This window comes from Mya arenaria, chromosome 3 (assembly GCF_026914265.1).
Source record: "Mya arenaria isolate MELC-2E11 chromosome 3, ASM2691426v1".
In the NCBI taxonomy this organism is placed as follows: domain Eukaryota; kingdom Metazoa; phylum Mollusca; class Bivalvia; order Myida; family Myidae; genus Mya; species Mya arenaria.
The window spans coordinates 56,413,855-56,548,821 of record NC_069124.1 but is presented as its reverse complement, the minus strand read 5'-3'; the positions used below and the strand labels follow the sequence as shown (position 1 = coordinate 56,548,821).

At 36.4% G+C, this 134,967-nt stretch overlaps 5 protein-coding genes across 10 annotated transcripts; 2 read left to right on the top strand and 3 right to left on the bottom strand.

Annotated features, from left to right (window-relative positions):
- Nucleotides 1-1,502: 1,502 nt before the first annotated feature.
- LOC128226144 (uncharacterized) lies at nt 1,503-3,664 on the bottom strand. Its single transcript, XM_052936041.1, has 3 exons — nt 3,114-3,664; nt 2,553-2,781; nt 1,503-1,679 (listed from the first exon to the last, which is right to left on the bottom strand). The coding sequence occupies exons 1-3, from the start codon at nt 3,662-3,664 to the stop codon at nt 1,503-1,505; spliced, it is 957 nt and encodes a 318-aa protein (XP_052792001.1).
- A 12,428-nt stretch (nt 3,665-16,092) lies between these two features.
- On the bottom strand, nt 16,093-17,543 carry LOC128225633 (transcription intermediary factor 1-beta-like). The gene is made up of 2 exons (XM_052935531.1): nt 16,757-17,543; nt 16,093-16,459 (listed from the first exon to the last, which is right to left on the bottom strand). The coding sequence occupies exons 1-2, from the start codon at nt 17,533-17,535 to the stop codon at nt 16,396-16,398; spliced, it is 843 nt and encodes a 280-aa protein (XP_052791491.1). The 5' UTR covers nt 17,536-17,543; the 3' UTR covers nt 16,093-16,395.
- Nucleotides 17,544-17,665: 122 nt separating this feature from the next.
- On the top strand, nt 17,666-35,818 carry LOC128226936 (uncharacterized). Its single transcript, XM_052937058.1, has 3 exons — nt 17,666-17,791; nt 19,006-20,134; nt 34,313-35,818. Exons 2-3 carry the CDS (start codon nt 19,320-19,322, stop codon nt 35,175-35,177), a joined length of 1,680 nt encoding a protein of 559 aa, XP_052793018.1. The 5' UTR covers nt 17,666-17,791; nt 19,006-19,319; the 3' UTR covers nt 35,178-35,818.
- Nucleotides 35,819-51,734: 15,916 nt separating this feature from the next.
- LOC128226143 (solute carrier family 25 member 43-like) lies at nt 51,735-54,219 on the top strand. The gene is made up of 5 exons (XM_052936040.1): nt 51,735-52,266; nt 52,685-52,875; nt 53,325-53,459; nt 53,659-53,778; nt 54,064-54,219. Exons 1-5 carry the CDS (start codon nt 51,735-51,737, stop codon nt 54,217-54,219), a joined length of 1,134 nt encoding a protein of 377 aa, XP_052792000.1.
- Nucleotides 54,220-56,186: 1,967 nt separating this feature from the next.
- On the bottom strand, nt 56,187-132,868 carry LOC128227140 (E3 ubiquitin-protein ligase MYCBP2-like). 6 transcript variants are annotated; one of them, XM_052937380.1, is made up of 87 exons: nt 132,623-132,868; nt 127,911-127,971; nt 125,111-125,338; nt 124,208-124,361; nt 122,863-123,059; nt 122,362-122,500; nt 121,930-122,045; nt 121,267-121,332; nt 120,824-120,914; nt 119,302-119,372; nt 118,896-119,040; nt 118,258-118,334; nt 117,375-117,585; nt 116,093-116,260; nt 115,516-115,671; nt 115,150-115,176; nt 114,094-114,165; nt 110,870-110,984; nt 110,434-110,603; nt 109,071-109,181; nt 108,316-108,438; nt 107,684-107,765; nt 106,973-107,087; nt 106,696-106,786; nt 106,437-106,568; nt 105,742-105,820; nt 105,101-105,118; nt 100,731-100,805; nt 99,575-99,744; nt 98,864-98,989; nt 98,336-98,463; nt 97,950-98,041; nt 96,399-96,533; nt 95,825-96,005; nt 94,688-94,880; nt 93,783-93,895; nt 93,266-93,427; nt 92,692-92,925; nt 92,062-92,253; nt 91,562-91,765; nt 91,187-91,324; nt 90,739-90,920; nt 90,049-90,289; nt 89,509-89,697; nt 89,063-89,303; nt 88,526-88,644; nt 87,742-87,885; nt 86,929-87,101; nt 85,323-85,467; nt 84,916-85,098; nt 84,038-84,209; nt 83,606-83,691; nt 83,274-83,390; nt 82,579-82,807; nt 81,017-81,144; nt 80,506-80,703; nt 79,919-80,027; nt 79,462-79,587; nt 78,612-78,803; nt 74,931-75,086; nt 73,208-73,315; nt 72,480-72,626; nt 72,065-72,248; nt 71,528-71,677; nt 69,761-71,294; nt 69,255-69,468; nt 68,820-69,031; nt 68,027-68,227; nt 67,649-67,789; nt 67,187-67,333; nt 66,894-66,984; nt 66,423-66,556; nt 66,150-66,215; nt 65,775-66,002; nt 64,299-64,442; nt 63,663-63,763; nt 62,728-62,878; nt 62,229-62,515; nt 61,765-61,972; nt 61,070-61,306; nt 60,542-60,674; nt 60,107-60,222; nt 59,315-59,506; nt 58,739-58,846; nt 57,896-58,105; nt 57,580-57,687; nt 56,187-57,322 (listed from the first exon to the last, which is right to left on the bottom strand). In XM_052937380.1, exons 1-87 carry the CDS (start codon nt 132,742-132,744, stop codon nt 57,041-57,043), a joined length of 14,244 nt encoding a protein of 4,747 aa, XP_052793340.1. In that variant the 5' UTR covers nt 132,745-132,868; the 3' UTR covers nt 56,187-57,040. The 6 variants fall into 6 exon arrangements, with proteins under 6 accessions (XP_052793340.1, XP_052793341.1, XP_052793344.1 ...); XM_052937381.1 differs by having other exon boundaries at nt 79,919-80,018; XM_052937384.1 differs by lacking the exon at nt 74,931-75,086.
- Nucleotides 132,869-134,967: the final 2,099 nt, after the last annotated feature.

Genomic DNA, 134,967 nt, shown 5'->3' with positions numbered 1-134,967 from the left:
TTGGTAAAGTGAACATGCTTTACATCCTTTACCTTGTGAAATTGTTTAGACTTATATATTCTATATAAGATGCATCCTTACTATGTGCTAGTACATTATGTCTTGTAGCTTGACTTGTTTTAATGTATTCATATGTCACAAGAAACTATGTAGTTTACGTGGATAAAAAAAACATGTTCTGTTCTATTTTGTTCATCAATAAAATTGTCTAATTCTCGGACATAATATTCAGATTTTATTTCTTATACATAATAAGTACTGCGTCCACAACCCAAGTTTTTGTAGCGCGCGCTTCACGCCGTCTCGTTACCGTGTCGATACGGGAGTTGTTGTAGAGGCGAAAACAAAAGAAACCCATTATACAGAAATACAATATTCTACTCAATCATAAGGGTTTACAATGACAACTGAGTGTAGCTATATAGACATGTGACCAAAACAACAACACCTATGCAAACACTTTTTATAGTCCATGCTCCAGGCCAGCATATGTTTTCTTTAAAACAATCATTTCAAAATGCCATAGTGTCGATGCACTTTGTTGAGTTTTTTTGCACTGTCTTTAAGAAATCGCCACAATGCAACATAAATATAACGAAAGAACAAAGTGTATAATATATTTCTATGTTTCTTAGGTTCAGAGATGTTATTGTTTTGCGCATATCTTCAACGAAGATGGCATGTTAAACCTTAATAAATGGCTAGTTCTTTTGAATATTAAAGTCTTGGATGCTTTACATAGAGCAGGATGCAATGTGACATGTCATCTATGTTCTATGTATATTTGCTATTTTTATTGAATATGGTTTTACAACTTTGACATGTATTGGTGTATTTGAGAGCTAGACAAATTTTACGAAAGGAGAGATAAATAGATTTTGAGTTTGCATTCAAGCACAGAAATATTTAACGATTGCGAATTGTTTAAGATGTCAAATAGTTTGCACTATCCAAAAACAATGTCCTGTTGCTTTATGGTATTGCTTTCATTCTAAAAGGAAAATGTCTTTTTTTATTATCAAGAAGTGATTTTAGTCACTTTTTTGTCTATGTATTTCTTATTTCAAAAAGGTTTTACCCAAAAGAACTAAACCACTGTTGATTGGGTGGACTGGATTTTTTTTGGTAAAAAAACTTCTTTATTTGGATGCAAATGAATTACAATACAATATATAAAGTCTTCCCAGCACATTAACACACCAAAACATGTAACCAGGGAAAAATGTTTAATCCTTGCAAAACTTTCCGACACTAAAAGAAAAATGAAAATTTGAAACGTTTCAATTGTTGGCCTTCCAAATCTAATACGTAATGATGAAAACTCTTAAAAATACTTAAATAAGAATATCAGAAAGCGTCAATTACTGTATTAGTTATTGAGAAAGTCCATCTATGTGTTTTTGGTCCACGTACATTGCCGGCGACCTTCTGTAAAGCGATCTACACTTCTTTTTCAATGTCTGCTTTCAACAACAACATCAACAAAAATCATGAAAGAAAATCTAACTCGGGATAGTGCAGCCCCCGGTACTGTTTGCTGGCTTCCTGCGGATGACGATGAACACGATGAGGGTGAAGACTCCGCCCAGGTTTGTGAAGATTGGTACAATGTAGAAGAAGATGTTCGGTACAGGGCGGCTAATTTGCCCCCAGGCCCCATGCAGCGCCAACGCCCACCACTGATTTGGAATTTAAATAAATAAACACGTATTTTTTGTAATGTATAGCTAAAATGTATACAGAAAATTATATTTATATTTTATTCTATTTATTAAAATCTTATTTTATTGCATTCTATTATTTCATTATGATGTAAACAATGGTCTCGTTTTGTCCAGTGATGACTATATACCCTCATTATACGATATTGTCCTGGGGGGGGGGGGGCGTTTCATTAAGGAGTCAGGTCGTAAATTAAATTAAATTAACGTCATAAATGGCTAAACATCGGTTATTTTTATTTCCTCTACTTCCTATTCATTTTCAATGATGCCTTACGTTCAATTTACTCACATAATAAAATAATGCGACAATGGCACTAAGATAATTTCAGTTTATGACTATCATTAGTGAAACGACCCCCAGACTTTAGAAGATATCTTCTGTTATGAAAAACAAAACAAAAACAAAGAGATACTTAATCAAATCATAAGCTGCTTAAAGCTGCACTCTATAGATATACCATTTTTACAACTTTTTTTTTATTTTTTGGTCTTGGAAAGAGCATTTTTTCTGCAAACCAATGATATAAGATTGCGACAAAAATCAGATCGTAGATTTTCATATTCCCGTTTTAAAATTAATGTTTTATGGCTTAAACCGTTACTAACGGTTTGAGAGAAATGCATAAAACATCCATTTTTTAACATTAATATAAAACTGTTATCTGCTTTTTGTCAGCAGTCTTATATAACTGGTTTCCATGGATTTTCGCCAAACTTGGCTCGTTTCAAGACAAAAAATAAAAAAGTTGTCAAAACGTTCAATCTGTGAGGGTGCAGCTTTAATCAAGAACTGAACTAAGTATCTCATTAAATGACGTATTATTTCACCTGAGCGATGAAAGCCAGCACAAACATAGACATTGATCGTGCAGCTCTGTAGGTTGCTCGTTGTGTTGTCGACTTTGGTCCAAGCGTCTGCTGTATCTCTTTGGCGCGCACGTGCAGTTTCCCAAACGTGAGACCATATAGGATACAATTGACCGGAAGTATAATTAACAGCGGCACGGTGGTGAAGAACAATTCGCCCAGTCTGCCTTTGACGCCGTCAAAAAAGCAGCTGCAAAAGTGACGTATTACAGATGTGGTCAATGCAACTTATGCACAATGACGATAGCGGTTATTTCACTAATATTAATATATGATAAGTTGATAAAACGGTGATAAACTGCCTGACCGGTGAGAGATAATTAACGATAAGTAGTGAAAATCGACTAGCAAACGTTTATCACTGTTTTACTGTTTTCTGCCCACATGATGTTACCATCAATTGATTTTACAATGTCCTCATTACATACTCTGTCTCAATTTACCCAATGTTCAAACTCTAATGTGATGTACTGAGTATACATTGGTTGAGGTTGATGGGTGTTATACTTGTGGTCTACTCACAATATCCCAAGTGGTCCATACTGTTCAAACGCAACCGCCACCGTCGCTCCTACAAGCGGTGCCCCAAACGTCCAAAGGAAGAGCTTCCAGTCTCCCGCGCCGAAGTTGAGATGACGATTGTAGAACATAAGCATGAAAGCGTTAATGGCGATGATGTTCACCAATAGCTGTTGAGCGGCGATGAAAAAAGACAAATTGAAACCGTAAAACGCGCAAAGAGCTTTTGGGTGCACGTAGTCACGGACGATCGTGATGTGCACGTGATCAATCAGGTGTGTCAGGTTGAAGAGGCCGTCGCAGGTTGCCATGTACACAATGAATCGTTCGCTTTTCGACCAGCTTGAGAAGAAGTTCCGGACGTTATTTTGACGGAGGGAGAAGACAATGGCCAGAAGCGCGCACGTGAGTGATGTCACCAAGCAACCAATCGCCAGCCCATGAATGTAGTAGAATACTCCGTTCTTGAGGCCGTACAAAGGGATGTCATACCCACTGGATGGCCGGAATACCACTGACTCGTTACCACTTGTCGTGTTGTTGACCGTGGACATGGTGCTGCTCTGCTGTTGTAATCAATGTTTATAGTTAAGTCTAAATTTATTATTGAATATCTGAGTTGAGTGTTTATACAAGGCAAGGCATAACCAATCGCGATCCATTTAGATGAAGCCGATGAATAGTTTTGTTTGGAAATTTTCATACAGAATAGGAAAATAACGTTTACGTGATGGCTTTCGCTGCACTCTCACAGATATACAGTTTTGATTACTTTTTTGTTTTGAAAATCCGGTGCCAGTGAACTCTACTCTTCGACTAGGATACGGCGGCCGTAGTCCCTCGAAATCGAGAGATGCGTGCAGCAGCCGCAGAGGATCTACGGTGGCCGCAGAGTAACCTTATAATTTACTGGCCGTAGGGATTGCCGTATGATTACATATTTATGACTTTCTTCATTTCTGAGTTCGCCGTAGAATAGAAATGCCGTAGCTACCTTGTGTCGGTTTGAGTATTTTTCAGAAACCTACGGCCGCCGCAGGAACGCCCCAAGGCGACTGCACTTCATCACCTTAGGCCGTATGGCAGCCGCAGGTTTTCCCTGTCCAAAAATTAAAAAATGAGTTGTTCCCCTACCATAACAATTGTGACTGCTACAGTATGTGACCGTAGGAATACTGCGGCGGCCCTATAATTGTTATGCCGATCTCTTCAAATGCAATATTATTATATATACGTTAATAGATGCTGATGATGCTGCTGCTGCTGCTGCTGCTGCTGCTGTTGCTGCTGCTGCTGCTGCTGCTGCTGATGATGATGATGATAATGATGATAATAATGATGATGATGATGATGATGATGATGATGATGATGATGATGATGATGATGATGATGATGATGATGATGATGATGATGATGATGATGATGATGATGATGATGATGGAGACGATGATGAGAATTATGAAGGTCCATTACGCTTGAACTGTTTGAGACGAGCTATGTTATGCCGTTTTCAGCAGCAATGATTATGGAATAAGATGAAAAAATTAAATAAATGTGATAAATTTAGTACATTAAGTATTAAATAGCTCTATGTGATAGTTGGAGGTTATGCACCAGTCAGTTATAACCACGGCCCTCCCAGGTCCGGGGAATAGCGGGGACCTTGACTTTCGGTCCAGCCAAGCCAGGGTAAAATCACCGCCCTGCGGGGACGAACTGCTGGTAAAACCCCCGCCAAATGCCCCCGCACCCTAGGGACCCTAGGTAAGGACTATTCCCCGCTATTATACCCCGCGAAGACAAAACCACCCGGCACCGTGGGGCCACCTTGAAAGTTAAAACACGGCCCATTTCCTCGGCTATCCCCGGTATACCACCGGACCTGGGGGCCGTTGTAACAATTGACTGGTGCATTAGGATATAGCGCTATCAAGAATTTCCGGACAGCCGTGTGTTTCTGCTCACAGTGACAGTTGTTAATTATCAGCACAAACAATAACATACCGGTAGTCCACATATAACACTATCTAACAATGCAGACATTATGTTCGTTGATGGCATTTACTGTTACTTTAAACAATATGGTATATAACAGTGATATAATAAAAAAGAATTCTAGCTACAGGTCCGTCAAACTAATGAAGCAATTTATCTTATGTAAAATAATTCAAAAATATGGTTTGTGAATTAATGAGAATGGTTTTCAAGTTTACGATTTTGTTATTAACCAAGTATAAATGAAAATAAAATAATAAAAACATGAAACACACATTGTTTTACATTATTGCTCTATAAACTCCTATATCTTAAATACGTTTATAGTATTATTTCGATCTGAAATACATTCAGAAGATTTGTTTTAAAACAACTTACGCGAACAAACTCAGGTACGCTCCTGTCTCTTTGTTGCTCCAATAATTGTGAACCATCTGGGGTCCTCTTTTATACGAGTCCGCGGGTAATTATGGACAATGCTTTAAATGTGGTCTATCATGCAATGCTAATAATTACCTCTTCAATTATATGTCATTATTTGTCTTTGACATTTCTTTTTTGTTTATGTACATTATTGGAAGTTCGTGATGGAATATGTCCTATTAGTCAGGCAAGCAAAGAAATACAAGCTCTAGTTTCAGGAATTAATAAGTTTGTTTTGTCTTTAGACATTTAACATAAACTTTTCGAAATAATTTATGTGCCTAAACTGACATTCGGATGCGCAGTTTGACGAAGTTTGAGGCTTTTGTATTCTTGAGTTATTGTAGCAGCTTCACTGTATTTTTTGCTCAGGTAGAATTCTTCAGAAAAAGTACCCGAAGTTGCATGCTTTTCTCCGAATTGGGTTAGAATCCGCTTAGTGTGACAGTAACAACTCCATGATAAATTACTGGAGTAAACTGGTAGGAAATCTACGGTCTCTTCAACGGACATTGCTTCTATATCATGGTGTAGCTATAATGGTATGTAACATTGTTATTCTATAAAAAATGTTACCAAAATACTTCAGAAAATTGAAAAGCACCAATTTAAAAGCATGTTATCTTGAGGACTAACTAAGAACATTGAACCCTAAAAAATGTATTTGGTAATTGTGAACTAAATTAGAATGTAGATATAAGCGCTGTGCATGAAGTTCAAACTATGAATTGGTTGAAACATGAGCATAGTAACGCTCCTGATGTTTGCCAAATGAACGACAAATATTTCCCCAGAAAAAAAGTTCCCAGTAACTATGTTACTAATTATGCCCGGTAACTATGTTACTAATTATGCCTAGTAACTATGTTACTAATTATTCAAAAAATTGCTCTATACGCATCTTTAAAGGCACGTCTTTACATGTCTACAACGTGGAGAACTTTGTTCAAATGTATCTTTAAGCGACCTTCAAAGCAGAAACAATAATATTTGAATGTAAAAAGTTTATTTCGAATACTTACAAATTCTTCCTTAATCACAAATTGTGTTCATATGTTTCATGAAAACCATGAAGAATCTTCTGTCACCGTGGTGTCCAAACAATGAACACAAACATCGAATTCGAAAACATATGACACTGGAAGCAGCTTTTACACGTTTCAGTAAAATAATGTTTTTTTCCTTTATATTACTATCAATCTTTTATAGAGTCACACTTAGCACTGTCACCGATTGAAATAAAAGTTTATACAGAATTATCTGCCTACCATTACCAAAAAAGTTAAGTTTTTAGAGTGTGAAACATCTGGCTTTTGTTGCTATACATGTTCAATATGACTCTCTTTCTCATGTTGGTAGTTATCTCATACTATAAAGTGCATTAAAATTCATCAATCAATAGGGCTTTGATCCGTATCTACACCATCATAACTTATAAACGTGTGGCCAAATGGTTAAGAATTGTAACTTTTTAATAGAGTGCTACCTTGCGATAAAATAAATGTACAGTATACTTGTGTCGATGAATGGCCATCGTTGATATAGACCTTGATTAAAAATACTGCGCATACATATGTTGTTATTTTGATTTATAAAGGAATATCGCACGCCGACTTAAAATATGATGAAATAAAAAGAAAAAAAAATGTTGTTTTCAGTGTAAGATCGTAATATATTTCACATCTTGACAAGGGCAGTAATATCAGGTGCCTTCAGGTTTCCTGGTTCATTGTTTGGGCTTAGAAACGTCCTCGATTCGGTGAGTATTAACACTGTTTTCTATATGTTTCAACGATATTTTTTTAGAAACGACCTTGTGCACCGAATGACATATAGAAAACAGTGTTAATACTCACCGAATCGATGACGTGTATCAGCCCAAAAAAGGAACCAGGAAACCTGGACGCACCTGACATTACTGCCCTTTAAACACCATAAGTAAATAGTTCAGTCGTGTCTACCACATACGTGAAATTTAGCTTTTGGTGCAAACTCGGTGGAATATGTTATGACCTTAAAATGTAACAAAGAATTATCCGTTTAATATATCAGTGTGGACATACCACATGGTGTTTGACGTCACACTTGGTTATTGCAGGAAGCAAAATAAATCTCGATTCAGATAGCATTATCGCTTTAAGATCGTTATATATCTTCATATTTTTTTAAATAAATAAATAAATATTTATTTATTTATTTATTTATTTATTTTCAAAAATCGTAGCAAAAGCTCAGAATGTATAAAATATTGTTTGTTATAGCGAAAAGCAAAATACGTTTCTTGTCTCATTTTTTCCCGAGTAAACTAATGTTTCTTACAGGGACTCTAGTTGGTTCCCGAGTAAACTAATGTTTCTTACAGTGACTCTAGTTGGTTCCCGAGTAAACTAATGTTTCTTACAGTGACTCTAGTTGGTTCCCGAGTAAACTAATGTTTCTTACAGTGACTCTAGTTGGTTCCCGAGTAAACTAATGTTTCTTACAGTGACTCTAGTTGGTTCCCGAGTAAACTAATGTTTCTTACAGTGACTCTAGTTGGTTCCCGAGTAAACTAATGTTTCTTACAGTGACTCTAGTTGGTTCCCGAGTAAACTAATGTTTCTTACAGTGACTCTAGTTGGTTCCCGAGTAAACTAATGTTTCTTACAGTGACTCTAGTTGGTTCCCGAGTAAACTAATGTTTCTTACAGTGACTCTAGTTGGTTCCCGAGTAAACTAATGTTTCTTACAGTGACTCTAGTTGGTTCCCGAGTAAACTAATGTTTCTTACAGTGACTCTAGTTGGTTTAACGCAAGAATGAGCATTTTTCCAACTTACATCCGTAACACAGTAAACAAAACATCTAGCTTTTTCCAAGTAAGGAACTGATTTTATATATATTTATTGTTTATAACTCTTCTGAATCTACGAGTCTTCAAAGTATTCCTGCATGAGCTCAATATTTAGACGTCCGTCCAGATCGCGTTCGATTAAAAACTGTATTTTTTTTTTGTAAATTCTGCGTTCATGATAGACACAGATGAAATCGGAACTTGTTTTCGCTTTTGCTATTTTTAGATATTAAAGCAATATTTACAAAGACAACTAAGATATATGCAAAGCTTTTTATTTTAACTGTCATTTTACATGAGTGTGAAGCATAACATCGTTTTGTTGTGACAATGTGGGAGCATTAAGTTGTATTGCTTTCTACAATTGCCATAGATGGACTCAGCCTGACCTTAGACGTAAAAGCTTCAATTCCCAACGACGTTGCCAGTAAATGGCCTTTCAATGATCTGCGGAATATTGGCAACAAACGAAAAGGTCATTCAAAGTTAAAGTTGTGTAAACACTGAACAGAGCAATTATTTGTAAATTCTTGCGCCATGATGGACTAAACTCAATCAAATTTGCAATCACTTTTCTGTTTACTTTAAAGCGGATTTGCTGGAAACGAAAACAACGTAAACATGTTTTGACATGGAAGCTCTTTGATGTCTATTCTTTTGATGTTTCTTGTCAAATAAAAAATGATTTGTTTTATATTAGAAACAAAATGCTCAGCCATCTCTATGCCAATGACCTATTTAAGGCCTATTTTGAAAGTTGTCATGAGTGCCAAGGTTTTATTTAGAGTGGGTCGCAGTAAGTTCTGATATCAAAAAACGGCAACAATTACCAAAGAAACCGTTACCTTATATAAGTTGTATTCTGCCGGCATGCGCCAAGACGCACGTGGCAACATTTCAATTAGCGCGCTTTTTGCAAATTAAGCGTAATCAAGGGATGCTAAGAAAACAAGATATTACGGCTTTCTACATGAAACAAAGAGTAAAATAATTATGTTATCCAATACGTTTGCTACCTTTCTCACTTCCTAGGTAAAAATGAAACCAATGAAACAAAAGCTCTGTGCAATTACAAATTAAGGTATATTTGTATTTGGAAATCATATCATATTGGAAATTCGAGAAAGATCACACAGTGCGGACTATGTTCAATACAATTTGAAGTTATATGTGTTTCATTATAAGCCTTATTGGCAGAAATACTTATATTTATGGTTATTTCTCATTTATTCGAGGAGACAATATATTCGGTTGTTTTGGCGAGTAAAAATAATAATTGTTTCAGGATACCCGAGCATATATATGAAATAACACCGGCACTAGCGAGGTTCTCTTATTAAATTGCAATGTTTTGATTCGCATTAATTTGATGATAACAAATAAGTAATATTGTTTAAGGCTGATGACGACTGATATATCCTTTTTAGTGGTTTTAACAAATTGAAATCCTACCTAATTTTTTTCCAAAATATCCATGTTATAGTATTTCACCCAAAACCACGAGTCATTTTCAAAGTTCATCAGTTGGCGTGATTGCAGAATTTGCTTCAAGGGGGACAATACAGTTTATAACTTGAGAGATGAAAAAAGAAACGTATTAATTTGAATGCATTATAATGCTGAACTGGAACAGCTATTAATTGAATATTTGGTTTAAATTAGGAAAATATTCGACTTTTTCTACAAGAATAGGTTTTGTCTTTTAAGTTTGCATTTGCTTTGATTATAATGTATTTAAATTTCATAGACTTTTTAAGGTAAGTGTTGAAATTTCTTATCTAGGCAACAATATTAATATTGACGTATGGCAACAAAGACAATTATCTTAACCTTGAGGTACATAATATCCTGTGAAAACACAACTTAGTTCTTCTACAATTTCAAAAAAAGTAATATGTTTTTAATCAACATTTTGACATAGCACGATTATTTCCAGCTGTATACATATTAAATGGATGCGATTTTGTAACTGCATTGTAGAGAATTGATTCCATTTTTCTTTTGTTTATGCAGTATGGATGTTTGGGCACTACCTGGTATTCATGAGCCTTTGCTGATAAATATGACTAGCGAAGAAGTAGATCGGATATTCTTGAGATCTGAAGTTTGAAGTACAATGCATTTCTTTGCGCAAAGGTGACTTGAAGTGATGTTTCTAAATTTTGCTGTTAACAAGTTTCATGACAATATTATTCATTTTGCTTGGAAACTAGAAACATTCAGCAAACAAACATTAATAAGTTAATTAAATTTGCTATAAGCTATGTTTTCATAAAAATGCTGGTACAATTAAGAAATCTTTTAATTGTTATACATTAACAGTTGGGAATTAAATCTGAGTATAAACTTACATTTTGATGATCAGGGAAATTACAGTTTATATTGGTGTTGCTTGAAAGGAATGCTTTATTTCAGACATTTTTTTTAAAAATATAATTAAATTGTTAGATAAAACAAATTCATAAAAAAACTGTTTTGCATCAGTGTATTGACAAAAATATACATGGCATGTCAGTTGTACTAAACACTAAATTTTCCATATATATAGTGGAATACATGTAACTTGATCATCGCAGTTGAGGAATTTTAGTAAAATTTAAAAGCAAGAAATAAATGGTGACTTAAAGTCAGTGTCTTTAAGAGCTATCAAGAAATTAAAATTAAAAGATTCAGTTACAGCCATTTTGTGCAAAATAAGTTTAGACTAAATCTCTTTTTTCAAAACGGTTGTTACTGACTGTTGAACAAATATCGACTTTTGAAATTGATTTGTGTTAATGCGATTTAATATATCACATGGTTTATCAGTGAAATACAAATATTTAACTGTTCAAACATTGCAAATATCATTTTGATAGCGCACAGGTTTGGGGCTCAAACCGAACGACGTCATTTTCGAAATGACGGAACTTGCACATACAATTTAACGCAATTTATTTAATACCATTTCTAGACTACGTTATTTCCTATTTTACTTATGGTTTGCATACGATTTGGCTCCCTTTTCTAAACAACTACAACCCAATGTCACTTTATATCCTTTTAAGGCATATAATAAAACAAAAAATGATGTTTTCGGTGTAAGATCGTAATATATTTCACCTCGTTTATACCGAAAGATATAATTGTACTCATTACTACGCCACTCGTGAAATATAACTTTTGGTGCTCACTCGGTGAAATATATAGAGGATTATTGCCTGTTTCCGTTTAAGATCGTGATATATATCACCGAGTGGGCATCAGCAGCTATATTTCACGAGTATGAAATACACTTTGCCATTCTTTGTTCGCCAATAAAATCAAGTCAAGTCAAAGTTTTACTGGAATCTGGTAGAACATTGCCATTACACGAGGAACATTCTAGGCGGCATTAATGACATCAAAATTGAGTGAAATACAAATATGAACTAAATATGAAACTGAATATCTAAAAAACCTTTTAAGTAATGTTCACACAAACATAATTGAGCATTTATAAACGTGAAGTTTTCGACTTTTTGAAACACCAATTTACCCCACCCATTTTAAGAACACATTTGTTTCCAGACAAATAGGTCCTCTTGACTCAAGTTGACTAAAAGCGAACAGTTAAAGCCTATAATGATGTTTCTAACAATGAATTCTTAATTAATTTGCTTAAAGTTTAAAACAGACTTACAGAAAACTTAAAAAAATCTGGATCACAAAAAAACACGTTTTTAATGTGTTTTTTTTTCCATATATGTTCCTCAAAATTTTCATTACAAATGGAAAAAGTGGTTTGAAATCAAATGTAATAAATATTTCATTAGCTTAAGATGACTAGTAGTAGAATTCATTGTTGTTTATACCATTAATTACTTTATGTCAAACGTAATAAAAGACCAGGGGTAATTTTTCATTTTTGGCGGCCATCTTGGACACCATCTTGTCCGCGTTTTCCCTGAGTTTACCGAGATCTACCAGCAGTTTGTCCCCGCAGGGCGGAGATTTTACCTTTGATTGGCTGGACCGAAAGTCAAAGTCCCCGCTATTCCCCGGATTTTGGGGCCGTGTTTACAACTGACTGGTTCACAATGGCCTGATGATCACTTTAAGCATTCCAGGGTTTAAGAACACATTACAATAAAGGTATTATTGTTTGTTTATTTTAATCAAATACAGACGCGTTCACAAGTAGAAAGTAAAAGACCATCACTAAGTTCAGTAATAATATTTGGTCATATAAAGGTTATACCCCTTATACTGGTTGGTTATATATAACTAAACAACGTCAAGTGAACTATTTAAAAGTGTTTTTTTTTATTTATCGGGTATACTTCATGCGTCTTGATTATGAATAATCTTAAAACCAACAATTCAGTCATAAATAATATGTTAACAAATAAAACCTGGCGTACGCTTTGAGTAATAAAATATAACATTTAAAGATGAACAACATGATCACAATCATAAAACAGTGTGCATCATAAAGTTAGTTCGCCATTAAACAAATTTGAGATACACTGATCGATGTACTAACTTTAACATATTCATACTAGCAAGTAGAACTGTATGTGCATATTATATGTACAGTTGAGTCACGTATTCACTTATTTTGTGTTTCTTATTGAGATGTCTATTCTAGAAATCAGTCATCACTTTCAGGGTCATTGCTGAATACCGCTGAGAGCGTGTACAAGTAAGCACACACATTGCCATCAGTATCAATATTTCCGATACATCTGAAAGCCAATGTGCATGGTTGCGGCTTTGCAGAACAATAGCAGATCGCATCATTGCAGATTTCACAGTCGCATGTCATTGTATTGAGAAGCTCAGAAGCGGCGATTGGCTGTCGCATCAATGTGTGTCGAAGAAGATTCTCGAGTCATATTCATAGCCAAAACTCGTGAAATAGGGGTAGTTCATGATGCGGAATCAAAGCATGTCGCCAGATCCATAGTTACTACACATATACAACCCCTGACTATTTCCAGTGCTTTTGCAAAGGCCCATATCAAAGACAATTGATACATGTGATTGGCCGAGTTCTGTCATCACATACGATGAAAGACGTGGCAAGAGTTCATCAACAGTGTTGTTGAAATAAGAATGCTCATCATCGCATGTGTAGTGCGCTTGTCATCTACAGTTCTTTCATACTCTAAATTGTCTGATACACCAACAAGAAGGTTACCACCCTCATTCCGATTTGGTATAGGGTCCGAATGGGTCCAGATGGTTTGGGTTAGTATGGCATGCTGAGCCGAAGACGAAAAAGAACATTTTAAGCGCTGAGTACCCCATCGAATACAAGTCCTCAATTAGATGTTGACTACCTAGTTCATATGATGACATTAATGTTGTTAAATCGCATGCTATTGCTAGACAATTTGTGTCATCATTTATATTGCATTATCGAACACACACCTCATCCGATAGCATACACACTGCTTTATATTGCAATAGATCAAAAAAGGCTTTCTGCGAAATCAGTGACATCTTTTCAGAGGAGTTATATTCTGCATTAAGTTTCGTACTACATTGGCTATTCGTTTCCTGTGAACACAAATTGCCTTGTTTATTATTGATTCATCTGTGTCCTCTTCGATTTCAATATCATACGAACCTTTTGTTTCGTTTGGACCAAATCTGGAAGGTGTTTTGTTTCTTTGATTGCTTTTCCCAATGTTTTTGAGGAAGAACAAATTAAATCCGATTTGCCACTTTGTGACCTAGCAGTTTCTTGCGGTATGGGCTCTTGTAGTTTTCAACATCAGTACAACCATCCGCTTTTGCTATTTGAGAATGAACCTGCAATATGGACAAATAATAATATTTCATTACTTTGAGTGTCAGTGCTTCGTACTCTTTCTTCACTTGTTCAGCAGCTTTCTTAAATGCATGTGTGTAGCAGCTTGTTGTTTCTCTGGGGTACAGCTTGTGTTGACATAGTATTTCGATAACATTTCTTTTGATCATATCTTGCTTCTGCAGCAACAGGTCACCATTAGGAAAACTCAAAGCCGGTCAACGATAGTTTCGTCATGACGTTCATATGCAACTAGACAAAACAATGAAATATATAGTCTTATCATCTGTAGATGGTGTTGCACTTTCAGCATAAGACCAGCTTCTATTATATCCTTTACAAGTGTTTTATTTCTGTACTGTTTTTGATCACATTTCCTCCAGTTCTTAAGCATAACAAGAGTCAGTAGCTTATTTCATTAAGCCAAATTTCTACCTCAAAGGGGCTAGACACAAGTGCAAGTAAAAAGGAAATATTTAAAAAGAAATACATAAAACTGATATCGTTGTGTACAACGCATTGAATCTTACTTACTGAAATATAACATCGCTTACAACACATGCATTTTTCGCAGTATTTTCGTATTTTTCCAATAGGAAATTCACTGGGTTTGTCTACTACTGTATTTTCACTGTCGGATTTTGGAAAGTAAATAGATGGCATATTATAAGAATATGCTTACAAATTCCAATGGAAAAGGATTTAAGGAACAGGTTTTTGGATTGCAAGAAAAGTCAGTAACACATTTCAGCTTCCCTTCAACTATATTGTAAAGAAACTGTTTTGATGACCGTGAATATGTAAAACATCGAATTTTTTTTTAAATAAATGTAAGCCTGTCTGCTATAAACCCAAAACAAGAGACTTATTCGCTGCGCTGGTCAGACGCAATGCCTATTTCCTTTTGTCAAATAAATGGTCAAGGTTTTGTAAGGTCAACATGTATGTACTTGTCCTTGTTGTTAGAACACTAAAACTCATTGAAAGTGGTTCGTTCCAAAGTACAAAATGTTTTTGTCTACATGTTCTGGAAAGTTGCCGATGTCTATGCCGGTTTTTTATCTAAAAGAAATGCATATACTAATTGCTGCAATTCCCCATTTAATATACCACTATACGCAGACGATCCTTTCTTATTGCTGTTTGGTGTCGGTCGTGTCTTGTCATGAAGGACGATAGTTTTTTTCACAAATATATCTGCCCTACATGTAGCTTGCTATTTTAGCGCACCCTCTCCAAGTCCCGCTACAACATCAACCAAAGCGCCTTACTTCTCCGGCGTGGGTCTTATGAGTTTTGACACCACGAATGGAATTTGTAAATATATTCAACTGTAGTTATTGTATTGAAGAACGCCAAATGATGACATGGGATACATGCTAGCACCGAAGGATGTTAAATAAACCAACAAATGTGTTTTGTTTATACCTCATTGTGAGGGTTTCTCTTTTTCAAAAATAAAGGTCGGTCTTCAGTCTTAGTAAAACTAAGTGTTCACTGTGAAAAGAGTGTGTGTCGTGTATGAGAGCCATATATATATATATATATATATATATATATATATATATATATATATATATATATATATATATATATATATATATATATATATATATATATATGTCAGAGGTAAAGGTCACACTTGAATTAAGTCTTTCTTAAAAGTTTTTTCATAATTATCATAGCGCAAGGTCGACATCGTTGTCCGACACGCATTTAGTTTTCTGTTTTTATCATGTTAAGTAGTATGTCCGTATTAATCACTTTTTTATCAAAAGTTTAAGTATGGACTTATCCAAACTTTGTGAAACGTGGTCATTATATTTTAATGATATTGTTTTATAAAATTAGATTATGTCGGATAAAACATGGGTCACTGGGTCAAATAATACAACTAAAACGCCCAAAGTTAAGAGGCAAGATTTATATCCAAAAGTCATATTTGTTGGACAGAATCTTTGTTTGATCAACTAACAATACATGATAACAAATGTGGGTCATGTGGAATACTAAGTGAGCCTTGAAACAGCATTTCATGAATAACCTATGTTTGTTCTAGATTTAGTTCAAAACCGGTATTTTATTTTCATATACCAGTTCTCATTGTACATGCTCCTCTTTATCAATAGGCAAAACAAATGACACCAATAACATTTTAGGTTACATAATACTTTTTAAACGTTTTTTTTAAATAAGTCATATCGATCGCTGAATGCAACCAGTCATCTAATGTTCAAAATGTTGATGTCGTTTGGACCGTTAATCGACGACGTCACCTGCTTTTGTGAGGTTAGTGTTGTCTGTCTTGGGAATGTATCTGAAACTAGAACAAAAATACGTACATTAATGACTCTCGGTCGATCTTATGTTTTTAATACCAACATCTGGTTGAATCAAGTTGCGTTAAATATGACAGTACATTGTACCTATATATCATTAAACATCTTCATTTACGTAAAGTACTTTATTACTAAATTTACATCGGTTTTAGAATAACTTGGTTTCAATAGATGTTAACTCGTATTAGAATTATTTCATGAAATACACTGCATATAATTATTGATATTGATTGGTTTAAGTAATGAAGAATTTAATTTCTTTGTTGAAAATAAATGATTACCGAAACGCATCCGTGTCGATTTCTTTTAATAGACTACTAGTTTCTTTTTGTATTGTATCCAATTGTTTTTCCAGTCGAAATATCTGAATAAATAGTTGAGCCTTTTTGTCTGCGGTAGATCGACTTGCAATTCTTTCCTTGAACATTGAAATCCTCTTTTCGAGATATTTGTGTTTTTCTGTCAGTTTGTCTAAAGCTTCCCACTTTCGGGTTTTGATTTTGTCTACGTCTTGTAGGGCAGATTCTGAAGCAGCACCCACTTGCTCTAACAGGCCCGTTTCGTCTTTTTGCATGCCATGCATTGCGGTCTTGTGATATTGATTTATTTTCAATCTATTGGTATTTACTTTATTGTGATAGGTATGTAACGACCTTTCCATATCTTTAGACATTGATATGAAATCGCCATACTCTTTATCCAATTCATCATTTGTAAGGTCTTGAAGACATTCAACCTTGGAGCATTCCTTGTGTGCGTTAAGTATGCACATAGAGCATGCAAGAGAGTTACAGTTCTTGCAAAAATACTTTAAAAGCTCATCAGTATGCCCCTTTTCATAATAATCAACCAGTATTTGTTTCCGTTTAATTAATGATGAATCCTTTGGCATATCCTTTCCTCGCAAAACAGTGTGTGTTTTTGCAAGTGCCTGTCTCAAATGGAACCTTGCACATGTATCACAGAAAAATTCCGTAAAATTCTTACAGAATGCCACAGCTTGTATGTTGTTGTTATCTTGAACACATAGGTCACAGTAAATGCTTTCTACACCAGCCATATCCTGTTTGTTTGCTTAATATTGGTAGATTTCTTTAAAAACGTATTCTTCACCGACAGGTATATAACGATTTAAATTTCAGTATTCATCCGATCAATACGTCCTGTTTAAAGTGTGCATTTACTGCAAGCTAAGAGCTATCAGGTAACATAACTGATATAATTTGAATATAAACAAAGCAGACATGTACTACTTAACTGTTCATACCTTTAAAAAACCCGACAGGAAATGTTTGCTTGTGCGGATATATCATAAGGTATGTAAAATATGTAAACACTTTTACAGGTTTTTATTTAATATGATTCCCTTGTTATGTTTAAGTACTTTGGCATGTCTTAGATTCGTTTTTTTTTCTTGTTTTAAGCAATTGTTCTAAAACTCTCCTTCGATTTTAATCCTTTTTGAATATTTGATTCATATGTGGTGTCAGACCAAGGAAGATGTCTTATAATTAAGCTTTCATGACAAAAGCGCTACTGTTACTTACATCCTTATTGTAAGCGATTCATTCTTCATATCAATGCTCTTGTTAACAATGTCCTAAACCAGGAGTAATGAATAGCCCCGCACGACACATTGACACCTTTTATATGTCACAAGATCAATACAAAATAATCTATATAGTCAACGTGGTAAACTGTGCTCAATGGTAGATACCTCAAACACTCCTTGACCCAGCCATGCGAGTGACCTTGACCTTTCACAGGTCTTGTTTTTATGGTGGTCACGTATGCCAAACTCTTTCGGAACTCCACCATGCATAACATCTATGGGCAGGCTCGAAGTGACAGTAACATTGAAGTTAGGGGCCTGCATGTAGTGCGCGCCACGCCTTTATATATGCCATTTTTTTGGTATAGCAAAACTGACCAAGTTCTAAGGTGCGCAGTAACTTTGAACTTGAAACTAGTAACCTGTGTTTGGGGCGCGAAATACCGTAATCCTTAGAAATATTCTTCAAGATCCAACAATGAATGACAAACTTATCGAAAGGATATGAACCAATCTCATCATTTAGTCTAATATAATAAAATTGAAAAAGTTCTACGGCCCGCAAGGACCTTGCCATTGAAGCATAGGAAGCGGTTGTAAGACGAAACAAGTCGTAATTTTATGGTCACTTTTGCCAAGTTATTAAGATATCCCAACATAAATGACAATGTAATGGGCAGGACACAACAGCAAAACGGACGAGGAATGATAGACGGACGTGACGATGTGTGTGATACCTAAATAGCCCCCCATATACTTTATGAATATATAATAATCTTTTACCCTAAATCTTTAATTATGGTCGTTACTAGTCATAAAGAGCTTTTTTTAAAAACGACTCACATTATAAGTATTACTTTGGATCATCATTACTTGGCAAAAAGCACCAGCGAGTTGTCTTGATGGTATATCGTTTACCTCTTACTTCTGATATCGAAGTTGACCTCTTTTAATAAAACCGTTTGTGTTCTTCTTCAGGCATATGAAACACTCAACATGGAACGAAGCCTTCAGTTGAAGCTCGGCTACGTCAAATCCACAGCAAAATCCAAGTCGACAGTCAGTCAGCTCTATGACTGGCCCAGGAAGTGATTTAGACTTTAAGAAAACATGCGCTTGATTTTGACGAAGTATCAATTCATTTATGTGACATTAATTTACTAGTAACATAGACTCGCATTTTCTGCTTTGAAGACATACATTGACTGTCTTAGTAAAACCTGAACAGACATCCACACGATCAAAAACCTTTATTGGGAAGTCATGCCAACTCTTAGGGCAACCCAGTAGTTATGGCAAGTTCCAGGAATTATGAGCTAGAATCGGATGAAGTAGTTTATCAATTTTGTGAAATTTGCCTGTTAGATGACCAACATAGACCCGCAGTGTCTTCTTGCAAGACATGCATTGACCACTTCTGTGGACCTTGCACGGTTACACATAAGTCAAACCATAAAGAACATGATATATTGGTATTGCCTAAATACAATGTTAACTTAGAACAAAACACACAATCCAATTGTACGACACAAACGCTTGTCGACAAGTGCCTTATTAGTGGTCATGGGGATGAGCTATTGAAATATCTGTGTAGTGATTGTGATGCACTGGCTTGTATAACATGTGTTTGTACTAGGCACCGAGGGTGCAAACAAGTGAGGAATATCGCTGAATCAATAGATTCAGTCGACTTCCAAGAGAGAATTGCGCGATACAACGATAGCCTTCATGCTTTGTCAACCAAACTTTCGAGGGCAGCAAAAACTATGTACATGCAGAAGGCAGGAGTGCAAAACGACCATGCGTCCGCACGTACAACCATCGAAAAACAGATCATGAAAATGCGTTCTGATGTAGCGGTTAACTTTAAAGTTGTTAAAGACAAAGTCGAGGAAACAAAAAACGCCGATACAGAAACAAATGAGTTTTGCTCATTGAATTGTCATGGCATGAAAACAAACATTAACGCAGAAACGAACAAAGTTGAGAATGTAAAAGGAGATCGTCAGAAAATACAGAGACATATTCGTTTGCTCAAGTCTAAAGAGCGAATGTCAGACTTTCGTACTCAACTGCAAAATGTTGAAGGCCATAATAAGTTCAAACGGTATGTTCAAACCATTTATTCAATTACAAAAACGTCTCTATTGAAGAGTAAGCTAAGATGATCTTACGGTTATAACTTAAAAAAGCACTCTCACAGGATATAACATTTTTACACTTTTTTTATTTTATGTCTTGGAAAGAGCAATTTTTGCGTGAATATCTTCAAACCAATGATTAAATATTGCTGACAAAAGATCAAATCGCAGATTTTCATATTTCCGTTGGAAAATTAATGTTTTATGGCTTAAACCGTTTAAGAAAAATGCATAACACATCAATTTTTGAACTTAAATATAAAAATATGCGATCTATTTTTTGTCAGCAGTCTTATATAACTGGTTTCTATGGAATTTCGCAAAAAAAATTGGCTCGTTTCAAGACAAAAAGTTGTCAAAAGAGTTAGATAAGATGATCTTACGGTTATATCTTAAATAATAATAAGTATATTTATACGGGCTTGAAGACAAACGCGAAGCGTTTGTCTGTACAAGCCCTCTTACGGTTTGTACGTGTATGCAAGGGACTACTTCTTTTTTGCCGGAGTGATAGGCATTAAAAAATTTGGGCACCACTGAACCGTGAAAATGAGAACCAGAAAAGCTCGTCATACATTGTTCATATAAAGCGCGTGCATGCCGGCAAGCAAATTGTACATGTTTAGGGCGAGGTTTGACCTCCGTTAACCAATGAAATACGGAAATACCCGAGGTACATGTACAATCGACCTTCGGCACTTCCATAAAAGGAGTGGAGAATACACGTCTAAAGAGTACTTCTTTTGACCGGAAATTATATTTCATAACTCTGCAATAATAATACAAAACAAACAGGGTTTGTCATAACAATTGCGTTTTTTTTACCCCACATCTTAAAAAATACCGTTTAAACTGGATATCTAAATAATTAGGTTAAATGTATTTATGCGCATTTTACGACAGCTGATGTAAACAATGATTTGCATATAAGCACATTGCAGGTGCGCGTGACGTCTTCCTTCAATGTGTCTATTATATTGAAACTTTCATCATGATGCAATAACACCGATTTAACGTTGCTTTCATAGTTAAGTTGTACTAAGAATCATACTTGTTATTGTAAATTCAATCGTTCATACGTTGCTGTTTGGACACCATAATGACATAACGTTGGTTTTTACGGATAATGAACAAGCTAAGTTGATGCAATCGGTATCCATATATCGATATGACCTTCAGGTCATAATTTAATTGTGCGATTGTGTACTTCGTTTATTGTATTGTAAAATTAAAGTATTGAACAAAAATGTTAAAACTTAAGTAGTGAAAACTAAATCTAAAAAACATTCCTTTTTCATTAAAAATCATTGCGCATGCTTATGGTAAACCTTACTGTAGAAGAAAAGTGAGCCTGGTGTAGGGCTCAGACTCACGACCGCAGGAACACTAGCACGGCGCTCTTGCCAACTGAGTTAAATGGGCAGCTGGTTTCAACTCACACAAACTAGACTCGTCCGCCCATTAAAGGGGTTGTCTCACAGATGATAAAAATAGCGAAAAAATATGAAAATTGTCGAAAAATATCATAAATTTGGCCTCAATGTGTACAATGCATTGAAACTTACTTACTGAAGTATCACATAGTTTACAATTTATTTAAGTTCATGAGATATTTCATATTTTTCCATTAAAAAAGATTACCAGATAAAATTCATTCCTTATGCGTGATTAGCTACTCGGTGTCCTGAGAATCGTTAAAGAAAAAAAACTTTTTTTGGTGCTTATAGATCTGTGACACAGTCCCTTTAACCATTTAGGCCGACATGTAGGCACTTCTGCTCTTTTACTGCTGTCACGATTGTGGGTAACCTGAGTGTTATTATGTCCAGTGAGGTGATTTGAAACACAACACCGCAGCTGGAACTCTATATAGCTACTCAGAGCTAACTCGGCGGCTGGTTACACACTTCAACCCAGTTTAAAAATAAAAAATGTTTATTGAATAAATAAATTTGTCATGGCAGAGTGGTGCAGATGACTCGTAAATACTTAAAACGATAAAGATGTATGAATGAAATTACAGAAAAAACACTTCAGCACAAATAATGAAATCAAATATTTAGTAATTTATAATTTGTTTAAGAGGGGAGAGTTTGGGAGGGGTTTCCCCTCCCGACAACCATCAAATTTGGCATGTTTGACCTGGTTTCAACAAGCATTATAATGTGAGTATTATAGATTATGAACCCAGGGGTGGTTTCAGCATAAAAGGCAGTGTTTCTTTTTGGCAGAATTACATGATAACACTAGAGCTACCGTGTCTTACTGGTGATTTGTTTTACAAAAGTTTTCAGAAGGATACCTTTAGGCGTGATGAAATGTATTGACAGTTCGTGCTTAAACTGGCACGTATTTCCGCACAGAATTTCTTTAAGTTAACCGCTTTACAAAATTATTCAGCCTGAAGGGATGTATAAGCATGCAAGACAGTTAAAGACTAACTCTTTCCTACAAAGTAAATCAAAGCGCTGAAAGCGCTGCAAGACTGTCGGTGACGTAACTGAAGCAAGCAAACACTACCGCAAAGTTCTTTCAAATGAAACGTGATCAAATGATTTCATACAAATGATGAACACTCTTTAAGGTAGATGAAGAAGGATAAATGTGATTATAATAAGCACAAATATATTGGCCCTACTTAATCATGTATCCAATGGCCTACAAGATTCTTAATTCAAATTTCCTAATTTTGAACCGCTTTAAATTAGTTAAATGCATATTCATTATGTTAAAATTGCTTCAATTTATGACGTCGCTTATAACAGTTTCAGTAAGCAATTACATTCCTTCTGTCTTTCATTTCATTAGGGTCTGTTGAAGCCAATGTCTTTAAAATGCAAATACAATACAAACTATACCCAAGATTCAAGGGACATAATAAAAACTTTAAAATGATGCTCTTTCAAGCCTAAAAATGCCTCCCAGAACTTCTATCAACAGAGTCCACATATCTACAAAATTTGTGCTCGAGTTACTTTCTTTGATATTAAAGTAAAAAAAATCTGCAATTATTACATAATAAATTTTTGTTTATTATGTTAATTAACTTACACTACATACAACAAGTACCATTTTGATATTTTCGAATGCTCATTTGGGCATGTACATGGGTTTTGATCTGACTATGAACATGAAACTACATAGTGATGTTCCCTCCTATCAATTCTAAATTTAAATAACCATGAGAAAAAAAGAATGTTTTCACTGCAACATGAATAAATATGTCAAACAAATAAATGTCAAGTTATTCAAGATTAATTTAACACTGTTATTTTGATGACTTCCGTGCATTCCTGACTACAGGTTTTTCCCATTTTCCCACACAGTTATTTCATATTGGCCTTACAAGGTCAGATTTTGAGTTGGGTCTTCATTGCTGGACACTATCTCTTTATCTCCACAGAAAACACACTGGTGCAAGTTTCACTGCAACAACTGCAAAAAAAGTTATATTATATTCTAACTGAACTCTGCATCAATATTCAATTATTTTTTATTGGATTTAGGAAATGTCTTTGTTTTAAAGGGTTCATATAAATTAATGCATTTTTTTCAATTTAGTGCATTATCATGCTGGACTCTTTGACATTGATGGTTAAAACAAAGAAGCCATATGATTTGTGTACAGATTAAACATTATTAATTATAAATGTGTTCTTTAATTAATAGACAAGTGGCAACAATTTCCCCAGTTAAAAAAGCTTACATTTGTATATCTGCAGATTAATCATTTGCATTTCTTTTGCTTTGATCATTTAAGTCAAATAAGTTAGACATGATAATGCATTAAAATAAGAAATATATTTTTGGGCATCAATCTATAGTGTGTGCCTTCAATCTATAAATAAATTTCTTCTCAACAGATGCTAAATTATAAAAAAATATATAAACCAAGATTTTGATGATAACATACCTGCATAGTTAGTGGTCTCCATAACTGCTCAGAAATGCTCCCTATGACAAACTAAGTGCTGGTGTATGGCTGGGTAATAGTGCTGCTCCAACCAATAGCGCAATTCTTCCTACCGGTGGACCAGCTCCTCAATATGGTTTCTGTCATGGCAGTGATAACAGTATGTAACATGCCCTTTTCTACTTTCCAGAGAATGAATCTTCCATTCTAAATTACAAATTTAAGAACAAATATAATCATATGCACATGTAATGTTGTTAAAAACAAACCATTTAGATGCCACAAAACTATAAGATTTTAGGTGAAAATTGAGCCAAATCAAAACATTTAGTCATTTAAAGCTGCACTCTCACAGATTTACTGTTTTTACAACTTTTGTATTTTTTGTCTTGGAATGACCTATTTTTTTGCTAAAATATCTGCAAACCAGTGATATAAGACTACTGACAAAATATTAGATTGCAGACTTCCATATTTCAGGTCAAAAACAAAGGTTTTATGGCTTAAAGCGTTACTAACGGTTTAAGAAAAATGCATAAAACATTTTGAACTTAAATATAAACATTTTCTGACAAATTTATTGTCAGCAATCTTATATAAATGGTTAACATGCATTTTCACATAAATTGGCCCGTTCCAAGACAAAAAATAAATAAAGTAGTCAAAACATTCAATCTGTAAGAGTGCTGCACTCTCAGTCACAGATTGAAGGTTTTGACAACTTCTTTTACTTTTTGGCTTGGAATAAGCTAATGAAAAGCAGTATGAAAACTGATGAAATAAGACGGCTGACAAAAGATAAGATCATGTTTTTTATATTTACATTTGTAACTATTGGTTTTATGGTTAAAAGCATTACTAACGCTTTACTAATAATGAGATTTTTGGCACAGAACATCATCTTTTGACCGTATTAAAATAAGAAAACAGCGTTCCAATATTTTCAGTTGTCTTTTTTGACTGAATTAATATAAGAAAGCAGCGATCCCCTTTTTCCAGTTGTCTGTTATGTCCAGTGTTCAGAAATTCGCATAAAATAATTCATTACAAGACCAAGAAATGAAAAACGAGTTGGTAAAACAGACAATCTGTGAGAGTGCAGCTTAAACATATGATATGCATTATCAGCCAAGTGCAGACCTACTCACATCCTAGCTACACAACCAGTACATTCATCAGCTTTACTGATTCGAACCAGGCACATTATGTTGGTAGACTAGCATTTAACCATTCTGTGCTGGCCAGTAAAGTTCTCATTTGAATTAGAATTCAAAATGTATATACCTTTGTTCATTTTTTTGCCAACTCTGTTTCAACTGAACTTCCTAAATGAATGAGAAGTTTCAAAAAATAATTACAATATCTCAGTAAATACCTGCATTTATGTGTTTCTTGTGCAATCTGTCAGCTTTGGTAGGCTCAGGTTTCATTTTGTCCACCTCAATACTTGTAATCTTCTAGTCTGATGTACTGCCATCCAATTTTTAAGTCAGGTCAGGCAGCAATGTCAGCTTTGCTCCAGTTGATTGTATCAGATGATGTTAACAATACTAGCCTTGTATCCAGGCACTTCTCAATCTGAAAGTTTACAAAAGAACATGGCCTGTAATATTTAATAAAACAATCATAATTGTTTACTCCTGGATGATGGGTTCTTAAGTAAACCTTTGAGAAAAGATGCTACTGGTATGGTGCTTGAACCCACGACCATGTGAACACTTGCATGGAGATCTGTCAAACTGAGCTAACTGGGTAACTGATTTTTAGGCAGCTCCTAGCTTGGCTCTACAATTGACAGGTGCGTTATACATTATAGAGACAATAAATCAAACACTTGAAGCACTAGTCCAAATAATAGTAACTTAACTGATCTTTTTACAAATTTTGAAATGGCATATCCTTCACATACAATTTTTTTGTACCAAAAGTGGGTAGCTATTCCGATTGGGATTCCGGGTCAGATAATAATATATATCTAAAATATGAGTTATGTACACAAAAAATAAAAGCTGACGAATTATTATGAATTTGATGAGTGTTTTTCTTCATTTCATGCTGTCAAAACATAATGATATAAACTGTTATAAATGAAGATCACCTGCAAGGCTGCGGTGCATAGATTTACATAGATGTAAAATGGTTGTGTTTAAATGCATTAAATGCTTGTTTTGTGAAAAAAATCTTTGCACTTACATGGTAATAACTAAAATACGAATATAAAACCTTTAATATCTATTTCAAACATATAATACTTATATAACTACGATTTCAATATATTTCACCCCCCACCCTGTTTTGCACAAACCCGATTAGACGTAAGGGATTGGAAGAATCCCATATAACACGTCTATTTTGAGACGTTTCAGGTTAAACCACAACTAAAAATGCGAAATAATTTTAGTGAATAATCAACTCTGAATTGAAAGTAACATGAAGATGTTGTAGTATATATGTATATATACATTTTTTTTAATCGTAAAAAGAGTCCGTCAACGTACAAATATTTAGACTAAGAGATGTAGATCAGCTAGATGTACCTTCTAGTCCAAATAATTGTACGTTGACAGATTTTTTTACGATTTTTGATACAGCAAATCCTTCACGTTCAAATTGTTTTGTACGAAAAGTGGGTAGTTATTCCGATCGGGATTCCGGGTTAAAGCATATTGCATCTATAACATATCATAAAAACAAGAAATATTACCAGATAATGTTATTTTATATAAATTCCCTAACCAAAAAGTAATATCAAGCAAATAATTATGAGTTTGATGGTTTTTTCTTCATTTCATTCTGTCAAAACATAACAAAATATACATGAAGGGCACCTGCAAGGCTGCAGTTCACAATTTTACAACAATCGGAACATTTCGGCCATCAATTGTAACAACTCGCCATCTTCGGTAAGCTTCGAGATAGTCAATCCCTGTTGGATACTGGCTGAGGTGTTCAGATTGTTCGGCCAAGGCCGAGTTGTTACGATTGTATTATCTCGAAGCTTGTCGGAGGTGGCCGAATTATTACGATTGGGTCAAGTTGTTCCACTTGGCATAATATTTGTCTGTGTCAGTCAACTTTCCTTTTAATGAAAAGGTGAATAATGTGTTTTAATGCATTAAATGCTTGTTTTTTGCAAAATCTTTACTTTATTATCCATTTCAACCATAAAATACTTCACTTAATACAATTTCAATATTTTTCAAACACCCCCGCTTTTTGCACAAAACCGTTTAGACGTTAGGGATTGGAAGAATCCCGTATAACACGTCTATTATTTCAGACAAATGTACATGTACCTTCGTGTCCGAAATCGATCACTTCCTGGCAGCTCATTTCTGGATTGTCTCCATCTAAATTTAACATTTTTAGACGCATACATTGATGCCATTTCTGCTTCGATTGATGTTAAAGCAATAGCACTAAATACAGGTCGGTTATTTTGTAGAAGAACGTGTTCGAAGTAACATTCAATTTCATTTCCGCATAATCGCCGCCATACAAAAACAACAAAAGGCATAACGTTGACACACTGTGATAGGTATAATCCAAATAATTTACTCAAACAAATACAATAGTTCGATTGCTGCTGAAAAAAATCATTTGAAACATAAAAGCTATTTCACAAAATATTACATGACATGAACTCTTTAACCGCGTATGATTTATTTCTTAATAGCTTTCATTCATAAAATAAGTTATTTGCCGGGGTTTGCCGGGTCAGTCTTGAATGCCGGGATATGTGTGACGTCACACGGGGTGCAAACATGTGGTGTAGCTTACTATTGGATGTAGGGTAAAATGACTTCGTATGTAAATGCTATACTTCCATTATTTTTCATTATTTTGTTCAATAAAACTCACCAAATTGCAACGGTACAACTATACTAAGAGTAACACGCAATGTTTGTCATAAAAAAGGCAATAACGCGTTAAATACACTTAAGCAGGTACTTGACGCCCCACATAAGTAGTTTTGTTGCTACGCAAGTGGTGTGTATTAATATATTCATGTTCAATATGTCGCGTTTCTGAATTACCACTCTCTAAAGACTGTCGGCTTGCAGCCGACAGTCTAAAAATGACAGTTAAGTTATTAATTTTGAAAATGGGGTGGGTTCGGGAGGGGTTTCCCCTCCCGACAAGCAATGCTTATAAAACATTTTTTCTCCTGCATATAATCAGAAAATGCGGGGTCATCAGTTCAGCACAAAAACAGTGGCCGTTTTTGCAATATTTTTCAGAAGTTTTTTAACATGCTTGTAGGTGTGCAATTTACTCTTCCTAACAGCTGTTTTGACTTGAGATAGAATATGGTAGAGAAATATTTTCTTCTCAATTTGTTCTTAAAACACAGTCTATATGAATTACAAAAAAGCAGTATTGTTCATGTAAAATTAACAAGACATTTACAATGCCAGCTCTAATATAGTAAAGCATAGGCATAACAAAATTCAAAACATTTTTATTATATATATATGCTTTGTGGTGATTTATAGACATTTATAAACAATAAAAACAATCTTTCAGTGTTTCAAACATATTGATATATTTTTTACTGTTTGAAATTAAAGCCAGCTCTTAAATAGATATTGAATCCCATCAATTTAAACTGGTATGCCAGAAATGTGTTGATTGAGTATGTTGTATTATAGGCTATAAGGGTGTCAATGATTGTATGTTTGAGTTGTTGTTGGGCGGTTATTTATTTTCCTTTCTTATTATTTTAAACAGACCCGGGAGGAAACGATGATGAACCAGCTAGACAGCCCGCCCGCCACTCGGCCGAGCTGTACTTGGTGTATGCCAACATGCCGACATGCTAAAATTTGTTAGCACTTCAAGATCTTATAATGGAAATTTGTATCCAAACTGAAGTATAAAGTGAGTAAGTTTGGTCATATTAGACCATTAATACTGTTTGTTCCATTCCTAATGAATTTCTTTCATGTTGTTTGTTAAGCATTTATGGTGCTGCTTTGATAACTATAAATAATATTATTTTCTAATGAAACTGCTGACTTGTATTAGTCTTTGGTCTGTATTGTGCATCTATTCGCATTTTGTTTGCTCTTTTAAGCAAACATTACATTAATTGCAAATTCTATAAGACATTAATCAAAACTTACTACACATTTGATGCAGCATGATGTTTTCTTCATGCACCAGACAATTGTAACCACACCCCCCCCCCCCCGGCCGGTCCTGGGAATAGGCGGGACTTTGACTTTTGGTCCAGCCAACCTCGGGTAAAATCCCGGCCTACGGGGACAAACTGATGGTTAAGCCCCGGCCAAATGCCCCCGCACCCCAGAGATTCTATATAAGGCCCAATTTCAGCGGTCACCCGGTCCTGCGGGGCCACCTGGAAAGTAAAAACACGGCCCTCTTCCCCGGTTTACCCCCAGACCTGAGGGGGCCGTGGTTACAATTGACTGGTGCATTAGTGTGCATATGATTTTCAGCTTATGGACAAGAAAACATCTACTTCAACAATCACAGCAACACAATGAGACCCCTATTTTAAAGAAATAATGCCACCTTTCATTAATTCATTAATTAATTCATATATATTCATTCATTTATTCAGTTATAATTCAAAAACCTGCCATTTCTCAAGGCAAAAGAAATAAAAAAGTGAGTCGCTTTCATAAAGATTAGAGCCTTTTCCCTTCATGCATTTAAAAAAAAACGTATTTCATTATAAATGTCTTAAAAACCCTAATTTATTGCTTATATTAATAGCCAGTCTGGTTGCTGCAGCCACAGAGGAATTTTCAAGGACAAGAACCAGTGCTGGTCAAAATGTGGTCTCGTGTGGTTTTCCATACCGGTTCTCGGCAAGGATTTCCGAGAATGGAATACTGCTCCAAGTAAGAAGAAATTCTAAGCATGTCTGGTTTTAATGCTTTCAAAATGCATCTGGATACTCATTAAGATAAGATTAACCTTTGAGTTGTTAAAAACTGATTGCAAAATGTCCAAAAGACTATATATTTCATAAAATTGTCCTGTAAATCCTTGAATTCATGAACTTTTCTGCATATTTATCACATTCATGATTCATAAAAGATTGTGTATGCCTCAAATGAGTGTTTACAGGCCTTTTTCAAACTTTTAACAGTAGTGGCATATAGTTTTATTAGTGTAAAACATTGCTTTTGTGTCTTGCTTGCAGATCATGATGTGCCAATAAGCTCCAGTTAGCTGCGGCTTCCCCCCCCCCCCCGGCGGTAGTCCTGCAATCTGAATCCAGGAGATGCAGCTCTGAATCCAATATTTCAGAAGAATGAAGATGTTAGTCATTTCTGTAGTACTTGTTTATGTGTAAATGATTCCAAAGAGTGAGATTTATAGCAAATCAGGTGTAAATAAGCAACTTATAGACAATGGTGATGTGCTGTACTCTGAATAAATAATGCCAAATCTAGCCTTCAAAACAGATACTTAAAGTATTTTTTTTTTTAAATGGGCATAATAATGCTATCTCTGCATTTTCTACATTATGTAGCCACCTCATACATGAAAACACTAGCAGTTGTCATGAATCTTTCAGTTTTGGTGTTTTTTTTGCCATTTCCTTTGTTGCGCCATTTGTCCCAGAAGCATACAATTTGGCATATTGTAGTGTTTAGACTGTCTATAAACACATAATCACCAAATTTCTTTTGTTAAACTGAACAGTTCTGTTACCTTTGTATATAAGTGGACCAGAAAAGCAAGTTTGACAAGTTGAAGCATTTCAGTTTGGCTCTTTGTCTTTTTTTATATAAAACACTAAGCCGATGAAGTGGAAAAACCTTATTTTGCTTAGAAAAAAATCTTTAAAAAGTAGGCAGGCCATTTTGTGTGGCCTGTTCTATAGACACTATTGAAAGCTACAAGGAAAACTTTACTTGGTCAAATTATTCCAATGCATAAGGATATAATGGCTCTAAAAAGGTTTGTGGCTTACCATTTGAGGGAAATGGCTGTTTCTGCTTTTTTTATGAAAATACCACAGGTGCTAATACTTGTCTCATTCATTTAGTGTTTAATATATCATTGTTAAACTTTCAGTATGTGTTGCATATAGCCTGCATATAGCATGAAGCTGAACTATAGGAGTTTTGAAGTGTGTTTCTGAAAAAATGTTGCTTCAATAGGCTCAAGACCACAGTTATCTGCCCCCCGTTGACCAAGATCCGAATGTGAATACAGAAAAAAGAGTGCTTTTGTTCAAGTATCAATATTTTATGAAAGTTGAATGAAATAGGAGAAACAGGTGGCATAGAGCTTAACATAATTTGGCACTGTATTGCAAAAACTGATAGTTTTCAGTGTAAAAATTGGAAAAATCATTGCCTGTGGAACTATGAAAATTGCTTACATGTATTAAAATGTATTGTGAATCTGGTTACAACCGGTGCATGCCTTATTTTTAAACGACATTTCCAAAAAAATGACAGCTAATGTAGACAAACAATAATTACAGAATGAATTGATTAAACTTGAAAGTTGTGTTATGGTAAAAATCTTATATATGTATATAAATCATTAATGTAACTGTGTTCGGTATAATAAAATAAATATTGCATGGCTTCCAGTGTGACAGTACATATTGTCAACATTCGGGTAAATACTGTACTGTCACACTGGAAGCCATGCAATATTTATATAATGTCATATTTTGGGATATTACTCAGAACAAAAACATCAAGAAGACTTTATATCAAAGTAATAGCACTGTTTTTGTCATTGTTTAGCGATAGAGTTTCTATCCTATTTTTATCAGAAATTAAACAGCTTTTTATGTAATTTATTTTCTGACATGTGTGATACCTGTTTTTTTTCCATTTATTGTGATATCTGATGTTAAAGCTGCACTCTCACAGATTAACGTTTTGACAACTTTTTTATTTTTTGACTTTGAAAGAACAAGTTTTTGCATAAATATATGCAAACCAATGATAAAAGACTTCTGACAAAAGATCAGATCGCAGCTTTTCATATTTCCGTCCAAAAAACGATGTTTTATGGATTTTTATTAAACCGTTAGTAACAGTTTAAGTTATAAAACATTAAATTTGGAATGGAAATATGAAAATCTGCGATCTGATCTTTTGTCAGCAGTCTTTCATCACTGGTAAGCAGATATTTACAAAAACAAAATCTAATTCCAAGACAAAGAATAATAAAAAAGTTGTCAAAACAGTAAATCTGTGAGAGTGCAGCTTGAAGTAACAGCAAAACTTTTATGGCATTTTGATATTTTCCTCCATAATCAAGTGTGTGCAGAAATGAAAACCTCAAATTAGTGGATTTTTCTTTATCATATATCAATGCTTTAAAGGAAAACAATCAAAAGCAAAAAGTACTTGCTTTAGTTCATGTACAAACATGAAAGTTATTAACAACTTCTAAACTTGACAAACATGTACATTACACTGCTTAATTAAGACCATGTAGTTACTTTCAATCCATTATTTTTCAATAGATTATCAGTTATTTTTAGTATAAGCCTTAAATAATATTTTAGCATTAACGTATTCATTCACTTATGTTGCCCTCCACATTCAAATGATAAAACATTTTTGTTGAAAATTGTAAGGCTCACTTTTGTTTTCATTTTCAATTAAAAAAAATCCATGCATTTTTTTCTGTTACTTTTTTATATATTCATTTTCTAATTACAGACTTATTCTACAATTATACTTACTATAAACAAAACACTTATGTGATGGAAATATATTGCAGATATTGAAATGTGCTTTAAAAAATAATACTAGTTACTAGTTTTTGAAATGGAAGTAAACCCCTTAAATCTTTTGGTTTGAAAAAATGAAGTTTTAATAAAAGTTAAGTAATGTTCTTATGTTTGACCTCAATGGGTAATTTATTGCATTCATATTTTTTCTTAACTATTACTTTATTTTTATTTTATTTTTGTGTAAACAATATAGTTTTTTTTTTCAAATGTGATAATACTTTTGACATGTGATATTAAAATGAATTGTTTTATTTACTGTTAATCAGGGATTATACTCATGCATTTGGTCAAAGGAATGTTTTACTGATGTTGCAGTTAAATCGACATATTTTATGAAATGGATAGCGTTGAAGTTAAATCTTCAAATATGAGTATTGAATGTTATTGTTACAAGAATATAATAAATCACCTTAGTGCAATAACTCAATAACTGCATATAGATATAGAAGCAGATATTGAGTTCTTGCACTAAGGTGACCATATACTCATCTTTTACTTTTTTTAAAAATGTCTTCAGTATCAGCTGAATGCTCATGTTTTATCCTCATTATAATTATATGCTACCTAGTTCTTGTTTATAATAATTAATAATTTGTCTACTGCAACATAACTGTATGAATATCACATTACTCATTTACAATGGCCATGTGCATATTTATCTCATATTTTATAGCTTTAGTTTATAAATGTATGTAGATAGTGTATCTATGTAAATTAAGGACTCATAAATAAACGGTGAAACACTTACTGCTTGCTTTATGGAAGGTGTGAAAGACCAGTACTTATAAGGATTTACATCTGGTAATAGGAATGATTTCCTTCACACTACTTAGCCGATTTCTTTCACTATGGTCTTAATTACTAATCAAAATACTGAAAGATCATGCAAAGTATGTGGCAAGGATGATGGCGAACAATGGAGATATGCCTGTATTATCATACTAGTATTCATTAAATCATGGACAAATAATGGTCTGTATCTTTTACTTCTTCCAAAAAATGGTTTCCTGGTAACTGGAGTGTAGACCTGATATCAAAATAATTATACAGCTGAAAAGCACATTCAAAAAAGCCTCTTCGTCCTTGCCACATGAATATTCATAAATTAAGGCTCTGTGCTTAATTTTAAAGAACATGTACTGAAATGTTTTTCGACTTGTCTATATAAAACAGCTAGTTGTTCTTGATGGCCGGAGAGGCCAAATATGCCGGCCGTGATGTATTGTAGAACACGTGTTTCATAAAAAAGAACTACGATTCCGGCAATAACACTTCAAGCCCGTAGAGGCAGCGCCTTAGTTCATATTATCGTTGAGGTAGCGAAGCGTAATATAAAACTGAAATACTAAAAGTCGCTTTATTTCAATACATTCCGATTAAACATTATTCGGATATACAAAATACATATTGTGTTGTGTGCTTAGTACATGTCTTACGGCGTATATTTACGTTATTATATTCATATATAAATTTCATGTTTTACAGATATGAATACCAACCTGTAGTGCGACCTAAGGCAATTACATCTGACATGTTGGGTAATCTACTCCAAATCGACAGCCTTTTATCTCTGAGTAGCAATACAAATACACAGTCGACAGACGTTGATATACAACAGGTCCGAAAAATGAAACTACTCAACAACCATTTTCTTGTTATCATAAAGTGGGAGAAAGTAGCGTGTTTGGATATTGATAAAATGATAGTCATTCATGAAAAATGCTGTAAGGAAAAAGTGAATGATGTAGCGCGCGTTGCTTCTAACCTAATAGCAGTTACATGTCCAAGGAGTGGATACGTAAGAATATTTAACGTCAATGAAGGCGGACGTTTGCACATCGACCGTGCTTTATTGGTCGAAAAAGACTGCCACGCAATTGAACACATCGAAACAAACTTTGTCATATCCTATGGTGTCCCAACCAGTGAAGTACGACTTTACACCGATACGGGTATTCTTGTTCGTATTCTCAATATTGACGACGATGTATGCCCTGCTTTACGGTCACCACTGTCGTTAGCCATTAACCTGGATGACAACTCTCTTTACATCGGCGATGCAGTCAGCGATTGTGTTGTCAATGTGACATTGGAAGGGACAATTCTAAATATCTGGAAAGACTTTGCCAATCCTCGTGATATCACCGTCAGTGAAGATGGTCACATATTAGTGTGTGGCGGTGTGTCGAATTCGGTGCTAGAATTGAAACCAGGACAGATTGGTGCTTACCGGGAATTGGTTCCAGCGACTGATGGTTTCCTACCAAGAAGTGTTGCGTACGATGCCAAAAGAAAGAAGTTATTTGTTGGCTCTAGACATGCGGGCATCCGTATCTACCACATGGAGTGATATATGTGTTGCTATAACTGGAATTCTTTAATGAAGTGACTCGATTAAAAATTGAACTTGCTGCTGTTCCATATTTCTTGTTTGTGATATTTTGTTTTTGTGTTATATGTCTTTGGCGTTTACCCTATGCCATTAAAGGGGGTTTATGTTTAAACTTTTCGCTTTTGAGCTTGTTTCTGTAGTTTTTCATATAAATGTTCATGATAATTGTCATACATGTATCACTTACTGGAGGATTGAAGCAGATTGGGGTTTTCAGGTGTTCTTGAGTTCCCTTTATAGTCCTTTAATTGTTGATTACACTGAAATGTCGTACAAAACATGCATCTGTTCATACATGTAGTGTACTGTTTTAAAAGCTATGTAATATTTTCGAAATAAGCCTGTTATTTAAATACAGAACAAATGTAGGTAAAAGGTATATGCATTCAAACGCAGAAGTGTGACATGAATTGAAAGTATAGTTTTGGAGGCCAAACCGTTTGACATCATCTAAACACTTGTGGCTTTGTGGTGATTATTTGTATTTTGTTACCAGAGATTTAATTACAGACACGTGTTTAATTTATTTCTTATTTGTAAAGATATCATTAAGAAATTACACGACACTGTTTAATGAATAACCCTCATACAAATAACAATGTTTCTATGGATGCTTTCTACAATTACTTTTCATCATTGCAAAATGATAAACCTTCAACTGAAAACCATGAAGCGAGCTACTTTAGCAATAACCATGATTTTGAAAATATTAATTGTAGCTTCGAAGAACTAGATAATCCTATTACTTCTGAAGAAATAAAAGAGGTAGTAATCACCCCAGAGAGCATTTAATAATGACCAATTATTAAATGAGTATTTTGTCGAGGCAGTTGATATTCCGTCGTCACATCTAGTTGATTTATTTAATGCTATTCTTAATTCGGGTCACTTTCCATTGGAGTTGTCTAAGGGCATTATTGTTCATGTATACAAAAAGAACGATTTAAGCAACCCAAGTAATAACCGTGGGATTACATTAGTAAGTTGTTTTGCAAAGATTTTTTACCGGAATATTAAATAAAAGAGTAACTGACTGGGCAGAAAATAATGATATACTGAGCGATTCTCAATTTGGATTTCGTAGGGGTCTACTACAGATGCAATTTTTATATTAAATGCAATTGTGCAAAAACTGTTACATGATAAGAAAATATTGTACTGCTCTTTTATTGACATGAAACGTGCTTTTTATAGTGTCAGTTTACATAGCCTCTGGCTAAAGCTTTTAGAGAAGGAATTGATGGGAAAATGCTTAGAATCGTTAAGAATATGTATGCAAATGTGAAATCATGTGTAAAAAATGTAGCTCGTTGTCTGATTACTTTGATTGTGTGGTTGGCCTTAAACAAGGGGAAATGATGTCCCCGATTTTATTCGCACTTTTCGTCGATGATCTTGAGCTATTTTTAGAAGATAGTCCTGTAAGCGGACTTACCTTAAATGATATCACTGTTATACTAATGTTATTTGCCGACGATATGGTAATTATTGGCAATACTGTTGATGAATTACAAAAAAGCTTAAATTTGTTGCATGTTTATTGTTTGAAATGGGACTAGAAGTTAACAAAGCAAAGACAACGATAATGGTATTTCGGAAAAGGGGCAATTTACGTGAAAATGGCAATACATATGGCAATACATATCTTGAAACAGTTGATGAGTTTAATTACCTTGGAACAGTTTTTAACTACACCGGTCTTTTGTTCTAAACCAAGAATAGCAGGGAAGGGTCTAAAGGCTCTTTATGTACTTATAAATAATACAAAGCATTACAATTTTAAGCCTAGCGTTCTTTGTCAATTGTTTGACGCCTCTGTTGGGGTCACGTTGAATCATGGGTCTGAGATAATGGGGATTTTCAAAATCAAAAGAGATCGAGCGAATTTATCTAAAATTTTGTAAATATATTCCAGGTGTTAAAACGAGTTCATGCAACATGGCCGTTTGCGGTGAAATAGGTCGATACCATTTATACGTCAATCGATATGCTAGGATTATAAGATTTTGGTGTAAAACTATTTCTACCGACAACATTATCACAAAGGAATTATAAAGTGACATGTTAGGAAATCTTGAGTATCGTAACAACTGGGCCAATAAGGTAAAATCGTTGTTAGATATGTATGGTTTTCTCATATGTGTGGTTCAATCCAAACTCAGTTAATTTGAAAAACTTTCAAATTATGTTTAAGAATAGAGTGCTCGATGTGTTAAAGCAATCATGGTATGAACGGATAAGTAATAGTAGTACTCCATGCCCATATAAACTCATTAAGGAACATTTGGAAATTGAACTTTATCTAGTTTATTTACCAAAGAAACTAAGAATGTTTTTGTCTAAGCTAAGACTGTCATCTCATAAACTGCATATAGAAACCGGCCGATATGGCCGAAATCGAATAGATAGAGCCCAACGTTATTGTTCTGTTTGTAACACTAATGATTTAGAAGATGAATATCATTTAATCATAATATGTCCTGTATATCATGACATCAGAAAAAAATGATTAAAATATATTATATTAAAAACCCAAGTATGTACAAGTTTATCGAACTAATGTTAACAAAAAACGTAAGCATACTAAGTAGATTGGGTAAATTTATAAATCAAGCATTCATGTTAAGAAATTCTTGAATAAATAACATCGTTTAGATTTTTCAAGTATTATGATATTTGTAAATAGCCTCCCATAATACTTCATTACTCGATTTAATATATATCTCACAGTTTGATTTTGATGTGTATCTTTTTTTTCCCTTTTTTGATACATTATTTTATTTTGTTCTTTAATATAACTCACTAATTCTTTTCTCTTTTCTTTGTATTTAGGCCATGAATCGTTGTGACCATACTAAATATTTATATGTGTGTTTAGACTGAAATAAACTGTCTGTGTTAGGCCGTTTATCAATCGTAACAACTCGGCCATCTCCGGCAAGCTTCGAGATAGACCATATCTTGATAGTAGCCGAGGAGTTCCGATTGGCCGTTTATATGACGTGATTTACCATCGGTGGAAATCTTGCTATTGAGGTATTGTCCGGACGCGTTTATATGGGAGAATATAAATAATTCATTTTTGCAATATGAATGTCATATGTACTATTTCAAATCAATGTATAACAATTTATATATTAATCATAAAAAACCCATAACATTGCATATTTTATTACCTTTATTCCATTCAAAGTTGATATTTTCATCAAACAATTATTCTGTTCCCTTTATGTTGGTTTTGTGTTTAAATAAGATTCCTATCTTTGATTTTCAGTCCCTATACATGTACATTATATGTTTATGGTGTTACATTATTGACACGGCATTGAGGCTAATGGTTAATTGAAAATTGTTTTGCTATGGTGTTGTTGATGCGCCGACGTCGGTCCAATGCTATGGTGATGGTCAGTGTGAGAATAGTAGCGGCCATCACGAGGGAGCGTACGTTCTAACATTGCGTCAGGTCTTAAATTTATGTGAGGAAGCGCGGGATAATTTGGGTGACGTAGATTGGCGCGATAGCTTTAGGATGAACCACCAGACGCTCACCATTCTTTGCTTAGAATTTAATGAACGTTTTGTGAAAAGTAATCTTGTCCGGTAGCCTGTAGCCATCGACCATTAGAGTATCAAAGCTTTGTTTAATTTAGCTAGAAATGCCAAATATACAACTATTGCAGAAGTGTTTGTCGGACTAGTATCAAAAGAACAACGGCGCGTGCAATCATTTGAAGCAAGTCTCCATCTGACGTATATTGCGCTGCTCCCAGGCCAGGCATTGGATGATGTTGTCTTTGATGTATATTGGACTTTTCATGATGCATATGCCAAATAAACGGAACACCTATTCCAATTTATGGATATAGATTACTACAGCTGGAAATGTTGTTACTCGATTATAATGAAAGCCGTTTGTGACAATCTCGAAGTTATCATGATTTAAACATCGGTTGACCAGGATAAGTAAACGACACGAAGATTGACAAAGTTTGGTCTCGAATTATTTCAAAGACGTAGGGTTTAGAATCACTCTTGAATTAAGTAGAAATTAGTATCGCAACGCTTTGGCACGATAACCTAAAATAGCATTCAAAACTTCGTGCTCGACGTATAACTGACCAATCACATGACACCTTACCTTAACATCAATTAATTGTGCTTTATACATTTAAGTGTGTATTAATTGTATGATTAATGGATATTTATTGTGAAAGGAATATAAATCAATATTTAAATGGACTCGTATATTTTCATTGGGCATGTTTTTTAAACATTGTTGAAATGGTGTATCTACTTTGATGAAAAAACAGCAACTGGCAGATTTGGGCAGAATTTCGTAAATTCAAGACTAAAACAGTTCATTTTTTATTTGCGTAAAATAGGGCATGTTCTGTCATAATTCTTAATAATTATTAACAATAAAGCTGTACTTTGATAATGTTTTATCAATGTAGCAAGCATTGTGTTTCATTTTCACACGAAAGTATTTCGTTTGATGTCTGGCATTTTTGGAATTGAATGAGTCCCTTTAAAGCACTTAATAAATCATTTGATTTTGACGATCTTCACTACCTTTTTTGACGCATTGAGGTCACCAGCAGTATTACAAATTTCCATCTTCGTCATAGGAAATGTTGAACAGTTGAGCTGGATTCCGTCATGACCTTAGTGCTTAGATCTCATGGCCAGTCTGATCAGCATGGGCGAAAGATGGACGGCCGTGTAACCCAGCGTGAGCTGCATGCAACTAATGCCCTATGTCTTATCATCTTGCCTTTCATCTATTTCCAGCCGTTAACATACTAGCTTCCTAACCATGTCTTCAGGGCTCTAGCTTTCGTTTTCAGTTCCAGTTTCCGCCGCTCAATGTCTATACTGTTATCGTCGGCCTTGCAATTATTATCTGCAAATTTGTTCATTACGGTGGACAGGGCAACATCTAGTTTGCCTTTACGCCCTTCTTTCCTGGAAACTTTGTGGCGAATTTCTTCTTCGATGAAGAAGGTTAGCAAAACATTTATCCGCGGCATCGACTCCCTTTTATACGTATTTCTCTTCCTTAATGGTAGTTTATGGTCATAATTGCAAACCCCAGCATAAGAAGAGCTGTCCTTTTTCGTATCAGCTGGTAGCTGTTCGGGTAAGCAACTGATTGCGTCCACTTGTACCAAGACGTCGCTGTTGCTGTTTTCCCGTCCTGCCTCTGTGTCAATGTCTCAATGACGTTGGCGCGCGGTCTGATGTTGGACGGTTGACCTTCTTCAGGCGTTTGGAAAACACATCCGCGAGTCACTGACCCTGCCATTTCCGCTCTTCATCAAACTGTCTATAATTCTCCTGTACTTCCTTGTTAGTGTTTTACCCTGACATTGCAGATGTTCGATTCTTTGTCATTATCGCTAGCACAGAACCATGCTTCTCGTTTTTCGGCATCATGCACACATTAAATGGTTTAGTTTAACTTATTTTACAACGATGCGGATTTTCGAGAAAACAACGATCATTACGAAAATACACCATGATACGCGAGACTAAGATCTTTTGTCGTGCGGAATTGGCTGAATACTCGGAGGAAACTAACTTGTCTTGGTAACCACCGACCACCAACTCTCATAAATCAGACCGGGAATCGAACCTGGTAGGCTTTTGTGGGAAGTAAGTGCGAAATAAGTGCGCTAACAACTGCACGAGGCTTATGAATACATTATTGAAGCGTACATGTTATATAATCACAGAACATTGACTTGACAGAAACATCTATAACTAAGAATTTTGAAAAATGGTCATTTAATGTGGGCTCATGGAGAGACGGTTAACAACCTCTCGGTCCGTGTGTTGGGCTCAATACCGAGGCGTTATCCTTTCAGTCATGTTCACACTTACGAATCAAATAACCTTTTTGGCTTCTCTTTATGCAAACATACATAATTTTGACTAGAAAATAGAAATAATCAGCAAAATCTACCAAATTTAAAATGTCAGTATCAAAGTTTATATCGAATTTGCGTGCCTTTAATGCCTGAGAGAAATAAGCTCATTGAATAAAAAATGAAGAGCACAATTGTGAAACATAGGCTCGTGGAAAAACAAAAATGCAAAAATATATCGTGAAGGGTGTGCTTCGATATATGTTGAATTCGATCACAAGATCACACAATGCTAAGATAATTACATGCAATTGTGATAATAGTTATCGAAATAATTGTGAAACATGTGATTTGTGAGTTTATGGGTCTAACAAAGCCGTAAAGTATATCATCAACGGTTTAGATATCCTTTAGAATACAACCTACAATTACAGCCAATGAAACTGCAGATAGGCAATCATTAAATACTAGGCTTAATCATCAAGATTTTTAACTTCCGCGGGTGTTTTAAGTTCCGCCCACTTCCACCATTGAAACATCCGATACACACTCCCTGCAACATATTTTGCGTTGACAATGTGTCAGCCAATGAGGTTGTATTCTGTCAGTCAGTTAGATGGCCTGAAATAAAACTTAATGATTAAGAAGGGCTCGTTTGCTACATTCACTCGCCTTAATCTTAATCACTAAGATTTTATTTCATGTCTTCTAATTATTTCTATTAACACTTCAAATCAAATAAAAAAAAATAAAAATTACCCTACGCATGCATAATGGAACTTGTCTTTGATGAATACTGTGGAAATAAAAAATAACATATATAGAAAGCCATAACGCCTGATGTTACATAAGCATTTATATTATTCACGATATCATTGCCGAGCAAATAAGTAATTTGATCGTTAACTCAAGCCTAAATAGACAATGGTGTCCCGTTCAGACCCAGTTGTGCCCATTGTCTGAGCCCATGGGTGAGTAGGTCGGGTCACTGCGCTTATCGGCATGATATATATGATACCCTTTGATTATTTTAATTAATATTTTTAATGAAAGTAACACTGGGATACCATTATCTATACATTTTCTTGTTTTTATTTATGACTTGGAGTAAATGTTTTACAAGCTTTCGGATATGCAATGTTTGAGTTTGTGCTTATTGTTGTTGCTGGTATGATCATTTTCATCATTTTTTGTTTTATTTATTCTGGACTAGTTCCGGTGTACTACAGAAATGTTTCCTTCCGTGGTATACTAACCGTTTTAACAATTATGAAGGATCGTTTCCTTCAGTCTCTGTAATGGCATATTAACTGAATTAACAATTATGAAGGAACGTTTCCTTCAGTCTATCCAATGCTATATTAACCGTATTGACTATAATGAAGGAACGTTTCCTTCAGTCTATCCAATGCTATATTAACCGTATTGACAATAATGAAGGAACTTTTCCTTCAGTCTATCCAATGAAATATTAACCGTATTGACTATAATGAAGGAACGTTTCCTTCAGTATATCCAATGCTATATTAACCGTATTGACAATAATGAAGGAACTTTTCCTTCAGTCTATCCAATGATATATTAACAAGCAATAATGTAATTATGATTTATATGGTATTAAAATACAAGCGAGCGATAATGCTTAGGAATGCGACTGAAATTGTTACGAATATATTTCTCGAAAAAAACCTTTTGATGTCATAATATTACCTCCATTTAATTTTGCTTGTTTTCTTATGAGTTTCTGAATCAAATTTTTACACTTGTCTAATCCGACGTAACCATCCTCTAGTCCGGAATACCGCCAAAATAACCCGAGTGTGGGGGGTCGGGGTGTCAAAACATCATACATTTCAGTAGTCAAATGTTTTCAATATGTAACATTATGCTAATGAAATCACTTATTGGACATGTCATTACAAAGTATGGGGTCTTCACCGAAACTCTGTAAAATACCATGATAACTTACGCACTACGAACCTACCATTATTGGTGGCTTTGTTAAGTTTTTGCCCCTTACACTCGAACTGTACATACGAATAAATAAATAGATAAGTTTAGTAAGCACGATCATACAGCATTATATATAAGTGGGACGGTTTTCAGGTGCGCATGCGTGCACGTGGCCAGCGGAGTTTGCGGGGTCCGTCTGGCTGGACAGTGACCGCGGGCAGGTGACGTTCACAAGCGTAAGTGCCACCGGATGGAGTATTACCGCGCAGGGGGACCAGGAGGTAAGCGGCTGGGACTGCTACTTCCACAACACAACCGGAACAGGATACACGCTGGCCATGCAGTAAGACTTAATTAAGATATTCATAGGGGATTCTTTCAAGATCAAGCCTTGTAAGTTCTTCTTTAAAGCTGCTGCTGCTGCTGCTGCTGCTGCTGCTGCTGCTGATGATGATGATGATGATGATGATGATGACGACGACGACGACGACGACGACGACGACGACGATCGATGATGATGATGATGATGATGATGATGATGATGATGATGATGATGATGATGATGATAATGACGACGGTGATGATGGTATTGTTGATGTTGTGTGTTATGTTGTTTTATAGACATGTGTAACGCATTGTTTCAGGGCGCAGGGCACTTTTGTTATATTCAAGACCGAATACCGAGCATTTGCCTGTCTGCAGCTTACAAGAGTTGCGGACTCCACATTTATATATTACCTCATGTCAGGTAATCCTGTTGACATCGTGTAATTTTTTCGCGTTGGCAAAGCGGGTATTAACTCTGCTCTAGCGACTCTTTATTCATTGACTGCCTCTTGTTCTACATTGAAATCTCGTTGTGCGTGCCTGACATGTGTCATCATTTAAGATAGAGGGCAATGAGAGGCTCTGAATGAAGAGAGATTATTCGGACACACACAATACATTCAGAGTTGAGTGTTTTTTTAGATCTCGATTTTAACAAATTATCACGAATGATCATTAAATCACTTTCTGTTTCTAATAAGCTGAATCTGACATGAACATTAAAATTTAACCTAACTGATAAGCCTTGTTCTTTCAGAGGAAGAGACACGTCTGTATAAGGACCGTCTGTATGTAAAAGTGGAGCCTAACGGAACCCAGGCCACGCCTTCCGCAGCTGACGTCTGTCTGGCCGCCTCCCACGCGGAAGCGCCACCAGCGAACGAGTATCATTTATTCATCAAAAACGGTGAGCAAGCATATACATAATGTTAACGTATCGTCGTGAATTACCTATACTTAACGCTTACGGTTAATAGAGTGACAATCCTCCGTGATAGCTTATACATACGAGATGGTCTGTTCGAATGACTTTTATCAAAATCAAAACCATTATCGCTGTTAATAACTTTTCATCATTAGTGTAATCTTACATATTTGTAAACAACTGTGAAACAAGTTTTTACAAAATTATTTTTTCGCTCTTATTGGAACGATATTACGGGAGAGCAGTGGTGAAACTACCGGGGGGGGGGAAGTTGGCCAGCAAATGAACCCTAAAACCACATGATTTAAACCTTATATTGCTACCTTAACAGTGAAAAAGTATTCTTGATTGAAGGGTTGAATGCAGCAACGATTTTATGCGTGCCATTTTAATACCTCAGCGAAATGAAAGTTTTGAGGGGGGGGGGGCGGATGTGCTCCCCCTCCCCAGTTATTAATTCCTGGATTCGCCTCTGCGAGAGTGCGGTCATGTGTCCTTGTGCCATTGGTGATAATATCCGATACTTAACAACTATCAACTGATAATTCAGTATAAATGATGTCACATATGATTCACGCGTGTCTAACTCGACCATGTGTTGTGAATTTAGAGGCCGCCGCAGCAGACAGTCTCCGGTTATGTCCGTCCATGTTTCATGGACAGTTCCAGTACTCCGTGTCGGACGGTGGCGTCACTTCCTGTGGCGGCACGGGCTCCGACATGTCTACATGCAGTAGTCAGTACACACTGGAGTTCGACTACTCACTGTGCTCCAAGATAATGGCGTACTCGGGTATGAATATTGTGTGAAGGATTTTAGCTTAATGGTCCCTGACTCATTAATGGTGAAATCATGATAAAACTTGCCAATTTGAAAGCAACTATATCATGAGATAATTATTTACTTCAATTTAATGGTATATGAATGTTGCGCTTGACACTTCAAGGCCCATTTTCTAGAATTTTCTTAAGCGTAACAAAGCGAGGAATGTATTTCATTTAGCCAAATGTTTTTCTTGTTGATTTTACTAAATAATAAAATGGCCCCAATTTCTCGAAACTTCTTAAGTCCCTTAAAACAGAATTAAGCTAATCTCATTACTTTTGGTTTTCTATAAATTGCGTCATATTAAGTTCTTTAAGAGTTTTTAAACTTAAGATAGAAATAATATGTATGATAATCACAATAAACCATTTTCATTTATCAAAATTCAATATGTATGTATTTTGACTAATTGAAATAAGCTACTTAAGCCTATTAAGCTTAAAGAGTTTCGAGAATTTGGGGCCAGTGTTTTTGTTATTATCATACAATAATTTTGTTTTAAGGTCTCGCAACTCATAAGAATGTATATATTTCACATATTATACCAAACAAAACAGGTTATAGCTTAGCTTAAAGGCGCACAATAAAGGTTGGTGCAAAAAAGTGTAAGTCTAATTAATTATCATGTTTAACATATTTGGCTTTAATGATGTAAACAAACAAAACGAATATACGATTGAGCTTTAGATAAATGTAGCTATTCATATCAATCCTTCGATATTTTTGAGAAGTTTCGAACATTTTTGATCTGGATCATGAAATGTGAGTACGAGTTGGTAGTTGGAAATTTTACAGTAACCAAGTTTTAGGTGAAATATATACGCCAGACTTCCTAATGGCAAAATTATATAAAACATTTTAACACGTGAAATATGAAAAGTTAAATGTTTACCCCTTACACAATGATCTGTATTTGTTTAACAATTGTAGCGTTCTGACCTGTGGCATGGGATATGACCTGGACGTTGAGGGTTACACAGTTACCATGTTGATCTATTGGAAATAAAATTACTTTTACAGGGTCTGGGCTCGTGAAATGTGTATATGACCTAGAAGTTGGGGCATACACGGTTACCATGGTGATGAACCAGGACCCCGCCCTCACAACCGACACCGAGAGATTCACGTGTTTGGTAAGGCCAGGGATTAACGTTAACGTTACGTTCATGTTGACAAAATTTATTGACCTTATATGTATGGAATGTCAAACGTTGCACTATTAAATATATCATCATTTATGTGGTAAGATATCATATTACTAGTATACGTTCTAATATCTCACATTTGTTTTCTTAATTTTCTATATGGTATGATTTAATAATTATGTGTTAAAGCTTTCAAATTGGTATTTCTATTATTTAGATATCGAATTATACAATACTAGTTTGAAATATATATGTATTGAGACCTGTATATATATAATGTGGTAAGATATTATACATGTATACGTTCTTAAATTTCACATTTGTTTTGTCGAGTAAAATAGCTGTATGGTATGACTTGTCAAATGCGTTCTAAACTTTTATGTACAACTAAGAAGGTAGAAATATATGTTTATTAAATTGTATCATCTCACCAAATATATTTTAGGTGTCGCAGTCTGCCGGTAACGGAACTGTTTTTGTGTCACTGTCTCCCGGAAGTTGCATGCGCATCCAGACGCCCTTCGAGACGCCAGTTCTTCCAACGGGTGACACTTCCGGGTACACAGCGGTACTGCAGATGTTTGGTTAGTCCCTTTGTATGGAATGTATTTATATATTAAGATATATAGGATCTGACACGAGTTGTCATTTAATACAAGATTTTATTAAACGAGTTTATGAAATTTGTTAGTAAGCGAGCCTCTGGCGAGCTTACCAACAACTTTCATGGACGAGTTTAATAAAATTCAAATGACAACTCGTGTCAGATCTTTTTTATCTGGTTGAGATATTTATAGGTACGCAATTGTCTCTCAATGACCGTGCAAGATTGGATGTACAACGATTAGGATTGCATTAGTTTAATCGAGCTTTAATTCTTAGTGTGGTTTAGCTAATTCTGTATTATGAAAATGTAAAAATGCCAAGTCTAATCAAAATTTCACATTTTTATTTGTCTACAGGAGACTGTGGTAAGTTACGTGTTCAATATATTTCTAAATTATTACTTCTATTGCCTTTATATTTTTGTCTTATTTAATTTACAATTAGTAATAATACTCGTAATTATTATTAATAATAACAATAATAACATCATCATATTCAGATGGTAACCCATTAAGACACAACTATTGTATCGATACGAGAAATATTCAATATGTTGTACAATACAAAGCTCAATTACATTGTGGCCATCGATATGAAACAAACGACATAAATAATAAATAATAAATCAATCAATACTTCATACATGTATACTGAAATCTGAACAATAATGAGATGTAATAACATAATAACAAAAATACAAAATACTTCTTGACAGTAATTCCAATGTCAATTTAACAAACAAAATAGTCAAACTGGCGGCCGAAGGCAAAATGTTATTATGGCGACTAGTATTAAACATACATATGTATCAATAATAAACATTGTACCGTCAAAGCAGATAGACTAGTCAGCTTTAAAAAGTGAAAGAACGTTTCATATGTTAAATTAAAAACATCTAATTGGGTCGTTATCCTTTTTAGAAGATGAACGTAAATTGTTTGTTTCGCTGTTCGGGAAAGAAATGAGACTTACAATTTAAGATCATCTTCTGAAAACGATATCAAGTCAACCTGGATAACTTCAAGGTATTTTATATTTAAAGAACCCAACACCACCACGACTACCACCTCCAGCACCACGACTACCACCTCCACCACGACGTCACTTCCGCTGACAACTAACATGGCCACCCCTGCCGCAGCCACTTCCGAAAGCGAGGACCAAACGCTGGTCTACGTTCTCATAGCGGTGGGCTGTTTGACTGGCGGCCTTGTGACTGCCCTCGCCACCATTGTCGTCTGCAGATACTGCAAGCGGACACAGAAGCCGCCCTGTCAGACACGTAAATTTATTTGTTTTAATAGTCAGTTTTTAGCTTGGTAAGAGGAAATACAAACCGGTATTAATGAGTTTCGTTGGTTTATATTACTTAATAAAGTGGTAACTTTACTCATTTTAATTGTCTTTATTACTTTAATAATGATGTCGGTCATTAAGCACGATTACTTTTCTGCGTGTTTTTACATTATAAATTATAGTATAAATCAATAAATAGAAATACTTAAAAATGCGAACGTGATCTAATGTTAATCTTAAAACAGTAAACATGTATGGCCGTGGTGGTGGTGGTGGCCGTGGTGGTGGTGGCCGTGGTGGTGGTGGTGGTGGTGGCCGTGGTGGTGGTGGAGTTGGTGATGGTGGTGGCCGTGGTGGTGGTGGAGGTGGAGGTGGTGGTGGTGGCCGTGGTGGAGGTGGTGGTGGTGGCCGTGATGGTGGTAATGGTGGTGTTGGTGTTGGAGGTGATGATGATGATGATGATGAATATGATGATGATGATGATGATGATGATGATGATGATGAAATACTGGCTTAATTGGAACTATCCATGCAGATTTGAGAAATTCGTATTTTTTACCCTTTTTTAAATATTTAAAATATTATTATTATTATTATTATTATTATTATTATTATATACCGTATTTATATAGCACTCTTTTCATTCGTCATGAACGTTCAAAAGTGCTTTACAAAGAAATAAATATATCACATACATGTATATGACAAACAATTTAAAATAAGTTACAGATAAATACAGAGACAGTTAATACGTTATAAATAAAAAAAACGAATTAAATGAGATAAAATGTCCATCCACAGGTGACTGTAAAACAACAGGAAATTGACATATAGAAATAAATTATAAAATGAACAGACCCGCTAAAACCTGTATTAATTGTCCTGTACTTAAAAACAAATAAAAATATAAAGATAAATCATTCAATATTTCCTAGTACATGTACACACAATATAAAAGGAAACAGGATAAAATGAAATAAAATATTGAAATTACTGATAATACACATTACTCGATGAGAGTACGTCGGATCAATGTCACAGTCAAGTCAAGTACCGATACAATGCGGTTAACACGTTAAGTTTCATAGAACTGAATGAATAAGTGTGTTTTTAATGCCCGTTTAAAAGAGTACAAAGTGTCACAATCCCTTATTCCAGATGGTAGGGCATTCCACAGTTTCGCGGCCGCAACTTGGAAGCTCCTCTCGCCATATTTCACTGTTCGACTTGATGGGACGACCAATGTTAGTGATTGATTTTTAGATCGTAGATTCCTGGGTGGTATGTACGTTTGTAACATGTCCGTTAAGTAGCCAGGACCTTGGCCGTTTAGAGCCTTGAATGTTATTGTCAACAGTTTGTACTGAATCCTTGATTCAACCGGTAGCCAATGCAATTCGCGCAGTACTGGGGTTATATGATCGTACTTCGATGTTCTCGTTATGATCCTCGCTGCTGTATTTTGCACAATTGTGAGTTTATTGATCAAATGCTTAGGAGCCCCGTATAGAAGAGAATTACAATAATCTAATCGCGACGTTACCAACGAGTTGACCAGAGTTTTAGTTGCACTTGTAGTAATATATTTCCTGATGTGTCCGATTTTACGTAATTGTGAGAAGGCATTTCTACACAAATTATTCACATGATCTTCCATTTTAAGTGTTGAATCAAAGTACGCTCCAAGATTTCGGACGCAATCCGATTGTTTGATCTCAGAGCAATCAACTGTCAATGTAACATCTGAAACCTGTTTCAAATTTCTATCGGATGAGAAAACGACTAATTCAGTCTTATCAGAGTTAAGCTTTAACATGTTTAAGTTCATCCAATTAAGAATATCTCGCAGACATAGCTCAACTCAAAATAGTATTATATTATTAAATTTCAAAGCTAATGAGTCGAATTGAATAAAAGAAAATATTTATAATTGCGCGTGTTTGCTTTATTGTGTGTTGTTAAATATTAGGCATGTATGATATTGGCCGTTTGATTAGAGTTAACAATTTTTTCTACTTCCAGCCGACATTATCATTGAGACTCTTCCTCATAAGACGGCGGGGTACAGCATGATGCCGTTCAGTTCCATGCAAGCGCCCCGACAGGACACGATATTAGGTGATCATATTTCAGAGAAAGACGTCACTGTGTTCCCACAGACACAAAGCATTGACTTAACCCAAAACATTTCAAAAAACATGACTAGTACCAGTCTGGTTAGCCAGTCCGGGCACACGTCTAATAATGTCCTTTCGACGGTGCCCGAGAGCGCCCAGATGGTAACTCGTCAATTTTCTGCTGGACATTTAAAATCGAGAGTTAATGTTCCGTCATGGAGGCTGGTGTCGGATTCAAGCGCTACTTTGCAACCGGTCATTCCTCCCGACAACCGGGGATCGCCGGATTCCGACCAAGATTACGTGTTCGCATCGACACCGAAGGCGCAGGCACATGTGGTCCGCCAGAATGCATACAGCGGCGAAACTACTCGACAATTCACCAACAAAGTCACCCCTAACAGGGAGAGTGTATCCAGGGACCACTCGTTAAAGAGGGAAAAGACTACGACCATTACTGTTCCTACTCTAGATGGTATAATTATGGACGATACTGTAAATTTTGCCCTCCGATATTCATCTAGAATGATGACATGCAAACGGGAGTTTGAGGAAGGAAAATTCAAGAGTAACAGATCCAACCTGTCTGAAAGGGTGGTTCAGATCGCGACAACAGACCCTCCTAGTCGCCAAAACTCTATGCTTGGCAGACGATGTAGTGAACCAGCAATACTAGCGCGAGCTGATAGCTTTTATGGTACACAGATGGCACCCATACAGTCCACTGCATCAAATGACCATAAAACAGCTCGGCGAGCATTGACGGCGAAAACAGGTCGATCAGCTACGTTTTTCATAGGCGCCAGTAAACCTCAGCCAACGCTGATTAACTCTTTCGAACAGGCAGACGTATTCCACCCAGAGACGTCATCAGTGCGCGTGTCGCCCGTCTCGGAGGCGTCACTTCCGGTATCACCAGAAGCTCGGAATACCCCACAGATAACTCATCAACAAACGGATCATCTATTGTAAAAATGTATTTTATAATTGTGTAAACTTATATTGTTATAACTGTACTTGTTCTAGTAGCAGTAGCACTAGTAAATGTAGTAATAGTAGAAGTAGTAGTAGTAGTAGTAGTAGTAGTAGTAGTAGTAGTAGTGCGTTTTAGTTTGAAACGCCATTAAGTAAATGAAACAGTTAAGTTATATTGTTTAAGATGGAGAATTTAACAGTTTTCAATAAAACACCGAAAAACATTTATGTATTTTTTTGCTCATATTGTGAAGTTAAATATGAACCAGTATACAAACAATTATATTACAACGGAAACGCTTCTTGACTTGTTTTTTTGCGTTACCTACGGCTAACAATAAATTCCAGCATGAATGTAACCGCGAAAAGTTACAATCAAGTTAACGTGACGTCATTTGACGTCGACTTCATGATGTATCATTACTTCACGACGGCGCTGAAAACATTCTAAAACAGATAAAAATGAAAATGGTTTAGGATGTTCAAACGTGATATACGTTTGACTGTAGCCCAGGATGCACTGTGCGGGGCCGTCAGTGGGGTGACGGCGCGGACGTTAACGGCACCCATTGATGTCACCAAGGTCCTCTACCAGGTTGGCGTTCCGGCCGCCGACCGTTGCGCATTCGTTGGAGGCGGCACACTCAGTCTAGTAAGACACGTGGCTGTAAATGAGGGCGTCCGGGGACTATTTAAAGGAAATTTTACAAGCTGTTTGAAAATGTTTCCATCAACTATGGTTCAGTTTGCGACGTACACGAGCCTGAAAGGTTTTATCGGTGGTGAGAAAGGATATTTGACGTTGACGGAAGTGACGTGCATTAGCGCCGCCGCCGGATACACGTCAACGATATTTACTTACCCACTCGATACTATTAAGACTCGTTTGATTGCACAGTCAAGCGGAAAGAATCAGCGATTTTACAAAGGAATTCTGGAGTGTTGGCGGCATCTTCTCCAAGTGGAGGGGGTGATGTCTCTCTGGAGGGGCATGTCGGCGGCGTTGCTGGGTAAGAACTTTACCATAATAATAAATTGAATATTTTGATTTAAATAACAATTAAAATCGTAAGATTAGAATACCTTTAATTGTGTAGTGATTGGTCTTTGACGACGGCGAAATTGTCCGTTTAATATCTTCAAGTTTGTGACAACAAAGACCTGGCTGACTTTACAAATGTGTGGTTATGCTATTTCACAGCATTGGCTATACGTGTTATTTAACAACTAATAAGACAATATATTAAATCGCATGGCGTGCAGGAAGAAGGATACAATGAGGCATTCAATTAAGAAAAACAACATTCCACCATCAACTACATTCATGGGCTTTCCATTTCTCTTTCTTAAAATTCTATAGCGATGCACGGGATTCGAATCACGCACTATGTGCACTTTTCCTCCAAGTTATATTTCAATATGTTACAGCTACTATACCATCGACGATGGCGCTGTTCCTGACGTACGAGCTGATCCAGCTGCGATGGGCGCCGGAAGTGGTAGCAAGCGCCGTGAACGAAACATTCCAGGAAGGGATGCGGATCGAGCACGGGATCACGGCGGCCCTCATCTCCCTCGTGTGTACACACCCACTAGACACGTGCAGGAAAAAGATGCAAGTACGCGCTTGCTTGTAAGCATTTGAATGCTCAACCATATAGTATTTAACACGCTATAGTGTTTGGTTTGTATTTTTGCCATTAAATTTCATGAAAATAATGAATATTATTGATGTGACAGGATCTCATACATAACTCAAGTATATGTGTCCCGAAGCGGTTACCTTAAGCAGGATAATATAGAATATGTAGGGATTGTGGGTTTGCTCCAATCAGCATGTAGTTGATGTATTTTCATACAGGTGTATTCTAGCTGGCTGCAATAATGAAGTTGTTAAGATTTCGACAATGTTGGTATCGTCATTCGATACATCCGAGGTTGATTTCGATGGGAAATGACCGAGGAGTTCCGAATGTGCTGGCTACACGGCACGAAGAAAATTGGTTGCTATACCTCTACATCGGCTTTGTCCAATCATCTATATGTTTGTATTTACACTGACCTACAGGCGTATTCAAGCCGCCTGGAGTGCCGAGGTGGGGTGGATTTCCATGTGACGGGGCTGCGTCAATGCTGGCTGCACGTGTGGAGAACAAAGTGGTGGCTTGGGCTCTACGCTGGCTTTGCTCCAGCAGTTGTAAAGGTAGCAGTCTTCCGGAACCGTTTTCCTCGTAATAATTCACCTTGTTTCTTGCAAGAAACGTATAGTTACGTATAACGTATAGTTACTTTAAGATTAAACTTTTCCACGTGCTGTACACCTTGACAGGCTCTTCATTATATGCACAATCCTTTCCGAAGTATTCTGGACATTTGCAGTGCATTATTCTCATTTTGATTAGCTAATGGCGTTCAACTTGATCCTGATGTGGACGTACATGAAGTGCAAGGAGGCGTGTCTCCGCTATAACGGTGTGGCCACTACCGGCCATGTCCGCTACATCACCGACCACGAGGATCTGGTAAGTGACCGAAGGTTCCTTGCCACAAATTCAGTATCCATTGAGTATACCGGTATAGCTTGAAACCAGGTATCATGTGAAAAAACAACAACTAGTTTTGGCAGTATGTACAACTTAATATCAGCTATGATTATCGGGCTTGTTTCATACAGTTGAAACAAGGGGATTATAGAGTGTCTCGAACCTTCATGTTAAGTCTCAAGGGGGAAAATGTGTACAAGATTTACAAGTGGTTGTACAAGTATCAGTTTTTCAGCTTTCTAGTCTTACCACTGAACCTTTCAGGAGTACATACTACCGGATGTGCCAGCGAGCGAGGAGCAGCCGACGGTGGCGGATATGCAGCGCTACATAGAGGAACAAGAGTACGTGCAAGCCTCCGCGCGCCACAGCCGCTTCCCCCGACTTGCCAAGCACGTGTTCCGGAAGAAACCTGCATAGAAGCCTCTTGATGACGATGAGGCTTGACAGTGTGACTCATTGTCGCTTCCTCTGCCTCCATGGGAATCTGTTTCGCATTAATTGCTTGATGATGAGTGAACATGTATTATTTTATAAATGTTATATTATGCATGACGTGAACGAAGAAATACACCACCCTGAACCACGGGCCCCATTAAGGGAGTCCATCCATCATTAAGCTGTATATACATTCATCACAGTCCCATTGACACTTTTGATGCCTGGTGCGTTATTTGTTATACATGTTTCTTTCAATCAATTGAATTCGGGTCGCAAACTTATAATATATATTCATCTATAGTTCCTCTTTTCAGTCAATGATTCTATTGTGGACATACACAATATGTAAGACTAAGATCTACGGCCAGCTCTACAACCGTGGTCAAAATTGCATTCCGTACCATAATATAAATATGAACGAGATCAGCTATCACTATGGGATCAGCGGCTATGTTGGGAGCAACACTAATAAAACAAGAGGCCCAAAAGGGCCTATGCTCTACTGGCATGGCTTTTGTGGTCATATCAATCCAGAGCATGTATGTATGGGTAAAAGGCAACAGACATATACTTTATGTTTTGTGTTTGGGTTACCTGAAAACGTAGCACGTTCAACATCTGAGCCCAGAAAGTATTGTAAGCAGAATAGTTGCATGAACTATTTTAATATGTGCCAAGTAAAAGTCATCTGACAAAAAAAAATGCTTTCAAAACTGTACTCATAGTAAAAATTTCTGTAGTTTTAAAAGTTAAAAAAAGTTGGTCAAAAGGTCAAAGTCAAGGGCATCCTAGGACAACATTGATCAATTTGAACAAACATTCACCATCAATTGTGCTGAGATGGATGCACGAACACACAAAAAGATTTTCAAACCTTTCCAGATTTATGTTTACCAAATCTGTGAACCCTGGGTGTGGCCAGTAATGAAACCAGGTGCATAACTTAAACATTCACAACCAATTTTGTTAAGATGAATGCGCAAACTACAGAACTTAAAGCTAAATAATGGCCTTTGGGCTTTCAACAAGAACAAGGCAGAGTAATTCACAAAATCAACTGCAGAAGCAAAAAGCAAATTGTCTCTCAAAATCCTAGACTTGCAAATTGTCTCCCTTAACTCTAGACTTGAATTTACATGTACATGTAAACTTGGCTAAAATAGAATTCGCTCATGCAGACCTGGCTTAAAATAGAAAGCATTTCTTTAAAACTTTCATGGCCCATAATCTAGGCATTTATGGGCGGATCTGGCTGGTTTTCGAAAGGAACCGAGCTCTAATGGATATCTAGATACTGTACAAGTTTCATCAAAACTGAAGACTGTATCGTGTTCACAAGCAATTGTTTACAGACGCACGAACGCACGACCGCACGGATGCACATACTACGTACACATTACCATCGCATAAGCTCTTCTGGCCTTTGGCCAGTAGAGCTAAAAACGAATACTTTGATAATGTTGTTATTATACATCAGGTGAAAACAAGTCAGCAAAATATTTGTTTTTTTTTATATTTGGTAACTAATTTTTATCTTTATTCCCTGTAAGGATTCCTGGCAGTTAAAGGGGTGAAGTAAACTTTGTTTAAAATTCTTTTGAAGTAAGGCCGATTTGTTCCAACTTCCTGCCAGGTGTCCAAGGGAAACAATTCGATTAAATTAATGTCAGTATCAATAGGAGTTGTTTCCCTTTGATAAAATTTTGCAAAACTAAAATAAATGTGTTTAATCAGCGGAGTGCAATATAAGCTGTATTATTTTCTTAAGGAACATTTAAGGTTTGTTCGCTCATGTTGACAGTTTAATTTAATCACTTTTTAATTAATTATATTCAGCAATTTCAATGGGGGTACCAGACGTCCAATCGACCGAATAAATACTAATTATAAGCAGGGACTCGTACAATTTTCATGACAGTGTTGTATGAAAGTAAATAACCCGTGAGAAATGGTTTTTACACTGTATTTATCACAGAGAAATATCTTAAGAAAACAAATACTACTAAACAAGCATATGTTGGTTATAATGTAGCACATTTATCATAATTGACATTTTTCATTTTTTATGTAATTACATTCCCAATTTCAGTCTATAAGTTCTCTTTATGTATATTTTATATTACATGCATAATTAATGATTAAACAGCATTATATTAATGAAACAGTTACCAACACATAAGTCAGACAATAACGTTCAAAAACATGATGTTTTTGATTTATAAACATACCATTGTATTAAACCATTGATTTTATATACATGTACATGCATAAGTATTTATAACAATACTGGAACTAAAAATCCTAAGGGGGTCAATATAACACTTGATAATAGGAAAGCACATGAACACAAGCCTAACAATACTAGTAGCAGGTTACAAACTATTTATATTTATCTTTTTATCAACTATAAATGTAAATTTGCACATTTCAAAATAATTGTACACAATATATGTGCATTAAATATTGATAAAAATTGATGCTTAAAGCAAAATGTGTCAACAAATTCAATACCATTTTTATCTCATGAAATTCTTTTTATGTTCCGGTTAAAAAAACAACAAACAACTTAATATCTTAATATGCAAGACCAAATATTCATCTTTTACAATTTAAAACAATTCCAGCATGTCTCATATTATTTGAAACTCGCAAAGCAAATTTGAAGGAATAGGACTTTTTGTTTTTGAGAGTGTTACGGATATAATCCAAACAGAAAAAACAGTCATTGAAACACAGAAAAAACACATTACAATATACATTCACATATATGTCCACATAACAGCTTGAGACACACACAGACTTAAAAGGTGTGTGCATTCCTACACACGCCACACCCCAGGGCAAACTCCTCCCCCGTTGGTGGATGTTTCAAGTGCAGCGGGCACTCATCCCCCTCCAGCTGTTTCCCACGTGGGCCACATGGGCACTTGGGCAAGTCAGGCTTCGGGATGGAGGTGACTTGCTGGAAGTTGTCGTGACACAGGTTACAGAAGTGAGTTGTTCCAAAACAGAAGAAGACAGCCACTGAGCAGCAGTAGCGACACTTGTACTCCAGGAAGTCAGTGCCATGCTTCGGGCACATCTGCAGAGAATACATTGCAAAGATTATGACTTTGGAGTGAACACAAGAATTGAGCTACACAAGCTAAGCAGAGTAATTAAATGGCCCATATATGAACACGACTCAATGCTAAATACAAATGTACAAAATACTGACTATCAGTACAACTTTTGCCTTCAGTTATGCTCCCCAGATCATAAGGAAAACACTTGAAACTATTCATCAAAGAGCCATTCAAGTGTTCAAACTTTTGTACCCGAATTGTTTCTCCTACTTACCTGTGCCATGGTGACGTCAGAGCAGGCCCCACACACAAGCTCCTGGGGGTCATATACATCCCCAACCCCGGCCTGCTCATCACAGCGCGCCTCTCCTCCGTAGTAGGCCTGGAACCAAATTAGTATGGTCTTAGGTTAAAGGTTTGGGTAAAAATAAGTCCATAAACTGGCATATCACTCTTTCATAAAGCTCATGAAATATACACATAGTATTTCTTAATAACAATGCTCAGCTAGTATTATACATATCAACACACACAAAAATGGTCATAAAAAGCCCTTCACAAAGATGATTGAACAGAAACAGTGATCATACCTTCTTACACTTGTAGCAGACATAGTAAGCATATCTGTCCATAGCGAACCCTGCGGGGTCCTTGTAGAACCTTGCCCCTGGGGTAGTGATGGCCTCCGCCTTGTGAAGCCCCTCGTACTCAAGTCGCATGAGGGCCTTACGTCTCACATCCTCGTACAGGTTTTGTATGGGTCGAAGAATGGAACGCAGAACGGGGTGGTCTATATTGCACTGTAGAAAGACTTGTGTTAGTTCATGTACAGCTTTATCATGAGATTTTTATCTGTTCAGTAATCAACAACTCGGATGCAGCTATGTATCATGTTTAAGATGTACAAAATCTTTAAATAAACTGTCCATTATTGGACGAAAAGCAATTGTCATAGACAAAGTAAAACGCAATATTGACCAATCTTTTTATAGACCGGCAACAGTTCAACATATGACGTCATAATATATCTTGCAGTATCATGTATCATGTAATAAACAGTTACTTATTTCTTAGCTGTACAATATGCAGTTCATATTGACTGCAAAATCTTTATTGACCTCGGCTATGGTCTTAGGGAGTTTTTGGTATATTTCACAGTTAACAAGTAAATACTTGTATAATATCTACTTGAGTCAGTTTTGAACCATGTTATTATCTATTTGGAAAGCAGATTTTTACCACATACAATCTATGTTGAAGTTCACAGCTAAGACAAGACTAAAACTGCATGATAGATTACACGAAATGGTGTCACATTAATATAAGGCTTTTACAGTTCCATCTGATTATTCTTAATTGTCATGCACTTCATGGTGGCAGCCATAAATGAACAAGACATATGGAGCTACTTTTTTTTTTTTTAAAAAGGGTACCTTGCAAATTGGGCATAGAGAAAAGCCAAATGTTATGCGAGGTCCAACCCAGCTATTCTGCAGGACTTCCTTGGCACAAGGTAGATGAAACACATGACCACACTTCAACTGAAATAGATAGGAGGCATATATGTATAAACAATTGTTGCTTTACCTCGGAAATTAGAATGAAACATTTAGAGCTAGATTTACAAGTTTAACAACAATAAATCATAATAATCTTATAACTTTCATAGAATATTTTTTTATGAAAGAAGAAATCACATTTAAAATATGAATATTTAAGTTCTAACCAAAATAAACGTTGTTCCACATATCTGATTGTACATGTACATTGACAAAAATTATATTTTGAGTTAACATTCTACATGAAATAGACTTCTTGTATTGAAAACCAAGCCACTTGATTGGATGATACTATGGGGAGACATCTCAAAACAGGTGTTTTAACTTTTTGCTATTGTTAGCTTCTTGTGGTACTCTATTTTACAAGTGAATATCAGATCTACATATGATTTTAGGCCATACACACCCCATGCTTGATAACATCAAATATAGCCCATGACATAAACGCACCTGAATGGCAGGAGCAGCAGACAGGGCCTCGGTGAAGCATATCATGCACATGTCGTCTGCGTCTTGTTTGAGGTGTTCACGATCGTCCACACGACACTGGTGTAGGCAGGGCAGGCATGGGTTTTCATCCCGTATACCCCCGCACAGATGGCCACAGGATAACGTCTTGCTACACGCATTCTCAGCATTCACCTAAAAAAGACAGGGCTCTCTAAAACAAGTCCTCATTATTGCTTTTACCCATTCTTTACAATTTTGAGACTGATTAGGATTACTGTTTTAATAAGGAGCAGATGAAAAACAACAGTGTCATTATCATTTTATCTATTGAATGATAATATATCATACGCAATTCTGGCAGCTTGACTTTTCTAATTGCCATCATAAATGTATTAAAGCTACAATGTAAAATTAAAGTTAAAATGCTTACAATTGTCATTCTCATTCATCAAAGGTTTGACAATGATAAATCAAACCTCTGATTCAAAAACTGTAAAATCGAGTGCAAAACTATAAATCAGTTATATGATAACAATGTTGATCAATCAAAAGGCTCATTACATTATACATTATCTAAATTGTGTTTGTTAGACTCTTTTTCAATGACTTTAGGCAATCAGCACGGTTTGCCATTTCCCAGCGAATCTACAAATAGAAAATGGTGAAGCACCTATGATTAGCTGAAATTTTCGCTGTTTGCGCTCAAAATCTGGGCAATCAAACCAGAGTGGTGTACGCATAGCATTATTGCTCTAGTAAGAGAATGACTATCACAAAATATCCCTAGCGTACCTGGCATTCCTTATCTGTACAGACATTGCCTATAGCTAGAATGCCTGTGCTGCTCGTGGCCCCGCAGAATCTGCACGTGCCCAGTGCCGCCTTACCCTTGGTAACAGAGGACTTTTCTGGAGGGAGGAAGAGTGGATGTTCACAAACATGCAATAAATAGAGATCTATACATGGTGAAATGAGATTAATCCTTATTATATATGATAACAAATTTAGAATTAGATCAGTAAAGGATTGATGGATACAATTTCAGCTTACTCAAATAGCAAGTTCAGAAATACAAATGTTACAGAGGAATAACATGTATATGTAGAATATTTGAAAATACACACATTCATATGTTTTATGCATATAAATATATCTTACAGGAGTTGCCTGGACCCTTTTTAAGCTACATGACTGACAACCCCAAACATTAGCCGTACATGTACGTACCTTTTCCCTCTCTAAACTCCACCATGGCCTTGAGCGTCTTACTGTCAGCCAGAGCCATGATCCAGAACAGCTTGGTGCGACCACACCCCTCATGCAAATCCACTTTAATGGCCTCCTCCTCCTCCTTAAACACCTGGTGTAGAAAACAAAATTTATTAGTCACACCATGAAAACACACTAACAAATACAATTAATATTCCATATAAGATGTATTTCATCATTAATTCCATTATGGTTGAAAGTTTTGTAAAATGTTTAACTGGTATTGTCTTCTATTTTGTTTATTTATTATACAGTTGAAACTTGCTATGTCGAACTCCGTAACCTCAATGTTCTGGATGTCGAGCTTTTTTCAAATGTGTTGGATTTAGTTTGACATGTTCTGTTTTTCGGTTCTATTGACAGTTCGTTATCTCAAAGTACTTCATTGAGAGTTTTGACTATATATTCTTTGTTCAATTAAACAAAGTATACATTACTTCTTTGCATAAAACATCTCATTCTCTAAGCACAATGAATCTCTTATACCTGTCTCTGATGTGATCTTTTGTTCCTGTGAAGATGGAGGAATCGGTCACAGTCAGCACACAGATTCCCACACTCTGTACACAGAATGATGGCGGGTGTCTCCCCATCATCATGGTTATCGCATGTTGGGCGAGGCTGTCCATGGGTTCCCCCAGGGCCTGACACCCACTCGCCCGAGGTGAGACGTTCAACATGGTCCTGGTTCAGTACACACAGGGACGCTAGGGCCAACCACATCTAAGGAAAAGTGATGTGTTACTAATATATAATGGGATACTTGAAAATGTGCATAAAAACTATTCAGAAGGAAACTTCTATGTTGATTCTATGCAACAACATCACTGAAGCAAATAATTTAACATAAGTTGATTTTTAGCAGTGGTGAAATTAGCACAGGCTACACCCGCAAGCCCTACACTGTTGAAATGCTTTGTGAGCTTGCGCAAATTCTGGATTTTATAGAGCAGGGCTTTTTAAAAAAATTTGATGCCAAGCAATAATTTAAGAATTTGGGCTTGATCAAACAAAAGTCTAATTTCTATGACCGTTTAAGTACTGTGTGGAATGCAGTTCTAAAACCTTTCTCTAACTGGAAAAACTTAGTCAGAATACATCACTCATTTTAAGTAGACATACTTTTTTCTTACAGCAATACTTAACAACAATCAAATAAAAGTAAGCCCTATAACCCTTACAGTGGGAGTCTTGATGCAGGCCTGTGGAGTCCTCAGCCCCTCCTGTAGTTTTGTGAGGGAGAGAATAGCCTCTGCAATTGCAGCCTTTGTCACTGAGTTCCATAATTCAGACAATGTGCCCACAGCCATGTCTTGGATCAGCGCTATCATGCTGTTGGCCAGGTTAGCTGACATGGAGCCCCGTAGCCACCATCTTGGGCTTGAGGCTCTGGAAAAAATGAGTCAAGAATGTTATATTAATATACACCAGATGTAATCCAAATAATTTGCCAGAGTTATGTTATTTCAGATTCCCGTTATGTTAAGGTTCAGGCTTAGGTCTGCTCTCATGCTTCATTTCTACTGTTTATTTTTCATGTTTCAACATTAAGAAACACAAAGTGCAAAGATAACTGTACATTCACACAAGAGCAATGCTAAAATCGTAACAAAAAATATGGGAAGAACTTAACACAGATACTAACTCTATGCCCGAGGCATCAGTGAGGCACTCGGCCAGTGTGATGGAGGTGACACCTTTGTGTGGCCCAGCAGCCTTGACCTTGGACTGCACAGTGAGAGCCTTAGCAATACACGCTAGGAACACATCCAGGATACAGGGGCGGGTCGGATCAAAGGAGCGGTCCCCATCCTCCCGACTGGCAAGGGAGACAATGCTGTACTCGACTGGAGGAAGGGAGGGAACAACGAGAATATTGGCCAGGGCCTGGGGTTTAACGTCTGGTAACACCCGCCTCAACACTGACACAACCTGATAAAAACATTACAGACTTTTTATAGACAATACATATACTTGTAATACTTAAATGTATACGAAGTGAATACAAATACTCCCTAGTTCTTTTTTTTTCATATTTGGTCAAGGGAAATAACTTGACAACTATTTAAGGAGGAGTTACATACTAGAAACATGCTACGATGATTACAGAGATCATTTGTGTTTCATCAAACTGTCTAAATTACCTGTCTCTGAACCCTAGGTGAGGCTGTATGCAGAAGGGAAAACAGGTCTTTCAGCAGACCACTTTGCTGGGCAAGGTACGCTCTACCCACACCTGATCCTGTCAATGCCATCACCATAGATACCAGCTCAAAACAGAACATGTCATTTGACCTGTAACAAGTAACAAAAGTTAAGTTTTATTTAAGCACTCTATTAAACAAAGTAGCATACTTGCCACTTTAGACACCCTGCGCGAGGGTCGGGATGAACCTATCTTACACGAGCGGCTATGGTAGATGCTTTTTCTTCCACCTCAGTTAAACAAAATTAAGTAAAACTGTATTTTTTGCTGGAGCGATAATTCGTTGTTGTCATAGATATGCGCGCAGTGATTCAGATTATGTTAATAGTCAAATCGGTCTTTAAATAGTTCTAAGGAGAATGAAGCATTATTTCTTGATAGGTGCGTGAAAACTGTTTTATGGTGACATTTGAAGCGAGAAATAATTAATTAGCGTTCTAAATATTGCCACAAGACAAGGTTTTCATGATGCTACAGACGACATCTTCAACAAGGGAGGTAATTACAATGTGGTGACCATTAAAAAGAAGTTCCATATGGGCATTTTATCTTCGCCCGTCGGCAAGATAAGAATTTCTAGCATGGTTAAATTATTGGATCTACTTATCAGAGGTGGGAGAAAAACATTTCTCGGTTAGTAGGTGACCTGATTTGGCATACAGTAACCATGGCACAGGCAGCATTATCATGCTCAAGTCTGATATACAATAATCCTTTTACCCTGTATATCTGATTTTGGTTCACCTACTTACCCAGTAACTTTCAATATCTCCCACTTATCCTGTCAGAACATATTTTTGCTTTATAGTATTTATGTTGTGCTAATTGCAACGTGGATAAGCTAACAAATTGAAAAAGAGCCCATTTTCCCACCTAGATTCTTGGAGGTCCTGTTTGAGCAGCAGAGCCATCTCCCACTCATCCCGTACACGGATTGTCTCCTTCTTGATGCCTTGCACGATGTGTGAACACACCTACCAAAAGAAACCACAATTGTGCATGTACATCTGCCATAATTTATGCTATACTGTATTGTATTGAAGATTGATCTTAAATGGTAAGGTCCTATTTTTGGCTATTAACAATTTCACCAGGTTTTGCTCCGTTCTTCATATGATAATTTACCAATGTTTTGCAACGTTATGAAATCTTAATAGTTAACAATTAAGAGCAAATTTCATAACATAATTACAAATAGGCTTAATGCCAAATGTGAACATATTTAATAATTCTGAAACTACCATCAAATTATTGAACATGACAACAGATTTCTGTTGAAAATGATTATAACTAAAATATTATTAAAGCCCAAGAGTAATGGGCTTTGCTACAGGTGCATAGCGTTTCTGGGAACATGCGTTCTCCAACTTAAACAGTTTCAGAGTTTTGGCCAAAGCAAGGTTTTTGCACTCGGCCTCCTACAATACCAAGGCTATCACAATATCTCGACTTATATTCTTTGAAAAACAGACAAGCTATTTTTAAATCATTGCAACTAAATAATCCTACCTGTTTCTGTAGATGAGAGAGTTTTCCACTGCGGCTGAAGAGAATGCCAACCATGTGCTCCTTAAGGTCAGGGTCACTGTCCAGGTGAAGGTCCAGTGTGTCTGGAGACTTCTTGTCCAGACGGTCAATCAGGCGGCCGAACACCTACATGGATAACAACACATTTTTATACTGTAAAATTAAAGAAATAAATTGTATGTTCACAATCACATTTAAAATAGAATGCAACGGACCTTATTTGCCTGTGAATACCCTCTGTTTCACTAACTCAGACCAATTTTGTCCCAGTAAATGACCATCAGAATAAGACTTAAAAATTTCCCCTGAGTATCTTATCCTGTCTTCTAATCCATATGCTACTAACTATAATGTAATATTTAACCTTAAATGTGAGAAGCCTGGAGTGCTCAAAATCTCAGCCTCAATGTTGGCTTGACTAATTTAAGCTATTGACACCTTCGCATCAGAAAATTGTACATGAGCACTTTCATCTGTCTTCATTTAATAAATACAGTAAAACTGCGATCGCTCGAGGTTGCCGGGGACCGAGCCTAAACCTCGAGGGAACTGATGTTTCGAACGACCCGATTTTCAAATCTCCAGTCTGTTATGAAATATCTTTCAGTGTATTTGAAGTTTGAAGTCGTCTGTTTACTAAGACACCAATTATGTGTTGCGTTGTGGAAATCGCTCATATGTTCAAAGGCTGTCGTATACTATATGTATACTAAATATAAAAGAAATATCAATAAATGAATAAATATAAATTTTTATTTTTACAAAATTGCAATATTTCAAAGCAAAGGAACAAGAAGGAATTCTTTTCAGAGATTCCGATGCTGGATTGATATGGTAGTGTTTATTCATCTTTTTATTACTCATTTACATTCCTCACAATTAACTTCTCATAATTATCTTCTTAAATGCTCATATCAACTAATATCGGTCATGCGTTAACAGTGTTAAACGTTTTTTCACACCTTATCAATTTGTTTTTCAACTGTCATTGCAATTTTTACAACTTGCGAAAATTTTAATACCTAGCAAGTGTTTGTTTATTTTGGAACACACGTTCGGGAAAAAGTGAAATTATGACCTCGAGGGAGCCATAAGGTTTTGTGCATGATTTGTGTACTTGGGACCGAGTATATTGCTCGACTCCTCAACATAATTAGGTTTTGATGCAGCGTAGGTATATTTTGTATGAGAATAGAAGAAAAAAAGTTCGGGACCAAGCTCCGACCTCGATGGAACGCCCGTTCTCGAACGACCGCCTGATCGAACGACCGCAGTTTTACTGTAATTAATTTTTCATCAGGACAGATTATTTATATGAGTTAGAAGCCTGAACCTACAGTGTTTCAGCCCCATAATTGAGTGCTTTATCTAGGCCATGGAGCACTAGGGTTTCCCAAACATGATCACATCGCTTTCTTACTATAAAAGGTAAAAATCTGGAATCAAAATATTTCTTACCTGTGAAGTAAGAAGCCTAAAGACCCTCAGTGTTTCAGCCTCACAGTTTGCTTGTTGTATTTGAGCCATGGAGCGCCGGGGCTGGAGTTCCAAATTGTCCCCTAGGACCTTCACTTGTCTGACCCTCAAACTATGGTCAGGACCTCGCATGGACACCTGCAGGACACGGCATTCCTCCTCTGCAATTGGGCAGTTCAGCCAGCCAATGTGGCGAGTGTCCACCTCAACCTGCACATAAAAATAATTGATTTGAATTGCTGAATTTACCTCAAACATCTTTGTTTAGCTATGATTCAAATTCATAATTTCATATTGCTGATTCTATAGCTAATAAAGCACCCGTCATGAAAGAAAATTATCATAATTTACACTGACCTGCATCATCTTCTTCAAATCCTCGGCAGCAGGACCAGCATGAAAGGTCACGCTCGATACCTTACTCTGGAATACAGATAATATTCAAAATAAAAAAAAAAAAACTTTTTTTTGTTGTTGTTAAATATTTGGATATCCAAATAGTCATTAAAACTTGATACACAAAAAAGTTTTATTACCATATACAAATTACATAATGTACATGTAGGTCAATTTGTAGGTTACTGTATTAATGGTATACAAACCTTTGTAAGATGAATATCTACCACTTACCCCCAGATCCCTAGTGTTGTCCACATGTATGTAGATGATACGGGGATTGGCCTGACCCTGGCAAGTGATGGTGATGGTCTTCACCTTGTTTCTATCCTCATCACCACTCTCCCAGAAAGTCTCCGTAGAGTTGTCTACAAAACAAAAATGCGGTAAATAGTAAATTGTGTTGCCATTACCATATACCGGTAATTTAACAGAATATCACAAACTGAGGCCAATATTCGTCCATTTTTTCAATCAGAGGTGGTAAAAATTAACATTAATGAGCCTTGCAACACCTTACGCCCATTGTCTTTATAAAGCAGTTCAATTTAAACCAGGGAACATCGGCACATTCCTTTACTTTGTCATACAAAACATGAGACCCATTTTCTGACCTTCAGAATGAACTTAAACAAAACCCATATCAGCTTATGTTCTCTTGATCTTGTCAAATTAACGCTTTCTAATTATAGTAGGCAATCATACCTGTGAGGCTTGCAATCATGGCCTGTCTACTAGAAGCCTTGATCTCAGCAGTGGGGGTCAGGTCCTTCAGGGTGATCACCTTGTAGCTGCACTGTAACACCATCATGTGGGCATAAATATATTTTGCTCACAATTAATGTCCTAGACTTAAAGTGCAAAGCAATATTTTTTTTCATCTTTAGCCCAAACTGAATGGATAATCGGGTTAGATACATTAAAGCCAATACTCCTGTGAAAAAGTATTCCAAGCTACATAATAACCATTGACTTTCCTTCTTTAAGTAAATACCAACCTTTTCAACCACTCCGTTCTTGGCCTCCTCTGCGAGCTCATCTGATTTGCTGAGGATCTGGGAGATGTTGCTGAACACGTGACTCTCGTACAGAAACTGGTGGTCAGACTGATGAAACTTCATGCAGAAACAACGCAACGCCATTTGCTGTAAAACATTGGGGGTTCCTAAGAAGGTTCAGCTTAACAAACATCCATTGAGTTTGAACTCACATTCTAGCATCGGAGTGATCATGTACTTTGAAACTGAATCTCATTACAAGCGTCCATTGTAAAGTTAATATTTAGAACACACATTGCAGAAATATCATAAGTCTATCGAAAGGGTTATTTATGGTTCTTATTTTGTTTTGCAACTATGGTAACCTAAGACAACATGCATTCCAATCCAAATGACATCATGTGTAAATTAAGCTATTAAAATGTATGTCCAATCATTGACTTATTAAAACATCAAATATACCTGTATAACAGAGCCCAGGGGTAGAGACATCGTGACATCTGCTATACTCTGTAGCAGGGTGTGAAAGGACTCTGGCAGGGGTTCAACTGCCTTCCCTGCTATCGTGATGTCTGACATTGGGTGTTCACACACTGGCACCTCCTGAAGGAAAAAAAAAAGATTAACTCAACATGATGATTGGTTTTGTCTATGCCATTACAAGTCCTCTTCTGAAATGATGACAGTCATGTTAGACTATGAACATAAGTCGGTCCAGTCGCTCAAATATAGTGAGCTTTTCTATCATGCCATTTCATCATACTGAGAGTAAATAGAAAATATTCAGTGAAATGAATAAATCAAAATGTTTAACAACAAGCTCATCATTCAACCACAAACCTCTTGTTCCTTCTTTGGATCTTTCTTCTCCTTGGGTGCAGGTGGAGGTACAGCGGGAGGATCATTCTTTTGTCCATCCTTTCCCTCCTCTGGGGCCTCATCCTCATCATCATCCTGACGAGCAAGGGCCGAGACAAAGAACCACAGCAGGTCATGGATACAGGTCGCGTTGGTGACGGTACGTAACAGCCAGTTCATGGCCTAGAATATGGGACAAGTAAATCGTATAATTTGTTCTGTCAAATTATTTTGGGAGGGATGTTGCATCAACAAAAGAGGAATAGACAACAACAGATGTTCCATAAATATATACATATATATAAAGCATATATTTTAATGAATTAGCATTTTTGTAACATATAAAGACAAACATTATTTTAAGACACATGAAACTTTTATGCATTACTGTATCATTTACATTTAAACCCTAAAAGGTGTGTTTTTTATATATGGAAAATATCAGTAAAAGTTTCGCATCCTCGCTTGATATCATTTTGACTTGGTTATCAATAAGGTTTGAAATAAGATCATTTTTTTTACTATCGATTATTAGGACTGACAACCAATTAATGATCAATTAATAATCAATATTTACATGCATGTCCAAACATTTCCTATTTGCATTTTGGCTTTAACCATTTCCTTGATAGATAAGCCTTTTTACCCCTCTATCCATAGCCTCATAGATATACCTTTTTACTCTAAAGATATATAACATTGGTTGAACTAGCGGCAACTGATGCGGCCACTTCTCCATGAAGGAAACGTTTAACACCTCTGCATGCAGACTCACCTGTAAAGCAAAGACCCGGCATGTAGACTTGCGGAGAGCCTGCCTCATTGCTAGCTGTAGGCCATCAAGATCGTGTCTCTGTACGATGAACGACATAACGGGGCGGGTGAGGGCTCGCTCCTGGGGGTTCATAGGAATACCACGATCTTCCTTCACTGAATTGATGAGCTTTTGCATGGCTGCTGATGGGTGCTTCAACAGTGTGCCTCCATCTAGGTAGAAGCACAAGAAATTTGGATGTAGACAGAAGTCTTTGTCTGAGGGCACATTTTCATTTACCTACAAGATTGACTGATATATACAGACTTCTCTTAACATTTTTTCAAATTTCAAAACAATTCATTATCTATTTTTTGAATGTTGAAAACGATGTAAGCAACTAAGTTTATGTGAATGTTTGAGACAACTTGATGGCTAGAAACACACAGTACTTACCTCCTACTCCACCACTGTTGTTTCTTCTACGAGATCCAAACAGCCTCCCCAGGGTACCCTTGTTCTGTGAGTTAGAGCTGTCATCGTCTGACACGATCTCTGACACACTCCTCTGGAATGGCCCCTTCTTTGATCCCTCGGGGTCAGAGTCCGGACTGGTTCCTGCACTACGGGGGTTCATCATCAGACTGGCATCAGACTCTGAGTGACCATCCTAGTAATTGAGAAGAGTTGGAAGGCTTTCATTTCAGGTGGAAAAGTCATAAAGTTTAGGCCAGATTTAGGGGCCAATGAATTTAACTTATTCTGAATGCACACTGATAATCTATTTACAGCCCCTTACCACTATGATGGCATCTTATTGTGAAACTAACATACAGCAAAGATTAACCTATTTAAATCAAACAAGTCAATGCTAATCTTTCTCAGTCTATTGATATCGAAAGAAAATCAATGATGGCTAATTACTGGGCAAACTTTTAATAATATATGTCCAAGAAACTCACTAAGTGACTAGTAGCAGGCAGACAAGTTGATAATGGCCTGGCATCTTTCCCAAGTGACCCAGATCTGGCTAGTGGGCTGTGAAGGGGTTCTGTGGGCAAACGGGGACGGTATGACACAGGTTTGTGGATGCTGAGAGAGCCCGACCTCACTAGAACTCGATCTTCGTTATCAATAAAGAAGTCATCAGCAAAAGCTGAGTCTGAGCTCTGGGCACTCTGTCGTATTAGGAATTGGAAGGGAACCTGTGGGAACATGTTAAGGTCCATTCTGTATTCTTCTGTTACTATTGGTAACAAGAGCTCATTTCTCGTTGGCGACTGTTTCTTCAATGACTGAGTGGGAAGCTGGAAGCCGGATGCACTGGCAAGGTCCAGCAAGAACATGGCATTATTTTTCAGCACAATATGCGCCTCCACAGGTAACATTATGTTCTGCTGACGAGAAATTCCACCTTTCTTTTTCATTTTTTTTACTTTATCTTTCTCCTTTTGGGCTTGACGTTTCTCCTTCAAGTATTTCTCCCGACACAGGTCACAGATGAGGTACCAGCTGCTGCCCCCTACCCCACCCTCTCCGCAATTCCCAGCCCAACCATCACAGAAGTTACCCCCACTGTTGTATCCCTTACCCCCTGCATGACGACCACAACCAGGGTGGGCGTGTCTCATGTGGTAGGTCACTGGGTGGGGAAACATCCCATTACAAAGTTCACAATTTGACTCCCGATCTGCAACAGGCCCATAAAGTGCCTGACCAAAGAGGAAATCTCCTCCTCTACCAACATGCTTTGCCTCTTTTTTCTTCTTAGACCTCTTCTCCTTATCCTTTTTCTCATCTTTCTTTTCTGGCTTCTTGCTCTTAACAGCAATTGCAGGACTAGGATACACCAGCTCTTGTATTATAACCTTCTGAGTAGCCAATGACAACTCATCCCAGAAGTAAACAAGGTGCTGAAGTGTTGGTGGCAACTGTGGTTCCTTCTCAGAAACTGAAGGCTTTTCTGGCAACACATAATGTTCTAAGGTTTTAGCATCAGACTTCATTCTTATTTGGTCTTTCTTCTTCTCTGAATCTGAGAAGTGAGTCTCAGGTTTTTCATCACCCTTCATTTTTGATTCTAATTTAAATCTCACCCTTGGTTCGTTAATATTTTCCTTCTTTTTTGATTGATCCTTACTGGAGTCAGTAGCGTGCCTCTGCCTGGTTTTCTCAGTTTTCTTACTTGATTTACTGAAAGATGACATTTCTTTGGTGAGGTTTTGATTAAACTTTAGGAATGAAGCACAGGCCATAGCATCATGCACGATTCCTTCGTGCCATAGAAAGGCTGCAAACACAGCCCTAAGGGCCTCGGCGACAGAAGGTGACATGGCTTTTTGGGTGTGATGCTTGGGCCGGTCCATCACCATTGAAGCAGAGAATGCCCGGGCCCGGGCAATAGGTGTCAAGTCTCGCTGAGAAGGCGAATTGGCCCTGTCCCGCTTTGACCTCAATGTCCGACCTCTGTCCTTTCTGATGTTCTTTGGTGATAATCTAAAAATATTCAGGTGGACACATTCAATAAATGTCAAATAAAAATAGGACCAAATGAAGCGTAAAAGTACTATCAGTATGTAGTAAAAAACAAAAACAAATAGACACCAATTTAGACCAGTTCAAACAAATAAATCTACAGTATCCTGAATCTTGCTAATATTCTATTGCAACAATAATACAAATTGTCAAGTTAACATTGAACCCATAAGTTTTGACTGTCAAACACTAACCTGCCAGCATCTTCCTTGTTAGAAGCCCCAATGTTGAAGGCAACCTTGACTCCATCTGCCCCCTGGCTGACAGATGGGGACCCTGCTTGGGCTCTTGAGGGACTAGAGTGGAGATGGGGGCTGCCTGACCGCCCAGGACTGCCTTGTGGACTGAAATGACATGAGAATATCTTATATGATGGGAAAAACTTGATCTCAGGACTATACATGTATGTTCATGTTTCTTCTATGAATATCAATATGCTTTCAATTGAACTTGATTACCATTTTTTAACTATTTGAACAATATGTATAATATATTACTTTTTAGGAGAAAAGTCTCATTAAAAAAAATAATATTATTTTCTAGCAATCAAAAATGATAATAGGCATGAAAAAATATTCTAGCATTTTAAAAATTTGATTGTTTATGGCCAAGTTTGCCAAAAATTGATTGCATCTTCTTGAATTCAACAATCGCTATGAGGCTGTATTCTCTAAAGATTCTCCTAATAATTTATTTCTACTTAAACACATGATATATAATCTTAGACTAACCTGCGTCTTCCAGGAGAGGAGAACCGTGGACTGACTGAGCCCTCCTTCCGCTGGTTGGGGCCTAGCCCCAGGTCACCGTCAAGTTCATCTCGGGAGCCCTGCCTGGCCCCAGGGTCACTAACAGAAGGCCGTGGGGGAGGGGACACTGATACCCGGTCCACAGAGGCCTCCTTACGCAACTGACCTGAATTACCAACAACTTCTTTTTATCAAGATTTATTTACAAAACAGTAAGAAGACCATGGCTTGTGTGGACAAATAATCCACAATAATTAGTAGTAAGCTATACATTTTCTAAAAGAATGATATTAATAATAATCATATTATCTTATGTTCAATCCAAAACTAAAAGTTATAAATGGTTAATAAATTAAGTAATATAAACTTTACTCCATGACTTCATGTAACTACCCACCTTTCCTTGTGGTGAGAGGGCTACTGGGTGGGGTCACAAACTGGGAGCTATCTGACCCCCCTGACACCACGGAGTTCATACGGGAAGGCGAGAAGGACTGCTTTGGACTCCCACTACGGGCTATTGGGCTTCCTGATCGAGGGGATCCTGTATGACAAAGTACAAATATTTGCTTTATAATTATTGAGAATAATACAGGATGTAGACTGGGGTATAACTACAGAATAACTTTCAAGTATAATTGCTCATTTTCAAAGCCTAAAAATAGTCAACTTATTTTTTAATTCAAAATTAGTAATAATCATGCAAGCCCTGTTATCTACTCTATACACAGTAGTGTCGATTTCCTATGTAGTAATAATTTCCTTGAAAAACAGATGATCCCTGCCACCATAGAAGAAAAATAGCTGGATTTTAGTTAATCACTTTTAAAGGATCTTTTTTTATCTCATTGCCGTATTGTTTTGCTTAAAAAATGAATATTTCATACCTAAATTATTTGAAATAAATAAATATTTTGAACTCAGTTTTTTTATAATCATCACATGTATGGCGTAACAGCAGTGTTGACTGTAAAGCAGAAGGAAGTAACTGCCGCAGAACCATTGCAGTGCCACCATCTGACCATGATTTCATACTGGCTAATTCATGTGTATATGCTTCAAATTTTCAGAGTTTTATGACAGAACCTACAAAATGATTCATTACTTAACTTTGTTAAACAATACCTTTATCAAGCCCGGTTTGTGGGCTGTTACTTCGTGACAAGGGCTTCTTGGGCGAGGATGGGGGGCTGGGGACTGGGGTGGGGCCATTCCCATTGGCCTGACTCTCTCCTGGAATATACATCATAGATGACAGTTGGAGTAGATTTATTTTAGTTTATACATACATGTACATCATTGTTCAATTGTAAAGACAGCTGTAAGCTTACATGAATGATTCTCAATGCTATTTCATGGGTAGAAAATAGAACTGGAACACTTTTTAAGCATCCCCCATTGAGTTTAAACCCACATATCTTTGGTAAGAGGTGAACACTTAGGCCTATCTCATCCTCTATGCTGGGCCCTGATTCAATAAAGATAGTAAGGCTTAAGTTTGTCAATTTCACAGCCTTGTTTTTTGGCTTAAAATGTATTTCAAAAATATTTTCAGAGCACATTTCGTATAGATTCTGCCCGTAACTTGACGGGTGTTCCAGAGCACTCCCAAGCAGTGTAAGACTAGGATATCTTATTGAAACAGGTCCCAGGATTATAAGGCAAGTCTAAGCATTAACTTGTAGCAACAAAATAATTTCTTTCAAGTATTTAAAACATTTAAAAGAACATATGTGATCATTTGTACAATGAATGGTATAAAGCACTTCATTGTATCTTTGGTAAATTTACAAAAGCAAATACTCCTACTATGAGATTAACTATTTTTAAAAGGTGGGAAAGATAAATCTTATTACTAATTGAAGTACAAATACAAATAAGTTAATCATAAGTGTTACATCTATAAATGGTTGCTGAAAAATGACAATACCAAACACACAAAAAATATATAATATAGTACAACAATAGCATGACATATGGAACACATTACATGAAAATAATAAATACAATAACTAAAATAACAAAAGCAAAGAAAACATTATGTACTTGTCCTAATAAAAAGAGAGGGCATGTTTCAAATGTAACCCCTGCACAGTAAGCGCAAGTATTGTGTAACCTATGATAGTACAATAAGGTAGTGCTTTATAAAAAAAACTCAGCAGGTGTAATGAAAACAAAATGGTTGTCGATACAATGTTTTCAATGAAATAAGCTGTGTTATTACAAAAATATTATCAAGTTAAGCACAGTTGTATCAATCACTGAATTAGACAAAAATCTCTTTAAACAGACCCTCTTAGCGTATGATAAGAACAGAAAAACTACCCATCTTCCGAACAAATGCATGAACAGATGTAAGCTGCCCTCTCTATCATGCCATTCTATACTGGAACATATCAAAACAAAATGTGGTGTGATAATTTCTTGACAAAATGCTTAGCAAAATTCTTCACTCTACCATACCAGCACAGCAAGTGGGTGCTAAAGACTATCCATTTTTCCTCAGTTGACCAAGAGATGTAATAACTCAGAGAAATGTTAGTGGAGTAATGGGACTTATTACTCATAGTTATGCCAACTGACATTCGGCACTGTGAACATGACTGTGCTCTATATGTATCATGTTAGTATCTATCATAATATTTTTTTGTTTATGGTCAATAATCAAGGTTTTGGAACAATACTAACATCCATGCCAAATGACAACAAAACCTTAAAAAAAATCTCCAAAAACTGACAAGCTAATGTGTTTCTACAAAGCTTATAAAAAAAGGCATATCAAAAAATCTCATCGCATTATATACAATGGTACATGAGGCTGGTCTTAAACAACAAGAGTTACAGATACCTATGAGCTGCGCTAGTTTTTTAGGGCTCAGAGCCCGAGTCAGTGCTCGGTACTCCTTGCCTCCAAACGGAATACTCCAGTTGGTATGGAAACCAAGTTCATGACCTTGACCCCAATCAAGGTTGGAAGCCTCAAGCTGGTCTTGTTGGGCCTGGCCTATAGGGGCATAACAACACAGTCATCAAAAAATAGAAAAGAACTGAACTATGGAGTATACCCTGAAAATTGTGTTAAATGAATAAAGCAAGGTCATGGCAGTGTGGTTGTCTGACTGTCTTAGTGGGTAAAAAGAAGGAATCTATGCAAAGGTATTATGTTCTTCGCTCCATTTTTAATCCTAAAGCAGGGCATAGGCAGTAGGCAGAGGCAATTATCATGGTAAAGTTTAGCCTTCATGGAAGATTTTCACAATAATTTACAACATAAGACCAGACAGAGAACTGCAAACCATCATGACTCAAGCTTTTAAATGAAGACATGGAAACCACAACATCCATTTTTGTCCATGCCTTTATCACCACCTCTGTTATACCTTCATAGTTCTAGATTATAACCTTAGCATACAAAACTATTCATGTATATGTCCGTGAACCATATTGTAACTTACTTGATTGTGCAAAAAAAAAAATTGAGTCCATTTATTTTTTAATCATAGAATTGTATGTATGTTGCCAGATAATGAAACTTTACTGTATGCCAGTTGATTTACATAGCAATTTGCCTACATGATTGAACATCTAAAAACTATCAAGACATACAGAGGTAAATGGAAAACATTTGACTACTTTTCCACAACTCACCACAGCGATACAAACCATCAGCGTATCGCATTAAAGACAAATCCCGGCATCCGCAAACTTTAATCAACAATTCTAACCATCATTGTCCAGTACCCACATATCAGTATTTATAACATAATGCACTAAGTCTATGATTTGTTGTTACCTTTCTCTGCTCTAACTACCTGGGGTAGTTATGTTTGGATTTTGTTCAGTTTATACCAATATATTTCAGCATCTTCATAAAGAAAGCTGATACAAGTCCAGAGCAAAAATCCAGTAATTTTGACGTTTTTCAGAGACTAAGAGAACAGACTGCTGGTTCTTCTCAAAACTAATACCTCAGTGGTAGGAAGCAAACCCTACAGCACCTCATCGTCTTTAATATTTCACCATACAGTAATGTGATCTTGTAAAGATATATGATGTCAATCACCAATTGACATGACGCCAAACCAACCTTATACAGTAGAAACTCACTAAACCGGACAAGGTCTGGACTAGGCAAAATTTCCGGTTTAGTGAGGATTCCGGTTTAGAGAGGATTTGATGTATGGAGTAAGTTTACTCAAAATATTAACTGAGTTAACCTTTAAAGGGAAGTTGAAAACTGGAATAAAATGAAAACAATTAAAGATAACATTGATTTTACATCAACAATGGTTCAAGTAACTTGATATAATGCATAGAATATATATTCATTAATATATCAATGTGCATGTGCTTGTCATTTTTTTTCCAAGTCTTAAAATAAAACAACTCACGAAAATGACCACTTCATCACCGATCAAATTTCTTAATTTCAGTAACAAACAAACAAATTATCCGATTATCTGTAATTTAATGCTTGTTAAGTATGTTTGATGTTTGATAGTTTAGTTAACGCACCGCTCTAATTTGATTCAATCATAGAAGTCTTTAGATAAAACAACCCTCCAAAATGATCACTTAATAACCGTTTCTAGTTCTTTATTTTCTGCAACAAACAAATTAATGTTTCAATCAATTTTCTTTTCACAAGTTTGAATATCGTGCAGCAGTCAATCCACAGCGCAATCACCATTATCGATTATCAAGTTAACACAACATCACAGGTGCAATATTTAACAACGCACCGGCTGTCAAAATAAAGTGACCCGCGATTCGCGAATTCCTAATACACAAAATCATTTTGACATGTTGGAACAAATATATGTCCGGTTTTGTGAGATAAAATTACGTTGACAACTTATAAATTTTCTCGATTTTTTGTCCGGTATCCGGAATTCCGGGGTTCCGGTTTTGTAGGGATTTTTTACATTGAAAATAGAAGGGAAAACCGGGACTCTGAAAAAAGTCCGGTATCCCGAGGATTCCGGTTTTGTGGAGTTCCGGTTTAGTGAGTTTCTACTGTATAATCATTCATAACTGTAAAACCAATCCAGAAGTTTACTAGTAAAGTGATATTCCTGGACAAATAAGTACACATGGACTTGGATTGAATATATTCTTTTGATAAATAGTTATTATCAAGGGCAGTCTTAACCTGATTTAGCGCCATGTCAATTCAATTAAATGATATTCATTTACTGTAAAAGCCTTAGACAATATTGTAACAGAAAGACAAGTGGTTTACATTTTGGTGACTGCTCAATAGTTTTCTTCAACAAAATATGACTGCAAGCTTGTGAGATGAGAGAAATACAAACAAGTTTAAAATATTACATGTATATCAGTCAACAAAGAATTGAAAAAAGTAAAACTGAAAACAAATGTTTATTTAATAGAGCAACCAGCTCTATTAAATAAACATTTGTTTTCAGTTTTACTTTTTTCAGAGAACTTTCCAAAGAAATCATATGTTTTGAAGTTATCAAAAGTCAGTGTGAGTACACGATCAGTTTTACTTAAGTCAGAAAAGCAAATTATGAAATATTAATAATTATCTTTGATTCACTTATTTTTTGCAAAGGGCTGAACACTGTCGTACAAGATGTTAGTATTTCACACATAGCAGTTATACTATGCATACATTTTTACCAGTATTGCTCTTTAAATAGAAATTATACAATACAATATTTACACCTCAACTTCCATTCCTTAAATGAACTGCCTTACGGCAATTGCGTTCATCAATCGATGAACGCAACATCTTCGGATATGTTCGGATCGCAATTCATCGCATAACAATATACTTGAAAACTATTGATCTTGTTATTGTTTGTATTGTGTCAGCAGGTCCCGTAAAATATAAATCAACATTTTAGAAAGTGCTTAATTATTATATTATAAACGTTTTGTTGCCAAAAGTGTTTCAATTTTATGTTTAAAAGCAATTTCAAGTGGTTGATCTTTTCCCGCTTTATTGTGACGTCATTTAAAAAAAATGTTTCCGGTAACAGTCGAGTCGTCCTATTTACAGAATGGGTAAGAAAGGAATACTAAAAGGTAATCCGAAATGAAATGAAGTATTTTTTTAACGTTTCTTGAATAAAATAATGAACTATTGGTGTAAATATAAGGAATGAATTGCGGGGTTGATGTCATTATCGGGGATCCTTTGGACTCCACACACTTAGACCAGCCCAATTGTGTTCATACCCCGATAATGACATCAACCCCGCAATTCATTCCTTAAATAAAGCTTTGCAGTATTGTTTCATGAGTCTAAAAATCAAAAAAGGGTGTTTTTGAAGGTGGACCCAGAGCAGCAAGTTGGCTCCCACTTGTAAATAATATGCATGCTGCAAGAACTTTAATCATCAAAAACAATTGAGCAAAGACCTCAAACATAATGTACGCACTTTGAATTCATTGTCATCTTACAATCCTTAAACACAAAAACTATTTCCTAACCACTCAATACTATGCCCTGCCCATTTCAAATTTTACATTAAAACCAAAATCAAACTTGTTCACGTACCAAGAACCTTGACAAGATCCTTCATGGATGAAACATTAATGTCTGGTGGAAGCCCACTAGCCTGCATCTCTTTACGGGAGAACTTGGGTGAGCCAGGAGATGGAGCCCGTGTTGTTACAAGCTGGGTACCAGAACGGGGTCCAAATGGCGGGCCTGGAGAAACACCCTGGCTTCCATAGGGGTAGTGGGAGGCTGTTGGTCATAGATTGTGAATATGCTACTTAAGAATCAAAGCTCAGCTACGGAAATGTTCAGCAGCCAATTTTATAAAAAAACTGGCTAACTCTGATTTGCCAAAGTTAGCAAAAACATTCATTGATTGGTCAAAATTTATCCAATAATTACTATTAACCAATCAAATCATTTAAATATGCAAAGTGACCAAGAGACAGTGAGGATAATTTATCAACGTTTTATACAATTGGCTGCAGGCCACTGGACAAATTTAGTCCTTGAGACTTTAACCAATATAAGCATACACATAAATTTTGTATTTCCTAATAACTAGTGTCTTACATTCTACAGTCTTGTTTTTATATTCATAGAGAGCAAAAATTCAGTGGCTTTATTTCAAGAATTTTTTGTCATATATCATAACAAAAAGTCTGATTTATAAATTGTTATCATTTAAATATCAGAATGAAATCAAATCAAGATTCATCTCTTATCCAGGGCAGTATTCAATTTAATTCTTATCCTTATCCTTAGACATGCCTCAGCAGTTCCATTCAGTCTATTGCCCAATTTATTTTATAGTCCAATCAAATCACTCATATTATATTCTAAATGTAAGTTAACTGTAAGTTGTTTATTGAATATGGCCCCTGGTTCCATATAATGATGTGATTACCTGATGCTGGCATGGAGTAGGTACGTCCCGTCTCGCTGTCCTGGTACTGTCTAAAGCTGGGCAGGACCCCAAAACCAGGGATGGGCATTCCTGGGGAACCAAAGCCTCCAACTGAAGTCTGGGTAGCTGTGCAAATACAAATGCATTACAGTATTTGATAAATTGTGTACCTACTGAGTCATATTCTTACCATAATGTAAACTGGCGTTTCGTGCCTTGTTTTATAACATCTAACTTATGAAAAGTTATTATCTAACATGATGAGACATGAAAGAAATCACAAATAATATTTGAATTTACAACAACAAAATCTAAATAATTTTACAGCAATCAAATACTAACATGAAACTGGTACATTCACGTTCAATTCCCAAATCACAATTCCCCTTCGACTAGGCTGACACACCTTGTTATATACCATATTGGTCATAAAAGAAGCATTTAGTTTTATACTTACTAAATGGGTAAGCAGCAGCCCTCCTTCCCCCAAACATCTGTGCCTGGTCCTGGCCAAACACCGGGTACCGCTGACCTACAGGGGAACCAAAGTCAAACCCCTGTTGTACCTGTAAACAGGCTACCATGTTAATACATGTACTGGGTATGCGGAAGCTCTCAAAATTATTTAAACCTTCTGGAATAACTCAATTACCTAGTGTTCACACCTTCATTTGTCCTAACAAACAGTACAGAAGAAAGAGTGATTTCAGCATGTTATTTCTACTAGCAGACCCTTATACTATCAGAACTACCAATATATATGTTTTATCTGTCAATCGTCATTAACGGTTCAGAAGTATACAAAGGGCCATTGATCTGACAATTTTAGACCATAAACTATATAATTTGTCTCAAAAAGCTTAAAAGTTTGAACTTTATATCTTGAACATCTTTTAATTTATTAACAAAACCATAAAAATTCTCATAATTTTAAGTATTCAAAGAGTCATAAATCTGACAATATTTAAGAATTTGTTACATAACTTGGTTGGACACCCACAAATTTTTGACAGGCTCTAAAAACAAAATTACAGAAAACACTACCTGTGTTGGCAAGGCATTAAAAGCGAAGGGGTCCTTGGTTGACGCCTGCTGGGTGACGCCTAGCTGGGACTCATGTACAAGGTATGGGGTGTTGTCACGAGAACGAGCCAGTGCCCATGCCTCTCCGTCCTTGTTTTGACAGAACTGTTCCACGCTGTCACTGTCCAGACGTACCCACGTACCATCACTGTTCACCACCTAGAGATGCAGAGACACAAGGGTGATGGATTCACAAGCATATTATCAATTTATCTCCTTGACAATTAAATCCTTGTATATCATATTGAACATGACAAAAGTCAAATTTACAGTATATAATATGGGAAGTCATAAACTTCATGTTTATCAACAAAAATATTTAACAGTCAAACAAATTAACTTTCAAAATGTTGTATTAAATGTTTGATTTTTTTATTACCCAACATTTTACTACTTATTAATGCTCCTAATAATGTTCCTATCAATAATTTATAAACTATAATCTACATATCAGCAATATACATGACCTAACCTCCTCTGTAGCAGTGACCTGGTTGCCCATGGTGATCCGTCCCACAGGTGAGGCCTTCAGGTTGGGTCTACTGCGGATGTTATGGCCAAACGAACCACACTTGACAACCTCATACATGCCAGGGCCACCTTTAAAACATATGGATCAAATGTTACATTGCTTCATAAAAAAAGAATATGGCTATAGGAAACAAACAACTTTTTATCAAATCAACAAGGACTTGGTTGTATTGAATGAAATAATTTGTAACTTTAATTCAAAGTTTGAGACAAAAAAAATCTCAAATTACAGGATTCATGGCAAGGGAAAATGAAGTTCCACTTAGGTCTATAAGATTTAAACACAACTGATAGATAGTTTTATTTCATATCCATGGACCTTTACAACACACTCACATCTCTTTGAGCCTTAAAGTCACGCCCAAACACCTTTGAACCATTATGACACACTCAAATATCCTTGAACCTTTATGACGTACTCACATATCCTTGGACCTTTATGACACACTCACATATCCTTGAACCTTTATGACGTACTCAAATATCCTTGAACCTTTATGACGTACTCACATATCCTTGGACCTTTATGACGTACTCACATATCCTTGGACCTTTATGACACAATAACATATCCTTGGACCTTTATGACGTACTCAAATATCCTTGAACCTTTATGACGTACTCACATATCCTTGAACCTTTATGACGTACTCACATATCCTTGGACCTTTATGACACACTCACATATCCTTGAACCTTTATGACACACTCAAATATCCTTGAACCTTCATGACACATGCAAATATCTTTGACCCTTTAAGACACACTCAAATATCCTTTAACTTTTATGACACATGCAAATATACTTGACCCTTTATGACACACTCAAATATCCTTGAACCTTTATGACACATGCAAATATCTTTGACCCTTTATGATACACTCAAATATCCTTGAACTTGTATGACACACTCACATATCATTGAATCTTTATGACACACTTACATATCATTGAACCTTTGTGCACACTCAAATATTCTTGAACCTTTATGACACACTCAAATATCCTTGAACCTTTATGACACACTCAAATATCCTTGAACCTTTATGACACACTAACATATCCTTGAACCTTTATGACACAATAACATGTCCTTAAACACTTACATGTCCTTGAACCTTTATGACACACTCAAATATCCTTGAACCTTTATGACACTCTTACATATCCTTGAACCTAAATGGCACATATATCCTTGAACCTTTAAGACACACTCACATGTTCTTGAACCTTTATGACACACTCACATGTTCTTGAGCCTTAAAGTCACACTAACATATCCTTGAACCTTTATGACACACTCAGATATCCTTAAACCTTTTTGACACACATACCACACACTTACACATACCACACACTTACACATACCACACACTCACACTTACCACACACTCACATATTCTTTAACAATTGGCTAAAATCAACACCACAGACAAAGTTGATGCTTATGAGACACAAACAATTTACTTTGTAAATGTAATACAGTTTTTCTTCTAACATACCCTGGGTAGTCTGTGTGACCACAGGTTTCTGGTTGTACATCTGAAACTTCTTCACAGTTTCAGACAGGATCTCATCAAACGTAGACTTGGGCTCATCTAGGGGCACCAGGAGGGTTTTCCCAAGGTGCTGGTTGTACTGTAGTGTCCAGGCATCTGAGTAGCCATTGTGACACCACTCCTTGATGCTGTCTGCACTCAGTCTCAGCCATACTCCATCATCATTGTGAACCTAGGAAGATAGAAAGAGTTTTACAAAATGTGGCCTATAGTCACTAGAGTTTACAATTATTTCTCCTTTGGCTAGTGATCTACTTTTTTCCGATAAGTCTCTCATAATCAAATTTTACCGAGATTCATGGAGAAAAATACTGATCAGCTTGGTCAAGATTGGGAAGAAAGTGTGCCTTATAGCATGTTTACAATATTCTTTCTTAAATTTGGTCTGGTAATTTACTTTTTGACCTGACATTACCCATCATGTAACTTGACCTAAAATTAGCCGACACCTACAATCTGACCAAATTTGATGAATATTGGGTAAGAAATGTGGCTGCTAGAGTATAAACCAGCAAATTGTTGACAACAGACGACAGACAACAACCAATCCCCATAGCACAACACAAGCAAGTTGTCTTTAAAGAGTTTGAGCTAAAAAAATACCCAGTGCATCAATACTTAATGACGGCCTCTCTCACCTCATCCATGAAGGAGATGATGCCCTCAGGTTTCACAATGCCGATCTGCTCACTCTGGAGGGAGGGGTTGGTCCTCACACGCAGGCCAGCACTGTTCTTGGCTATAAACTTACGCATCTGAAAACACAGTGACAAACAAATAAAAATATTAATGAATTGGAAGCAAATGTAGCGATACAGAAAAATGAATGAACTCATTTAAAGATAACTGCATAAAAATATTCTCATATTGAACCTTTCAAAATCAAAGATGACTTCATAGTAACAAATGTCTAGGGCAGGCTTCTGAAAATGCCTGAAATAATTATCATGCTCTTTTCAGCGTTAAATACCTGTTTTTGTTGCTGTCGTTTAAGAGTCTGGGAAGGTGGGGTGACCCCCTGTGGAGGCTCCTTAACTTCAACCTTGTATACCTCACCTAGCAGGAACCAAGACATTGTACAAATTAATAGCATTATTGCATACACCTATGTTTAAGGTCTATATTCAGTGTATGGACAAGTATGTGTATTGATTGATACACAATAATAGCTATTAATTACTTTTCCTGGCTTTCACATCTTTTTCATAATCTAGTTAATAATAATTGAGAATGTTCAAACATATTAATAAACATTTCGAATGTAAATGACAAACACAATATATGTTAATGCGAAACATTTCTGACAGATTTATGCACATGTAACTCCAATAGCACAAGCAAATGTTATCAAAATACCCATCATCCATCATGCATAGAAATATGACCGTATCAGGTGACATACCAGTCTCAAACCCATCAATGGACACAAGTATGTTGTAGAATCCTATACTGCTAGGTGTCCAGTTGGCACAGTATGTTCCATCCTCTCCGGAGCGTACCAGCATGTTCTCACTAGGGCGTGGCACAGCGGGGGCTGCCCAACGTAACTCTTCAAATGAGTAGTTTTCATAGTCCTGTAAAATAAGGATTAAACTCAGTTAAAAAATGTTTGCATAAACAACAAAATATATTTCCTATTATCCTTCTCTTTTCTGTTCATGATATAAATAAGGCTAAAATTGAACATTACACATTTACTATGGGCTATTCCAGTAAAACATATAACCCTTGGGGGAAGGCAATTATTTAAATAGTGTAGAGGTGGGTGTCTTTTTTCTCTTATTTGAACCCCACTAGGGTAAATTTGCTTCTGTAGGGGGTTGGCATAATTTTAAAGTGCCATTCTCCCCAGGGGTTATATGTTTAAATGGAATAACCCTATCTATATTTTCAGTATTTCAATTTTAGTTTTAACGATTAATATTTAATAACGAGTGTGAAGAAATCTATCATATGTTATATGAAGTCAATCTCCTTAGCACAATGGTATGCGAGAGTGTGGTCTTGTGTTGTGGGGGAAACCGGAGAACCCGGGGAAAACCCACTTGTCCAGCTTGGTGACCACCAACCAAACTCAATTTCATTTTTGTTTCTCAACATTTTATTCAAATTTTAAACACAGATCTTGGCTTCAATCTATTCAACATGAAAGACTCAATTTGTATTTCTGTATGCCAAAGATACCAAATTTAAACAAAAAACCATTCATAATCGATTTTACTCATAGAGGTTGCATTCTTTTAAAAAAATTCACAAATGATCCTAGTATCAAAACATTACCTTCATCATGCAGATGGAATGGAAGGCATCTTTTCTGTCCTTCACAGTGACCTCATAAATGGTCTCCAGGCTGGGAGGGGGGTGGCCCCCAAATGCCAAACTGCCTTCATCTGGTCGACTCAACCTCCTCATTCTCTTCAGGTCATCTCCCTCCAGGTCCAGGGGGACAGCCTTTACCTCAACCTGTATGAGGTGTATACAAGAGACATATCTGTGATTCGTGAGCAGTATAACAAAAATATGACAACAAAGACAATTATAGTGCTGTTGACAATGAAGAGAATGGCAATGATGATGATGATGATGATAATGATGATGATGGTGGTGGTGGTGGTGGTGGTGGTGATGATGACGATGAGGCTGATGAAGATGAGGATGATGATTAGGATGATGATAATAATCTGTACCTTGAGGTTTGGAGCGAAGACCTGTTGCCCGTACTGGTCTCGTGTGAGAACAGTGATGATATTGGGCCAGCTACACTTGAGCTCCTCCTCACAACACTGCAGGCAACACTGACGGGGATCCACATACGAGTCGGGCTGCAGCCATCTGAATCAACATAGACATATGATTAAGACACTGAGCATTAACAGATGCAAACAATAATTTTTTTCTTCTTTACCAGGCACATAAAATGAGTATTTGTTTCACGTTTCACAAGAAAGACCAACAGTTTTGTCTTCAAAGCCATTGGCACCTATGATGCCACGAAGCCAGTGACAATACCTTGGGAATTTTTTTTTTTTGGAAAAAAAGATATTTGTTTCTGTTTCTGAATTTGAAAGCGTACAGTCTGTGACTACCGTATTATATCATGCATAGGACGCACTTTTTTACCCCCAATTCTCGTCTTAAAAATTGCCTGCGTCCTTTCTATGCTATTAGAATTTCATCTGTTTTTTTCCAAGTCCATTTCAGGTCGAAAATATCGGACCGGGGAAGAACGCAGTAATAGTAAGTATCTGTACTGCGTCACCGAAGAGAACAACTGACATAGGTAAAATCACGCAAGTTAACACTATATTGAATGTTTACTTTAAAATGATTTATTGAGAAATAAATTGAAAACAAACATGAGTGTTTACTTTTTTACAAAAGGGACGCTACTCACAAAAACTTGACGTGAGTCAGCATTTAACTGGATTGAGTTATAACGGCAACGGAAAATCGGGAAAGGAGGTAAATATCAATTAATCGTTGTTCATGATTTTTATGTTTCGATATTTTACAAAACATTTTGTTGTATGCTAGTTTTAAAAAAATAATAAAGAAATGTGCATAACGCAAAGTAGTATTATTGTCACTATCAAATCTTTTCAAATGTGCGAAGGTGTGAAAAACACCCGCTGTCTGTCATTAGAAAACATCAATAGAACTTTACCTGTCGTGCCTTCCGCTTGCAAGGATAATTACCGACACGCATTAATTATGCCTGACATGCTTTATTCTGCGCAGCGACAAGCCTTATCAAAACAATCATCAGTTTTGACAATACACAGTTTTGCAACGGTTGCAACGGTTGACTGTCATTCAGAAGGCATGTCGGAACTATTGCAACGGTTGACTGGCAGTCAGAAGGCGTGTGTCGGGACTATTACAGCATTTGTATAAGTCTTATAATATGCGTGAATGTTCTCAAAATGTCAAGACTTATATCATTGTTGTGTACACTAAATTACCAAAATGCTAAATTACCGAAATAAGACGATAATTATCGAAATACACAATACAGTTATCAAAATATGCCTATATGCATTTTTTTTTTTACTTCAATATAAGTTATAAATACTTTAATTTTTCGGCTCCGATTTTGACATTTTTCCACTGCGTCCTATCTTTTATATTAAGGGTTTTTACCCGTTTTTTTTTTTCAACTATTTTTTTGCCTGCGTCCTATCTATGCTAGCGTCCTATACATGATATAATACAGTACACCTTTAAGTCAAACATACAATGACTTATGGCTGTAACCAAAAAACTAAAATTTAAGCCCAAGAATGAAATCTGTACCTGGCAAGCCTACATCCACTAGTCCCTGTGGTACATGTTATAAAGTCCTTGAGGAAAGATCTCTCATTGCTCTGCCAACAGAAGGGTAGATTTCCTTCCAGAGCCTGCATGATTGTTGGGGGTCGGGACAAGGCAAAGCCTTTCCCCAGGAGGCCTGAATGCATTCCAAACACCTGTTGGAAAAGATAATCATAAATCAGGATTATGGATATGATTTTTCTCAAAAAGAAAGACCTAAATGTTGTTGCAAATATTGTAATAACAACATAATCAAACCTTTCTTTATACTTTAATGGACTAAAATTGTTCATATGTCAATGTTCTTAAAATGTTTTAAAAATAAATTAGATAGGCTGACAATTTTTCACATTTCTCCTATAATAAAATTATAATAAAGTCAAAAACATCAAATTATATGTTTTCTTTCAATAAGGTTGAACATTGAAACATCTGTTGATAAGCACTGCCTACTCATAAGCCTCGACTACCATGTGTGCAACCCATTTAAGGATGTATAATTATGTCCTCTAAAAGCTCTTCTCAATTTATTGGGGTCAAAAAGAATATAGCAGGGATTTAACATTTAAGCCTTGCCCATCAATTAGCTGATCTACACATCATTTTCAACTTATTTTTTTTACAATGACTGAGAAACAAGTTATTACAACATTTAAATAATCATTCTCATTGGCCCTAGATACAACAACCAACTTGTTCGGCCAGGAATCAAACCTGGGTTGAATAGGTGAGAGGCAAGCAAGCTAACCACTGCACATATTTGACAATCATCTACATAAAATAAGTCCTGCCTACCATTTGTGCACCCTCCTCCAGGATGTCCATATCCTCCTCCAGTTCCTCTGTGGTTACTGCCGGTAACAACATGTCCCTCCTCATCAGAGAGCTTGAACACATTCCACCCAGGTAGCTCAACTCCTGCTCTAGCTTTACTAACACCTGCAAGAAGTTTACTTGTCACTACAGCCAATGTTAAGAGAAACCCTTTACAGGGACGTGATTGACCTGGCAACTGGAGGGCTGAAACCATTTCGGCCATGGGTTCTTGGGGGTACTTTTGGGGTCAAAAGCACACTGCCGTATAAGAAAAACTGGCTTTTTAGAAGATTTTTTGAAAGTTCTTCTGACTTCAAATTTGAAGCAAAATGGAACATTAACACTTACAACCAAAAGCACTCTATTAACTTTTTAAATCAGCTTTTTTTGGGGGGGGCGGGGGGTCCCTTGGGCCCTTAGATCCGCGGAATTCCGTGAATCCGCGGACAAATCACATCCCTGCCTTTAAGAATAAGTCGGATATAGCACATTCAGCCCATGTAACTCAGCCTATGATCCAACTGGAATAAATCCTTAGCATGGACTATGGAATTTCAGTGGTAATGTAGGCAGCTACCAGTAAATTGCCATATAACTAGCACACACACACAGTACATGTAACTCAGGTCTTGATACATTTGCTTAACAATTGCAATGAGGACAGAAATTGAATTGGCATAAAGGTGAGGATCATTATAAAGCTTGTTTCATAAATAATTTCTGATTAGATTTAATCTTTAATAAGCTTTATTGGACTACTTACATCATCCATGTTATTTTTCCATTCATATCCAACGAGGAAGCACTTGAAGCCAAAGAAACAGGCTTTCTCATCCTTCACATAGTCTGAGGCTGTCTCCAGGGAGAATATCACCGCATTGCCTAGGAAGAGGAAAAACACTATTTATTTGTCAAGCCTTTTTATTTGTTATTTTTGGTATGAGAATTCGTCCCCATATAAGGAAGTTTTATCACTAAAATCTTTAAATTTGGATATATAATTCTAGGAGTAACTTGTCAAAAAATCCAATCTCCATGATGTTTAAGGACATTAGCCACTCGTTTGATGCCTAAATTGTTTTTTCATAATCTTAGCACATTTCTGCTTTTTTAAAGACAGATTTTAAATTTTTTTTCCAGATTAATGCGAAATAAGACAACTGTGTTATCATTTTGATAACTGTAAGAAACCTCATTAAAACTGCACCATAAGGATGAAAATGTTTCCCAGAATTTACATGTACTTTCATGAAAACAATATTTACTTAAAGTAAAAAAAAATAATTAGAAAACATCCTACCAGGTATGATAACTGAGTGTTTAGGCCAGTCCCTTGTTCCATGGAACTTCCTCAGTATTGGCCAGTATGCAGTTTTGGGCGTGTCCTGGTCGTCTCCAGTGATGATTGGCCCAACCCCCTCCCCAGAGTCCCCCTTCTGGTAACCAGGTACAAACAACTGAAGGGTATCCTCTGACTGTGCCGTCCCACACTGGGGGTCAAATTCCAGCACCATCCAGAGGACAGATTCTGGGAATGTTACCTGGGTAAAGAAGACATGTCATGGATATAAAATAATACTTTGTGATCTTCTGACACTTAAATCAAGGATTTCTTCAAGATACACAACTTTGTTTCTTAGCAAAGGTAAATGTATAGCCGTGTTGCTTTGTATTTGTCACGGCTTCCCATTAATAGAATATAACTATTAGCAAACTAATGGCTTTATGACTAAAGCTTAAGTGAACCTTGTAGTTGGCAACTGTAGCAGGCTTATAGGGGTGGTCACTCTCGAGTATAGCATAATGCTGGGCCCCGGTCATCCCGTTAGACGTATCTCCTGTCTCAGGTTTCGGTGGGGCAGGGAACACGTGGTTAACAAGGCCCGATAAGGCTGGCAAAACCTCTTGCACTAGGCTTATAACTTGCACTGCTCCCTGTGGGGAAAGAAGGGAATATATCTACATTGAGTCACAAATTTACTGATCTGAAGTGTTTATCTTTCAGTGTTTGATTATGTTGTGAGGATGTTTTTTAAAAAAGTTCTTCAGCTGATAGTTTGATCTTGAAACAGACTTTTATGTTAAACTTTCCTGTTTGATTCTACAGAATGTGTCATGGTGAATAAGAAACACCATGTCACCACAAAAGATTTTGGTATTAATTGTGAAAACCTTACATATTAATATTATAGTCACACTCAAAAACAGTTTTCTACAAAGCACATGGAATGTAAAATTTGGAGTGACAAAATGCAAACAATGAATAAATTTACATGAATATATTACCCTGGGGTCTTGGGAGGCAACAGGTCCTATGTAGGCAATACACAGTGGCAACAGTGACTTGAACAGCTGGGCATTGGCCAGGGTCTCCTTGACCATGGCTGGATTCACTGATCCTGCCCGGTGAAGCAGGTCGGTGGCGGTACGGCAGATGGCACTTACAATGTCAATGGCGTTCTTACGAGCCTGAAGCTCTGCCAGGTTCTTGCTGCTCTGGTGATGGTGCTCCCCTTCTTGTGGGGCACTGAACACAAATAAAGGTCAGTTCCTTGGAGTGAACATACAATATCACACTGATTATTCATTTTTAACAGCCAGGAGTATCAACAATTTTAAAGGCATATGAACCAGATTAATTCCAACCAGTAAAACGAAGAAAATTAAGTTGCTGATCAGTCTTTCTCAGATGTTTAACTTTACTTTAAACTTACTAAGTCATTAGTACGGTTTTGGTATGAACAAAAGTCCACAAGTTTAAGCCAAGAAGATACACATTTCAGGACAATTGAGCTGATTGTTTTAATTTTGTGATGTCCTTTCTTGTGGTATTTGAACATAGACTCGCGTCAGTGAAATCATATTTCACTAGATTATAAATTTGCAACCTGATCAATTTGCTTTAAGACGCAAATATTAAAACCAAACTAAATGTCAACAATGTTAATAATATTTAAACAAGCGCTCCAGTTTTACCTGTAATACAGTATCTGTGGGATCTGTCCTCTCATGTGGTTGGTTCCATTGTTGCTAAGGGAACAGGCAGTAAAGGTGAAGGTCGTTCCATCAGGACACTTGACCTTGCTGATACCTCCATCACCATTGAATGTCCTCTGTTGCCCATGGTTGCGCAGACGTAGAGCATACTTGGTACACTCCTGCAGAAATATGTCAGGAGATTAAATCATTACGAAATCAGTATCTCGTGTTATAAGATGCAGTAAAATTGTCTCTGTCAGTAGTTGTAGACAAAAAAACAAAGGCATAGAAAACATGACAAACTTCAGAGTTCTGAAAAATCAACTATATAATTTTTGAATAAATGCATTCCTAATTTAAAAACATTTCGCACATTTCGAAGACCTGGCAATTGTTTTTATAAATGAATGTTTTACAGAAAAAACCCACAATGTACTGCCCTTACCCTAATTGGTATGGGTTTTTCAAACTTGATCTCAGCAATATCATTCACACAGTCTTCCGGCCCATACGTCCCCTTCACAATCTCAATACTGTGCCAGCGTTGGGCATGGTTCGGGTCATTCTGGGCACCACTGCTTTGCTATCAAAAACCAACAAGTTGTTGAGAAGGAAATTTAAGCATTAATTTAACAGTTGCTAGTTTACTATTTTCTCTTAACTTCTAAAGAAAAGATAAATGATAATGCCTGTCTTATTGTTCAAATCATACAAATTCAGAACAGTTAAAAAAGATAAAATTAAAGACAAAGGTTTTAGTTTGTATCATTATAGGGGAGGCCTTGATATTTAAGAATCAATTAATAAAACATTCAAAAACCTCATCCAGAAGCTCAAGCTCATAGTTATATGCACCATCCCCACCATACAGACAGATGCCAGCAATCACAATGCCAGGCTTGTCCACCATCAGTTCTATGGCGTCTGGTGAGCCATTTCCTGTGTTCCAATAAGCTGTCTGGCTGGTGCGAGTAAACCTGTTTGGGGTCACCAGTAAGGGGCGGGTGTTTGAGGTTGCATCAGTCTAGTATAAGCAAGAAAGAAGGAGTATGCAAGAAATAACTGTATTGACATTTGGGGTTGGGAAATAGAAAATGGGGATACATTGTGCATCCATTGTCAACACATCTTGTGAATGTACGTAAAAATCCATGCAAGAATAGTACAAACAAATAGTAACTTCTTAACCAAATCTTCAGTATTATTACATTTATAACACAAAAAGGTACCATTTCCCATGTAAAGACATATGTCACTGTTTGCAATGACACTAGTAAAGTAGGATTAAGAAATCAGTGACACTATTTGAAGGAATGCTACCTCCAGTCCTGTAGCAGTGGCTGCCAGTTCGCTAATGATGGTAGCAAGGAGAGAGCAAGTGTTGGCAATGAGGACAGCTGGGTAGATGGCTGTGTCCTCTAAAAGTTGTTGGCGTACAGGGTAGGAGACGATCATCAGTAGACGGTCCAAGACCTCCTTGAATGAGATGTGGCTGTGACCAAGGTGGGACATCTGAAAGAAGAAAAAAAGGAGTTGTTGACATACGTTGTAGGATACAGTTATCAACAGCTGAACTAAGACTGATCCAATACCTCATTGAATGAGATGTGGCTGTAACCAAGGTTGGACATGTGTAAAAAACAGAACATTCAAATATTAGGACAATAATTTAGTTTCAGGAGCAGCACAGTTATTTAAGACCCTACTTTTGTTGAGATGAATAATATTCAAGCTGTACAAATGCATTGTTTAATCCTTATTTGCTTTCTGTAAGAAATAGTGTAGAAACATTCTTTTCTTAAACTTCTGGCTTAGAGATGCTCTTATCGTAACATATAAAAAATACTGCAAGGAATGAAATAGCATTCTTCATATAGATCAAACAACTCATGGGCTAAAAGATGAAATAAACTTAGTCTGTAACATCAACAAAATTCAACAATCACTCACTCCAATCCTCATGGTCATGTGATCAACTAGTAGCGGGAAGCGGTGTATGTCCGCCAGGCGTGCTGCACTGTTTGTATTATCGTCCATCATAACTGTAGATTGTTTACGGAGAATCTCCTCTGTCTGAGGCTCACAGTTGATGGGCATGATCCCTGTCAGTTTGATAGTGGGGTGGCACATGGCTTCCATGATGGCAGCAAGCAGACGACCATATCCACCAGCATTGGACATACTCTGTGTGAGGAAATAAAACAAGAACTGATCTGGATACAAAACTAGGGTGTGTCACATAATGATAGCACTGTTGGTCAAACAAGAACTGATCTGGATACCAAACTAGTGTGTGTCACATAATGATAGCACTGTTGGTCAGAATAATGTGCGTCAGTTTGATGACTGAAAGGCACATGGCTTACATAATAGAAACCATAGACAACCATTCATTTATGCATGTAATACAGATGTTGTTACATGATGAACTTACATTTCTTTGGAGGAAAACAATTCAAGGCCTTTATGACTGCAAATATATAATGTAGATGCATTTCTTCCAATTAAACACCTAACTACTCACAGGTTCTAGATGTTGAAGCAGGTCACAGAGACAGAGCCACTTGAGAGATCCAGTCGGGTAGAAGGCGTGGAAACACTGTCGGAAGGTCAGGTGACATTCACTCAAGATGTCGTTCACATACATGGCCGAGATCTGCTGGCCAGGGGGCTCCTGGACAAACACCTGGGGTGGAAAAGGACAAACTTTAAATGTCTTAGTAATAAGATATCTTGCATATGCAAAATCTTTCATGCTACCAAAAATATGAACATGTCATCTGGCTTAAGGATTCAACCTTTCATCATGAATTAGTAGCTTAAAATTAGCCAAACAAGTTTTTATGAAACAGATTTTATATTAACTAAATTGTTTTTTTGCTGAGTAATAACTTTTGTTGTAATTACTGGTTTGGGTACAATTGTCATGCAGCAATGTCTTTACATTTGGTCTTTTTGCATGCTGAGGAGATGGCTCACTTTCAGAACATCTAAACTATAGTGGCATCTATAGGCAAATATAATCAATCACTGTAGACTACCTTGAACTTCCCAGTGCTGAACTCCTCTGCGAGAATCCTCCGAAGCAGATCCTGGGCACTGCCTACACACTCAGCCAGTCTGTGTGTCTCTGACATTAACCGTTTTATCAGCGCTAGAGAGGAAAGCAAGAATAATTTGTAATTTCTTCTTTGTATACCCAGTGTATTCAATGTTCAATTTCTGATACAAAGACTGTTTGACAAGCCGTTATAACCTGTATTTAAATGCCACACAGCCAAACAGCACAAAACACATACTTATATAAATAAATTGCTAGATTTTATCCCCACTGGACAAATCTTTTTTCGCCGCCCCTTAAGTTTGATTGACTCAAAATAAATATGTTGAACTGAGGTTTGTATTTGCATATTGGTCCGGTTCTGTCCGGGAATGGCTTTTATTTATACCTATGGTGTTGATGTATAATATTCACATGTAACAAGAAGAGAATCGTTGTAATCGTATTCGTGACTAATCTAGAAACACATATATCAGTGGTCGAAATTAACACAAGCCCGCAAGCCCTGCACTGGTAAAATATCTTCCGGGCTTGCTCAAATTCAGAATTTTATATAGCAGGGCTTGTTAGATATTTGATGCCAAGCAATAGTATAAAAATTCGGACTTGTTCATCAAAAGTCTTATTTCAATGACTGATATATGCAATAAGAAAGAGCATGAACACATTTTCAATGGTGAAACAGTCATCTAAGGAAGATAAATTGTCACCCCCAATTTAAAAAAAAAAATTGGATGAAAATCTAGCACTGGATTCATATTGGCCTGATCCACAGTTCTCACCTATATTAGTTAAAGTCAAATAGTCTCAAGTCAGTGAAATGGAAAATGTTTCATTCAGTAATACTACTTTCATCAAAACTAATAAAGTGAAGGACTCCCTTACTTCCATCAGGGTAAATCTCAGTGATAAACATCTTCAAAAGTCGTAGACATGCCCGTGAGATGTACACAAGTTTCTGGAGGTCTGTGACAGCCCCGAGGTGGGACGGGCCCCGTGATGTGTCAAGGTCTGACGCTATCGAGTGGAAAGTATTCCAGGCCCAATCCAACAGCTTTAGTATGGCCTCAAAACTCTCCTGGAAATCAGAGGAAAATTAAAAAGGTAGGATAAAAGGTAAAAGTAAGATTTATTTTGAGAAGAAATGATAAACAAGGCAGAATTGTAGAATATTCCTAAAAGTTTAAGATGGATTGTATAAATAATAGGAAGCCTTTCACAAACACCATATATCCATCCATTCATGGAGCAATTTGCATTAAAATGATAATATGTCATAAAGTCCAACAGTATGATCGCCAGCCTTGTTATAACTATCCATATGTGAAAATATTGATTTTATTTTGTACATTAAACAAACCTGCACCACCATATACAAAGGGAATGCCTATGTGGTAGCAGAAACACATTTTGCAACTTTCATTATTTCATCCGCTGCTGAACTGTTTTACTGAACTCTTATATTCCATCGACATAGCAATGAGTAAACACAATAAAAGCAGATAATAACATTTATATTTTGGTGCAATTCAAATGCTAGCAAAATGCTCATCGACAGTGCGCTTATATGTGTGCATGATGCTGACGTTAGTGTTTTCACTGTCATATAAGAAGCACATCTTGCATCCTTTTTGGTTTCATAGTTTTTTGTTTATCTTCAGAAGTTGCAATTTAGCAGACTTATTGCAGACATTATTTTTACATCAAGATTTCTGCCATATAAGTGGAGAAAATTACACTCTAACAATAACTCTCTTTAACCTGTAATAAGAAATCATAATGATTTTCAATGTGCTCGATGAAATGCTACATGGGTTGTCATAGTAATTTTCTCCATTACTATGCATGAAACCAGGTTTAAAATCACACTGATAGTCTTAAAAGACAGCACAATATACTTGATTGGCTGTTGAATTTGTTTTTACAAAGATAAAAGCTTATACAAGCTTACTCTCAAAACTTCAAAAATAAAAACTCTTATAAGTAGGAAATTAGTACTATATAATGAAGTAATTCACTCACAGAAGACACAGAGCATGAGAACTCCTGGCTAAGTGCATGAGCACTCTCCGTTGTCTCTGACTTGCGGGTAACGGTCGTGTTGTCACGGGACGGAAGCCTGTATAACATCTGGGGAATCTGGCCAGCATTCACATCTGTACCATTGTTGGACTTCTTGGATCCTTTGAACTTGAACACCACCCTGGATAAAGATCACATTATGTTTCCCCTACCTTGGATTTTGTTGTTAAGATATTTTAGAATATACTTGCCATTGGGTGTTATTTCGACTGAATCCACAATCCCAAAAGTATATTTTTTTTCAAGAAAATTGGACCCCAAATTTACAATCCTAAAAATAATGCCTGACCCCATTCACAAAAAGTGGAAAAAATACTGCTAGCTGTTTTCACAGTAAAATGCATTCAAACATTTTCATTAAGTAGCTGTTCATTTGATAGTCTAAGAAATAGCACATATATGCTAAATTATGTCATGCACACATCATACAACTGACTATGATATGCATTTAACTTGTCCTGCTAAATATATATTAGGATTATTTAGGTCAGAGGACATAGATTAGGATACATACTGGTCCTCAGTGGTGACGGTGTACTGTCCGTTTGACCCACAGTCACTGCTAGGCCCGGAGATCTTAGCCAGGGCAACGTACCAACTGTTGGCCTGGATCAGCAACGGCTCATCAAACAACATAGGGTACTTCTCTCTGGAAAAGGTTATGTCATATTGAGGGGTTGTCATATTGATATTGAGGAGAAAAAATGTTAGTTTAATCTTGCTAATAAATTTCTGTTTTGCCAGTGTTACATTAACGCTATATATTACATCCTTGACTAGTCTATAGCATTCCGAACATGCTCATCAAAATAAAGAAGGATAACAAATCCAAACCCCCAATTTTGAAAATGATTTTGAGAATGAGAGATTTCGGGCCAATTGCAGGGCTAAGGAGCTTAATAGAGAAACACTTGAAATTGTGGAAAGTTACATCTATTTAATTCCATTCTTGCTAGTTTAAAATATAAATATTCAGCAATGAACTAGCTCAATGAATGTACAGTGGAAACTCACTAAACCGGATCTCCACAAAACCGGAATCCTCGGGATACCGGACTTTTTTCAGAGTCCCGATTTTCCCCTTCTATTTTCAATGTAAAATAATCCCTACAAAACCAGAACCTCAGAATTCCGGATACCAGACAAAAAATAAAAAAAATTTGTTCGTTGTCAACTTAATTTTACCTCACAAAACCGGACGTATATTTGTTTAAACATGTCAAAACGATTTTGTGTATTTGAAATTCGCGAATCGCGTGTCACTTTGTTTTGACAGCCGGTGCGTTGTTAAATATTGCACCTATGATGTTGTGTTAACTCGATAATGATGATTGCGCTGTGGATTGACTGCCACGCCATAATCGAACTTGTGAAAAGAAAATTGATTGAAACATTAATTTGTTAGTTGCAGAAAATAAAGAACTAGAAACGGTTATTAAGTGATCATTTTGGAGGGTTGTTTTATCTAAAGACTTCTATGATTGAATCAAATTAGAGTGGTGCTTTAATTAAACTATCAATCACAGACGACACTGGACACTTTCTTTCAGTAATGTAAGAAGAATTACCTTGACTGAACATTATGTATCACACTAGAAACGTAAAGATACAATGATATAAACTGTATCTGTAATGTTACAAAGACATGCACATTGATATATTAATGAATATACATGTATATTCTATGCATTATTTCAAGTTACTTGATGTAAAATAAATGTTGTCTTTATGTGTTTTCATTTTATTCCAGTTTTCAACTTCCCTTCAAAGGTTAACTCAATTAACATTTTGAGTAAACTTACTCCGTACATCAAATCCTCACTAAACCGGAAATTTTGCCCAGTCCGGACCTTGTCCGGTTTAGTGAGTTTCCACTGTACAAAATTTGAACTTGAAAGCTCTGAATCCTTATTTCAGGGTTAAATCCTGCAACCCCTACCAAATACACTGATACAAAAGTTTAATCAAAAGTGATATCCTTGCCTCATTCTACTCCTCAAGCAAAACATCTCAACTTCTTTGCAAAATGAATCAAAGTAACTAACCCCTCTATACACAATTTTACCTGGCGGCACATTCAAAGGCAATTTCCTCTGTCTCCCCCAACATTTCACCATCCCCTTCATTTTCACCGCCATCTTGACCAAGTTCAAACAGCTGAATAGACATGAATAAAAGGCTACTGTTAGTGGCTCATTGATTTCATACTGGCTTAAAAAGCTAAAGATGTACTCATATAATATTACAGAGAGATGGGATTTGGTATACCATAGTATTTTAGAACTCAAATAAATGAAATGATGAAATACACATAACATTTATAACAAAAATTCAACCTCAACGTTAAAACATTTATTTTAACAACTTTAAGGCAATCCTGGCCTTCATCAGGTTGAATGCAATACATGAATGACTTTATTATGCCAAACTTCTTCGATTTTGATTTCCTACCTTGATCCTTCCAAAGTATTCTCCCCTGCCACCGAAGAGCCCAAATCCACCAAGCAGTATGTCTGTATCACACATGAAGCGTATCGCCTCAACGGAGTGGCCAGAGTAGCCCCAGCCTCCGCCATGGTCTGTGGAGAATCAGTGGAATAAGTTAAGTGAAGTAATTGGTGTGTAAACTTTTACATTTTGCTGATGTGTACTTTTTTGCCTTTAAAGATAATTTATTGATATGAATTTAGTTCTTTTCTGTCAATATGTATATTTACAACACAATTTTTTTTTTAACCACTAGTTTTAAAGCACAAGTGATTTTACTAGATTAGTTCAGTTAAAAGTAAAATTAGCTCACAGTAGCAAATTGTTTTCTTCATTTTACATCCAGAGGGCATACACTGCAAGCTGGGAACCAAATTGTAAATGTTGTGGCTGAGGGTATAAGGGCAGGCCTTGGGGATGCACTTGTCTTACCTTGCAAGTTGATGACACACTTACCATTTGATACAGCTACTGAACGTGGCTTCCACTTACTTTCAAACCTGTTGACCACTGAGAAGTCATCCTTGTTGTAGACCTTGGCAGCTGCAGCCTTCTCTCTCTGTTCTTCAACCACAGTCAGGCCGTTCTGACGGGCCAGCATCAACGTATCCAAGCATCCTGAAAAAGTAACATCACAGCCTTAAGGCAGAGACTGGACTGAGAAGGAAGACTCTATGCACATTTGGTACAGCTACATATACTTGATGATAGGTAAAAAAACTGTGTGATACTTAAGGCATTTGGAAAAGATCTGGCACCATTTAGATGAAGTACTCTTATTTCCCATTCATAAATATTTTCCTCTGTTGGGGCCATCTTTTCTTTATGAGAATACATCATCGTAAGACCAACATGTTCCGTTAAACATAATGTCATTGTTACAAATTAAATTGATTGTGTTAATTGCAATATCAAATAAACTTATTCTCAACTGACACATCAATGTATTATTTTAGTAAAAGACATTATTACCACTGAGAAATACTAGTTGGAAAAAGCTATCATTCAATTTCCTTGTAATTGTCCTAAATGAGATTAGCTATGTTGGTAGTTATCTTTTTTCACTCTGTGGGTTTTCTTCATTTTCGTCTATATAAAAAACATTTCTTTCCTCTCTGTGAAACATAACAATTCCTGCAATGCTTGTTCTTATTCAATAATTCATTATCAAACTTTGCAGTATTTCAATAATTTATTTAATACCCAGAACATGCAGAGCACAGTGTGATCTTGTGGCCTCTGTAGTCCAACATGTGGGCACAGTCAGCTCGGGCTTGAAGATCTCGCTGACCACCTTATCATCATGCTTGAGTGGGCGAGCCTCAGCTGAGATCACGTTGTAACACTCCACCTCGTTGGTCTCCTGGCTGTAGCTGAAAAGATAAGAAACCAGGTATTTAAATGAATCTAGAGGCAGTTAAGCTATTTCGCTATTGAGATAGCTTTTAGAATAATGCGGTAGAGTGCACGCCTGCAGCCAACATTGGCAAATAGCAATTTATGCAGTTAGTTACAAACATCTTACAGATTTATACAAGTATGGATGCCTAATGGAAAAATACAAAATTATATCCATAAAACTTGGATACTAAGATAAAAATAAACTAAACAAAGTTATGAGTCATATAAATCTGCTTTAATATCATAAGAGGTCACTTATTTATTTAAATAAAACATACCATAGTAAAAGACAATTTATCATTTTCAACATGAAATCAGGAATCATTATTCTGTTCATATTTTTTTCCAAATACATGACACAGTAATAACTTTTCTTGCCAAAGAAAAGAACAGATAATTAACATCATTATGATGTGCTGCATCTTGTTCTTCAAAGTGACATTAACCTAGGCAACATTTACCTCCATAGCCAGCATATACCGCCCCATCTCGATGGGGGTGGTTTAGGAAACTAACTAGTGAGAAATCTGTCTTTTAAAAAAACAACAAAAAAACTTACTAGCTAGTTGTTATAATGCCAAGGATACGTTGTATATAAACACTTACTATTGTAAAGAATTTTAAAATTTAGACATCTTTTCAAAATGTAGGCTGAGCATAAAATGTTTGAATAGAAACAAATTATAGTATAATTTCTATGATGTATTTTAAGTGTTTGATTTCGATGCGTATGTGATATATTCTTAAGACATTATTTAAATATTGAATTATTAACACTAGATTTGTACATACTCTGTAGGATTATTTATATATATACAGTCCAAAGCACCCACGCTACGATTAAAGACAAGATGTTATAAATGTTATTCAATCTGTAGAAATACTGTAAAACGTAGCGTGCTCGCCGAATGGGTATAACCCGATGGCGAAAGTAAATAAGCTCACTCCCCCCCCTTACCTCCATAGCACATCATAGCTGGGATCAAGGCAGACAGCTTTGGTTGAGAGGTCCACCTGTTCACTACTACCAAAACTGAAATGACAAGGTCACAGATGAGGGTTAGAGGTCGCTAGAAGAACATAGTGAAACTTTTTCAGGAAACTTGGGAAAGGCATTTCTTATACAAGACTATAATGAATACACAATTAAATATAAAACTACAATCCATAGTTCTTTTTCATCTATAAGTATTCATGCTCATGTCCCAGCCAATGGGTTTGCCAAACAGATCCACATTTAATAATTTAGAAAAGCTCTGACAAGAAAAAAATCCATTAAGCAGATTATAATCTCCAAATTTCCATTTATTATTGAAACAACCACCAAATGTCTATTTAGTCATTAATTGGTTTTATTAAGTGACTTATTTCGAAGCTTGAAAAAGCCTTTCGCATTTTGAAAGTAAGCATTTATTTTTGGTCTTCTAAGTGATTAGTCAGGGCCCACCCTGCTCACTTAATGGTTTTGAAAACTGAAAATATACACTAGCTATCACAACAGTAAAACGCTTCAATTTAAGTAACAATGATTAATCACTGGTCTTTTCTGGGAGGATGATAGACTTAAAAATATATGGAAGTTAATAAATAACTTATTTTTTTGTTAATTTCTGTGTGTGTGTTTTTTTTGTCCTAGACTTGAACCTACAACCCACAAAGAATTATTTTCTGAACAGAATAGAATCAATGTTTCCTGTGGGATTATCTGAATTTTCTCACATTCAGAATAGGATCAATATTTCCTGAGAGATTATCTCAAACTTCTCACACTTATGACCTAATTATCCCCCCATGACCTAATTATCCCCCCACACTTCATTAATTGTCTTCTAATTACACAATGATTAATCAATCAGCAAACAAACAGGTGCCTTTTGTGAAAAAATTAAGTGGGTCCATTCAGATCAAAAGAAAGGATATTACAAATGATAAAAATAACACTTCCAAACTGTGGGAGTACAAAAAGAAGTTAATTAAGTTCTCAACAAATAAAATGAACAAAAAATCAAAAAAGTAAAATTCAGTTCTTAAAATTGTAAAATCAAATATCACTCTACCTAGTGTAGTTGGATTGAATACAACATATTTCATAGGATAATTTGTTCAAGTGTAGTACAGCATATTATACAAAAGTTTATATTAGAACAGTGTAATAGCATTAACTATGTGCACTATGGAATTGATAGAAGAAGTGAAGAAGGTTCAGTCCATACTTCGCTGCCACGACAGGGCTGTCAGCAACATTCTCAACATGGGTAAAACCTGGTTTCTTATGATTAATCTATTTGAAGGAATGTTTTAGAAATGTTTGATTGGATCATGATGGTTTGATTGAATGATTCATTGGTGTATTTGATCCAGAGATGGGTGTTCTCATTCGTTTCATTTCTAAGTTACCTTCACTAACATTCATAAATTGACACCTAACACTTCAATATATGAACTTATTTCGTTAATTTTGAAATGAATACCCTTTTGGTTTATTCTTAATATAAACTTTTATATTTTTCAGATCGATACATCAGGAGGATAAACACACACTCCCTCAACTGCGCCGTGCAGGGCAAGTTCGACCGTGTGATGGCATTGCTGATGCACAAGTCTGTGGCTGAGGGCGTCAAGCGTCTGTTCAAGATCTACAGACTACGAAAGTGGTTCTCTGCTCAGACTATCATCCACAAACTGTGTTTGAGGTACCGTTGGAATACAGGGATGCGTCTCCTAGCCAACATGGACCTAGCCTACAGTCGGCCAGACATTGTCAATATCGCCGTGGAGGATAATGCAGCCCCGACTTGGATTGTGATGGAGACGGAATTCTACAGGAATGACTGATCACATGTGTGTCCAATTACACTCTCAAATGGCCAGTGCTAAGACTTTCCAAAATGCCAGAAAAGAACATTCAGTACCAACTGTGATGAAGTATACTAAGAGCAGGATGAAGTGTTAATCCATGCAAGTTACGGAACTGTGTAGAACTTGTTACTTTGCAATTAAATCATTAAAATGTGCCTAGTAATTATACATGAAATGAAAGCATGTTCAGGTCAAGCAGTGCTTTTTAGCCTTTTGATTTATGTAAATGTGCAGTCATAATTTACCAGTTGTATGGCCAGTAATGAACACGTATACACTGCAGCCTGGCATACAAAATAAGTTCCCTTGGAATTATCTGAAGTGCTATTTTGATATCAATATTTGTAAAGTACATTATATCTGGTCATTTCTGTTCTATGCTAGAATGTCTTGAGAAGAAATAAACTTTCGAATATATTTGACACATTTATTTATGTGCCCAATTTTAAATCAAATGCAACGAGGGATAAATTAAGTATGGCAGTAAATGTCATTTCAAACATTTGGATGGGAATAATACATCGTTCTGGGAAGGTGAAAACACTTTAAGCAGCAACAGCAAATAACAAACAGAATAAGCGCCACATATTAAAAACATATTTGCAACTTAAAATTTCTATAGATATTTACTGCCCAATCAAAATATAAACAAGAGAGCTGCGAAGCTACCGACAATGTTTATCAAGTTTCTTACCCAGCTTTACAACATGCATACTAGTAACTTGTCAAATATTAACGTCAGATTCAAGGGTCTTGCAATAAAATAGGGTTATTAGAACTGCATTTTGATCCGGGAGGTTGTATTCAACTCAATTCAACACAAGCCTCGTAAAATCAAAATCTGCAAAAATCCTGGAGAGTCAAATACAACATTCCGGATCAAAACGCAGTATTAATAACTTTTTTATTATATACATTACTGGTTAGATCACTTAAAAGCCACATGTTTTCATAATAAATGTCATTTTAACGACACACTATTTTGTTTTATGACATTATTTTAACATCGTGCAATGATACTTGTTATGACGTGACATCACAAGAGTGGAATACGGTCTTATTGCACTTGAGTGGAATACGGACTACTGTATTTTGTGACATATATAGAGTGGATTTATGATGGGTATATAATAAATGAACGTATTGTCTCTAGCAACATGTACACAAAGTTTCAATGAATTTCTTGAATGGTTTTATAGTTATTGCCATGGTTTTGAACACCATCAAAGACATAAAAGACACCAACGTTATGGAAATAGTTTGTCTTTTATCTTTGAAATAAACTTACTAGCTAAAGAAATGGAACAGTTTTCAAGTCCCGTTTGTTTTTTATTGATGTAAGTTGTACTGATTCCCAAAATTGCATCTTATCATATTTAAGGAACTTCTGTAAAGTACAGTATGCATGTCACTAGTTATTTTACCCAGTTGTTGAGGGACAAATCTAGTTAGTTTAAACTTTAATATTTTACAACAATTGTGAAACAACTTATTACAACTTTATATTAATCACTCTCATTGGCCTGATTTTATGAACTCACATACGCCCTGGCCATGAATCAAACCCAGGTCGCAAAGGGGAAAAGCGAGTGCCCTGACCACTGCTCTTACCGGACAACCTCCACCCACCTTGTTGAATATTTTAGTCTTCCAAAATGTCTTGTTTAATGTGCATTTTGTTAAAACAATCATGCATGTAATGTAAGTATTCATGTGAACAAACCATGCTTCCATAAAGACAAACATTCATTTTTCTAAACACATTGTCATTTCTATAACATCAAGGCTTTGACAAATAAAAATTTGCCACTGTTTCTCCATTTATTTCAGTTGGTCAAAGGGCATAACTCTAGCAAAAGTTTATGTCAGAAATATGGGACTATTTTTTCAATTTATAATGTCATTGTTAACATGGGTACCAAGTTTCATATTAAAATCCTCCTTTGCATGTTACTGCAGCCAATGAACACAAAGGCTATGAGGATATGTAATCATTTCTTCTCTTTCATCATTAATAAACAGCAAACTTGGTTAACATTAGAATGTATGAATAAAAGTTTTGCAAAATCTAAGGTGCTCATTTGAAGGTGAACAAGGCCAGTATAAACTAGACACTACCTAATGCATGAAGATAACTGATTTCAAGTCCCAGGTTAACTGAAGACAAGGCACTGGTTAGAGTTTGAATGAGTAACAACTCAGTGAGTCTATCTATAAAAACAAAGTAACAAGTAAAAATGAACATAAACTTGGTAACAGAAACTGTTAAAACACTGAAACCTAGGCTGTCTGTCATACTATAGTGCTATGGAATCAGAGAAGGTATTTTAAAGTTTTAAAATAACCTTTCATTACAGGAAACAAACATGAATATATAGGACAAAAGCTGGAACAGACAAAGCACTACAGTATGCGTAAAGGAACTTAGTTTCAGTGGGTGAAATTCAAGGAAGCTAAGAGTAACAGTACCTATTTATTCCAACTGAACTGAAAGATTAAATAAACATGCTATGATTTGAAATCCATGTATATCTATCTATTCTGATTAAGACATACATGTAACATAATATAGTCACAAAATGCCATATTACTCTTCTAAATCTTGAGTATTTAGATGATTGATATATTTTTGAAACTTTGTTATGCATGTCAATCTATTTTATTCTAATACTTTTGATTCTGAGGAAACCCTTACTACAATGCAAATGAACTATTCTGCTATAGAGCAATACTTTCATGATAAAATACCACAAAAATAAATTAGTTGGATCTCAGTGCAAGAGGTGAACATGTTCATTCATGCAGCACAAGCTAGGCCAAGTTTCACAAAGAAACTGAAGTCGAATAATTGACTAAGCAAAAAGATTTTCTTGTTATTAAAACTGTCTAATCTGAATATAGGATTTGAGACAGCAAAATATTTTTTTGTGACAAATGTTGTGAAACCTGCCTTTGAACTGCAATTCATATCAAATCTAAGCAATAAAAAAAAGTCTAAAGCAATAAAAAAAAATAAAGCTTCATTCTCAAAACTAAAATGATGCTTCAAGTTGAAATGCACCTACTCTTATGCTTTAAAAGGCCAAAATGACGCCCATAAAGACACCTACCTTTTACAGTTTCCATCAGTCTTGTTGATCATCAGACATTTCATGATCCCCGCATTGTCCTCTCCCATCGGTATCAGACCTTTAATGTATATCAGAATTATCACTGCCAGTGACTTATTCCCTTATGTTATATTTGCCTCCTTACACTTGATGCAAATTATGCATTAGCATTAAATTACAATCACTTGTAAATTCTAAGACATCATCTTTTAGCTCAACGGGCAATATTCACTGTCCAAATGATGCTAAATATTTATTTACAAAACAAGAAGACACATATCATGATATCTCAAATCCACTGTCAAATAATTCCAGACTTCTAAAATCATCTCAGGTTTTTTTCTCACCTTATTGTGGATGGGTTTAGGGCCATTAGACGTGGGAAAATAGCCAAACGCTATATTTTTAAAACATAGTGCTGGAAATGGGGCTAATATCATTGCTTACAATAAATTCTATGCTCAAGTACTCTTATATTGGAAGAATAATAAACAAAATAATAGAGGAAATGGAGGCATAGTAATGTAATAGTTTTTGGATTTGTGAATTTTGTACTCTTCTTTGAAGTCTTTTTTAAATAATGAATGGGGCCCAATTTCTGCCCAATATTAGGTAGAAAAAACCCCACTGTATCCCCCATTAATTTATTGTTTAATCCCAATCAGTAGATACTTCTCCTATGCCATACAGCTTACCTATGGTGGTTTTGTTCGCAAACACCTTGGACGATGACAGGATATGGGCGTTGATGAGGGACTCATCAATCCTCATGTAAGTCTGGTCTCCACTAGCTCCAACCCATGTGGCACGACGTCCAAACCTGGCTCCTGGGGGGAGGGAGAATTAATTGATCATTTAAGTTTTATAAGCTACAAATTCTTAACAAATTAATCATCCCAACATATCTAATCTATTTCTAACCGTATCAAAATAAAAACAAGAACATTTCCTTACCCACTCCAGGTACTGGCCCTGGCACGGCATACCAGTTATTCATCTTTGACTTAGCTCCATCTTCCGCATTCATACGACCCAGGGCTCCCTTCTACAATACACAAAAATGTTTGTAATATCAAAAATATTTTATCAAAAGCCTGACGACTTTAGAAGAGGCCATTGAAAAAGAATTTTTCAAAAATACAAAGCTATTTAAAGACAAACGGCAGTTTTTGCTGATTAACTTTAGAACATGGGTTACCCTAAAATACATGTAAGCAACTAAAATGCTTACCTGATAGTTTCCGCAGGTAAGGACCTGGCCATTGGCTAATAGTATGACCGTGTGATGGCTCCCTGTCACCACCTGCTGGGCCGTGCTGGGCAATGGTACACGTGTTGGAGTTCCCCTGGTGTGCAATATGTATTGTAGTGTGTGTATGGGTGTAAATGTTATTTTGTTCATATATATACCCATTCGGAAGGCACATGTATATAGGGTTTTAGCCAGGTTTTTTATAAAGGACAGGGTGCTGTTGAAAAAGGACAGGGTGCTATTAAGGGAGAAAAGGGCACAATGTATCTGGCAGTGAAGAATTTGAACTTAATGAATTTCACACAAAAAGTAGGAATTGTTCTTTATTGAAGTAATAATAGGTTTGAAATGCCAAATATGTCAAGTTTCTATGAATTTATACTTAAATGTCAAATTTTAATCAAAAGTTTTTTTTTTATCTTAAGCATTAAATTCTATGAAGGCAGGAGAGTACACATGATGGTCTCCATGAGGGTAGAAGGGTGCTACCATAACAGGACAGGGTGCAGCACCCTTACATAACTCTCTTGACTTTAGCTTAAAACTCTTATCTATAAATTAACAAACATAACAAAGCAATCAAATGATGCAATCAGCCTACTAATTTGCTCATATTGGTCTTGTTTCTGCCAAAGATAGACTTTATCCTTTGTTAATATCCAGTATATTTTGAAAGCAGTCAACACATACCTGGTAATAGTATCTCCAAGCCCAAGCTGGCCATACTGGTTGCTACCAAATGTGTACACTTCACCATTCTGAAGGAGCACAGCTGAAAAAATAACAACTCATCTCATTGTTATATATTCAAAAATTTAATGTCAAAAATGAGTTTCTACCTTGAATAATAAAATTTAAAAAAAGTTCAGCTTCAAAATAAAACCTTGAAAATATAAATAATAAAAAATACTCTCTACATTACATTTTAGTTATAACAAAGGTATATAATGTTTTCCAAGTCAATATTTTAAGGTCCAGGGGCCAATTCATCAATAATCCTAGAAGGGGGTTTGTAACAAGGACAAACATTCCATATTTCTGAGAAGCTCGGCCTGAATTCCAGGGAATTTTGATATTACACAAGGAGATTTTTACTTAACAACATTAAGTAGGATTCTGGGTTGAGTTGTGGTTTCATACCGTCATTAAGATGACAAACGGTTTTCAGACTTGTAAAAGTAGATATATATTCCCATTAGACTTATATCATGTACATGTACATATCTGCTACAATATGTTACCTGCAGGTTAACATTTTAGAATAAAATCAGTAAAAATAGTGTCTCAAAGACACATGAGATTAGGGTAATGTTTTCAGTTACCTGTATGGTGCATGCCACAGGCTATCTGGGTGACTGGGACATCCCCAGGGCCTACTGCGATATCCTGGGGTGGCAGGCTCACTATCTTGTTACCTTGATCATTGTCACCTTCAACTTCTTCTTCTGCAATACGTCATTTACAGTTCAATTACACATATAAAATTGAAGTTCAAGATTTCAGGTTCTACCAAGAGTAATGGGAGCTGTTGCCAATACTTGTCCATTCTTCTCAGGCCATGATCAATGGGCATATCCCAGCAAACACCTTAGCAAGAGTTATGGGTCTTGCTACAAATGACCCAGAACACATCATTATTGGCCTTTGGACATAAATTAGATTTTATTGTTTTATTTTATATTTCAATACTGTGACATGTCAAAACAAAAAAGGAAGATTTCATGATCATTTATGCGAAAGATATGTGTTTACAAGCATAACCATACCATGTGAATTACAAACATGACAGAGCATGGAAATTCCTTCTTTGGAAACCGCTTTAACCAATAAAATCAAGTATTTTTATCTCACTGATGAAATACATAAAACACAAAATATCAAATCTTAGTCATACAATAGTCAACTAGAGTGTTTCCAAGCAATAAGACTCGGTAGTCATGGAAACATGAAGCATACTACTGGTTCAATTAATTAAGTTTCCGAAATACAGAACAAGAACATTCAAAATGTGTAACATCAGAATATTATTCAAGAACTGCTTCCGTACAAACACATTCCTCTACAACTTGGGTCTTACTTCTGAACTTGTGCTGGAGTTTAACATTGTTTCTTTGTTGTTGGGCTCGTGATCTCTCCATTTTGGCAAACAGGTCTACAAGGGGACCCTTCTTTGCATCCCGGTTACCACCTTAATACAGAATATGTATTATTTATATAAAAAACGGCATTATATTTTATATAAGAAATACTACAGATAAAACACTAAACCAATATTTTGAACACCTCACATAAAAATACTTTAAATCTAAAAGCAATGATTAAATAAGTTAACTTCATGAGAGAATAACATGCTAAGGGTTTTAACTAAAGGGCAGGGTGCTGCAGATAAGGAGCAGGGTGTTAGGGTAAGAAGTGCACATAGTATCAGGCTGTGAATAGTTTAAATATTATGAATTTGACAGGTCCTACAATAAACGGCAGAGTGCAGCATCCTTCTAAATATCTTTAGCTAAAACCTTCATGCTTCAATTACATAGTTTGCCTTAAGGATAACAGAAGTAAGACAGAGGTGTTCAGAATGTAGTCAGGCAGTCCAAACAGTATCATTCAAAGATGAGTGCTGAAAGTTCATTTCATTTTTTGCTTAAAATATGAAAGTGATTATGACTGACAGTGATGAAGATCAAGATAAATTTGATGAATTTGTCTTGCATATCTTTTAAAAAAGCTGATCTTTTAAAAACAGAATCACCATATGGGAAATCAACGCTTATTCCACTTGACGAAGGGGCCTCATTCAAGAAATATTGTAGCCATTTTAGGAACATATGCCCATTGCCATTTTAAAATGTTTATACACGTCAATAAAATAAATGGGTTTTGAGTTGTGGCAAGATTAAAGATTTTACAAACCAACAGCATCAATGCTTCTCGCTGGCCTAGACTATTCTTCTATTTCTTCTTTGTAAAAAACACACAAGCTAGACTTTGTTAGATGATAAGGAACATGCTTTAAAAACACACTACCTTAACTTTGTTAGCTAATAAGGTACATGTACACTAGGATAGAAACAAATTCTGTATGTCTGATAAGTAGGAAGGGATTAACTACAAATAAATTTGTTATGTTCACCCTGCAAATAATTTCTGAAAGCAAATGAGTCCACTCAAAACCATCAACATGAGCTAAACCTCTAAAACTACTAAAGAAAATTAAAACAAGTTTAAGATCAACAGCCAAAACGAAAATGATCAGTCTTGTAAATGAAATAAAAAAATAAAAATTCTCATGCACAAGAAAGGAGGTAGCTAAATTTAAAAAAAATGCAGATTCGGGCAAGACTCAAAAAAGCAATATGTGTGTCTATATATGGGAAGATAAGAAGTTTAATTCGAGATATGATTGAATATAAAAACACAATACGTAGGTAGAGGTTCACCCATGATCAGGTTGAGATGGACCAAGTCCTTTGCAAGATCGAATGGTGCGTCCTTGGCCTTGCCGAGGATTTCCCCGTCAGCTTCCTCACCATCCAACTGCTCCCCAGCACACTGGCGACAAGCCCCGCACTCCGTGCACCCGGCCTCACCTGCACCGCAACCACATGGCCTGTGGGGATAGAGTGGTAACAAAATGTTACAGGGTATAGATATATAAATTGCCACCCCTGGCACACTGATGGCATACTCCACTTAAGAGCATTGCTGAAATGTTACAGTGTATATTTGGACTTGTTTCTACACATTAGAACTTCAATAGCTCAGTTTATGAATATATGACAAACAGTACATAATTAAAGGTGGGCATGTTTTCAGCATATCATTTACGAAGAAAATAATGTTTGAATCAACTGTCTACACAAACTGTAAACATACATTCCCGGGTTCCTGTCCTTGCGGCGTCCAGAGTTGACACAGCCGAGACCATAGCCAGTGCACTCCCCGCACACAAAACACACCATACACTGGTCCAACTTCCACTTGTGTTTACCTTTAAGCATAGAAGGGCATTATGTAAGGGGGCAGTCACATAGCTATACTTAGGATCTTTGTTCTTTGTTCATCACATGTTTGTTAATTTGGAACTTTGTTAAAAGTAAGATAGTTGCATTGACAAGTGTCAACAATTTTATATTTTTGTTTAAACAACAATCAATAACCATTTTTTTAGGTAAATTTACTACAAACACATCCTAACAAGGCAAATTTACAACAAACACATCCTAACAAGGCAAATATACTACAAACAAATACTAACAAAATTAATTATTATCTACCGGGTTCTTTTATAGAAAAAAATATTTCTACAAGACCAGACATACATGTACTTATTTATTTCACTTTGATTGTGAACACTAGAGTAAGTTTGTAGGGTCTATACCTTGAGCACACATGACAGACTCCAAATCCATCTCATAACCTTGCTCTCCCTTACCTTGAGCACACATGATAGACTCCATATCCACCTCCTAACCTTGCACTCCCATACCTTGAGCACACATGATAGACTCCATATCCACCTCCTAACCTTGCTCTCCCATACCTAGAGCACACATGATAGACTCCATATCCACCTCCTAACCTTGCTTTCCCCTACCTTGAGCACACATGATAGACTCCATATCCACCTCCTAACCTTGCTTTCCCTTACCTTGAGCACACATGATAGACTCCATATCCACCTCCTAACCTTGCTCTCCCATACCTTGAGAACACATGATAGACTCCATATCCACCTCTTTACCTTGCTCTCCCTTACCTTGAGCACACATGATAGACTCCATATCCACCTCTTAACCTTGCTTTCCCATACCTTGAGCACACATGATAGACTCCATATCCACCTCTTAACCTTGCTTTCCCCTACCTTGAGCACACATGATAGACTCCATATCCACCTCTTAACCTTGCTTTCCCCTACCTTGAGCACACATGATAGACTCCATATCCACCTCTTAACCTTGCTTTCCCCTACCTTGAGCACACATGATAGACTCCATATCCACCTCTTAACCTTGCTTTCCCCTATCTTGAGCACACATGATAGACTCCATATCCACCTCCTAACCTTGCTTTCCCATACCTTGAGCACACATGATAGACTCCATATCCACCTCCTAACCTTGCTTTCCCCTACCTTGAGCACACATGATAGACTCCATATCCACCTCTTAACCTTGCTTTCCCATACCTTGAGCACACATGAAAGACTCCATATCCACCTCTTAACCTTGCTTTCCCATACCTTGAGCACACATGATAGACTCCATATCCACCTCCTAACCTTGCTTTCCCATACCTTGAGCACACATGATAGACTCCATATCCACCTCTTAACCTTGCTTTCCCATACCTTGAGCACACATGATAGACTCCATATCCACCTCTTAACCTTGCTTTCCCTTACCTTGAGCACACATGATAGACTCCATATCCACCTCTTAACCTTGCTTTCCCATACCTTGAGCACACATGATAGACTCCATATCCACCTCTTAACCTTGCTTTCCCATACCTTGAGCACACATGATAGACTCCATATCCACCTCCTAACCTTGCTTTCCCCTACCTTGAGCACACATGATAGACTCCATATCCACCTCTTAACCTTGCTTTCCCATACCTTGAGCACACATGATAGACTCCATATCCACCTCTTAACCTTGCTTTCCCATACCTTGAGCACACATGATAGACTCCATATCCACCTCCTAACCTTGCTTTCCCATACCTTGAGCACACATGATAGACTCCATATCCACCTCTTAACCTTGCTTTCCCATACCTTGAGCACACATGATAGACTCCATATCCACCTCCTAACCTTGCTTTCCCATACCTTGAGCACACATGATAGACTCCATATCCACCTCCTAACCTTGCTCTCCCATACCTTGAGCACACATGATAGACTCCATATCCACCTCTTAACCTTGCTTTCCCTTACCTTGAGCACACATGATAGACTCCATATCCACCTCCTAACCTTGCTTTCCCCTACCTTGAGCACACATGATAGACTCCATATCCACCTCTTAACCTTGCTCTCCCATACCTTGATCACACATGATAGACTCCATATCCACCTCTTAACCTTGCTTTCCCATACCTTGAGCACACATGATAGACTCCATATCTACCTCCTAACCTTGCTTTCCCCTACCTTGAGCTCACATGATAGACTCCATATCCACCTCCTAACCTTGCTTTCCCATACCTTGAGCATAACCTTGCTTTCCCCTACCTTGAGCACACAGGATAGACTCCATATCCACCTCCTAACCTTGCTTTCCCATACCTTGAGCACACATGATAGACTCCATTTCCACCTCCAAACCTTGCTTTCCCCTAACAAGAGCACACATGATAGACTCCATATCCACCTCCTAACCTTGCTTTCCCATACCTTGAGCACACATGACAGACTCCATATCCACCTCTTTCCCATACCTGGAGCACACATGATAGACTCCATATCCATCTCCTAACCTTGCTTTCCCATACCTTGAGCACACATGATAGACTCCATATCCACCTCCTAGCCTAACTTTCCCATACCTTGAGCACACATGATAGACTCCATTTCCACCTCCTAACCTTGCTTTCCCATACCTTGAGCACACATGATAGACCCCATATCCACCTCCTAACCTTGCTTTCCCATACCTTGAGCACACATGATAAGACTCCATATCCACCTCCTAACCTTGCTTTCCCATACCTTGAGCACACATGATAGACTCCATATCCACCTCCTATCCTTGCTTTCCCATACCTTGAGCACACATGATAGACTCCATATCCACCTCCTATCCTTGATTTCCCATACCTTGAGCACACATGATAGACTCCATATCCACCTCCTATCCTTGCTTTCCCATACCTTGAGCACACATGATAGACTCCATATCCACCTCCTAACCTTGCTTTCCCCATACCTTGAGCACACATGATAGACTCCATATCTACCTCCTAACCTTGCTTTCCCCTACCTTGAGCTCACATGATAGACTCCATATCCACCTCCTAACCTTGCTTTCCCATACCTTGAGCACACACGATAGACTCCATATCCACCTCCTAACCTTGCTTTCCCCTACCTTGAGCACACATGATAGACTCCATATCCACCTCCTCTTCTTCCTCCGTCATGTTCACATTCTGGCTCCCCACTGAAATCAAGCAAACGAAACTAGAGCTATCCAGAAGAGATGAAGTTTCCTTAATGTCACCTGGACACGGGACTGCTTAAATGTTGAGTTTAGATTTAACAACACAAGCATGCATCTCATCATAATGACAGGCTGAACAAAATATAGACTGAACGAAATTAGACTACACTTAAAAGTATAAGTCCAAAACATTTTTAAGGATAGGTGAGAGTCACACAAATCCCTACAATATACCATGCTGACCAAAATTCATATGAAGTTCCATGAGTGAAGGTGCTATTCTTTTGGAGAAACATGCATCAAACAATGTTTCAGACACAACTTTCCAGACTGAATGACATTCCTATGAAGTTCAATATGTGCAGGTGCAATATTTTTCCAGCTACATGCGACCTAATATTGTTTAGACCTTTATTTCTAATTCAAGTGCCATAACTCTTGCTAGACGGATGGAAATGTCAGACAGATTGCAGGTGCACTAGTTCCCATGCCAAACAATTTTCATGCATGTGCAATACATTTGTAGCTACAGGCAACACAAGATATGTATTTAGTCAAGGGCCATAACTTTTATGAGACTAGTCACACAAATTGCAGGTGCACAAATTTCCATGCTGACAGACATTCCTATGAAGTTTAATAATTGAAGGTGCTCTACTTTGGGAGCTACATGCATCAGGATATTGTTTCAGGCCATTTTTAATCTTCAAGGGCTATTACTCTTGTCATTTGAGGTGAAATATCACACAAATTGCAAGTGCACTATTAATTAGGCTGACCAACATAAAGTTTCATGTGTGTATGTAAAATACCATAGGCACTATTTGCATAACAAGATTTTGTGTTGGGACAAGACTTGACTAGATGCAATAGATGCAACTCCTGTATGGCCCTCCTATAATACCTTTACCTTCTGCCTGTTCTTACAGCGATATTGTTGGGCAAAGAAAATACACAATTTTAACAGTTTAAATTTAAGCTCACCATGCATGTTGACATTCTGACTGCCCTCTGCAATGATACAAATTAAACATGCCTTTATACTTTTTTTATCTATCTTTTGAACACAAAATAGATGCGCAGAAATACTTAATACTACATTTATAGTTAAAAAATTCACCCAGCAAAGCACCATTTTAACCATAAGGAGCTCAAAAGATTGCTCTCCTTTGTTGGTTGCACACAAAAACTTTATCTCAAGGCAGAATTTTTTAAGTGATTAACACATTCACATCTAATTTCAAACACTGTCTCGTGCGTGAACCTGGTATTGTAAAATAAGAGGACATAAAATAATCATTGTAACCAGTAGTTAGAAGATGCCAATTACATAACAATTTGCCAACTTACTGTCCTTAGCAGCCGCAGGGTTGAAGTCACGCCCACACTGGCCTTTGTTATTGATGCCGAAGGTGTAGATGCGGCCCTTACTGGTGAGAGCAACTGCGTGTGCCTTTCCAAGGCAGATCTGGCTAACAACTTGTTCCTTCAGGTCTGTCACATGACCTTGAAATACAGAGCAAGTGTATTTACAATTTATAGACCAGTGAATGGATCTTATGTTATGTTATGTCTACTGGTAAGAATCCTATGGAATAAATGAGGCAGATCTGGCTCACAACCAGCTCCTTGAGGTCGATAACATGGCCGTTAAACATGGGGCAAAATACTTGCTACATGTATTATCTGTGCTTGTCATAATTACAAGTCTATTCTTGAACAACATGAATTCTAAAATCACAATTTTCTTATGAGAATCTTCAAAAGAAACTTGATGGATGGAACCGATTCTTTTTTTCTCTATGTAAGCATTCCTGTTTGCCTGATATTTGCGAGGCTCGAAGTATTTTGGCCGGATATCGAGTCAACAGGTTTCAACTATATATATATTTATATATAAACAAAATTGAGAAATATCAATTCTTACCACTTGATTGGTGACAGTGAGCAGTATCTTTGCCAAACATGTAGAGTCCCCCCTCTTTAGTGATGACAGCACTGCTGCCATTGTTACAAGCTGCATAGACAACATTGCGGGACTCCAGGCGAATCATCTTCTTCGGCTTCACAGCTTTAGGCTGCCTGCGAACTTTAGCTAAGTGAGAAAAATAAAACTGAGTTGAAAGATGATAAGTTCATACATTAATCAATATGTGGGCCAAAAAATTATTTACTGCCTATGACACAACTCAAGTACAAGCAAATAAACCATGAATTGTTCAATGGTATCCTTCAAAGATGTTAACTTTAACTTGTTAACCTTTTTAAATTGACTGCTACTTTTAAAGCCAGCGAAAAAAATATAGCCACATGCTTGTTACTCTTTTTATCTGATTGTACTCATATAAAACATGAAATGTAGGGATGGCAACGAGTAATAAAATTGGTACTCGAGTACTCGGACAATCTTTTGATCGAGTACTCGGGTACTCGATTACTCGGAAAAAATGAATTCATTTTTTGGAAAGACAATATCGTTTATACATGTATCGTTCATGACGTATATTGTGCGTTGGTCATATTAGTGGTCATTTTCATCTTTAAATTAGACTTTCATTATGTACTTTAATAGAAAATTAAATAAAAGGAAAACAAATGCTGTTTCATGCTTTTAATTTTGTCTTTTTCATTTCACTTTAATGATTTTATATAAGAATGCACTGCAAATTAGCTACAACAAAGCTGGAAAGTTAAACCGGGATTTTATTCGAGCGTCTAGATAGTCAAGATTTATAATGAACATCAATCAGAATTACAATGAACAAAAATTAATAGCATACATAAAAATAATGAACGAAATACTTCGTACTGTATTATTGCGTCCGTTGTTTGGTGAAAGGTCTCTAATTGGTAAACAATAGAATTGTGTAGGTGAAAGTTCCGCTATCAAAACTTCTCTAATTGACATCATTGCTAACTGGAAATAGGGGCCCTTTGTTGACAGTTTGCAACTCTCAACTTATTGATTAGGGTCAATTGTGTACACAGCGGGGATTAGAGGGACCTTAAATTGTCTTCTCGGCAACTAACCAGATCTGTTACTTCGTCTGTAAATCATGTATTTTGTGATTTTTATAGGTTTTTTTCCGAGTACTCGAGCAGTGATTTGGTACTCGAGTACTCGAACGTTCGCTCGAGTACTCGGGTACTCATTGCCATCCCTAACGAAATGTAAACTGAATATCACAAATAATAACAAATCATCATACAAATGCTTGTGTCTCCATCCTCCCCACGTCTTGGTGTCCCCGCAAAAAATACGCTACCATCCTCGGACACCAAGAGAGCATGTTGACCCTCGTGACCCACCGCAACCTGCACGATCTTTGGAGATTTTGTTACAGGAAGCTCCGCCCATTTGCCCGCTGCGGGACCGCCCTGTTTTATTCCCAGAGCAGTGGACTTGCCTGTGTACAGTACCTGCAATAGTAGATGACATTTCATTGCTGTAGTCATAGACATTGAAATCATTGTTATCTAGACTATATCAACACTTCAACACAACTGTTTACTAGACCTTTTATTAAGAATTTAAAGGTGGAAGTTTAAACTTCCTTGCTATCACTTTTGGAAGTTTTTTTTTAAAGTAGTACAAGTCTCTTCAACACAAAGAAATTCTCCATTGCAGTAAAATCTTGACAAAATGCATAATAATTTTCAGGTAAAACATGCCAACTCCACAGCAGTGTATTCAAACTTTTAATTTAAATTTAAAACTCATTGAAAATGTGACCTTTAATGCAACAATGACACCAGATTTTGATATCTTAAACTTCCAACTGTTCATCCAAGCTTTATACACAGTGCATCAAGTTTCTGTGCTTCCAAGCACTCAAGCTATTAAATAGCCCATTTTCAGGGAGTAATCTACTTCAAAATTAACTCAAGCCCTGGGCTACTCACTCCATTTCAAATGCTTTTAAGTTTCGGTCATAAATTCATTTTTTTATAGTAAAATTGTTATGAATATTCTAATCAGGATAGACCAGCAAATAGCAGCATTCTATTAAAAGGCAGAGCTTAAATAAAGAATAAGTATTATGATAGAATGTCAACTTATCTTTTCGGTGCATTGCGTTAACATATATGTACCTTATTTCCAGTGGTTTTGATTAAACTGAAGTCCTTGCCAGCACATATAAAGGATATATCTTCATCCATGCCTGTGCCTGAGAAAACACAAACAATATAAACCAGCTCAACACCAGGGAAGCAAAAATAAGAGTTCTGCGATTTGAATGCCAACACTTGTGTCATGTTTTTGAATCCAGCATAACTCAATAATTGTTAAAGCCAGGGTTATGGGCCTTGCTATGTATGTATGAATCATCTCTAGCAACATGTTTGTCAAGTTTAAATTGATTATCTTGCACAGTTTTTAAAGTATTCATGGCCAACTTGGCCATGATTACTTTAAAAACTGACCCAAGGTTCAAGTTTTGGCCCAAGGTTCAAGTTTTGTCAAAAAGGACAATAAGGCTATGACAATACCATTAATATTTTTCTTAGATAACAAATATGGTAAACAATTATAATAAATTTCCTCTATCATTAATCTTTTATATCACAAGTGTCCACACATGTGCCTTCTAGATAAAAATTAGTATATATTCATCTCTTTTAATAATCTTGGACCTGACCGTGAGAGGCCCAGTCTTTCATGTTACAAGCATAGTCACTTTTACATTAAGAACAGTGTACAAACTCTTTGTATAGACTTTTATACATACTGATAGTTTTCCTCTCGCTGACCCCAACTTCAGAGTTGTCAAGCCCAAAGGCATCCACACACTTCCTGGTCAGTTTCAGGGGAAGCTCACTGACCACCTCCATCGGAGACTTGTGTGGGTCAAACATACGCACCACAAAACTGTCCTGTAAAACAAGAACATCACATGTTTATAAATGGTTGTAGACATGTGTAAAAATATTTTATTCAATTTCTTTAGCCCTCAGCCCACATTTTACAAACAAAGGATCCCCTTTTTTTATCCTGGGCAATAAAGCTTGTGTTAACTTTTTCAAATTGTGTTTAGAAAATGTTTTTCATAATTTCATTTCCTCCTTATGTACAAGAAAGGTTGAGTAAATTTGGTTGAGTAAACTTCAGAAGGAATTAACCCACGGTCCACTTACATCTTTTGCCGCAGTGATCTGTCCAACGTGTTCACCATCACAGAACATAGCACAGGGAGCTACACCATGGCCTGAAACAAAACAACATAGATCTTATAAATAAAACACTCACTATGTAATACATAGATGATAATTGTTTGTTTTAATGTAAAGTCCTAATTTATTTTTCTGAAAGAGCACCAAAAACCATATTTCTTTTAAATAAATAAAAACAAATATATTAATAATATTTACTTTCACAAGGTGAAATTTATGGCGATGTTAATCTGAAAATAACATCTTCTGATGAACCACACATAATGTTTAATTTGTAAAAATTAACACAGGCTAAATTGCCCAGGATAAAAAATCAGAGAAAGCCCCATAAGTCACCAAAAAGCATATGATGCCACTTAATTGTCACATACATCAGTAGTAAATGAACATGTTTCAATATCACATGTAATTATTGTGAGTATTCCAACTCAGGCATCAACACCTAAATATTGTGCACTTCCAATATATATCATAATTATTGTGCCAAAACAAATTTGAATATAATATAAAGTACCGTAAATGACTGGGTATTAGACGCACTTTTTTCCCTCAGATTCCGATGCAAAAAAGTGCCTGCGTATAATACCCAGTAACAATTTGTTGAACTTTTTTTCTGAGGTCGATTTCAGGCCGAGAGTTTGTTTACATTTATGTAGAAAGTGATGTTACTCGCGTCATATTGATCGATTATATACGGGTTAAAACGGCAGTTGAAGATCGGTATAAGGTATATCGTAAGAGGTTTATAATTTTAACAAAAATATTTTTCGATTAAATAAGTTATTCAATATTATTTTTAATAATAAATTGAATTGAACAATAATTAAACTTGCATATAAGAAAGCAAAGTTGGGCACTGTCAAAATATTTTTTGTCAGTTGTATGATAAGGTGTGAAAAACTCGCATTGCCTTTTGTTGTTTAACATACCAATACTACAAATTGATGTGATAATGGTCTTGTTTTTTCACACATTTACGCGAACTTTATTCTTTTCTGTAGGTGTTGACATTTTGAGAACAAACCCGCACAACATAAGGTTTACAGTATGCATAACTTAACTTCATTCTCGACAGGTTATCGTTTACGATATACTGTCAAAAAGAAATCTTACATATTTTCATAAAGGCACCTTTCAGTGCTATCCAGAAACAAATGGTCACAATCAGTTCTTTTAAGTGGCTTTCCTACGAATTAAAATGAAACACATTTTGCATTATTATTGTATGGTTTTAAAGATAACCATCGCCATTTTCACGAAAAAAATATTTTTCGTCACTGTCACCAAACATTGTGGCCGAAATTGACAGACGTTTTTGACATATTTTCTATGCGTCTTTTAACCAAAAACATAGATTAAAAGGTTTTTTCTCCAACTTTTCACAGAATTTTTTCCCTGCGTCTTATACCCTCTATCGTCTTATAACCAGTCATTTACGGTACCTGCAATAAAAGTAAGACTCAGTTAAACCATCGAGAACACTTACCATCCATCTCACACATGCGTTCCACATCCAGAGTGTCCGTGTTGATGGTGCACAGCTGGGACGAGTTGTCAATACGACACAGGAGAATATCCTGCAAGAAATTTAATGGATTAACTTTTATCAAACAAGTTATAGTTGAGGCATAAACAGGTATAATTAACCGAAAATCCCTGTACATATGGGAGTTCGCAAACTGTGACAGGTCCTTTATTCTCACTGCAAATTTTTTTTAATATAAATATATAGATACTTACTTGTTATTATTACACTGCATTATATCATCAGAACTGCGCGGCAGACCGTCGTTTCAGAACATGAACAGCTTCAAGAAATGACACCACTAACTTATTTGTATGGGCTTGACAATTTGAAGTTTTTTCTATTGATGTAATGACTTATGGAAGTGGCTGTGTTTTTTCTACAATGAGTTTTAGCACACTTACCCCGGCATAGGCTAGCCACACTGTTGACTTTGCTGGCAACATTTCTCTGTAGCAGTAAATATGACCCTGAAACATTAACCATGGCACACTTGTTAAACAGTTTTCTTAGCTTTACAGACATTTTGTGAATGAAGCTTTCAAATGGGGTAATTTAATTGCTATCACCACATTGTTCACAAATGTACCATAATTCAGTACAGAGGATCAGTCCTATCATTTTATCATATATTATTCTACCTTAAAATAAATAGAGCCATTGAAATTAACATAAAGCACAGATAAGCACACTCAAAAAATCCAAATAATAAGAAAGAAAAAGTATAAAAATCATAAAAATATATAAACTGATCAGGAACGTTTTGAAAGCAGAAAAATAGGAAAAAATGGTGATTTTTCCAATTTCTGACTAAGCTCCAAATTGACCGCCAATGTTTATGTTTATGATAAATATCAAGTTTTGTATAGTAAAATTAAAACTTATAAAAAGGTCCTGGTTTTCTTTTATTTCATTGAATATGTTTAACTGAGAAGCATGTGATTGTTCTAAATATATATCAATAATAAAAATCTGCAGTGTGCTTCCTTGTTTTTTCTATATTAAGAGGGGTTGGCACCTAAGTGAAGCACTGATTCCATACACTTATAAGATAGTAGCATACACACCTTCAAAGATCCCCCATATCCTGATCCAATCCTGAACAGCCCTTGTTTGTTGTGAATGTAGAGGAATCTGCCATCACTTGTCACCGCTGCTATGCCCTGGCTCTCTGGTGAGCTAACTGAATGGAATGAACGAATAAGTTATAAGATTGAGAATACATAAAACATCAGGGCACTAAGTAACTGAGCAACTATGGCTATAAACAATATCAGGTATGGTATTGCCCTTAAAACATTACAACTGAAGTCTTAAAATAGTCTTGCAAAATCAGACCAAAATGCAACCCACAATCAAATTGTTTGATACCAGATTTACAATTTAGCCTTTAAATCTATTCAGCTGGCTTGGAATTTCAAGCCAAAATAACAAGATAAATACCTAAATCTTTATGACTGATCAGATCTGATTCCAAAACTAAGGTAGACCGAACTCACCAGGTGGGATATCCTCCATTTTGAAGGAGAAGAGAAGAGCCTTGTCCTTGACCCCGTGTGTGAACCAGTCTGGTAGCTGGGTGCGGCCCTGTAGGACAGCCTGGACGCTCTTCTGGAGGGATGTCAAGATACCGGGTACCTGGAACATATTATTCATTATTATTAACAGAACAGAGCACAAAGCCTAAAGAAGCTAACTCTAATAAAAAAATATGTGATTAATATTCTTTTACAATGGACACCAGTACTGATATCTTCCTAGGAAATAAACTCCCGTGAGATTCTATATTAAGCTCATCAGACAAAAAGACACAAAAGATAAAAGATTGAGATAAAGTGTGTTTCTCAAAGAATACATGAAAATGGTTTGGGGGTCAAATTTATTTTCTTTTTTTCAAAACATAAACTTAGAAATGTTATTTCTTTAACAGGAAAAAAAGAATAAGTATCAGCATTGAAAATGGGGCAAAATTTCGACCCCTGATTGGTCAGAAAAAGCACCTTGATGTGCTGAGAGGCCATGGAGCCTGTGCTCATGAGGAGTGCAGACACTGCAGTCAACAGTTTTCCTGTGTCCCCAAGAGCAATCACGAGACTCAGCAGGGCTGAGCACGCCAGGGAGGTCAGGGACTGGCCCTCATGTACAAAGTCTGGACCAGAGTTGGTGGCTATCTCCATCAGCAGTTGGAAAAGACCATCTGTAAATAATGACAAAGACTTATAAAACAATACATTAATCACTAGACATCACAGGATGTAAACAAATTAAAACAATAAATGATAACGGACCATATTCAGTTAACATCTAAGATAATATATTAAAGGAGTAAAATCTGACAATTAATTCAATTGTCCATAACATTAAATAAAATCACAGAGGCCAGTCTCAGGACAATGATTTGTTTTAGCATAATATGGCCCAACAACTAGACTAGTTCACTAATGTTCTCTTAAAAAACATCATAGACGCTAGTGATGAAACGATTATCGAGTACAATCGATAAATTGTCCCTGACAAGTCTATGTCGGCAACAATCGATAGTGGTTGTCCAAAATCGATGTCGCTAATGTTCCTTCTGGTAACTACATATTTATTTTTTGTTTTGTGTTTTCGTAAAAGTCGAGTAAATGTCAATTTTTCTTTAAAGTAAATTGTCTTTGAGTCCATTTTAACAAGGGATGTCACTCTTACACAATTGCTGTGAATGTAAACACTTTTGTTTAAAAACGTACAAACTCTCTCAAAATTACAAATTGTTTTAATTGTTTATATATTTCATAAAATACCGGGGATCCTGGCTCGATGCATTCTGTTCTTGAAACCTTTTTTAGTATCATTTGTAATAAACTAATTTACTTTTTTGTGAAAGTTTCATGAAATTAACATATTCTCATGAAACATTCAATATAACAGGTTATTGGGAATGATAAGCTGGTTCACAAATATTTTATATGCTTTTACATGGATAAAATGCTTAGATAACTTGCTTGATGCGGTGTGCATCATTTTGCAATTGATGTGCAATTATTAAGTATGTGTTGTGTTGCTATGTTTTTTCGTTAAGTTAATAAACAGAAAAATGTTAGGGAAATTTACTAACTGTTGCAAAAAGCATGACTATAGCATCATACGTACTGATTCCAGGTTAAACCATTTAAATTGCTGATATTATGAACTTTCGATTATTGTTCGATAGTAAATTGAAATGCTTGGTCCGCTTCGACTCGATTATCGATAGCAAATGGAGTCCGATTTTCAAACACTAATAGACGCAGCTTTGTGACTACTTCAAAGCCTGCAACCTTTATAGCAATGCAAGCATCTTTTTGCAACTACTGCCCTTACCGACAACGTTGGCAGGCTCGTATTTCATGCTTTCTGGCTGCTGGCCCTGGAGCATGTCCAGTAGAGCCCTCATGGCCTTCACACACAGCTCCGGGTAGTTCTCCCGGGTCTCACGTACCAGCTCAAACACACCACACAGGCCGAGACCCACAATCTGCAGGAGGAGAAATTACCGTGAGTGGTAAAGTTAATTACATGTGAAAGGTTATAAAAAACATTTCACAATACATTATCAATATGTTTTATTGCTATTATTACAGCTTCTGTCTTCAAACATTGGCATATCATATCTTGATTTCAGTTAAGTTTATATTCTATGATAATGGGTCCAATTTATATTAATTTCTTTTAGCTGGATCTCGATGAAAGCCGATAGCTTATAGAATCACTCTCGAGTCTGTTTCCTTAGTAGAAACCACTACTGTGTCTATTTTAAGAGGCCGTGAGAAAATACCCCTGGTGGGGATCAAACCCACAACCAATTCAATAGGAGGCAGACATCTATACCATTAGACACTCTCACCCTTTTTAAAGAGTAAATGGGTTTGACACTGCTACATTTACACCAGTATGTCCATGTATGATACAAAGTGTTAATGATTTAAGGGTGTCTTAAAAAGCTAAGTTTACTAAGGATATCTATCTGTATTTCACTAATACTTCACAGAATGGCCAAGGTATAAAATTGTAATTATATAATAATGTTGAGAATGAAATTATTTCATGATTTACCAATGTTCTGATTATACATGTATGTTATTTGTTTTATGGGAAAGTTTTTGTAAACAGCTAGACACAGACACCAAATCTAAATGTATCACATTATCGCAACTGTTTTCTTGTAATCAGACAATCTTAAAAGTCACAATAGTTCCCCATCCAGTTTCGTCTAAAACATCGTACCTTAGGAATCCTGATTCCTGCATCTTTACTCTTGTCTTCCCCTTCTTCTTCTGTCTCAGAGTCAGACAGGCTGAGTGTTGTCTTCTGGTACACCTTTGTTGCCTCTTTCATGCATTTCTCAAGCAATGCCTGTCTCACCAAGGCGTACACATTGAATGTCGATGGATTCGCATGGAGTTCTAGATTTGTAATTGGAGTCTCTGGAAGTTCTTCTGGGCTTTGATCTCGCTGAAATTAAATAAAAACACACATACTGATAGCAATCTGAGCCTTAATGGCATAAATAATACATTATTAAGATTTTTCAGATCTATACTCTCGATTTGTTTCAGTCGGTCATGAGAGTTGAAAGCTTTAATATTTATTTAAGGCCTTATGTAGAACAACTTAAAATCCACCAGCAAGTTCTGGTTATTTGAAATGACTGGCCAATGGGTTTTTTCCACTCTTTTGAATGAAATTGGGAATTCCAATTTTGCCTCGGAATAAACCAAAATTCTTTGAAGATGGTCATAAAAGATAAAAGTATGAGTTAATCTTTGTTTCTTTTATGAAAACAGTTTGAGGGTCCATCTATTTGATAAAATAAGTCAAATATATAAAAAAACAAGAGATGTTTGTCAAACATTATGCCCCCCCTGAGCGCCATGTTGTCAGGATTATATGGACAATTGAATGAAATATGCATGGACCGAAATGACAGCTGATTTGTTGCTGTTTTAAGATTATGACCATTAAAGTGTGAGGATAAAGTGTGTTATGACCGTCATGACCTTTGACTCTATGAACTCAAAATCCAGAGTCATCAACTGGTCACCAGAAACCTAAATGTCAAGTTTGAGGGCCATGGGTGCAGGCATTGTCAAGTTATCACAAGACAAGTTTTTTTCGTTCCAGGTCACTGTGACCTTGACCTTTGACCCGATGACCCCTTAAATCATAAGGGGTCATCTACAAGTCAGATGCAACTCCAAGTCAAGTTTTAAGGCCATGGGTTCAGGCATTGGTGAGTTATCACTCGGACAACCTTTTACCATTCAAGATCACTGTGACCTTGACCTTTGGCTCTATGAATCCTAAAATCAATAAGGGTGATCTACTGGTCAGGCTTAACACCCATGTCAAGTTTAATGATCATATGTTCAGGCATTGTTGAGATATCAGTGGGGGAAGATTTGTTAACTTTTTTGCGTTAAAAGGTTACTATGACATTGACCTCCAAAGTCGATAGGGTCATTTACTGGGCAGGCCCAACCTTCATGTCAAGTTTGATGACCATAGGTCCAAGAATTGTCGAGTTTGCTTTCAAGGTCACTGTGACCTTGACCTTTGACCCCTAAAATCAATAAGGGTCATCTACTGGTCAGGCCCAACCTCCATGTCAAGTTTGAGGGCCATGGGTGCAGGCATTGTTGAGTTATCACTTGGACAACCTTTTATCATTCAAGGTCACTGTTACCTTGACCTTTGGCCCAATGACCCCTAAAATTAATAGGGACAATCTTCTGGCCAGGCTCAACCTCCAAATCAAGTTTGAGGGCCATGGGTGCAGCCATTTTCAAGTTATCACTCGGATAACCTTTTACCATTCTAGGTCACTGTGACCTTGACCTTTGGCCCAATGACCCCTTTAATCAATAAGGACCATCTTCTGGCCAGGCCCAACCTCCAAGTCAAGTTTGAGGGCCATGGGTGCAGGCATTGTCGAGTTATCACTCGGACAACCTTTTACCATTCCAGGTCACTGTGACCTTGACCTTTGCTCAGATGACCCCCAAAAACCATAGGGGTCATCTCCTGGTCAGGCCAATTCTCCACGTCAAGTTTGAGGGCCATGGGTGCAGGCATTGTTGAGTTATCAATTGGACAACCTTTTACCATTCAAGGTCACTGTGACCTTGACCTTTGGCCCAATGACCCCCAAAAACAATAGGGGTCATCTACTGGTCAGGCCCAACCTCCAAGTCAAGTTTGAGGGCCATGGGTGCAGGCATTGTTGAGTTATCACTCGAACAACCTTTTACCATTCAAGGTCACTGTGACCTTGACCTTTGGTCCAATGACCCCCAAAAACAATAGGGGTCATCTACTGGTCAGGCCCAACCTCCAAGTCAAGTTTGAGGGCCATGGGTGCAGGCATTGTTGAGTTATCACTCGAACAACCTTTTACCATTCAAGGTCACTGTGACCTTGACCTTTGACCCATTGAGCCCAAAAAACAATAGGGGTCATCTACTGGTCAGGCCCAACCTCCATGTCAAGTTTGAGGACCATGGGTGCAGGCATTGTCATGTTATCACTCGGACAACCTTTTACCATTCAAGGTCACTGTGATCTTGACCTTTGGCCTGATGACCCCCAAAAACAATAGGGGTCATCTACTGGTCAGGCCCAACCTCCATGTCAAGTTTGAGGGCCATGAGTGCAGGCATTGTTGAGTTATCACTCGGACAAGCTTTAAAATTATTTTACCATTAAAGGTCACTGTGACCTTGACCTTTGACCCGATGACCCCCAAAATCAATAGGGGTCATCTACTGGTCAGGCCCAACCTTCAAGTGAAGTTTGATGACCATACGTCCAGGAATTGTTGAGTTATCACTCGGACAAGCTTTGGTCTACCGACGGACCGACCGACCGACCGACATACCGACATGCCTGTGCAAAGCAATATACCCCTCTTCTTCGAAGGGGGGCATAATAATTGAGAACTGTATTTTCAATGTTGGGAAAAAAGTATTTATTTGATGTTTGGTAATCATAAATGGATGTGAACTTTTGACCCAAAATTGTATCTTACCTTCGATTTTTTGTCTTTTCCTTTGTGTTTAGCCTTTTTTGCCTTTTTCTCAGTCTTTTTCCTGCAAACAAAATAAAATATGGAAGCAACTTTACAACTTGCCCACCACAATGTATATATGGCTTTAACATAGCATTTAACCTGACACTTATTGAAATGAGGGTTGTTTCCATGCTGACAGAGTGATGATTGACCATCTAAACGATCCATAGCCAGAACATTTAAAGCCTTTTAAATTTCCAAAAATGGTATCTAGAACAAAATCTATTTGGTGTAAAAGAACTGTTTTCATCTATGAACCTTCACCCTAGAAAAAATTGTTTTTTGTATACATGGCATAATGTGCATCAGTGGGTTCTTTTCTCTAACCTTTTTCATTTTTTTAATAAAGCCAATGCCCTTATAATAGTTATAATTATGAAAAGAGCTACAAGTAAAAAATGTAAATTAACCATGTAGTGAGCGAAATAAACCTTTTACTCTGGTAGCCAATGGGGCTACCAACTAAGAGATTTCTGTAGCCTGAGCTGGATTTCTGTGGCCACATTAAGACAATTTTTGAATATCTTTGACTATCTTTGTGACTAGTATATATGATCGATGAAAGAGTAGGAATAACAAGAGCTGTCACAAGGACTGCATGCTCAACTATTCCCCCGCTTTTAAGTTTCAGGATTGTCAAGTTTTAGTATGGAACACTGTAAAATTACATCAAATGCAAAACATTTACCAGAACTTCTAAGTCAACTTATAAATAATAAAGTGGCAAAAGTTTGCATGATATGCATGATACAGTATCAATACTTGATTGTTTAAAGTTTCAATGCAATACATCAAGTAGTCGCTGAGATATTGACTGATACTTGCTTTAATACATGCAAAACCTTAACCAGAAAATCTATATCAAATAATAAAGGAGCAAAATACATTTTATATGCAAAATGAGTTTTCTAACTTAATTAATTAAAGAGGTTTTGACAGTTGGGATAAAATTTTAAAAATTCAATGCATTACAAGAGGTATTTTGCTGAGATATTGACTTGAATGGGCTAAAACATGCAAAATCTTAACCAGAATTTCTACGTTGAATGATATTTAAGAGCATTGTACATGTATGTAAAAGAGTTATCTAACTTGTTTAAAGTAGGATGGATGGTTGAGTACTTGTGTATAAAGCCTAAATGCAATACATTCATTTATTGCTGAGATATTAACCTATTTGCTGAGATATTGACCTATTTGCTGAAATATTGACCTATTTGCTGAGATATTGACCTATTTTCTGAGATATTGACCTATTTGCTGAAATATTGACCTATTTGCTGAGATATTGACCTATTTGCTAAGATATTGACCTATTTGCTGAGATATTGACCTATTTGCTGAGATATTGACCTATTTGCTGAGATATTGACCTATTTGCTGAGATATTGACCTATTTGCTGAGATATTGACTTGAAGGTGCTGATATGTCTAACCTTAACTAAGGTGTGACACCAACGTCCACAAAATGTATTTATCAATGTTTAATTATATATATATATTACATACATCAAAATAAAATGCAACTATTCAGTCATGATAAGATCAAACATTGTCAACAAGGCAAATACAGCTACATTCTTGTGATAAACTAACTTCATGAATGCAAAACATGTGGATCTGAAAAATAAATTAAAATGGCAGTGGAAAACAATAACACTAATTTACAGTAGCCATCATAATCGAATGAATTTCGAATTTGAACAAAATTAATTTTACTAGCATAAATTCTTAGCAGAGTTTTGCAGAGGAATGCCGCCTTTATAATTCTTCAACCGACAGATCACCTTCCAAAACCTATTGCATTTTTAACTTGTAGATTACCACAAACTGTTGTTGCTAAACATTTAAATGTCAACAGTCATCTTTATCTCGCCTTGTTCAAAGATACAATGTTAACAGCTCCATTTCTGACCATCCACTATTGGATGCAATGCGCGCAGCGAGAGCATGTCAAGATGTTTATATCTGTCAATGGCATCTCCACCATGGCTTCTTGACTTGGTCGCCAGTACAAGGGGTCTTCCATTTAACTTTCCCGCAGTGGCAAAACATTCCCAGGATTACGAGATACATTGTCAGAGGCCGGTAAAAGTACCTGTTTTTAACGCTCAATATCAATGCACCAGACTACAATGGATTTAATCTGTCTAACGGCTGACATATAAGGATATACTATAGGCATAAGGAACATGATGCCAACAACTGTATAAAGGAACACGAATGTTACAGAAGTGGCAGTGTGATGGATGTTGGGGCTATCAACCCTGACTAAGTCAGTGCTACTAATTTGCGATAAAATTTAAACGCTAACCGGTGTATCTCCCAGATTCTTACACCCATTGTTTTGGTCATGTTCCAAGCATGTAAAGGGTTGATGTTTCAACAGGATAATGCGCCCTCTCATAAGGCAGGAGTTACTAGCATGCATGGAATTCACCTTTTAGCTTGGCTGTTATTGTCTCCTGCTCCTTACCCTATAGAGCACAATCATGTGGGATGAGTTACTAACAGTTTAAGAAAAAATGCATAAAACATCAATTTTTGAACTTAAATATAGAATCTGCGATCATTTTTTTTGTCAGCAGTATATATAACTGGTTTCCATGCATTTTCGCAAAATTTGGCTTGTTCCAAGACAAAAAATAACAAAGATGTGAAAATGTTCAATCTGTGAGTGCAGCTTTAAAATGCCAATCAACATGTACATTCTCCCTTTCTGGTTTAACAGAGTCACTTAAATGTTATTTTTATTGAAATTATTTTTGTGGTGATTGAGAAAAATTAAAGTCAACATTGCGCTAGAAATGTGTCTGATAGTTGTACCCTACAAAGGGCAGAAAAGCCTGTGAACATCAAGCAGTATCTTGTCAATTTGATTCTTATAATTTATTATGTACATGCATGGATATCATCAACATCACAGAAGTTCAACAAATATTATGATCAGTTGCGGCATAAGAAATGAAGAATTATTTTACGACGGAAAATGGCAAAAGGCATACATTAAATTATTTTATATATGCCTTTCACCAATTTCCATCGTAAAATAAGTCACTGTTCTAAATATAGTAAAATCCAAAATCCAAAGTTAACTGCTATGCCTTTAAAAATGATATTCTAAAGTAGATCGGAAACCGAAGATTGCCAACTGAATCACAAAAGTTACCAAGAATAATCATGATTATGGTCATTGCAAGGTTTTGCAGATGTTCTAAACATGGAGTAAGCCTTGTTTAGAATAGTTGTAAAATGGAGACAGATGAAAACATATACACTTTTGAAAGGACAAGAAAATGGATACGATTGGAGTTTTATTCTCAGTCAATTCTAATAGTCCAAATATTTGAACGTGGACAGATTTTTTAACAATCTTTAATCTGCAAATTCTTCAGGGATTAGAAGAATCCTGTATTGAACATATATTATTTTAGCAGGGGTCAACACTTACCTTTTTTCCAAGGGATCCCGAAGGGACACCACACTTGAAATCAAGTGCCCATTCCTAAATCAGGAGTCCCTTACAGTTTTTATAAAAAAATTCTTCATTTAGCCTGTTCAGTATTAAATTCAACATACAAAAGTAGCATCGTTAAACCATAAAATTTGTAATTCCAGCATACACCATATTAAACCGTCTCCGTGGCCTAGTGGTTAAGCTTCCGCCTACGGAGAGGGTGGTCGTGGGTTCGATCCCTTGTCGCGTCTTACCAAAAGACGTTAAAAGTTGTTACAAGTAGCTCCCTTGCCTTTCGCTTGGCATTCAAAGGTGGTGCTTGGAAAAAGTGGTGTACTCACTCTCAGTACTGGTTTAACCCAGGAAAGTTGTACCCTGTGTATCGGTACTTTACACAGAGCATGTAAAAGAACCAACGGGTCTCTTCGAAAAAGAGCTAGGGTATAGCACCCAGACTTCCTTGTATCCCACCACTGTCTCTTCAGCAAAAACAAAGGACCAACATCAACAAGGAATGACTAGTTTGTAGCACAATGTTACAGTGTAACAACTCTAAGGTCACTTCATTAATTCATCAAAGTTGGCGATTTCTTTGGGCAGTTCAGACACATTAGCAAGATAATTGCGCAAATTGTACCAATAACAAATCTCTGTCATCTCTGACCCTGTTGATAATTTAAAAAACAAAATTGAAACGTAACTCTGCGCAGCATGATTCTGAAATACTAAACTGAAGAGTTAATTGGGCACCTTCGATACTGTGCACTGTGAGATGACCATGTCATTTGTAGATTCATGACGTAACTATAGTTAAAAATGAAGTTAGCCCTATTTTAGCTTTGGTGTGTGCAACTTATAATTTATATCATCTTTGCATGCACTACCAAGAAATGTAGGTAATAAATTAGTGAAAGGCTAAATATACTTATTCATATTTAGCTTTTATCAGCCAGAAATTTAAGTGTCCTGACAGAATACCAGACTTTGAAGTTCAGGTATCCCTTCTGAAAAATTGGTGTCCTTGGGATCCTGATATCTTATGGCATAAATGCCAAACATTGAATGATTGATTTGAGACTATCAAGTCCACCCATTTGGCATACTTTGTTGGATTAAGAGCAGGTTTTACAACATTTATGTATCGATTGTTTTTAAAAACAACACCCTTGGCCATTATTTTAAGCAGCTAAACGAAATATTTAAGAGAACTTACTTTGGAACCACTGGGTCCTCGGACACTTGAAACAGTTCATGAAATTTTTGACCCAATTTGTTTCCGTGTAAAAATAATTCCAACTCACTACGAGTGGCTGGTAGCACTGAAGTCGATGCCATTTTAATAACGCATTTCAAGGGAAAAGAGATATAAATTAATCATCCATATCGTATGTAAACATTCTCTTTTATAACAATTTTTCACTAGTATCTACAACTTTCGATTTGTTTGCAGACATTTTGCCTTGTGAATTGTGGGATTGTAAATGGTCAAAACGTCCTAGAGTAAAACGGTCCATGGCATTCGGTGGTCCTCGGTCATTTTTGTCGAAAATAACCTCGGATGTAAGCCGGTACATCTGTAGTTCTTAGTAGTTCGTAAAATTCTAAAAAATAGTATTAATTAATGTTTGAGTTTCAACGTACATACTTTAAAAGTGTTAACGAACGAACAAGAACACATTCATTTCACTATAAGGTAGCACACCCCTCATGGGCACAATTTCAAACTATGATCAGCTTGATTATTTCTTAATGTGTATTATTTTCTGGATTCAAAAAACAAAATTTAAAAGAAATTTACCTTCAAATAACATTTTTTTTTGAATTTGAATTACCGTACCCACATTTCAGAATTGTCGACAAAACGACATCACCCGAGAGACAAGAAAAATCCTTTATTTCTTTTTTTTTTGGTAATAAATTGGTATCAGAGTCACAAGAAATACATTTGCTTTCAGAAATAATAAATTATTGTTCACATCACCAACAAATATAATCATACTGTACTGCAATAGCCATATGGTATATCAATTTTAACATATTGTTTCAGTGACTGAGTAAAATTGGAACATCGATGTTTAAAAGCAAAATCAAAAAGTTCTAGAAATACTCATGACCTATCCTTTATTAATAATTATCTTTAATATTTTGGGATCATTATGCCATAAAAAATCAAAATGTTTTACCGTCTCATTTAAAAAAAAATATGTGTAGAAATGTACTTAATTACTTTTGTAAAAAATGTAAGCTAATGAAAACAAAAAAGAAAAAATAGTGCTTCTGGCTGGATTCGAACCACAATCTTGAAACCCTCAAAAGATGTGTAGTCATGTGCTTAACAACGTAGGCTAAAGCATTGAAATGGACGAGTTTCAAGTGGAGGTTTTCATTAGGGGTGTGCAACCTTAAATGTGTGTTGCATCATTTGTTTTCAAAATGTTGCATCTGTTCTTAACAAATGGGGGCGAAATATCAAGATTTTGAATATCTGCAATGCTTACATGCCGAAGCCAAGCATAATTAAGTGGTTGTATAGAAAGAATGCTAAGTAAAAAATATTCACTGACTATCTGAAATTTCGACAAAAGACAGCGTTGCTGTTATTCGAAACCATATACCATGTTAGTACTTATAAGAACACGTTATGCGTGTATGTTTTTGAAATACTTTAACGTAATCACATGTATGGTTCAGGATGTCCCTTAAAAGAGCTTGGGCATGACCAAGTTTTCTATGAAAATAAATCATGAAAGCTAACTTATACATTGTAACCCATTTGGGCACATACGTTTCACGTCCTGTAGATAATCGGAAATTCTGCAAACGAAATGGCAGAGTCTTCACTTCATATTTCTGAGTCGAAACTGTTGCATTTCTTTGCCGATGTTGTACTTTTTGCACACGTGCATATGATGGGTCTTTCCTGTATGGACGTCACTTTTAACTTGGTAAGGCTACGAGAAACGACGAAAAATGTCAACAAAAATAAGATATAAAAAGTTTACAAGAAAATGGTGATGCCGAGCGGACTTGAACTTACACCGAACGATTCGGATGTGCATTACTGGTCCAGCCCGCTTAACCACTGAGCTACCTGTACATAGTGTATGAGAGTTGACACAACACAAATAAGCATTCTCGCAAAGCTGTGCTATTGTTTAGATACAAAGGATTTGGACGATTTCATGTGCAAGGGGAAGAAGCATTTGTTACGTCATTAAATTTGCAGAATTCGGCCGTTTTCTCGGAGATACCGAAGGTTCTACTGACACAAATTGCAGCGAATGTTAGTTGGTGCTACATCTTGGTTTTACCAAAAGCTTTTTCTCAACAAGTGCATTTCAATTTTGTAAACAAGAAAAACATGGTGTTTTGAGCCCTATTTTTAAATGGTTCGGTCATGTTACTATTATTAGAGACCGGAAAGCGCATGCAATACGCATTGAAAAATTGTCGTTCACGGAAAGTGATGTCTCGGTTTGGTATAAAGCTAACACATGTTATAATGTTGTTGTCTGAGGCTTAAGTATACGTGCAGACTCCATATATCTTGTCTTCCTA

Bases quoted from the DNA above. Each gene is read 5' to 3' on its own strand.
- LOC128226144 (XM_052936041.1), bottom strand. From the start codon at position 3,664: ATGTCCACGGTCAACAACACGACAAGTGGTAACGAGTCAGTGGTATTC. The intron at 2,782-3,113 runs GTGAGTAGACCA...TCACTTTTGCAG, and splicing joins TATGGACCACTTGGGATATT to CTGCTTTTTTGACGGCGTCA. The intron at 1,680-2,552 runs GTGAAATAATAC...ATTCCAAATCAG, and splicing joins TGCTGGCTTTCATCGCTCAG to TGGTGGGCGTTGGCGCTGCA.
- LOC128225633 (XM_052935531.1), bottom strand. From the start codon at position 17,535: ATGGCTGGTGTAGAAAGCATTTACTGTGACCTATGTGTTCAAGATAAC. The intron at 16,460-16,756 runs GTAATCATTTAT...TTTTTGTTCTAG, and splicing joins ATCGACACGGATGCGTTTCG to TTTCAGATACATTCCCAAGA.
- LOC128226936 (XM_052937058.1), top strand. From the start codon at position 19,320: ATGGCAAGTTCCAGGAATTATGAGCTAGAATCGGATGAAGTAGTTTAT. The intron at 20,135-34,312 runs GTATGTTCAAAC...CATGTTTTACAG, and splicing joins GGCCATAATAAGTTCAAACG to ATATGAATACCAACCTGTAG.
- LOC128226143 (XM_052936040.1), top strand. From the start codon at position 51,735: ATGTTCAAACGTGATATACGTTTGACTGTAGCCCAGGATGCACTGTGC. The intron at 52,267-52,684 runs GTAAGAACTTTA...AATATGTTACAG, and splicing joins CATGTCGGCGGCGTTGCTGG to CTACTATACCATCGACGATG. The intron at 53,460-53,658 runs GTAGCAGTCTTC...CATTTTGATTAG, and splicing joins TTGCTCCAGCAGTTGTAAAG to CTAATGGCGTTCAACTTGAT.
- LOC128227140 (XM_052937380.1), bottom strand. From the start codon at position 132,744: ATGGCATCGACTTCAGTGCTACCAGCCACTCGTAGTGAGTTGGAATTA. The intron at 98,464-98,863 runs GTAAGTGGAAGC...GATTCTCCACAG, and splicing joins AGTGGTCAACAGGTTTGAAA to ACCATGGCGGAGGCTGGGGC. The intron at 89,698-90,048 runs GTAATATATTCA...CTTTCCCCACAG, and splicing joins TTGCCTCCCAAGACCCCAGG to GGAGCAGTGCAAGTTATAAG.